Source organism: Vitis riparia, chromosome 13 (assembly GCF_004353265.1).
Source record: "Vitis riparia cultivar Riparia Gloire de Montpellier isolate 1030 chromosome 13, EGFV_Vit.rip_1.0, whole genome shotgun sequence".
Lineage (NCBI taxonomy): Eukaryota > Viridiplantae > Streptophyta > Magnoliopsida > Vitales > Vitaceae > Vitis > Vitis riparia.
Genome location: NC_048443.1, coordinates 12,403,081 through 12,544,271, shown reverse-complemented (window position 1 = coordinate 12,544,271; position 141,191 = coordinate 12,403,081). Strand labels below are relative to the sequence as shown.

The 141,191-nt window shown below is 34.9% G+C and overlaps 5 protein-coding genes and 3 pseudogenes across 6 annotated transcripts in view; 3 read left to right on the top strand and 5 right to left on the bottom strand.

Annotated features, from left to right (window-relative positions):
* Positions 1-626, bottom strand: part of LOC117928327 (putative UPF0481 protein At3g02645) — an 892-nt gene extending 266 nt beyond the window's left edge. Inside the window, exon 1 of the mRNA XM_034848228.1 lies at positions 16-626. Within this exon, the coding sequence (XP_034704119.1) occupies positions 16-626 (611 nt within the window). The remainder of the gene's footprint in view (positions 1-15) is intronic.
* A 16,875-nt stretch (positions 627-17,501) lies between these two features.
* LOC117928326 (pentatricopeptide repeat-containing protein At1g80550, mitochondrial-like) lies at positions 17,502-29,175 on the bottom strand. Its single transcript, XM_034848227.1, is given in 3 exon segments — positions 17,502-17,772; positions 17,775-18,605; positions 28,800-29,175. Coding segments are annotated over 3 exon segments (1,362 nt in total). The 3' UTR covers positions 17,502-17,617.
* Positions 22,515-25,596, bottom strand: LOC117929053 (annotated as a pseudogene).
* A 3,966-nt stretch (positions 29,176-33,141) lies between the features above and the next one.
* Positions 33,142-40,237, top strand: LOC117929405 (protein ZINC INDUCED FACILITATOR-LIKE 1-like). 2 transcript variants are annotated; one of them, XM_034849713.1, is made up of 14 exons: positions 33,142-33,415; positions 34,578-34,618; positions 35,305-35,365; positions 35,474-35,576; positions 35,699-35,801; positions 35,935-35,988; positions 36,083-36,145; positions 36,484-36,533; positions 36,648-36,723; positions 37,570-37,785; positions 38,569-38,613; positions 38,704-38,792; positions 39,258-39,301; positions 39,880-40,237. In XM_034849713.1, exons 1-14 carry the CDS (start codon positions 33,271-33,273, stop codon positions 39,969-39,971), a joined length of 1,182 nt encoding a protein of 393 aa, XP_034705604.1. In that variant the 5' UTR covers positions 33,142-33,270; the 3' UTR covers positions 39,972-40,237. The 2 variants fall into 2 exon arrangements, with proteins under 2 accessions (XP_034705604.1, XP_034705605.1); XM_034849714.1 differs by lacking the exon at positions 34,578-34,618 and having other exon boundaries at positions 33,311-33,415.
* A 7,741-nt stretch (positions 40,238-47,978) lies between these two features.
* Positions 47,979-80,462, bottom strand: LOC117927648 (protein ZINC INDUCED FACILITATOR-LIKE 1-like). The gene is made up of 17 exons (XM_034847277.1): positions 80,271-80,462; positions 79,397-79,437; positions 78,196-78,256; positions 77,986-78,088; positions 77,787-77,889; positions 77,584-77,637; positions 77,430-77,492; positions 68,315-68,364; positions 68,135-68,210; positions 66,877-67,092; positions 59,698-59,785; positions 52,794-52,879; positions 52,568-52,675; positions 52,423-52,467; positions 52,236-52,324; positions 50,058-50,101; positions 47,979-48,293 (listed from the first exon to the last, which is right to left on the bottom strand). Exons 1-17 carry the CDS (start codon positions 80,413-80,415, stop codon positions 48,202-48,204), a joined length of 1,464 nt encoding a protein of 487 aa, XP_034703168.1. The 5' UTR covers positions 80,416-80,462; the 3' UTR covers positions 47,979-48,201.
* A 4,012-nt stretch (positions 80,463-84,474) lies between these two features.
* Positions 84,475-88,233, top strand: LOC117928325 (annotated as a pseudogene).
* A 4,031-nt stretch (positions 88,234-92,264) lies between these two features.
* On the bottom strand, positions 92,265-120,788 carry LOC117927597 (annotated as a pseudogene).
* A 15,722-nt stretch (positions 120,789-136,510) lies between these two features.
* LOC117927676 (ABC transporter C family member 3-like) lies at positions 136,511-140,591 on the top strand. Its single transcript, XM_034847329.1, is given in 2 exon segments — positions 136,511-137,559; positions 137,561-140,591. Coding segments are annotated over 2 exon segments (3,483 nt in total). The 5' UTR covers positions 136,511-137,016; the 3' UTR covers positions 140,501-140,591.
* Positions 140,592-141,191: the final 600 nt, after the last annotated feature.

The window sequence follows — 141,191 nt, the reverse complement described above, 5'->3', positions numbered from 1 at the left end:
AAATAGCTGTTGCACATAATTGGAATCTCCAAAGATACTTCTTTGCCCTCCTTTGATTCATCTTCGTTCTCTACTTCAATTATTTCAGATGGTTCTTTTGATCTTGGCACGATGAGATGGTACAGAAAATCCAGCAGGTGGGCTTGCTCCTCAACGTGGATCTGGGGCAAGTCCTTCATCATCCCAAATGGACAAAGATCTTCACCAAACCCGGCTAACATTGAACACAACATATCATCAGCTTGATCTAGAGTGGGGAACTGGAATTCTAGCACCTTCCTCAATACAAACAATGGAATTTGATTCTCAAGCATCACCATGTCTCTAAGAATCGCATTATGAGCTGATTTGGTCCCGGCATAATCAACTAGGTGTGACATCCTGGAGGAAACTCTGGTCAGCACCCGACCCGCCTTGATGGCATAGACTTGAAGGAACTCAAGCAAGAAAGAGGCATCAATAGCCATCATCCACGCTAAGGTATCACCATTGAACTCCAAGAACTTGTGGTAACAAGCTCGAATCCTTGGCTCATGCTTGGTCAACTGATCAACAAGGCTTTCAAACTTCACTCTTTGGAGATTCTTTTGAGTTCTTTTCGCTGCTGCAAGCTTATACCTCTCCATTGTTATAAATCAACCAAGGTGAATACCCCAATTTCATATATACTGGAATATTTCTTGTTATAACTCAACCAAGGGTGAATACCCCAATTTCATATATACTGAAATATTCTTGTTAAAATCAACTAAGATGAATACCCTAATTTCATCTATACTGGATTCTCCTGATTAAAAAAAATGAGTAGAAAAATAATAGCGGAAACATACCTGAATCCATTGAAAGAGAAACCTTATAGGAAGAAAACCCTTTGAGATGGTCTTCCAATTCTGGCCACTAGATTCTGTGTCAATTTCTCTCTGAGAGGATTTTCGGAAATTGGAATGCGTAGTGGTAGAATGGGGACCATAACCCTATTTATAAACTGCTAGGGCAGTTTTAATTTTATCACAATTATATTTCTGCCCTCATAGAAATAATAATTATCTAATGGTATCTACACAATAATCTCATGACAATTATACCCTTAAGCCAATTAATCAATTATTAATTAGATCACTATATTTAGGCTTAATTAAATGATAGCACACACATTTTAATTATTACATGTGTGGCCCAAATTATAGATTAATTACAAAAATTAATCTAACAATCTCCCACTGGGCCACATGCATATGTAATCAAATAAATGTGCTTAACCTTATGAGCTCAAAATTTGCTATCATGTCCTTAGGGTATATCCGAACAATCTCGTCCATTAACTATACTGACATAGGATCAAGGTGGTCTTTGTTACATCAATCGTTACTAGACCAATCAATGGTCACATATATCTATATAGCTAAATGACATAGATCAATCATGAGTGCATAGCATGGAAATTACATGCAATGTGATCTGTTCATGCCTATTTCCAACTGGTCCTACTTAACTTTATTGAGATCAAATCTTTAGCATAATTTAACAGAGTGCAATAAAATGAATACTTTATTTCTGCAGAACATAATCCAAATTTATAGATAAAGTCTAAACATAACATAGAGCAATATACAATGAATAATATAAACTCCCACTAAATTTGGATATCCTCAAATGAGACAACACCCATATGAGCAGTGTGCTCACGAAAGACCTTGGGTGGTAATCCCTTTGTAAGCGGATCCGCTATCATGGAGTTTGTTCCAATATGCTCTATGGATATCTGTCCACTCTGTACTTTTTCTTTTACAACTAGGAACTTGATATCAATGTATTTTGATTTTGTAGAACTCCTGTTGTTATTGGAATATAAAACTGCTGATTTATTGTCACAAAATATCTTCAGTGGTCTTTCAATACCATCCAGAACACGCAGCCCAGTGACAAAATTTCGTAGCCATATTCCTTGATTGGATGCCTCATAACATGCTACAAACTCTGCTTCCATGGTGGATGAAGTTACGAGTGTCTGTTTGGCAGACCTCCATGAAATTGCTCCACCAGCCAACAGATAAATATAGCCTGATGTGGATCTTCTGCTGTCTTGGCATCCAGCAAAGTCAAAGTCGGAATACCCAATGAACTCTAACTGATCCAATCTCCTATATGTAAGCATGTACTCTTTTGTTCTCTATAAATATCTCATAACCCTCTTGGCTGCTCTCCAATGATCCATTCCAGGGTTACTTAGATATCTGCCTAACATGCCAACAATGTACGCAATATCCGGACGTGTACATACCTGAGCATACATTAGACTCCCCACAGCCGAAGCGTAAGGAATCTTCTGCATTTCTTGACTTTCTAAACTATTTTTAGGGCATAGATAAGACTGAATTTGTCTCCTTTAGCGACAGGGGTATCACCTGGTTTGCTATTTTGCATGCCATACCTTTGGAGGACTTTATCAATATAGGTCCTTTGTGACAATCCTAAAATACCCCTAGAACGATCTCGGTGTATCTGGATTCCTAAGACAAAGGAGGCATCACCAAGATCTTTCATCTCAAAATGTTTTGATAAAAATCTCTTGGTGTCGTGCAATATGCTAATATCATTTGTGGCTAGCAATATGTCATCGACATATAAAACCAGGAAAATATACTTACTCCCACTGAATTTGTGATACACACATTCATCCATAAGATTTGCCTCAAAACCATATGAGACAATAATTTGATGAAACTTGAAGTACCACTGACGAGAAGCTTGCTTGAGCCCATAAATGGATTTAGTTAATTTACAAACCATATTCTTTGAGTCTTCGGACACAAAATTTTCTGGTTGTACCATATAAATTGTTTCATCAATGTCACCATTGAGAAACGCTGTTTTAACATCCATTTGATGTAACTCAAGATCATAATGTGCAACTAGTGCCATGATTATCCTGAAAGAGTCCTTCGTAGAAACTGGAGAGAAGGTATCTTTGAAGTCAATTCCTTCTTTTTGAGTAAAGCCTTTAGCTACAAGACGTGCTTTATACCTTTCTACATTACCATTTGAATCCCGCTTGGTTTTAAATATCCATTTACAACCAATGGGCTTCGTACCAATTGGTAATGGACAAGTTCCCAAACTTTATTGTCTTGCATAGATTTGTACTCTTCATTCATGGCTTCAATCCATTTCTGAGAGTTGGAACTTTTCATGGCTTGCTGGAAGTTGATTGGATCATCTTCCATCATTCCACTTTCTACCTCATGTTCATGGAGATATACGATATAATCGTCCGAAATTGCATTTCTCCTCTCTCTCGTGGATCTCCTTAATGGCATATTTTCTTGAGGTTGTTGAGTTTGTTCTTCAGGAGCAATGTCCTCATTTGCAATTAAGGGTTGAACAATATTGTCTGTTGGTTGAGGATCCAAATTTACTTCTTGATCAATGATAGGTAGTGAAACCTGTACATTATCAAAAGCAATAGTAGATCCCTCTTCCTCCTCAAAGACAATATTCCTAACCTGATTTCTCCCCCCTAACTCAACATCCTTAAAAAATGTTGCAGTTCCCGTCTCAAAAATTGACCTAATAGCAGGATCATAAAATTTAAAACCCCTTGATCGCTCTGCATAGCCAATAAAGTAGCTGCTAACTGTTTTAGAGTCCAATTTCTTTTCATGAGGCTTATAAGGTCTCGCTTCAGCTGGACATCCCCAAATATGAAAATGCTTTAAACTGGGCTTTCGACCCGTCCAAAGCTCATAAGGCGTTTTAGCAGCCGCTTTAGTTGGCACCCGATTTAGGATATAAGCTTCCGTTTTGAGTGCTTCACCCCAGAGTTTTTCGGGTAAAGTAGAATGACTAATCATACTCCTTACCATGTCCTTAAGGGTTCGGTTTCGTCTTTCTGCTACACCATTCATGCTAGGTGATCCTGGCATGGTGTATTGAGGGACGATCCCACATTCCTCTAGGTATTTAGCAAATGGTCCTGGACATTGTTCACATGATCCGTCATATCTACCATAGTATTCACCACCACGGTCAGATCTGACGCTCTTTATTCTTTTGTTGAGTTGTAACTCAACTTCTACTTTAAATGTTTTGAACACGTCCAATGATTGTGATTTCTCATGTATAAGAAATAGGTAGCCATATCTTGAATAGTCATCTATGAATGTTATAAAGTACTGTTGACCATTCCAAGATGCCGTAGGGTATGGTCCACAGATATCTGTATGAATTAATTCTAAGACATCTGTAGCTCTATTTGCACCTAATTTCTTTGTTTTGGTCTGTTTTCCTTTAATACACTCAACACAAATATCAAAATCTGAAAAGTCAAGTGAATCTAAAATCCCATCGGACACAAGTCGCTCAACTCTAGATTTAGAGATATGACCTAGGCGTTTGTGCCACAATGAGGCCGAATTATCTTTATTCAATTTACGTTTTGTACCTCGTGATTCCACATGCAAGGTTTCATTATAGGACGGAACAGTTTCCAACAAATATAGATTATCATAAACATTAAGTAAACCGGTTCCTACAATATTTGAATTAATAGATAATGCAAATCTATTGTTTCCAAATGAACAAGAATAACCTGATTTGTCCAAAACAGAAACTGAAATTAAATTCCGTCTGAAAGACGGTACAACGAAAGTATCTATTAATCCAAAAAATAACCAGATTTCAATAATAATCTAAAGTGCCCTATTGCCTCCACTTCTACCGACTGACCGTCTCCGACATAGATGCATCTTTCAACATCACTTGGTTTTCGGTAACTCAGGCAACCCTGCATAGAAACACAAATGTGAGTAGTAGCACCAGAATCTAACCACCATGTGTTTCTAGATACTGAAGCTAAATTAACTTCAGAACAGACCAAAGTAAGAATTATACCTTTCTTAACACGCCAAGCAGCATACTTGGTACATTCCTTCTTAGTATGTCCAGGCTTATTACAGAAGAAACATGTTACCTCAACTTTCTGTTTCTTTTGTTCTAGGCCATTAGAAGCAGCAACCTTATTATCCTTATTCCTTCGTTTGCCCTTATCCTTGGAAGTGCTAGCCAGATGAGCACTTTCGGTCTTGTCTTGCTTCAATCTCTCTTCCTCTTGCACATAGAATGAAATGAGCTCATTAAGAATCCATTTATCCTTTTGACAGTTATAACTGACCTTGAATTGATTAAATTGTGCAGGAAGAGAGATGAGAACCAAATGCACGAGTAAATCATCAGATAACTCAAGTTTCAAAGCCTTAAGTTTTGAAGCAAGATGAGACATCTCCATGATGTACTCCCGAACATTACCCTTGCCTTTATACTTCATTGAAATCAAGCTTGCTAAAAGCGTGCTCATTTCAGCCTTATCGTTTTTGGCAAAACGTTTCTGAATTTCCGCAAGGAAGTCACTGGCATTGATAACCTCATCGGTTACCACACCCCTGAAAGCTTCTGGAATTCCGCGCTTCATGATCATAAGACTTAGCCTATTTGAACGTTCCCACTTACCCCAATAAACCTCATCCTCTTGAGTACTTTGCTCATTGAGTTCATCAGGTTTGGGCATTCTCAAGGCTAAGTCTATATCCATGCAGCCTAAGAGAATCATCATATTCTCTTTCCAGTCCTTAAAATTAGTCCCATTTAACATAGGGACATTATTGATGTTGGCAGATATAGAAGTAGTTGATATAAAAGCTGAATCCAGAACAAAATAAAATGAATCAAATAAACCATCATGCTCACATAAAATAAGCAATTAAACACATAATCTTTAAATTTAAAAGCAAATTATGACATTTCAAGATACCTAGCACAACATTAATATCAAGTCTTTGGACAGTAATATTAACTGTAAGTGGTACTCTTGTTGTAGTGATCAAACATTGATGATAAGTTATGTCAAATAATAAATCTATCTTTGGATTGATTTATTATTCACATTAAGTTACCTTTATAATCATCACATATTTATCATCACAGGTATGTATGCAATTTGACCAAATATTAACTTTCCTTTGGGCCAGTCAATACCCGCATGAATCACATACACACAAATATCTAACACCCCGAACAGACTAATCTACACGAAAGATGTCACTTTGGTGATTTTCCGCTTTAATTAGCCTATTTAAAATGTTAGATCAATAACTTAAATATTAATATCATAAAATGCTATTAAATAATAATAATAATAATAATAGTAATAAAAAAAAAATTATCAACTCAATATTTCATAAATCTTAATCCATTGACATATATATATATATATTAAAATAATAACTCAAAAATTAATCAAGGAGTTGGCTCTGATACCACTTGTTATAAATCAACCAAGGTGAATACCCCAATTTCATATATACTGGAATATTTCTTGTTATAACTCAACCAAGGGTGAATACCCCAATTTCATATATACTGAAATATTCTTGTTAAAATCAACTAAGATGAATACCCTAATTTCATCTATACTGGATTCTCCTGATTAAAAAAAATGAGTAGAAAAATAATAGCGGAAACATACCTGAATCCATTGAAAGAGAAACCTTATAGGAAGAAAACCCTTTGAGATGGTCTTCCAATTCTGGCCACTAGATTCTGTGTCAATTTCTCTCTGAGAGGATTTTCGGAAATTGGAATGCGTAGTGGTAGAATGGGGACCATAACCCTATTTATAAACTGCTAGGGCAGTTTTAATTTTATCACAATTATATTTCTGCCCCTCATAGAAATAATAATTATCTAATGGTATCTACACAATAATCTCATGACAATTATACCCTTAAGCCAATTAATCAATTATTAATTAGATCACTATATTTAGGCTTAATTAAATGATAGCACACACATTTTAATTATTTACATGTGTGGCCCAAATTATAGATTAATTACAAAAATTAATCTAACATCCATCTCATAGAGCTCCGGCCGCCAATGATGATAAGGCCCCAGTGCAACTTCTTGAGGAACGTAGCAATCCGGCTTAGTAGCCATTAGGGTTTTGGGCACATTGTAGATGTTCACGGGGACTTCACTATCTTCTTCAAGCTCTTCATCTAGAGTCCTACGTATCTCAATCACCCATCTGAGCTCATCAAAGCTTGGGTTAGAGTTGGAGGTCATGGTGGATTAAAGAGAAGGAAGTTTTTGCCTTTTGGTGGAGTTGGCAGTTCAATGTGGTGTATTAGGTACGAGGGAGTTAGAAAAATGAGGCTTTATTATATATATTATGAGACATGCCGTGAATGAAGCGATTTTCTCTTTGGTAGGACATAGGATTGATGGACTTTAATGAGAATGCGTTTTCTACATGTTTTTTTTTTTATAAACATTCCACAGTTAACCGATCGAGGCTCTTTCTCACTCTGAGATTAATTTGGGAGGCCGGCCGTTAGGCCACAGATGAGATTCAAAGAGAGATGATAGAATTAATTAATCCTGCGTTTTCCACATGGTTTCTTGTTCAAAAGGACATTTTTTCCCTTTGAAGTACTTAATTCAGAAGGGCAGTTAGGCAGCATGTGGTATGAATGTGAAAAAAGGAGACGTGAAAATGTGTTCTGCAACCCCAAATTGAAGTTTTCGGAGGGGCCGTGACAAGTACATGAGTGGAATACAAGTTGGGTTTATGAAATTTTCAAGATAACACTTTGTTTTTTTCTGTAACCCCCTGTGTGAAGGGAATTTTAGAAATGTTTGTTGCCTAGCTTGCCTTCAAGAAAGTATTAATTAGGATAGATATGATGTCGTTTTAGTATCACAGCATAGTCACCACATCTTCTTTTTCCGACAGTGATTTTTTGTCATAACTCATAAGGTATTCCAACATGGGGTTGGTTTTCCCCTAATATAGATATATTGATGGCGACCGTACACACAAATTTCGTGAAAATCCTACAAAATTAACAAAATAATAGGAAAAATAATGTGAACAAAGATTTTATAAAAATTGAAATTTGTGGGTACAATATATTCCTCTTATTCTTTCGTTTTGACCATAACTTAAAGAACTATGACAAAATCGTTTTATTGGATTTAAAGATTAATCGAGGGTCTAAAGTGACTTTTTCTCAAATGAACTTGTTGAATTGTGAAGAACATGTGTGCAATCCTTCCGTCGTTTACCATTATTGAACTAGCAGACAGCCCTTCTACCGTTTACTAAACTTGCAGGAGATTTTATGAAACTCCTCTTTTTATGAAGCCTATTTTTACCTGAATATTTTCTAATCTCTTCAGGATTTGTTTTAGATGTAAAGAATCAAATTTTGAATTCCCAAATTTTAGTTGTTTAGTTCAAGAGATTTAGTCTTTTAATTTTAGCAACTTTTCTTTATTTGAAGGCTTTACCAACGAGATAATAATAATAATAATATTTATAGTCATAGTCTTCCAAAATTGTGCCACGTGTCCAATAAACCCAAATCTTATTGAACCATGAAATTACAATTTTTTTTACAAAAAAACTAAATTAAATGGTAATTTAATTCACTAAATTTTTTATGTCTACATTTACATAGGTATATAGGTTTTAGATATATTTTAAGTTTTGTAGCTATAAAAAATTCTTATAAACCCTACAATATTAAGTGCTTGTTTGGATATATTTTTTGTCTTTTACCTTTAAAATATAAAATAAAAATAATTTTTATATAAAATATAGTAACTTTTATATAAAACATATGAACTTACCTTATTTGCTTAAAAATTATTTTTAAAATATTTCAAATATAAAATAGTAAAAATATTTTAATTCCTCGATTTTTTACAATCTTTATATAAGTCTCAAAAGACTTTTATATTTTATATAGAATTTATTATTATTATTATTATTTTTATAAGAAAACACAAAAAATTGTACCCAGACATACCTATAGTTTAAACCAATTAAATAATTAATTTATATTAATAATAATTTATAACTTAAGTAAAAATATAAGTAAAAAAATCTGTTATAAAGCAATGTGATATTTAAAGATATTGAATGTAATTTTGGACAAAATTGAAAGATTAATTGTCACTTGGATTTTGAATAAGGATATGGCTAGAGAGAAAAATATCAAATCAATGATAAGGATGGGATATAAATTCATTGACAATATCTCTATGTTTATCCAAACCTCAACCCAATAATTTATTGATCCAATATAAAATGATATCAACTAATTTGTTCATAGAAAAAAAAAAAAAGGAAAAAAATTTGAAGTTACAAGGAAATGAAAGGTAAGTTTTTAAGTTTCTCAAAAAAAAAATTTCTCCACCTATTTTTCTGAAATTACTAATGATATCCATATTGACATAAGGATCTATTATCCATAGATATAAGATCTAAAGAAAGGAAAAGACAAAAAAAATTATCAACCAAATTAAGTGTGATATATATGGAAGTTTTAAAGCATATTAATAAATTCATAATTGACTAAAATTTCAATCTTTGGATTCCGATGCATAGTTTAAACCATGAACAACAATGTACAATGGATAAAAAAAGTGGTTTGATAGATAATAATGCAGTTTTTTTAATCATTTCGTTACTTAGTTGATATTTTTGTTCCTTTTTTACTAATTAGATGCGACTTCGCTAATACAATAAATTAGGAAGAAAATGTTTTATATTTCCTAAATTGATTTCTATTATATTTTTTTAATTTCAAAATTTATTTTTGATAAGTTTTAAAATTATGTTTATCTCTAAATTTATGTTTGGTATTCAAGAGAATTTTTGGGATATTTTTAGTAAGTTTTAAAATTGTAGTTATCTTTAAATTGGTATTTGATTTTAAAAATGATCTTTAAAATATTTTATAATTAAAAAACTCTTCATAATTCTAAAAAGAAAAATTATAAATATAAATAGAGATTCTATTTGAAATATGTGGTGGATTTTCATGAACCTAGTAGAGAAAATATAATCATTCATAAAAAACTTTATCCTTAACTTTTAAATTTTCAAGATATTTTTTTTTAGAGTAACTTTCGGTTACAACAAATGTCAGATGACAATATAAGACCTTAGGGAGTAGGTGTATCTGATCAAGTAAAATTATATACCTTTTTCACATATTTAATAAATTATTTAATGATTGAGAGATCACTCCTGGTTTTTTATACCTAGTAGGTTGTTATGTGATTTTTCTATGTTATATCTGCGTTAATTTGAGTGATTGATTTTATTTATATTTACATAAAATTTTTGTTTTTTCTAAATAATTAATATAAAGGGACAAATCTAAAATAGGTAATAAAATATTAATTTGGAGAATTCAAGGACTCAACCGAGGCAAATAAAAATTTCTCACATTTCTTTTAAGAAATGTAAAAAATATATCAACATCTAATGATATCATTCTAAAATATTTTAATTTTTTAAGTAATTTAAAAACCTTGAATTAAAAACCCAATGTTTCAATAGCTTCATCACTTTTATTTATGAAAATAATAGAAATATTTAGAAATTAATTTTCATTTCCACCACAAAACTGTTTTTCCCACTTCAAAATGCATTTGAACATGCTTACCACTTGAGATTAGAGCCGGTTTGTTCTCTAGACTTTTTTTCTCGTCATGTTTGTGTAGACCCCTGTTTTAAACCAAGTGTATTGGTTCAATGATATGATTTTTATTATTATTGCCTTCTTTTATTATTTTTATAAGTTGAAGCAAGGTGGCATTTCAAGGATGATCTCGGAGTGGGATTTAGTGAGGAGGGGGGACCTCCCTTTCGGCATGAAAGCAACTACGAGAGATGGGATGTCCAGCAAGTCAAGATGGCAGGGGCCATGCTGGTGATTGGAGGGCCATGCTGTTGATGTGAGGAACAATAGGGCAAGTAGTGGCTTGCCAAACAAGATAGGAACAGGGTAAGGAGGAAGAGGATAGAGACCAGTTGGAGAAGGAAGCTAAAGGAAAAAGAAAAGCAAGGTAGCGGACGAATTTTCTAGAGAAAAGCTTGGAGTCTTGCTGGTCTTGCTGAAAAAGACTTCCTCAGGTATGAATGCAACAGGCTATGGTTTGATTCGAATTCTTGCTATCCCATGAATGCAACAGGCTATGGTTTGTTTCAGATTCTTGCTATCCCTTTGCATTTTCTTATTGATATTTTGGATATTTGTTGTTTTGTTTGGAGTGGATAATGAAGGCCACTTGTTGCTTATTGAGATATAACCGTGCATTCATGTTTGGTATTGTTAATCTGAGCATGTCTTATCTCTGTTGCGAAATGCCCCAAAAATCATGCCAATATTTGCATTTGATATTGTTCTTCTCACCTAGTCAGAGGGCTCACGGATGACCCACGAATGAAGTCTCATTCGAGGATATTTTCATCTCTTATTTTCATGCTCTGTTTCCATGATTTCTTCTTTGTTGTGGCTATTCCTTGTTCTTGGACCATGTTCAGTGCATGAACTGTGAGAGAGGAAATCTGGGTTTGACTGCAAACTTTTGCATGGGTATATGTTCACAAGGTTTAGATGACATGGAAGAACATAACTGAATAGAAAAGACTTCAGATGATTCAACACTTCGGCTTCGTCAGCGTTATTCTTTTTTTGGCAGCCAATATGGTGAAAATAGATCATGGTTTGAAGAAACGTTCAATGGGTTTCCTCACTAAACGACATCATTACAGAGCATTGATTTTCCCATTGGTATGAATAGCAGCACCTAGACACCGACTGAACATCTTGTATTTTCATCCCTCTTGGTCGCCCTGAATCCTACTGACCCATTATAACCTCTCCATGAACCCGAGGCAATAACAGTGAAAATACATTGAGGTGTCATGAAATATCTAGAGAGCTATTATGGAGAATAAGGACCTTTGTGGCAAACATTTGTATCATCTTTAAGAGTGTATGAACCGCTATCAGTTGGAGGTGCAGATGATCCTCATGAGGGAAGATATGACTTTGATGGTGCAGAAGAAAAAAAAAAGCCTTGAATCCTTTATAATCCAATTATTTGCGTTGTTGTTGACCATTGTGGGTGGCAGAAGGTTGGCAAAGGCTGTTGCAAATAGATTTAGTGAGTCACACGAGTTCATTCACTTGCATTTAAGGCCCCACGTGGATTGGGTTGATGGGAAAATGGGTTTCTATGGGTTTGTGGTTTATTATTATTATTATTATTATTATTATTTGTTTGTTTGCTTTTCTTAAGTGCACGCCTGTTTGCCATGCTAAGTTCCTATTTTTATGATTTTCTTAGTTTTTCCAACTTTTGATGCCAAAGATTCATTTTCAAAATTTCATTTTTAATTTAATTATAAAAAAAAACTCCTATTAAATATATATAATTTTCACAACTTTGACCTCCCAAACTTAAATTATTTTATTTACTTATTTATTTATTTTAAAAATTCCATCCTTAATAATCTTTCGGGTTTCTAATTTTTGAAATTTAATTTTCCGACATTTCATCCTTAATAATTTTTTGGGTTTCTAATTTTTGAAATTTAATTTTTCGGCGTTCCATCCTTAAAATAATTTTTTGGGTTTTCACTTTTCGAAATTTAATTTTTCAACATTCCATCCTTAATAATTTTTCGGGTTTCCAATCTTCGAAATTTGATTTTCCGGCGTTCCGTCCTTAAAATAATTTTTCGGGTTTCCAATTTTTGAAATTTAATTTTCCGACATTCCTTCTCTAAATAATTTTTCAATTTTCCAATTCCCAAGTTCACTTCCCAATGTTCACAATTATTTACCTAATCATTATTACTATTATTCCATTCGTTTATCTTTTTACTTATTCTTTTATTTAAAATCTCATTTCTAAATAACTCTTCAAACTTTCAACCTCAAAGATTCCACTATTCACGTTCATTCGTTTAAATATTATTCTCATTATTATTATTATTATTCCATTCATTTATTTTACAAATTCCAATAATTAAAGTTCAATTTTTCAAAATTCCGTTTTCCAAATTTAATTTTCAATATCAGAAATTCCACTATTCACATTCAGTTGTTTAACGATTAATTTCATCATTATTATTATTTCATTCATTTATTTATTCACTCATTTGTTTATTAAAATTCGGTCTTTAAATAATTCTTCAAAATCCCGATTCCCAGATTTAGTTTTCCGAAATTTCAATTCCTTTCAAATTTAATTTCTAAAATTCTAATTTTCAAATAATCTTTAAGACTCCAATTTTCAAATAAATTTCAAAAATCCAGTTTTCCCTCAAATTGTTTTTCATTTCTATTTGGTGACACATGTGATATGTTTTGCGCTATTTATTATACACTGACTCCATTTTTATGATAGCGCATTGCTCGTTCGTGGCCCAGGTACGCATCCCTCCCTACTCTGGTCATTTTCGGTATACATGTTTAGATTCTCACGTATGCATGATCACTCTGAGTATTCATTGATTTCCTCATCAATTGCCATGATTGTTTCATTTTATTAGTAGAGACCCGACTTTAGGGACTTAGAGGGGTGCTACAGTCCTTACCGTACCTTCCTGATAAGTAACCTGACCCTCGAACCGGATGCGGTTTTTCACATACCACCTTTTCCAAAGTAAGGAGTCACACTTAGGGTTTTTCTTTCTTATTTTGTTTACCCTTTAAAAATAAAACAAAAAAATAAGTGGTGACTCAAAGTCATATTTTTTTAATAAATAATAGATCATTTTTCAAATAAAAATCGAGCTCGCCATCGAGTGGGAAACGCATGAGCCGAAATGCGGGGTCTACAGATACATTATAGAAAAATATGTAGTTACGTATAAGACTCACTTATTATATAAATTAATAATTTTTTAATATGCAACTAAATCCATATGATTTATTTAAAAACCTTTGTAAAATATGTATAGTGTTACTTGTTTAAATAACATAAAATTAGATACATTAATTTTATTTGTTTAAACAAAATACATTAAAAAAAATAGCCCGTTCGTAAAATATATATATAAACTTAATTCGCTTAATTACAATTAATTGATATTAGATATACTATTTTAAGAAAATAAGAAATTCCTTAATAAATTAATAATTTATCAATTAAAAATTTGTTTAATTAATATATTTTCTTTGGAGTGGTGGTTAAAAACTTATATATTTTAAAATTAATTAATCTTTATATTTAAATGAAAGAGTTAAAAATAAGTAAAATAAGTTTAAATATATAAAAATAATTTATTAACATTACAAGGGTTTACTTATTACCAAGGAAGAAAATGTCTATATCGTTGAAATATCGTGTATCATGCATGGTCAACCCTCCCATTTGCTTGGGGCCGAGGGGATTTAAACCCCAAACCTTCACCCACTTACCATCTGGGCTAACTTGCCATTTGATATATAATATGCAATAAATTTATATATACTTAAACTCATTATATAAAGAAAATATTAAAAGAATATTTTAAAGAGCAAATTAATTATAATTATTTTATAATTAAATGCAAAATATTTTAATTAATTACCAAAAATATAAAATTATATAATTTTCTTCATAATGTTTTTAATATCATTAATAATTAATTAAATATTAAAAAATTATATATATATATATATATATCATAATTTATTTTATATTGTTTAATATAATTGAATTAAATGAATCATATTTTAATACTAATATATATTTTAAAATTAGACATATTATAATCAAATATCATAATATTATGTGTAATTTAATAATAATTGTACACTTATAAAATTCACATTTTTATCGATGCATACGATATTATTATCAAATATGATAAATCATGTTATACATATATCAAAATTTTCAATAAAATAACTTTAAAATGTCTATTATACTTCTAATTATATTATTATGAGTTTTCCTTACATTTTCATGAATTTTTAACAATTTTAAGTTTACCGATATTTTTTTCCAAAATATCCGTCGTTATATCTCCGATATATTCGATATATCCGTGATTACCAATATTTTCATCCTTGCTTATTACTTAATAATTTAAATTAACTTTAAATTAAATAATTTTTTAATTATTGACTTAAAACTCGTTGCTTAAATTAAAGTTGTTTGATAAAAAGTAATATATTTAAATATATAAAAATAATTTTATTAATATTAAAGGATGTTTAGTAAAACTTAATACTTATTACTTAATTATTTAAGTTGATTTAAGTTAAATTATTCTTTAGTTATTAACTTAAAATTTATTATTTAATTTTTATTTTAAGTATTAAGATTGTTTGATAAAATTAATTTAAAATTTATTTTAAATTATTAAATTAATATATTTATCATCGTAAATTATAATTAAGACAAAAAATATTAAGAGGTTGTCGGGTAACAAAAAAAAAAGTAAAAATACCTACCATCAAGATATATGACATTATTTCCTCACCAAGATCATCAAACTTCTGCGCGTGGCACGAACCATTCTCACCACCTGTTTGACCGAATTTCCCACCCAGTCATAACCCTAAAAGATTGCAGAGATTTTCGAAGGGCAACTACTTTAAATAGAAATATATATATATATATATATATATATATATATATATATAACATAAATAAACCCTAGAGAAACAAAACCATTATAAAATTATTTTTATTCCCTTCTTCCAACACATTTCATTTAGGGTACGTTTGGTTGTTGAAAAATATGAGGACAAAAAAAAGGGAAAGAAAATAAATAAATAAAAAAAGTAAAAAAAAAATGAAAAAATGAAAAAAAAAATTAAAATTAATAAATTATTTTATATGTTATTTTAAACTTATTTCATTTATTTTTCCTTAATAATTTTAAAATATGTAAATTTCTTATTAATATTAATTATATTTGATTTTTTTTTATATTTTTCATATTAAAACCAAATATGATTAAAAAAAATTATTTAATATTTTTTTTAGTACTTTTAGAAACCAAATATAGCTTCATTTTTTTTCTTTTATGTAAATATTAAATGACAAAATTTTTCTCCATAACATTCTGTTTTTCCATTTCTTAGCACCCTTGGCGAACCACCCATGAACCAAAATAAACACCATCTTCATTCGCTGGCAAATAATGAGGATTCAATAGGGATTTCTCTCTTATATGTTCTTCAAAAAGAACCAAAATAATAATAATAATAATAATAATAATAATAATAATAATAATAATAAATAATTTAAAATTCAAAAAATTGTTTTAATATGGAAAATGGGAAAGAAAATCAAATATATTAAAAAAAAAAAACTCAAACTATGGATTTTTAAATTATTTAATTTTTATATCAAAATAAAAAAAATTAATAAAATGAGATGAAAAAAAAAACATATAAAACTAATTTATTAACTTTAAATCTAATTTTTTTTTATTTTCTATTTTCTTTCCCTCAAATTTTATGAGAATCAAACATAACTTAAAGATTTTGGTCAAGGATAATTTACAATGGAGCTATATTTCTCTTGATGGTGCAAGCACTGGGTTTGGTATGGAAAAACAAGGTTGGAGTTGGTTTGAAGAACAAAATATGATCGATAGGAAAATATCAAACATAATAATTTTTCCTTAAAAACGAAAAAATTACACTATGAATGCATTTGTGAGTGATTTTAGAAAACATTTTTAGTATTTCTAACATTTGAATTATAAAAATTTTCAAGTATTAAAAATATTAAAAGCATTTTATAAAATCACTACCAAACAAACTCTATATCATACCTAATTCCCAAGTTCATAATTATTCATGTGATATATGTATATATAGATAATTCAACATAGTCTAGCCCGCAGTGACCTTTAATCAATCATGCAAAGCTTAGAACAAGAAAATGAAGAAAAATTAAAGAAACAAAGAAACTGGATACAAGGAATATCACCATCTTAGGAACCCTTTTGGAAAGACTTATAAAATACATAGACCACAATTTACAAGGATATCAGCAAACAGTTTGTGGCGAAATTGCTCAGCAGGCTACTATTGTGAACTTCTCCCAGTTGATGAACAATACCAATACCAGGAGTCAGGACCCGAGTTCTGAAATGAAATAACTAAAAAAGAATCAATTTCCTAAAATGAGATGTAAGCCAACATTAATAGCAAACACAAGCTGCTTCTGGTACAAGAGCTTGAGCATTCAATTATTCTACAAATCTACGAATCAGTTGCCTTATTATTATCAAGGTTACCAGAATTGCATGCCCGATGTGTTAAAAGAAACTTGAAGTCCTGAAAATAGCCTTCACCAGAAAATCATCAGAAAGAAATCTCTTTGCTGAAACCTTTTCATATGCTTCCAAGCCATTTGTATCACCGATCAAGCACCACATGAGAAGTCATGCAGAAGCTTTTATTCCTCCTTGCAGACGATGAAAATAGGCTGGAAAATTTTCAATTCTTACAAGCGGGGAATAGATGCCAATTCAGCCAAATCTTGATCAGTCATTGTCAAAAATCATTGAATAATCTAACCACCCCTCTCCCTTGGCTCGGCCAAAGTCCTTCAGTGTACATCTTTTGTTATGCTATTCACTTGTATCTCCCTGGTGTACATCTTCATTTTGCTATCCACAAAATTCTACATTTTCCCAGCAACAAATCTAGCAGTGGGGTTAAATCTCCTAAATTCCAATATAAGCATTATGCAGGTAGTATCAATCTTCCCGTAGGCCTATGAACTACTAACACCCATCAAGAGATCATTCAGTATGGGGCTTGGTCCCAAGATCTACCCTTGGTTTAGCAGAAAGCCCTTTTGCTAACATCTCTTCCTCATACTTCCGAGCCAAATCTACCATACCCTTCTGCACTAAAGCATCAATAAGAGCATTATACGCACACGCATCCGGACTACACCCTGTTCTTCCATTTTCTTCCAAACAATAAAAACAGGTCGAAGAAATCCCCACCTCCCAAACTTCTTCATAAGCATCACGTAAGTGTCCATCCTAGGCCTAACCCCACTATTGATCATCCTATCAAACGTCCTGAGAATCTGTTTAGGCTTCTCAATACACCCGAAAAAGCAGTGATAAGTAATCACATTTGGTGCATAACCCTTCTCACGCATTTCATCGAACACCCCATAGGCTTCTCTAATTCTCCCATTTTCACACAACAGCTTGATAATTGTATTGTAAGTCACAACATTGGGCTCACAACCCACCTCTTTCATCTCGCGAAATACCCGAATTGAAAATTCGACACCCTCGGAAAGACCAATGGCACGAATGACCGTGTTATACGCCACAAAATCCAGCCTAATTCCCTTCTTCTTCATCTCCTTATACAATTTCACGGCCCTCCATGGCTTCCCACTCTTGCACTGTATATCCATATATATCGAATAAGAATATAGACTTTTACAAACACCTCTCCTATCCATCTCTTCCCACAACTCCCTACACTTCTTCCACCACCCCATTTTGAACCACCCACGAAGAATAATGTTATAAATTTTCACATCATCGTTAAAAACCAAGTCTTTGCTCTCTCTTAGGAACAATTCTTCAGCTTCTATTACATGCTTATACTCACAAAGCGCGTCAATCAAATTCGAATACGAAGTTTCATCTCTCAGATTAAACTCCTCAGTTCTATAATAAGCATTCATCGCTTCTTCAACTAGATGCGTCGTTGCATAGCGCTTGAACACGAAACGAAAAGTGACATGGTTGGTGTTGAGGCCTCGTATTCCCAATGATCCACGTAGTCGCCAAATGGAAGGACGTACGATCTCAACTGTGATCCCTGATTCAGCTACTCCTGCAAAAGGCGTCCGGACAGGGTGTCCGGACACACCCTCCGATGGTTTTGTTAGCCATGGAAAGAGAGATAAAAGCAGTGGGCACAGTTGGCCTTTTACTAGGTATTGAAAAGCTTACCTTCCTCTTTGCGCGAAGGTTTGTATATATAGTTCTTTGGAGATTCTCTCTCCTTCATAAATGATGGAAGGCTTTTTGGTTTACCATGATGCCACTAGGTGGTGGCAGGGACATCCTCATCCTACGAACGGCTGTCAGAGATCGTGGGAAGTGACTTGCTGTCACTTCTGTCTTTTCACTCTGCAGGTATTGGAATATGATTTGTGACAGGATGTCAGAATGACGTAGTGGGGCATGCTTGGCTTGGCCAGTGATCCGGATGAACATATCCGAGTAGAATATGAAAGGTCGCCGGATGAGTAATGGCGGTGGTCCGGATAGGATGTTTTGCGAGTCCCGTGTGCTCTTTATTTCAGGGGTCCGGATAGGAAAGCGCGCCCCGTGTTCTTTTGGGGAAATCCGGATGTAGATACTTCGGATAGGATCACGTGCCACGTATCGTCAGGGGACGCGTGCCACGTGTCATCAGGGATGGGTCCCTACAATGCCCCCCTTTTTAACTTGTCGATTTTGCCTTAGCAAAATGGGTGGGTTAAAAAAGAATGATTGCTTTTTGAAACCGAAGTTTGCTTTTTGTGCTCATTGGACCACGTGGCGAGCGGGGGCGAAGGGACAGGAGAGCCTTTATGGCGAGCCGCCGTCTCTGGGTATTCCCTAGGCAATGTGTCGGTTTAATGATAACATTTGCTGAACGTTTGGAATACCGAGGGGCTGTCTCCTATAAATAGCAGCCTGTGGCCTCCCGTTGCATTTTTCTTACTGCATTTTCTTTGTTATTGCTTCATCTGCTACTGTGTGTCTTCGCTTGTGAGTGTACCGGCAGCATTTGGTGACGTCGACTGCACTTGCGATTTTTGACCCTTCTTTCCAGTTTACATTTGGTACGTATGCTATTCTGGTTTCTCTCCTTCTTGTATTCTCTTTTCTCGGTTTGTTTCTGATTTTGCTTGGAAAAACTGTTTGGGTGACTGACTGTTGATGTTAGCTTCTAGGGTTTTCTGCGTTTTGGGTATGTTTGGGGTTTCTGTTGCCCCCCCTGCGCTTTTGGTGGGGTATTTGAATTTTCTGTGGGGTAGGGTTTGAGGTTTTGTTTGACTTGTTGGATTTCTTCCATGCATATTCTACTTCATCTTTAGGCTATAAAATGTCTGCCAACAAGGAAGTTACCTCACCTCGCCCGTCTGGTGACGCTCGTACTGAGAAATCGGTGGAAAAGTTAAATGCTAAGGAGTTCTGCGAGCGGTTTTGTATTCCAAATGGTGTATCTGTAGAGCTTTTTGATGGAGAGGGTGTGGTGCCTGAGAAACCGGAAGATAACGCGATCTTCTTTACTAAGGAGCAGTTCAATGCTGGGCTCCGGTTCCCCCTTCCGTCTTTGGTCAAGGAATTTCTGCATTTCACCCAGATTCCTCCAGTGTATGCACATCCCAACATGATTCGGGTGCTGATGGGGTGCAGCATCCTGAGTATGTTGTTTAATTTGGACCTCTCACTACTGGAGGTTCTCTTCGTTTATTCGATCAAGAAGGTGAAGAGTAATATCTTTAGCTTCGTTGCCAGCCTTCCATCTCTGCAACTGGTGACCAACCTGCCAGATTCGACGAAAAGGGCCGCCAAGGGGCAGGTGCTGGTCAAGGGCGTGTGGGCAGGTTTGGCGGAGCATCCGGATAGGCCCTTTGCTCCCAAAAGTCGCTGAAGGTTCCAGGTATAACTTAGGCTACTTCCTGTTTTTGCGTGGTTTGTAAGTCAGCATTGTTTAGGTGGCTGACATATTGTGCTTGCTTGGGTGTAGGCCAGAATAAAAGGGGAAAACTGGTGGACTGGGTGGAGAAGGCCTCGTTCGACCGTTTGAAGAGGCTTTTCGAAATCACGTCGGCCGAGCGGAGTTGCGAGCTGCTTCTTTCTGCACAGAACCTCCGCTTGGTCGTCCAGGGGCCTCAGGCATACGTGGTGAACATACTCCCGAGGTGGCTGCCTGAAGAAGTGGTAGCTGGGGAGCATTTTACCCTTGAAGACCTTCCCTTCTACGAGGGGGCGCGGAAGGCAGATGCCCGGACATGCAAGGCCCGTCTCAACAAGCGGGAGAGGAAAAGACAAGAGGGGCTCCTGCGGAAGGCTCCGGGTGGGAAACGGCCCGCGTCCTCTCCACCTGCTGGTGCTCCAGCGAAAAAGAAGAAGAAGCTGAGTAAGAAGAAGAAGGGAAAGGCAGTGAAAATCCCAACTCCTCCGAAGGAGTTTGTACCGCCTCCCATTGGCTATGAAAAGGAATGTACAATACAAGAGCCGGAAAATCCTCTCCCGCCTTCTGTCTCAAGCGGTTTTGAATTTATTAGGGGCTAAATCTTTCGGGGCCCTCAATGGCGCCGGACGTTCGGATGGCTCTTCTGACTGAGGAAGCGCCTTCAATAAATCAACCCGGCTCCCCTCATCCGGATGTGGCTGCGGCCCGGGCCTCTAGCGCTGCGACCTTGCCTCCTGCGACACCCCCAATAGGAGAAATGAGGGCGGATAACCAGGGGTTGCCTTCTCATGAGCCGAGCCCTCGTGCCTTTGTACCTGTGAGGGGACCAACCAGGAGAAGGTCGCGTCCGGTACGCGATTTGAAATCTGGCCTCGCTAGGCAGCTTGAGGGTCGATTTTTAGAAAGCATCAAGGTCAGCTGCTCATCCGTCCAGGAGGGTCACCCGGAAGGCAATGAGGCGGAGATGGCGGAAGAAAACCCAGCCACCCCAGTGTTGGTGCCAGATGAGGTTCCATCCAAAGAGACCCAACCGGTTGAGAATGCTGAAGCTATGGTCCCGGAGGAGGAATCACTTTCCAATGCCACCTTGGAGGGGAGTCTTTTTTATGATGCCACTTTCAACTCTGCTAGCCCTTTTAGCTATGCGGAGATGGAAGAGAAGCTAAAACGGATTCCTTCTGGTTCTGACGTTGGAGTGCCTTCAGCCAAGATGTTCGAGACGGTGGAGATGGTATAATTTGTGTCTTGATTCTTTTATATTGATGCGTTTGTTACGTGGTTTGTAACTTTGCCTTTCTTTGCTTGAGTGTTTTCCTGCAGCTGGTGAGTGGCCTTCGCGGTGAGGCTCGTCAACGCGACCTTCTTTCTGACCTGCTGGAGACTGCTGATTACACGAAATCTTTCGTGTCTCAGCGGAAAAATGATGAAGAGGTTGCGCTTGAGAGTGGAGCAGGCTGAAGCTAGTTCATCTACCGCTCGAGAAGAGAACGAGGCTCTTCGAGAGGAGCTTGCTGAGGCGAAGAGCCGGGAGGATTTTATGGAAGCCCACCTTTTTGAGACGGAGGACAAGATGGCTCTTTTGAGGAGGGAGGTAAGGCAACTCCGGACAGAGGTGTCCATTGAGAAGAGGCAGAGAGAAGAGTTGTAGTTGCGCTTATCAGCGCAAAAAGAAGAGCTGAAGGGTGAGTTTGCTGCGGAAAGGGAGGAACTTGAAGCGGAGTACCAGAAGCAAGTTGATGAAATGTACTTCTTTGGCTATCGCTGCTGTATGAAGAAGCATGGAATCAAACGGGATGTCCCTTCAATTCCTCCGGGTGAAGAGGAGAAGCTACGCCGCAAATCTGCTCAATGAGGGTCTTTTCTTTTTGTAAAGAATTTTTACTGCTATCTTCTCTTTGCATTTTGTAGTCCGGAGATTTTTTGTATGACATCATTATCAATAAAATATACTTCTTCATTTTGCCTCATCCTTTATTGGTAATACTGCTTTAGATTAGATACATTCCATGGTCGCTGCAACGGGGTTCCATCTAGTTCTTGTAGATGATAGGCTCCACTTTCACTTGCTTTAGACACTATGTAGGGGCCTTCCCAGTTGGCTTGGAATTTTCCTGATCCCATGTCAGCAGTATTTTCAAAAACTTTTCTAAGGACCAGCGTACCATTTTTGAAACTTCTGGGCCTTACTTTGCGATTGTAGTGAGCTGATGCCCTTTGTTGGTAGTCTACCATCCGGATGGCTGCAGTTTCTCTTACTTCGTCCGCCCAGTCTAAGTTTCTTCCTAACTCTGTATCTGCATCATTCTCCCTTCCCACCTCGGTCCAGACAGTGGGTAAGCCTATTTCAGTAGGAATGATTGCGTCCATACCGTATGCGAGGGCGAAGGGAGTGTTTCCTGTTGGACGTCCGGGTGTGGTTCGATAAGCCCACAGGACGCCGGGTAGTTCCTCCACCCACTTTCCTTTGGCTTGCTCGAGTCTTTTCTTTAAGGCAGTGATTAGTGTTTTGTTTGTGGCTCCGCTTGACCATTGCTTTGGGGATATCGTGGCGTAGAGTATGAGTTCCGGATGTTTAGTTCTGAACAAAAATTCCGGAATGCGATACTATCAAACTGTGGGCCATTGTCTGCTATGATGGTCTGGGGGATTCCAAAGCGGCAGATGATGTTTTTCCATACGAATCTGGTGACATCTTTATCTTTGATGCTGGCATAGGCTTCGGCTTCTACCCATTTAGTGAAGTAATCCGTGGCTACAAGCAGGAATTTTTTCTGGGCGGGTGCGGCTGGTAGAGGTCCTACTATGTCCATGCCCCATTGTGCGAAGGGCCAGGGTCCTGAGATTGTTTTCAATTCTCCTGACGGCATGTGCGGAATGGGGGCATGTCTTTGACATTTGTCACATTTTTTGACATATGCTGCCGCATCCTTTTTCATCGTAGGCCAGTAATAACCTTGCGAATGGGCCCTGTGCGCCAGAGACCGACCTCCGGAATGATTTCCACATACTCCTTCGTGTAATTCAGCTAATACGTACAACACCTCTGAATGATTTAGACATCTGAGGTAGGGACCTGTAAAGGATCGCTTGTACAGATGCCCCCCTATTAGGGTGAAGCGGGCGGCTTGCACCCGGATCTTGTGTGCTTGCTTAGTTTCTTCGGGCAGGGTGCCTGTTCGGAGATACTCGATGATGGCTTTCATCCAGCCTTTGTCGTCTGTTTTGCTTTCCTCAATGGTATGGCAAGTGGAGGTTTCAGTGACGGAAGACTTGGCTTGCACATATATAGGCAATAGTATAGCTTCTTTGACGGGAAGAGAAGCGGCTATGCCTGCTAGGGCGTCGGCACGCGAGTTTTCAGTCCGCCTGATTTTCTCAATCGTCCATTTGGCGAATCGCTGCAAGGTGTCCTTTACTTTGTTTAAGTATTGCGCCATGCGTGCATCCTTGGCTTCATATTCTTTCTGAACATGTCTTACCACAAGTTGGGAATCGCTATAGATTCGGAGTTTTGAGACGGATAGAGCCAGAGCGAGGTCCAATCCGGCTAAGATGGCTTCATATTCTGCTTCATTGTTAGAGGCGGGAAATCCCAGCCGGATGGCTTGCTCTAGATGCTCTCCGGTTGGGGATTGCAGCAGGAGCCCTACTCCGGATCCAGACGATCGGGAGGCCCCATCAACCCGTAAAGTCCACCATTGTTTTTCACTTGGCTCCTCGTGTTGGATGGGCCTTCGGGAGTACTCCAGTATGAAGTCAGCCATGACTTGGCCTTTTATGGACAATCTGGGTTGGAACTCAATTCCAAATTCACTCAATTCTATGGCCCATTGAAGCATTCTCCCGGTTAGGTCCGGCTTGTGTAGGATATTGCGAAGGGGTTGGTCAGTTAACACGACCACTGGGTGTGCTTGGAAATAGGGGCGGAGTTTCTGAGCGGCACTTCAAAGCGCTAAGGCCGTTAATTCCATTTTTGAATATCTGGTTTCTACATCTGCTAACGCTCTGCTAACGTAGTAGATGGGTTTCTGCTCCTTGGGCGATGGGCAGCGAAATAAGACAGCGCTAATTGCCCACTCTGAGATGGCCAGGTACATATATAATTTTTCTCTGGGGAGAGGGCTGCTTAGGATGGGTGGTTGCATGAGGCACCGTTTAATTTTTTCAAAAGCGTTTTGACAGTTGTCCGTCCATCCGCTTGCTCCCGTTTTGCGGATTGCCAAGAAGAAGGGTTGTAGCTCATCGGTGAAACAGGCTATGAAACGCCCTAGGGCGACAAGCTTGCCTATGAGGCGCTGTAATTCCTTCTTGTTCCTGGGGGGTGGTGTTTCTATGACTGCCTTGACTTGATCTGGGCTAACCTCTATCCCCCTTTGACTGACCATGAATCCCAGGAATTTTCCATCACTTACGCCAAAGGCGCATTTAGAAGGATTTAGCTTCATGTCAAACTTCCTTAGGAGGTAAAAAACTTCTTGTAAGTGGAGAACGTGCTCTTCTCGGGTTTTGCTTTTGACCACGATATCGTCGATATATACCTCTACTGTACGGCCGATTAGAGGTTTAAATATCTTTGTCATCAGTCTTTGATAAGTGGCGCCAGCATTTTTGAGGCAAATGGCATAACTTTGTAACAATAAAGTCCGTGTGGCGTTATGAAGGCTGTCTTCTCTTGATCATCCGGGGCCATGGGGATTTGGTGGTATCCGGAGAAAGCGTCCAGGAAGGAGAGCATCCCTTGCCCAGCAGTGGAATCCACAATTTGATCTATTCGTGGCAAGGGGAAACTGTCTTTCGGACACGCTTTATTGAGGTTGGTGTAGTCAACGCAGACCCGCCATTTGCCTTCTTTTTTGGGTACCACTACTACATTTGCCAACCAGTCCGGATAATCCACTTCTTTGATGAATCCGGCTTCCAGTAGCTTGTCGATCTCATTCCGGATGATTTTTTGTCTGTCCGGGTGGAAACGTCTAACCCTCTGCCGGATGGGTTTCGCTGTTGGTAAAACGTTAAGCTTATGAGAGACTATTGATGGATGAATTCCCTTCATATCAGAGTGCGCCCATGCGAAAATGTCATGGTTTTGTCGGAGGGCGTCTTGGATGTTCTGGGTTTCTTCAGGTGTTAAGAGGGAACTGATATGAGTAAGGTGAGCATCCTCTTCCGAAATTTGGATTGTTTGCAAGGGATCTGCTACCGAGGGATCTCTGTCCGCCGGGCACAGTGACTGCTATTGGTCGAGTGCGTGCGTGGACTCAGGGAGAGGTTCATTCTCTTGACTGGTCCCTGGTTCTCTTGCTATCTGGTAGCATTGGCGAGCAGCTAGCTGACTGTCGTAAAGGTTGATTTGCCCATCCTCAGTAAGAAAGCTTACCATCTGATGATATGTGGAGGGGATGGCTTTCATGCAGTGCAGCCATGTGCGCCCCAAGATAATATTGAAGGGTGACAAATCTTGTACCATCGAAAATAGGACGTTGAGAGTGACTGGGCCAGCTTGAACTGGTAGTACAATATCTCCTAAGGAAATAGTTGATGCCCCGTTGAATCCGGACAGGATTCTCCCAGGGTTTTCGAGACCGACTAAATCGTGTCCCATGTGGCTTACGACTGATGCTTGTACCAGATCAGCTGAGCTGCCTGGGTCAACTAAGATGCGTCTTACATCGAATTTGTCTATCCCTAAGGATAGAATGAGGGCGTCGCGGTGCGGACGTAATATCCGTGTGGGGTCTACTGGTGGAAAAATGATTGTCCCGTCTATGGGGTGAGGGCTTCCTCCGGTTATCCCAGGTCGGATGGAGTTGACACGCTCACGCACCATTGCCTCTCGTAATAATTTTTGCCTCTTTCGTTTGGAATTTATCTCTTCATCCGATGGACCTCCATTAATGTAGTTTATGATGGCTTTGGGGGCGGCTGGAACTGCGGGGGTTCCAGAGTCGTGGCCCCGGGAGGCGTCTCTATCTCCGGCATCTGAGCGGAGATATTGCCTTAAATGTCCCGCCTTTATAAGCCTTTCCACCAAATACTGGAGGCTTCTGCACGTCTCCATTGTATGGCCATGCTCCTTGTGGTAAGCGCATTTTTTGCTATGATCTCTCCTGGATGGGTCCGATCCGAGGGGTCTGGGCCACCTGAAATCGACATGCTTTGGATCATAGGGAGAAGCTTCTCATAAGTTATAGAGAGTGGTGTGAGGGGTGGCATTTCCGGGCGGCTTGGCCCTTCTTGCCTTCGATCGGATGGCCTTGGCCTGTCCGGAAGTTTAGCGCTTCCTTCTATATTCCCTTTGGACGGCTGTCCGGCAACCAATACTTGCTGGGTGGCTGCCCGTACGTCATCCTCAAGCATGGAGTATTTGTTCGCACGTCGAAACAAATCGTCCATCGTCATGGGAGGTTTCTTAGCTAGTGATTCAAAAAATGGGGTGCCTGGACAGATGCTTCGCTTGAAGATCTGTAGGACAGCGTCCATGCTGCAAGCTTCCACTTGTAGGACAGCTTGGCCAAATCGTTTCACGAATTCCCTCAAGGATTCATTATCCTTCATTTTTATATTTTGCAAGGTGCTGATGTTCTGTTTATGCCGAGCGGAGCATAGGTATTGTCCCACGAAAGCTTCTGAAAGGTCTCTGAAATTGTCCACCGAGTTAGGAGGTAGGCGATGGAACCATGAGAGGGCCTGTCCTTGTAGACTGGTAGGGAATACCTTGCACAGCAGCGGATCGTTGCCTATATCGAGGGTCATGAGCTGCCGATAATGCATGATATGGTCGAAGGGGTCACTGCACCCATCGTACGTAGAGAACTTTGGTACGAGGAACCCCCTTGGGGGCTCGTAACGAATGATATGAGAGCAGAAAGGTGTGGAGAGCATGTCATCCAGCCTTTTGCTAATGGAGCCGATGGGTGGCTCGTACGAGGGATTTTTCCCAATGGATCGTACCGCTTGGTGCGGTGGAACGTTCTGCACCATGGGGGTGACCAAGGGGTCACGGTGCGAGAGAACGTTTTGTGGTATGGGGGTGACCGTAGGGTCATGGTGCACTCCCCTTGTGGTGTTTGCTGGTGGCTTGGGCCTGCCAGGCTGCTGGGGTCCTAGTCTCGCACGCATAGCGCCCGATAACTGGGATCTTCTGTCACGCTGTCTCTTTGACGAGAAATGAGTGGAATCTGAGCTCTCTTCACAGGGAGCTCGAGGCATGGGTGTGTGTGGCTCCTGCGGCCTAGCGTTGCGTGTTTCAGGGATTGCCTCCGCTGCTCCGGGGTAGATCGACTCCAGATGAGGCCTTGAGTTGGCTACTTGGCCTCTAGAGTGCTGACGACGGGGTGGCCCCGTCGATGATGTCTGGATTCGCAATATTGCATTTTCCTCTCTTAACCTTGTCGTCTCCTGGAGGAGAGTTTGCAGTTGTCGCTCGCTTGCTAACTGCCTTCTTTCGATGGCTTGACGCCATTCAGAATTGTCTTCCTCTCCTCTACCAGATGAACGGCTTTGGGAAGGCGTGGCCATCTTTGCTAGTCACTGAATCAACGAAAAAGATTCCCACAGACGGCGCCAATGTTGAGGCCTCGTATTCCCAATGATCCACGTAGTCACCAAATGGAAGGACGTACGATCTCAACTGTGATCCCTGATTCAGTTACTCCTGCAAAAGGCGTCCGGATAGGGTGTCCGGACACACCCTCCGATGGTTTTGTTAGCCATGGAAAGAGAGATAAAAGCAGTGGGCACAGTTGGCCTTTTACTAGGTATTGAAAAGCTTACCCTCCTCTTTGCGCGAAGGTTTGTATATATAGTTCTTTGGAGATTCTCTCTCCTCCATAAATGATGGAAGGCTTTTTGGTTTACCATGATGCCACTAGGTGGTGGCAGGGACATCCTCATCCTACGAACGGCTGTCAGAGATCGTGGGAAGTGACTTGCTGTCACTTCTGTCTTTTCACTCTGCAGGTATTGGAATATGATTTGTGACAGGATGTTAGAATGATGTAGTGGGGCATGCTTGGCTTGGCCAGTGATCCGGATGAACATATCCGAGTAGAATATGAAAGGTCGCCGGATGAGTAATGGCGGTGGTCCGGATAGGATGTTTTGTGAGTCCCGTGTACTCTTTATTTCAGGGGTCCGGATAGGAAAGCGCGCCCCGTGTTCTTTTGGGGAAATCCAGATGTAGATACTTCGGATAGGATCACGTGCCACGTATCGTCAGGGGACGCGTGCCACGTGTCATCAGGGATGGGTCCCTACAGTTGGGGTACGCAACTGGGTCTGCTTTCATGCGTTGGATCAAAACCCATATGAGATCGAATTCGAAAAACTTGCCCAGAATGTCAATCATGCCATTGTAGGTATCAGTGGTGTGATTGAAGCCGCATTGGGTTTGAACCCAATCGAAGAACTCGAGTGCGCGTTTCCAGTCATTGGCGTAGCAGGAGAGAGTTTGGCGCACAGTGGAGTGGTCAAAACTGGTTGAATTTGGGGAGATTATAGGGTTTGATAGAATCTCTTGTTCAATGGGTTTGAAGGGTTTTGTGGAAAAGGATTGAGTGAATGGATAAAGAAGAGTTTGAATGCATCGAAACGAATTGCGGTGTCGAGGAGAGATCAAAGAAAGCATTGCCATTGTAATGGCTTTGCACTCTGATTCTCTTTCATGTGTAGTTTGTTCGAAGCGGCTGAGCAGTGGCAAAGAGATTCGGATTTTTTAATAAATAAATGTACAGTCATTTCTATTTTTTATCAATATCGATTAATAGAAAATGCAGCCACAAATATATCTTAGGCCATGTGTGAGCTGCCACACCATATGGCCGTACAAATTTATTAATTATTTTCTTGACTAGATTCTCCTGAAGGCATGATTCCGGGGTTTTAATTTAGAGGAGAAGGTGCATTCCATCATACCCACCCACACCTCTTTCTCACTCCTTTTCATGCATTAAATGATATATGTATACTTGAATTTTAATTTCTCCAAAAAGGTGGGCGCAGGTGATGTGAGATGGAGCAAATAGTGGGCACATGCAACACGACACATAGACTTAATGAATAATTAATTAAAAAATATTTTGAATGGTCTGTCCTTTTCCTGCAAAGATTTTTAACCTTATTTGAATCTTGGTGGTCCACATGTGTTTTAATTTCTTAAAAGACTTCCTTTTAGGGTGAGGGTGGAAGATTTTGTTTAGTTCTTTAGGTGCCACTCTTGATCACGCTTCTATTTTTATTTTTATTTTTATGTTTTAGGAATTAAAACAACTGCTACCCTATTTGATTAAAAGGATTTGTAAAAACTCAATTTTTGAAAATATATCATTATTTTCTTATAAAAATAACATTTTGTTTTAAAACTTACATATAAATACCTAAAATGATAAGTGGTATTTACGTAAAAAAAAAGATTAATTTAAAAGAAAATATGAAAAATATTAAATTCACAATTTGAGGATTATTTGATTCCTTTTAACCTAATATTTCTAATTATATATATATATATATATATATATATATTTAAGAAATCACATTTTAATTTGTCACACCATTGAACATAAAAGTTAATCATAAAAGTGTATTTCTTTATTATAAAAATATTTAATATAAAAATAAAGAAAAAATGAATGAAAATAATAAATAAAAATAATAGGAAGGTATTGATGAAATTTCAAATAAACTATAGTTAAATGTATTAAATCAAAATTACTAAAAAAAAAAAAAAATAAAATTAAACTTGTAAAAATTTTCTATTCGTATAGGGTTGATATGATAAAATAGGGTAAAAAGATTTATAAATAGATCTAATAAATTATTCTTTCACTTATAAATTGGATTAGGGAATGTCAGAATTTTAGAAAGTTTAATTCAAAACTAATAAAATAAAATAAAAAAAGAAGGAAAAAAAGCAAGAAAAATTACTAAAATTTACCACTTATTTCAACAAAATATTTTGTGAGGAAAAAAAAATTGTAACCTAATACACTTTCTCGATAAGAAAAAGGGAGACAAAGATCTTAAGTTCTGATAGTTTTTTAAAACAACTTTTTCTTTTTGAGGAAAAATAAAACATGCATAATACCTAGAAAAGAAAATTATTCTTAAAAACAAAAAATGGATTATTTTCAAAGAATATTTTTAATTGTAAAATAATTATACAAATATTATATATAGTATTTATCTTTAAACTTATAAAAAATATGTTAAAAATATTTTAGATTTTCAAACAAATTTTTGTTAATAAGTACAACAATTTTGAGAACCTATTTTCTTTAACTGTTTTAAAAAACAATTTTCACTTTCCAAATAGAGCCAAAATCTCTAAGCATTTTTTTTGCCTTTAATTATTTTGTGGTATTTTTTTTTTTTGTACTCTTTTTCATAATACCTATATTAAGATTTTTTTTCCTTTCCAATAAATGTTATGTAAAAAATAATTGTTCCTACTATATTTGAATAGTATATTCTCTTATATTCCACGTCACCCCACCAGGGATTGAAAAATCGGGAAATATCACCGATATTTCGGGGAAATATCGGATATTGGGCGGCACCAAAACGATTATCGTCACCGATTATCCATCGACGGAAAAATCGGCAAAAAATCGACAAAATCACCGATATATCGGCGAAATATCGGTGAAGCACCGATTTATCGGAGAAAAATCGCGAGTGGATCTAACGCGCGGAGCAACCGGAGGAGAATTTAAAAAAATCGCCGAAAATATCGCCGATATTTCGGTATTTTTACTAATTTTTCGGAAAATTTCCCGATATTTCCTACCAGTCCAGCCCGCGCACAGGATACAAAATCTGGCTCAAAAATCGTGGATTTAGGGTTCGTGAAATTTAAATCCAATGGCACAACAGCAAGGAGACCTTAAAACGGATCCAGAAAACACAGGGAGCAAAAGAAAAGCAATTTTTTTGGTTTTCTTTGGGGGTTTTGAATGGATTTTCTCGGAAATCAAACGAGGATGAATTTTCCTAGAAATCGAATGGGGGATGGATTTTCTTGGGAATCAAACGGGGGTTGCAAAAAAAAATAATATCAACGTGATTAGATTAGTACCTGCGAGGATTGAGAGTGGCAGAGGAAGATAGATCTTTTTTAGGAACTCCCTCGGCTGGAGGGCAACTTCAGAAAAGGGGAATTCTCTCAACTGGAGGGCAACTTCAAAAGTGATGGCCCTTTTAATTTTTAGATTTAGTAGAGGTAAAAAAAAAAAAAAAAAAACAAATTATGAGAACAATTTTCCTCTATCCATATAAATAATTATAAATTATCGAATTTTATTTTGATTATTAAATAAATTAATATTAATAAAAAAAGTTGTTACTATACATTTTTAATAAAATTTTAAAAATTAAATCTCAAATAAAATATTTATATAAATTAATTTAATTTCCATTTAAAATATAATAAAACATGTTTTAATAAAAGTATTTTAAATTTTTTTAAATAAATATCATCTTCAACAAATTGGGTCATCTTCATCTAACAATATAATGAAATCACATCGATCTCTTCCTTAGTATAAGGATTATTGTAATATCATATGTATTATATTTATGTATAAATTGTTTTTATTCAATAAAATCAAATATTTTTTAACTCAATTCTAACTCTATATACTTTCAAAATTCATATATATTATTTTTAAAATTCAAATATCGAATCTACCAATATATCTTTGTTTACGATATTTTTCTTCTTAATTATATATATGTCAATTACACTTACAAGATAACTTTAAAATATGTATTTTTACTTATTTTATCATTTTTTGAAGTTTTTTAAAGCATTCCTATTAATTTTAAATAATTTTCACTCTATCGATATTTGTGAAAAAATATCCACCGATATTTCCGATATATCCGTAAAATCGAAGTACCGATATATCTGTAAAAACCGATATTTCAATCCTTGCACCCCACACAACACCCTACCATCCAACCAAGAGCACATACGGTACCAGCAAAACTTAGCCTTCAAATTCTATCATTATCAAACCTAAGATTATTTTTTAACCAGCTTTAACCTTTAAACTTCAATGATCTCGTAAACTTGTTTAGCCGTAAAGAATTAAGAATGAGTGGAAGCAGTCGGAATCAGAAGACGCCTGTGGAAAATGCCATAAAACCAAAAAGCAAATACTGAGACGTCTCTTTATTATTTACTTTATAAACTTGCTGGTATGATGTGATGCTCGCTTTCTCATCTCAACCTGTTCATTTCTATCTCTTCTTATCTCCTTGTTTGCTTTTGTAGGCTTGGGTTATACGATCAAATAAAATATTTGGTACATTGGCGGACCCCTTGTGACAATGACCCATTTCAATTTTCAATTAATGGCTTCGGACTCATGCCCTTAAGTGCATTGATCCTCGCCACATCCTCCATCTGTTCAATCACAACTTTTCCTTATCACTTTTGTCTTCTCCGGTTCTGTTTCGAATACGTTTCCAATTTTTCTGTGTTTTTGTTTGGGTTTTGAATAATGGGGTGGGGTGGGGTGGGGTGGGCGGAGTGACGTAACTGCTTATGTTACAAGTGAACAGCCAAGACTCTCCTTTTAAGCTCCACCAGATCCACAGCCTTTTGCAAACACCAAGTCTGCACCACCCACTTACATTATTTGCTTCCTTGTCTGTCTGCATCTTGTTTCCCCGGGCTCCAAACGGCGCTGGTGCAACTGCAGCATTGTTTTGGGCGGTCCCGGAGCAAATGGCGGAAGAGCAGCAGGTGCCGCTGTTGAAGAAGGTTTACTTTCAGAATTGCTCAGGGTGTAGAGTGGAACAGCTTAAAGAGACCAGACGCGGTTTACCCATTAGGGAGCTTCTTTCTATATGGACTGTGGTGCTATGCACTGGTAAGTAGTATCGTTTTCTTTGATCTCAATCGTCTTTGCATTATACTATGCCTTTTTCCGCAGCTATTTGGTGGCTTGGTGTTGGAAGTTGAAAAGTAGAGATGGGTGAAGGAGTGTAAGGTTATGTGAAAATGGGTACATTTTGTCAATCAAGAAAGAGCTTTCTGTGAAGCGTGAAGCTGAATTTGATGTCTTCTTAATATTTTCCGGAAAAGGAATTTAAAATATTTGGTCATATTTTTGTTTTTAAGCTATATTTCATGTACCGGGTGCCGAAAGGAGGAAAGCAGAATCATGGGCAGGTATAACTGAGTTGATTTTCTAATCGTTGATTAGAAGAGAAACTACCTCTGGGTATGCTCTTAGAAGGTGGAACAAAAGCAATCAAAAGAGGGAGGAAAATAAAAAGTTCTTTGACATGACATATTTTATGGAATGTTCTTTTCCTTTTTCTTTTTGGTTACAACTGAGTACAGTTTCCAGTGGTTGAGTGGCTCTGCTTAAGGATGATTCGTAGGTCCAATTTACTGGATTGGGCTTAGTACCAGAATCACAGAGTCGTTTGCAGCCTGGAGAGAAAATGTGTGAGGCTGCCAATCTGTTAGCGTGGGAGGCACATTTAGTCTGAAGTGTTTTTATTATGATTACCAGGCCATTAATGAGATTGAAAATTCTTCTTTCTGGCCATTTGTTGATAAATAATGGTCAACTAATGCTGCCTAAGGACATAGTTGGCAAGCAAATTGTTGATTCAGTCTATGGAGTTAGCCTCCTTTTCCTCTCTTCATGGAGAAACTCATTCAATTCAGAGATACTGACTTATCATTGGTGGCCAGATGCAAGATAAGTGGACAAAGTTTCCTCTGCCTCAGAGAGCAGAGAGAGTATGGCTTTTCATTGGAGAATGCTCCTGATTGGAGCCAGATAAAGCCCAATTATCAATTTGTACCTTTTTTCTCTGGGTCATGTGGTTATAAGAGCTCATGAAGTTATGGGCACTATCATCATATTTATGTCCAAAATCTTTAACCATTTCAAGATCATGCTAGTCTTTAATTTGGGGTTTTTTTTACTTGTTATTATACATTCAAGAGTACTCATAGTCCACCACTTAAGCCATACATTCATTCTCTAAGATCTCTTTCTGTTTTTGCCTTTTCAGCATTGCCGATATCATCTCTCTTTCCATTCCTTTATTTCATGGTGAGGTTATTTTGGAATCCATAATTGTCATCTTCCAGCTTGTTCTCAGTATAAATTAGGAAGATGATAGTTTAATTCATCATTTTATTTGCTCACATTAGTCTGAAGGTGTTTAATTACACTTTAAACCAGCCAATAAAGCTAACAGTGACATGAGTCCAGTGGTCTATTTCAAGAAATCTACATCTTTGCTTTGTTTCAAGAGGTCCACAAAAAAAAAAGAAGGACCAGGCTGTCTGAACACTAAAGAAAGCGACATATCAAAATACAAAGTCAGGGGGGGTAAAAGGTACCGTTTGCACATGATAGTGACTAGATGCTGTAAACAGGGTCGATATATCAACTAAAAATTTTGCATTAGTAGGTGTTGATTTGTGGGATTCATATTAACGTCGAGATTTTTTCAGTAATGTAATAATGTGAAACCTCATGTCGATTTTCATCTTCGTATTAGTTAGAATTCAAGATACTGATAATGTTGAGATTTTGGATCATGCATGCTAACAGCTCCTCTATCTTTTTCCTCCTTTCTTTACATTAAATAAATCCTCAATTCAACATCCAACTTCTATAGCCATTTGGATTTCAGTACCTTCTTTTTTCCTGATAAAATATACCAATAAATCTGTACTGTCTATTTCTAAATAAGACTTCCTTGTTTTGTTTTTAATTCTTTCTGTCTGCAGATTAGGGACTTCCATATAGCAAAAAGAGAGGAAGACATTGGTTACTATGCTGGTTATGTGGGTGAGCCTCTTATATTTTCATAGCTTCTATGTTGAAAGTGTATATCCATGGATAATCTCATTTTAGTTCCAAATAACGTGGTCCTAATAATCCCATAATATCATGAAGGGTCTGCATTTATGCTTGGAAGAGCATTGACATCTGTTGCCTGGGGAATGGTGGCTGATCGATATGGCCGAAAACCTGTTATAATGATAGGCACTATCGCAGTGTTAGTACCCAGAATTACCTATGAATCTCAGCTTGAATTTTTCTGCAATCAAGTATTGCTGTTCGTTCAAAAGATTTCTTCTACCTAGTTTTCTCACAACAATCTTGTTTATTTGGTTTCAGGGTTATTTTCAACACTCTTTTCGGTCTTAGTGTAAACTTCTGGATGGCCCTCTCTACAAGGTTTCTTCTTGGAAGTCTGAATGGTTTACTTGGGCCAATTAAGGTATTTGTCTCATACTGCATATGATTTTTTGAATGAATGTTTAGTTGTTCTAATGCATTTGAGATAGTGGGTTTAATGGTTTAGTTCACTGCGTATCCCCCAATGTACATTTTCAAATTTCTTCCATGATCAGGCATATGCAGCTGAAATTTTCCGTGACGAATACCAAGCTCTAGGACTGTCAACAGTGAGTTAGTCTCTTTTTTTTTTTTATCAACAGTTTTTTAATTGTGTTGTGCCCCACCATTGGTTCATAATGGGGAGTATTAATTTTATTGTAGGTTAGTACAGCATGGGGCATAGGATTGATCATTGGACCAGCTTTGGGAGGTTTCCTTGCCCAGGTACTTGTTTTTCCTTTCCTCTTATGCAGAAAGAAAATGATTCCTGCAGGAATTGCAATTCAACAATGTTGAAAATTAGTAGCAGTTAGAAATAGTTACCAACAGCAACCAAAAATGAAAGTCTCAACATTTTCAAAATTAGTATTTACAGAATGAACTATTAGTGAAATGAGATGAATTATACATTTCAGAAGAGTATGAATCGGATTGTTGAAGTCTCCTCGCGTTTTTTGAAGTTTTTATTTTTTGTTTCTCAAGTACTTTTTATATTTTGCACACTTCTTTTATGTCACCATGTATGCGATTGGTTTATATCTCTGAATGATTTCTTAATTCAGCCTGCAGAAAAGTATCCGGATATATTCTCTGAAGATTCTCTATTTGGAAGGTAAGCTTGCCTCATTATAATGATGCCATTTTGCATCTCATTTCATCAATTTTCTATTATTTTTTTTGGAATTTGGAGTATTATGATGATCCAAAACATTTGTCTGTGATGCAGATTTCCATACTTCTTGCCCTGCCTGTTTATATCAGTTTATGCAATGATTGTAACAGTTGCTTGTTGTTGGCTTCCGGTATGTTTCTTAAGCAGATGTTTGGTTCCTTGGTCATTTCTGTTTAGCCTTTCAGATGCATCTTATTTTCCATAAGAAAGATACTTATTCTTTATTCAGGTTGAGTCATCATTGCTTAATTTCAACCATTTGTTTTTGCCTTTTTTTATGCCACAAACAGAGCTTGATTATTAAGTAGTCTCTTTCTCACTGGTCAAGATTGATGTGAATTTTTGTAATGCAACTAGAGCATTGTTGGAATGCATCATTGAAATGATCTAGAATTTCTTGTAGAAACTTTTGGCATAAAGACTGTCTTGTGGACACTGACTGAGATTCTAAGTGTTGTCTTCATCAGAAGGGCAGGAGATAAATATGAGGCTGTGATACTAATTCAACCAGGAATTCATCACTTCTCTTTTAAGCTCATGCTCTGATTGATATACATCCAAATAACAAACAGTTCTAGGTGTCATTTCTCCGATTTTATTTCAATGTGTCTTCATGGTTTTTATTATCTATGGTATGTGACTAAAAATTATATTACTTAGCAGTTGACACTCTCCTTCTCATAAAATTTTGTAAGCACAACCACTTTCAAATCCCTTTGAATTCCTTGATGTGATAAGTTATCCTCAGCAGTTTTTGAAAAGTAGCATTTAAAGCCTTCTCCTTTTCTTCAATCTGTTCAAGGAATACTTATTTTATCCTCTTGGGCTCGGAAGCTGACCGACTGAGAACAGAAAGCTCAAAACTTTTGATTATTATAGTGTTCATATATGTAACCGCTCATCAGTGAGATGTTTCTATGATACCATGGCTTCCTATTTCTGCGATTCCATGTCTAACATCTCTGGATTAATGCAGGAAACATTGCACACACATAATGAAAACAAAAAATCAAGAGAAGACTCATATGATGCTTTGGAAGCGGCCAATGGTGGGTCTAATGCAAAAGAAAAAGAACAAGAAATTGAAGGAAGTGAACCAACTTCTAATGAAAGCCTCTTTATGAATGGGCCTTTGATGTCTTCTATCATTGTCTACTGTGTTTTTTCACTACATGATATGGCTTATACAGAGGTATGCCTCAAACCTAATTCTCAGTTTCTGGAATATGTTTTAATCTTACACTTGTTGAGCTGAAATCTTCTCCATTAACATATCTTGGTTGATAATTGGTGTCAGAAATAATCTCTAGTTTGGACCCATTAGTCCATTCTGTATGTTATCTGGATGTGCATATAAGCATTAATGAATAAATAAAACATTCACAGTTGTTTGCTTTTTGTGACTGACCCTTTTGGTTCATTAGAAAATGTGAAAAAGATAAGATAATTTTCTTTATTGCTATGAATTGTGCATCTGTGCTAAAGAATGTTCTATCTGTGAGTGAATTTACAACTTGAAGGTTCTCTTCCCTTGCTAGTAACTGGATTATAGATGTTAATTGTAAGTCTGTCTGTTAGCAGAAGTATGCATCTTGATAGATTTCAACACACATTCTTGATCCTTCTGCCTCTAAACCTTCTACTTCTTGGCCTAAAATTAGTAATTTTGATCATAAAGTCATCAAATTAAGACTGAGTAACTAGGTCTTGAAGAGTGGGGATGTGGGTTCTATAACAGATTTCTATTGACAATCCATTCTGCTGCCATGAAGTGGAATCAAAAGAAAAAAAAAAAAAAAAAAAAGTAATATTACATGTTTGTATGCAAAAGGAATAGCACGGTCATCATAATGTTTTAGTACGATCTTAATTTTCGTGTTAGAATATGATGAATGCATTAATTGATCCTGATAGTAAAATTTCCAACAGCTGTTGTTTCATTATCTCTTACTAGTGAACTTCTCAATGTGGTCAGGTGTCCATTATAACTGGCATGTTCCTTCTGCAAAACAGTGCTGTGGTAATTTTCTCCTCTTGGTTTCTCCAGTTTCATTTCTAGTTTTTGCTAAAATATGTAGTGCATTGATCTAACCTAATATTGTAACAACAGGACCAACACCAGAGAGGAACTGCTAATGGCATTTCTATGACTGCAATGTCTCTTTTCAAAGCAGCTGGTCCTGCTGGAGGAGGCGCACTGTAAGTACCAATTTAATGTGTCTTAACGTACAACCACTCACAGTAGGCGTCCACAAAAATCGGACAACTAAAATGTAATGTCTGTTTGATATAAAAGATCTTATTTATGAACTAGGTTGTGAACTACAAAATCCAGAGAATGTGTTTTAAAAGCATCTTTCACCGAAATCTTCATGGCTACTGAAAAGATACTCTGGCTGGAATATTAGGATACTGATACAATAAGAATTCCTAATATCAGACTGAAGTGAGATAGCAGATCAAGGGTTTTTTGTAGGTCTTTTAAGTGTAAAATGGAATAATTTGATTAGAAGGCATATTAAGACCTGCAAGATAGTACAAACTCACATAGGTTACATAAAGGGTACTCCATTTCATACTTTGCTTAATACATTTGCATGACAAACATGGCAATTGATCTATTTTTGGACCTATGATTATTCATGATGTTGTTGGTATTTGCAGCTTTTCTTGGGCACAAAAGCGACAGGATTCTGCTTTCTTCCCAGGTATAATTCTGAATTCAGGGGAAGTGCCCTTTCAATTTCAGATCATCCACTCTTTGAAAAAAGAACCATAAAATGAATTCCAGTTGATGATGCTTCATCCATTTCCAATTCTGGTGTTGAATGCATTGAGATTGTGAGCCTGCAGATTTACTTACATGCAGTTGGAAATTTACCTTCACAGAAATGTCCAAAGTATGATAAATGACCAAATGATTCTGAACTCAGAACTCAGAACTACAAATCAACATCCTCCCCTGGCTAGTTGGAACACTGGATAACTAAAAATACCATGCTAAACTGGGTAACTTTATAGAACTATAAAGCCTGATTCCTCAAAAACTTTCTAAAAAACCATGATTTCTGTCTTAACAGTACTTCCTCCTTCATTTGCTTTCTCAAACTTGCTGTGTTTCTCATATTTATGGTCTTAAAACATAAACATGCCTTCCTCTTAGTAAGATAACAATCATAGAGGTACATTGAATGACCCCAACAAATTAATGAGGTCCAGCAACCAACAGGCTGATGGCTAATTTCTTCCTTTGAAATATCTTCACATCTAAGCTCTTCAAATGCAGGTGACCAGATGGTTTTCTTAATCCTGAATGTGGTTGAGGCAATCGGAGTGCTCATGACATTCAAACCATTTCTAGTTCAAAGGCGTCGATAGAGGAAAATGAGTCTGATTCAACTTCAGGCCGTTAGGATTATCACCTCAGTATGACTCTTTGGTAGCATTGCACCTGTCTCCATTCATTATAGGGAGGATAACTTGCATCCTGTAGTAACCCTTTTGGGGGGGGTATATTAGATCAACAACAGTGTGCCCTGTATCTACTGCATTTTGTACACCAGTAAATTACTGCCTACCTGCATATTGTTTGACATATTTGGTTACCAATGAGCAGTTCATGAGTTGGCAAAACTCTTGTTTGATGTCTAATACTTTTTTTGTTTCACTTAATATGGGGCAGCTCTTGATGAATGTTTGTGAACATGACTTTATCATCTTCATTTAATTAGTTACATTATGTATAGTCTTAATTGAAATCTAAAATCATGAAACCTATCTTTCATGTTCTTTCTAACTGAATATTTGCTAGAAGAAAATTTCAAAAAGAAACCATCAACTAAATATCGGTAATCAACACTAACTACAAGATATTTACCACTCATTGTTTGATTAACTTTTTTCTAATTCTATAAGTATCTGATTAGGTAACAACTAATAATTATGTTTGGTGATTGAATGAGAAGAGAGTTAAGCAAATCAAAGCAAGCCCCTGTTATTTGAAATATTTTTAAAGATTTTTTTTTTTATTTTGATGTATCTACTTGATCTTTGGCTAGCTAGGTTCAAAATATTAGCTCAACTTCTACTTTGGAAGCCAGATTTCATATATGCATAATGGAAGTTTTGGAAGATTAATGTTATTGTACTGGTACAGCTAGCTAGATTAAGGTAGTAATTTTATTCCAAAAGCCCTTGATCCAAACTACTTCTAAAAGGACTTATTAGTTTTTAGAGCAATCTTGAAAGTTCAAGGAAGTGAAGTAGATCAAGATAAATATATAGTTTTGGATTTAATTAAATGAATAAATTTAATAATTGAATTTAACATAAAAAGGAGTTTCCAAAGTTTAAGGAAGTTTAAACTTTTGTTTACTTTATAATTCCTACTTTTCAATTATTCTATGTTACTTATACTTGTTTGGTTCCTGAAAAATTTGAGGGAAACTATGAAGGAAAGATGATTGGAGCCAAAATATGTGCTTCCATAGCATATGTATAATATGATTTATGCAATATAAAAAGCTCAAATCATCCAACTTAACTCAAATTGATGTTAAGACCTAATTATGGATCTAACTGCTATTTTGAGCCTAATTTTAGATTTAAGGGATGAAAAAAAAATGATAAGTGTAGAAGTCATTATCAACCAAGGGAGTAAAAGGGGTTAAACATGCATAATTGAGAGACCCGAGACTTGTGAACCATGAAGAGTCCAAACAAGAGTGTGATAAGCAACTTGAAATACTAGCAATGAATGTTATGAAGTGAGATGGAGGGCAAACAACCATAATGGAGGAGGTTCGAATAAAATGCAATCAAGTTCACATGGGAATTTAGAACTCAAAATTTGGCAACAACACATACTCTGACTTTGAGATAAAATTTAGAGCACTTCTTGAGGTCAAACTAATATATGTGCAGAATACTTAAATTACCTTTCAAATAAAAATTAGGCTTTGTACAACTTAACAAAAAGATGTTGGAAACTTATGAAAATTTGATGCAAAAAGTGCTAAATGTGTGCTTATAGGCTATTCACTCAAGCTAAAGTCCATGGAGTTTTCCTTAATGAAGGAAGAACAAGCTTCAAGAACAATGACTAAATCTTTAAATGTAATGATAAATGATGTTTTTAGGAGATGGTCTTCGTTATGAATTAGGATAAATTCCAATTTCCATCCAAATCTGGAATTAAGTCTTAACTATATTATCTTAACTAAGGGTAATAAGTAGATAGAGCTAAAATCTAGTTTGATAGATGGAGGAATCTGGTTTGGTAGAATTGCTCCTTATATCTAACTTCTAGCAATGCATTTGGCTAGATGGACCACTAAATTTTGCTAGCCAACTTCAATCTTTGAAGATTCTCCCTAATTTACTTCAACTCAATTGTCCATATGATTTGTTCTCAAGATTCCTAGTCATGATTTGTTCTCAAGATTACTAGCTCATGGATGTTATAAATAGCATTTTCATCTCGTTAAGAGGAGCTTTTGGTAGTCTTTTGTATTTCTTTTCTATTTTACGGTTTTTACCTTCTATAGTTTCTTTTTCTTGTAGAAACTCTAAGGTTATGTTTGTTCCCAAAATTTTTGAGGGAAATTGAAGGGGAAAGAAGATACAAAAGAAATGTAGAAGGAAAGAAAAAAATGAAAAAATAAATTAAAACTCAATAAATTATTTTTATTTGTTACTTCAAGCTCGTTTTATTTATTTTAACTCATTGACATAAAGATTAGATAATTTAAAAATGTATAATTTTTTAATTAATTTTAATTATATTTGTTTTTTTTAATATTTTTTTATAGGACCACCAAATATGAGAAAATCATTTTCTATAGTTTTTTTTTTTTCTTTCCTAAGTATTTTACAGAAACCAAACATACCCTAAAATCATGCTTGATTAATTGAATATAACATGTGATAGGATAAGAGAAGAAATATTATATCTTATTTTATATTTGGTCGGTATTAGGATAAGATAAGTTATCCTATCACTTATTACATATTCAATCAAACATAGGATAAGATAAATAGTATATGATATATTCCATCTTTTTTTTTTATATATTCATTCTACATAGAATATGTTAATCTTATGCTAAGATATAAGATATGCATATTTTATGTATCTTAATTAATTAATTATCTTATATTACTTATTTCGCAAAATAAAACTTTTATTATAAAATTAAATTTGAGATTAAAAAAGAAAAAATAAAAATATATTATAAAATAATATTAATATATGTATTATTTAATATATATATATATATATATATATTCATCTATGTATAGATGTATGCATGTATATTATTTCTATGTATTGAATAACACAATATAAACGATTTTTATTTATAAAGTTTAAATATTTTAAACATGAATATACTTAAACATAAGAGAAATTTTATTTTTAAAAATAAAGAATATTGGAATGTAATATTCTTTTTTATTTTAAACATTGAAAAATAATACATATTCCATATAAGTTTTTATTCATTTCACAAATTAAATATGAACATAACATAACCTAACATATCTCATTGGATATGATACCTTAGGATGTTATATCTATAGATATAATATCTCATTGGAAATCATATCCTAAGACTAATTCCAATCTTCTTTTACATTAGCAAAGGCACGTTAGCATATATATAATAAGGGTCTTTTCTTGCTCGTTAGCGCCGTCGTACCCCTATTATATTTTTTTAGTCATAAAGGAGCTAAAAGAAATTGGACAACCTTACTAAAGGAAAGATGCACTCAAGCATGTGAAGAAAGCACCTTGAGCTTCCCTTCTCTTATCGAAGGGGTGCTCTATGATCAAACTTCAAATATCTCATAAAGTAGGGGCATCAAAGCTAAAACTTGTAGTTTAGGGATGCGCAAGTGCTTAACGCCTCATACAAGGGGTTAGCACACAATGGCTTTCTCTAAGAGGGGCTTACTTCTTCAAGCGGAGCTTGCTACTTTTCATTTTGATAGGAGTAGGTTCCTTCTTGTTCATGGTCATTAGATGAGAGATCTTCCTCCGACTCCAAGAAATTGGTCAAGCGGGAGGCTACCCTCAACTCATCTCTCTATCTATAAAAAAAAAACCCCTCCCCCAAGGAGAGTAGAAGCTCTGGATGAGTATGTCCTGGATTCTTGGATTCATTCTTGTCCTAATCCATCATGGAATTTTCAGAATCTACCAAAACATTCTAGGAAAGGGCTTGTAATGATTTTCTCAAAGATCACAAGGTGTTGAAGTGACAGGATAGGGGGAATCTATAGGTTTTTGTGAAAGAGATGTTCTTAATATACACATCATATCATATCCTGTCAACCAAATGTAACATAGATCTTTGCAAAAACTAAGGAAATCACTTATCACCATAAGTGTCTAGCTTTCTTCAAGGTTGTGTGATGGAGGATCTTGTAGGAGAACCTATTTAGGTGATAATTGTAATGAATTTTCTTTGAAATTTAGTGAATCAATTCAAGATTTAATCATTTAGTTCTGATTTTGGGCTTATGATTCATGTTTCTTTTGCTTCATACTTGGTTGCTGATTGCTTGTTTTATTCTCTTAATATTTAGGCAACTTAATTTTGATATTTCAATTACTTAAATTTTAATAATAGATTTAATACAATCAATAGGTTATTGGATGAAAATTGCTATCAAATATTTGAGCCCTAGATGTTCCTCATGTATAGGAGACTAAATTATATTTGGGTCATTCTTGTTGAAACTCTCCCATAAGCCACACTTAAGTATTTAGTTGTGTGTTTGCTTAAGAATCATGAAAAATCAGATAATGGACAGCAGACCAACAAGTGAATCTAGGCCCTTTGTCATTTTATTAGGTTTTGAATTTCTTATGTTTTTGTTTGTTGCCATCTAACCTTATTTTGCTTTTTTTTTCAACCGAAATTTTAACCAATATCCTAACAATTTCACAAACAGCAACCGCTTGGTCATTCTCACACACTCCAAAGTGTTACCTAACCTTCACTCTCTTGGGCATGACACCCAATATTCACTGGATTATTACAATCCGAACTTGTGCTTGGGGCTTGACAACTAGTATGAACAACTTAGTAACACAAGCAACATGCAGGTCCTTGCTCTTTGATGTCGGATATTCCAATGTTGACATGTTGATTTCCCATAAATCATATTGATAGGAGAGAGGAAAGATATGTAGGCATGTTGATTCACTAAGCCATGACCTTTGGATAAATTCAAAGCCATAAGTCATTATGACTATGCTTAGTTTCTAGAAAATCCAAGGAAAAGAAAATAAAGAGGAAAAGTAGAAGGAAAATAAAAAAATGAATTTAAAGTCAATACATTATTTTTATGTGGTTCTTCAAAGACTTATTTTCTTCTATTATATAAAGATTAAATAATTTTAAGATACTTAAATTTTCATCTAATTTTAATTATATTTTATTTTCTTTCGTATTTTTTTTATAGTAAAACCAAATATAAGAAAATTATTTTCCTTAATTTTTTTTCTTAGTATTTTCTTGAAACCAAACATAGCCTATGTGTTTTACACATGATCATATGCTTTATTTTCATATGTAATATGAATCCTATGACATGTATGTAATATTTCAAGGCATGTAATTATTCTAACACTTACTTGTCATGACTTGTAGGATTTATTTAAAATATTTGGTTAAAATGGATGAAATAATCTCAAAATTATGAATCTAACTATTTCCAAGTTTTTTCTCAAAAAGTAACTCATTTTTTTTATATAAATACATTTTATCATTTCAAGTATTTATGTAGGTTTTCAAACAAAATGTTATTTTTATAAGAAAATAACGAGGACATTTTTGTCAAAATGAGGCAAAAAAAGGACAAAATATTAAATTTCAAAATTTGGGCTTTCATTGACCCTTTTAATCAAATAACCTAATTTATTTCTAATGTTTTAGTTAAGTAGCTTGAACCTTAGGTTTAGAGATGTGTTACAAACCGGTAGGTAAGCAATAAGTTTGATAACTACTTTTTCCAAGTACGGATTTTTGATATGTTTAATCCTTGCATTCTATATTTGTCTCTATGTCATCATTACTCAATTGTAGGAGGGTCATGTAACTAGTGGTATTTTTAGTATTATTCTTATATTAGGCTGGATTACTTCAATTAGATAGTAAATTTTTGTTATACCAAAGATTTGTGCATTGGTACCCATTGCTTTGCCTAATATACATGATGTTAGCTTCTTTGATTTGGCCCAATAGAATTAGGTTGTGAGCCTCATTCTCAAATATCTAAGGGGAAGTATTAATCATCAATTATAGTCAAAATAGGATGTGTTGAATGCTATCTCTACATTTATTTTATAAAATTTTATATTGTTAAAATGTTTTGAATCAATGATTGATTATGTATGTAAATGCATAAGTCTTTTAGGGTATGTTTTGCAGTAATTCTAGGAATCATTTGTAGACTAAAAAGTGTTTTTGAAAAAAGAAAATTAGATATTTGAAAAAAATTAAAATACTTTTAAAAATCTATAAAATCACTTGTAGTGTTGGAAAGTCACTTATAGTATTTTTTGGAAAAATATTTGGGGCCTATTTAATAATTGTTTTTGAAAACAATTCTAAATACTAGTTTTTTAGAACAGTTTTTGAAAATTATATTTTAATTTTTATAAAACGAAAGTTTGCTTGGAAATGTAAAATGTTTTTAATATTTTTAAATATATTTTAAAAATAATTTTATATCTAGGATTTTATTTTTAATCATTTTACATGTTTGTATAATTATTTCTTAAAACAGCCCTCAGAAAACAAGTGAAAATAATATAAAATAACTAAGAATGAGTTTGATAATAATTTTAGTAAGTGTTTTTACTTTTTATTAACATTTCAAAAATTTTATATTTCAAGTAATAAAAAGACTAAAAACATTTTCTAAAATCACTCCTGAACGTACTCTAAAAATACTATATTTTATATTCTTAAGATCAGAAAATAGAAAAATGATTTTTATTCCCAAATGTGTTTTCTATATTTTTTGTTTTGAAAAATAGAAAACTATTATAAAAAACAGTTCCCAAATAGGTCCTTGACATGTAATTCTCCTAAAAATACCTTCAATGACATTTCTATTAAAAACACTTTGAATAAAAGCACTATTAAATGCACTCTTATTTTGATAACATTTTCAAATAAGCATGGTATGGATGTATTATTTACTTAAGTCTGCTTGATCAGTCATGAAGTATTCTAACTTTTAGGTTGTAAAATGTCCATCATTAAGAAACTGTAAGAGCCTCTTCATGTAAAATAGAACCTAAGGTTTGTGAGAGAAGCAAAGTCTTGTGTGCATGTAAATTGACTTCATCTTATATTTGGATTTACATGAAAACTAATTAGTTCATATTCAAGATTAAATAGTGAAGATTTACTGAAATGATTTAAGATTGATTGATTTTGCCTTGGATTCAAAGTTGCATTCATTGAAGAGTAGATTGTGGTTCATGGAGTTGCATACCCATAGAGTTAAAATCAAATAAATAAAAGGCAGCCAACAAATACCTTATAATTAGACTTCTAAATATTAATTACTAAGCAAGCTTTTTACAATATCCATAACCAATTAGAAGACATTAATAATGGTGAAGTAATGAGATAATTAAAAGTGTGTTTGATAATGATTTTAGAAAGTGTTTTTAACATTTCTAACACTTCAATTTTTTTATTTTTTTAAGCATTAAAGATGCTATTAATAATTCCTAGAATCAATATCAAATACGCTTGAAGAGTCCATTTGACAGTGATTCTAAAAAACATTTTTAGTCTAAAAAGTGTTTTTTTTTTTTAAATAGAAGATGTTTGAAAAAATTTAGGTAACACTTACAAAAATTTGAAAAATCGCTTATAGTGTTTTATGGAAAAACATTTGATACATAATTTTCCTAAAAACACTTTTAGAGAAAACACTTCTACTAAAAACACTTTGAGTACAAATACTCCTAAACGCACTCTAAAAAATTAGAATACTAATGGAATTATGTGATGCAAACCACTTTCAAGAACTGCCTTATTCCCATATAAGTGAAATGTCACACCTCATTAAGAGTGTCTTTGGTAGTAATTATAGAAAATGTTTTTAGTTTTTCTAACACTTGAAAATTTTTATCTTTCAAATGTTAAAAGGATTAAAAACGCTTCCTATAATCACTGATAAATAAACTCTAAATCCAACAAAAACAAACACATAAATACACATACATCATGACCTAATGCACATTGATCTAATAAAGACAAACACATCAAAAGAAGCACTTTATTTTCTAAGTGCTTCTTGCTAATCAAATATGACATGAACCATAAGTAGGTAGAGGGGTAGTAAAAACCTTCAACATGTTTGGAAGTCCTTTCACAATCATCTAGTATAACCATTGGTGTACAAGATGCACTTGATACATAGCACATTGTTGTTGTTCGAATATATTGCAATTGTTCCTTGGGTGCAAGATGTTATCATCATCTTCATTAAAATGAATAAAGAGAAATACCCAGCTACCAAAGAATTATGCTGGAATTGATCCTTAACTTATTAGTATTGAATAAGATTGATTTTTCCTCTATTGACTCCTTCGAACTAAAAAGGGTTTGAATGTCATCAACACCGCAATTGCCTCAACCACATTCAGTATGAAGAAAATCATCTGGTCACCTGCATATGAAGAATTGTAAGAAGTTTTCAATAAACAAGTGAAAATTAGCCTTTAAGTTGTTTGACTTTATTTATTAATTTTCTTAGATCATTCAATATCAACCCTAAACTTACTATTTTACAAAGATTTAATGGTTATGTTTTGAGAAATTATATATTACAAACATAACATGATTAAGAGAGCAAATGAGGGAGGAAAGATTTAAATACTGACAAGAGATTTTTATTTTATTTTATTATGTAGCAAATAACCATTAAGAGAAGATGATGGTTTAGCCTAAGCCATCAAATGCCGAACCAGTAAAAGATATGCCAAATATGGTAATTGATTCACATGACAATTGACAAACTTTCCACCTTCAGAAAAATTAATACAACCTATTGCATAAATTATCAAGAAAAAAGAGGAATTGAATGACCAAAGGAGTCCATTCCTCACACAAAAAAATCAACAATTATTTTGTGATTTATTAAACAAACGGTCAAGAAGAAGAGTTCTTTAAAGAGGAATCATCATTTTGTAAATTATAACAAAACAAGAATAAGAATGCTAAAGAAGAAGAAGAAAAATGATAAAGCTATAATTTACAAAATGATGATTATTGTTCTACAGTATATAGGATTTCCATTATCTTGAACCCAACCTAGAACTTAAGAAGATAGCTTTATCATTTTTCATGGTCTTTCAAATAAGTAGAAATGTTGATGAATCAAGTTTCATATATTATTAAGCCTTTTCATAGTACTTTTAATTTTTTGATATTCCAATGTCGAATGGCAGGAATGTGAGGAGTATATATCAACTTGTATTTAGAGTTTTTCTTTTTAAAGGATTTGGCTATTACAACTTATTGGGAAGTAAGGCTGTAATTTGGATTGGTTGATCGAATTGATGGTTAATTAGAATACAACTCAAATTAAAAATTAATCAATCTAAACCTAACCTAACCCAATTTCTAAATCGAGGCCCTAATCCAATTTCATCTTTGTATGCTTAGATTGAGTCCTAGTTGGTTGGATTAAACTCGATTGATCGGATTGATCAAGTTGTATTAGTCAAAATCTATTTATAATGATTTTTAAAAACTTATATATATAAATTAAATAATTATATAATATAATTCCAATTTGATGTTTTTCTAAACAATCTGAAAAGCAATTGAATATTATTATGTAGGATAATATTTATAAAAATGCTAAATCAGGTTTAGGTTAGGCTTGGGATATTCAAACCCGAGTCTCACCCAAATTGAGCTTGTATTGAAAAAAGTTAGCCCTAGTCAAACCTTAAGTATTGAAAATGATTGCCTAAACTTATTCAAACATTGGGTTAGATTCGAATTTGGTATGATCAATCCACTTAAATTACATCCCTATTAGGAGGTAGGATGGTCGTCTAAGATGTCCTCTAATATTTGATTTGTTGGGGTATTTGTGAGATTTAGGAACCGCTTGTTCTTATTTATTATATTTTCAAACTTTTGTTATGAGGTAAAATTTTAATTGCACATTAATCCAACATCATTGGAAATAAATGAATCATTTTTAATATTTATTTAGTAGTTTTTTTGTCTTCATATTAAAGATGTGAAATTGGAAGGATAACTTCCCTTAAAATTTCTAACTTTATTATATGACTATAAGTTTGAAAAATTTATCTTATTCCTTAGACCTGAAGGTGGTATGACACTCGTCTAAAACAAGGTCATTCTATATACTCTTGCTTCTAAGAATTAGGGTCCTATAAAAGCAATAAAATCATACCTGGGAAGAAGGCAGCTCTCTGACGCCCTTGTGCCCAAGAAAAGCTACAAATACCAGCATCATTAAAAATAACCAAATGGTACAATCTTGTAGAAGGAAAAACAACTTTTAAATAAAGCAATTGTTATTTAATAAAATAAATGGAATATAATTTGGATAAGATGAAATCAAGTGAGACAACATTTAGGGAAAGTGGCTAAATATGACTCCCTATCTACACTAAATCATTGGGATCAAAGCTTTCATAGGCCACTAACCCAATGCAAACCTGCACTATGAGTAGAACAACAGGATTCTTGATATAAGTTAAGGAAGGAGGGAAAGCAATAAAAAAGATGTCGATATCTAAACCTTTTGTGTTAGGAAATGATGGGCAAACATGACAAGGAATCAACTAGTGTAGAAGAGTAAGACTATGCTTGGTTTTCAGAAAATTTGAGGGAAAATGTAAGGGAAAGAAAATAAAGAGTAAAATTAGAGGGAAAGAAAAAATGAAGAAATATAAAAAATTGAATTAAAGTTGATAAATTATTTTTGTTTGTTACTTTAAACTTATTTTATTTATTTTAACTCATCAATATAAAGATTAAATAATTTTAAAATGTATAAGTTTCTAACTAAATTTAATTATATTTAATTTTCTTTGGAATTTTTCCTAAGACAACCAAACATGAGAAAATCATTTTCCCTTAGCATTTTTTCTTTCCATAGTACTTTCCAAGAATCAAACATAACCTAAGAAGTCCATAATTTCCTAGATGGTTCAATGGCATCAAAAGTCAATATCCTAGGAGTGGATTGAAAGCAAATCAAATAAATGCTATATAATTCGTATAGGTGAATAAAAATTAGGATTTTTTTCCTTGGAAGACGTTTTATTTCTTATGGACACAACTTGTTTTAAAGTATGTATCTTGTATTTAAAAGAAACAACCTCTTCCAAAGGATGTGTTTGGTGTCTTAAGACACAACCCTTCAAAGGATGTATCTAGTATTTTAAAGACACTTCTCTTCTAAAGGTTACCATCAAATTTATAAATAGGGACCTCCTATGGCCTTTTCATTCATTTTCTCCACTCTTTCTCCTTTATTGTCATTCAAGTCCTCTTTAACTTCAAATCTAGTTATTTATCTTTTCTACCAAATATTTGGCACACAAAAGAGTATAAATCACCAAGTGATTTGTTATTTCTTATTATTTGAAGTGCTCATATCACAAGAAAATTATCATTGTATCTTAGGAAACAATTATCAATGAACCATAAGCACTTGAGTGAGGCAAATTTGTTTTAAGGACATAAAGTCAAACTCTAGCCTTAATCAACCTTATTGTAAGTTCCAATTTTCTACTTCATTTTATTTGTATATTTATTATACATACTTATTATTCATATATTTTTCAGTGACGTGGATAACAATCTTAAGGCCCCTTTTTAACCAAACTTCATAAGGCCTTGTCCAAGTCAAGCTCATTGGAGGGTATTGACAAGAAGAAAGGAATAAAATTATGGGATTTAATGATAGATCCTAAAATTATGGATATAAATAAGATTATATTTTATCGGTGATTATATTGAATCTTCTCATATTAGTAGTTCTATCTCTGCTTTTTTGGAACTCTCTTTCATCAGCGCCTAGGACTGAGTTTTTGTCATCCTCCTTCTAGATGTAAATACATAATTAAACCATGTAAAATATTATTGTTTATTTATTTATTTTTGTGGATTGCTTTTATTATCTATGATATTGACAATCAACTTCCCCGACGATTCAAAATTCATATGCTTCTCGGTCTTTGACAAGGGACAAGGTCTAACTTTTAAGCATAACAAGGATCAAAGCAAGATCTCAAAATTTTGTTTTCATTTTAATATGGAGTAAGAACAAAGTATAGCGATCCTTAAGTTTAGCTCCCAAACTATACTCCATATTTTTGCCTTCCCACAAAGATGGAGATGGGAATGATATTTCTGAGTCATTGGGAATCTATGATGTGCTGGTATTCTAATATTCCAAAATAAATAGTGAAATAAGACTAAAAAAACTTCAGTGCAAGACCTTTTGGAACTCATTCTTTTGATTTGAACAGTTCATAACCCTGAGTAAGAGCTTTTATGGATTCCAGGCATCATAGTGAAAATATAACAGCAAAATTAATGAAATGAAGAGAACACTCACATTACACCTCCTCCAGCAGGACCTGCTGCTTTGAAAAGAGACATTGTAGTCATAGTGATGCCATTTGCAGCACCTCTCTGGTGTTGCTCCTGTTGGGGCAATATGAGTGACAAGTTATCATTTTGAAAATCAAATGAAAATTGGAATGATAGAAATGAACCTGGAGAAGCCCAGAAAAGAGTATTACCACAGCTCTATTTTGCAGAATAATCAAGCTAGTTCCAATGGACACCTAATCACATTGAAAATTTTTTACTAGTAGGAGAGACATTACTAATGATCATTTGATTTGCCTACCTACAAGAGAATATTCAAGTTGTAGATCAACTTACAGATAATACATTCTTCATTGCCGATGCACAATTCAATGCCAAAGAGAGGCTGAACCCAGAAAGCATGGCTATAAGAGGGTAAATTGCCAACAGAGGTATAGACAAAACCTACATATTGGTAATAGCATTGTATGCAGAAAAAATATAAATGAATATGCAAGAAGATATTAATTAGTTGAAAATAAAGAAAGAGTTTATGGAATGTTCCAAGGTGTGGGAAACATACACCGGCAATGCGGCAGATGATGATGGGCCCAAGAAGCTTCTCCAAATATGGATAGAGAAAAAGTTGGAATACCAAAACCCCAAAACCTAAAAATTTAATAGATGCCAGCAACTCAATGTCTTGAATACATATCAGATAATACACTATTCACACACATAAAAAAAATAAAGGTCTCTCTAGGTGCACCAATTCAACTATAAGATATTGCCAACATCTTAAAAGAAATGGTTAAGCTATATTTGGTTTCTAGAAGTACTAAGGAAAGAAAAAAAATTAAGAAAAATAATTTTCTCACCTTCGGTTTTACTATGAAAAATACAAAAGAAAAACAAATAAACTTAAAATTAGTAAGAAACTAATATATTTATGAATTACTTCTTTATATAGAAGACTTAAATAAGTTAAATGAGTTTCATGTAGGATATGAAAATAATTTATTGACATTAAATCTAATTTTTATTTTCTTTTATTTTTTCTATCCTATTTTTTTTCTCTCTATTTTTTTTTCTGCATTTTTCCTCAAACTTTCGAGGAACCAAACATAGTTTTAGAGTATCGTCTTGCACATTGCTATAAGCATCATCAAATGCGTACTTCTACAAGACTTACTTGAGACCAATTTTCTTCCAAATTCAACATTGGGTACTGTTGAATATAATGTATTTATAGTGTATAACCTTTCCTTGTCAATATAGGACACATGTATGGTAGTTAGAACTCCTAGCCTTGTATATATATATATTTCTCAATTGTAAGTAGATATTACATGAATGAGAATTAAGGTCTTTCTTCTTTCTCTCTCTCTCAACATGGTATCAGAGTCAAGGGAGAAAACCTAATTCTTTCCAGTTTCCCGTGTCATCAACTCCGGGAAACCTTCCAGTGACCGTGTTTCATTCCGGTCACCTTCCCCATCTCCCAATACTTTCCGATTAGTCAGATCGTCGTCAGAAAACACTCACCGTTGGCAAACTTTTCCGGCGACGTCTTTTTCCACACCGACCATACCAGAAGGACGCCTGGAGGAGATCTCCAACTTTTGTTAAGGCACCGGAACCAAAAGATCATCCACGCGCCGACCACGCGCAATTTTCCATCCGGCGACTACATCTCACGCGCCGGCGCGTGAGCGCGTGAGGGCGCGTGAGGGCTTTCCCAGGCACACGCCTCCTCCTCCAGCCTCGCTGACGCCGACTAGCCTTCCTTCATCCCTATTCTGCCATCCGAGCCCTGCACGTACCTCTTTTGGGGTTTTTTTACCTTCGTCGACCCTCCACACAGTTTTTCCGCGAGCTTCGGCTACTTTTTCTCCATCCTAATCCCTGATGTGCCTAAGGAAGTGTTCTTCTACCTTTCCGGTGGTGCCACGCCGTGATCTGAAGCCGTCTCCCTTTCCAGTGGTGCCACGCAGCGATCTGCAGCCGTATTAGGGCTCTCTTCGATCCAAATATACATCATTCTCTAGATAAGTAGATATGATTACTAAAAATTCCATTTTTTCCGCTGTTATATCTGGATCTCCTATGATTACTTCGGAGAAATTGGTTGGCAGTGACAATTATCTTTCCTGGTCTGCCTCTGTTGAACTTTGGTTTATGGGTCAAGGATATGAGGATCACTTGATTACATAGGAGGCAGATATCCCTGAGGTTGACCGCGTACAGTGGAGGAAGATAGATGCACAGTTATGTAGTGTATTATGGCAATCAGTTGATCCCAAGATTCTTCTTCATCTTCGGGCCTACAAAACTTGTTTTAAATTTTGGACTCAGGCCAAAGGATTATATACGAATGATATCCAACGTCTTTATAAGGTGGCTTTTGCTATTGTCCATATTAGCCAACAGGACTTGGATCTATCTACTTATATTGGCCAGATTGCCTCTCTTAAGGAGGAGTTCTTGACTGTGATGCCTCTTACTCCTGATGTTGGGGCTCAACAAACACAGCTTGACAAGTTCTTCATGGTTCTTACTCTTATTGGCCTCCGTCCGGATCTTGAGCCTGTCCGCGATCAAATTCTTGGTAGTTCATCAGTTCTGTCCTTGGATGATGTGTTTGCTCGCCTCCTCCGTATCTCCTCCACTCAGACTTTGCCATTTGATAGCACTTCAGATTCTTCTGTGTTAGTTTCTCAAACTAGCTCTCGAGGAGGCCGCAGTGGTACCCGAGGTAGAGGTCAACGTCCTCATTGCACCTATTGCAATAAACTTGGCCACACTCGCGATCATTGCTATCAGTTACATGGACGACCTCCTCGCATTGCCCATGTGGCCCAGTCCTCTGATTCTCCGCTGCCTCAGTCTCCGAGCTCTTCCGCATCTTAGGCTTCTGTTGCCTCTGTTGCCCAGCCTGGTAATGCCTCTGCTTGCCTTACCCACACATCTTCTCTTGGACCCTGGATTCTAGATTCTGGAGCTTCTGATCACCTATCTGGTAATAAGGATATTTTCTCCTCTATTACTACTACCTCTGTTTTACCTACTGTTACCTTAGCTAATGGTTCTCAAACTGTGGCTAAAGGTATTGGTTTGGCCCTTCCTCTACCTTCTCTACCTCTCACTTCTGTCATTTATACTCCTGAATGTCCTTTTAATCTTATTTCCATCAGCAAAATCACTCGTACTCTTAATTGCTCTATAACCTTTTCTGATAAATTTGTGACCTTGCAGGACCGGAGTACGGGGAAGAAGATTGGCATAGGACGTGAGTCTCAAGGCCTCTATCACCTCACCTCGGATTCATCTCCTGCAGTTTGCATTTCCATTGATGCTCCCCTCCTCATTCACAATCGTCTGGGCCACCCTAGTCTCTCCAAGTTCCAGAAGATGGTCCCTCGTTTTTCCACTTTGTCGTCGCTTCCGTGTGAGTCATGTCAACTTGGGAAACATACTCGTGTCTCGTTCCCAAAGCGATTGAATAATCGGGCAAAGTCTCCTTTTGAGCTTGTCCACACTGATGTTTGGGGTCTTTGTCGGACTGCGTCTACTTTAGGATTTCAGTATTTTGTCACTTTCATTGATGACTATTCTCGATGTACTTGGTTATTTTTAATGAAAAATCGAGCTGAGTTATTCTCTATTTTCCAGAAATTTTATGCTGAAATCCAAACCCAGTTCAATATTTCTATTCGTGTGTTACACAGTGACAATGCCAGGGAATATTTTTCAGCCCCATTTACTTCATTTATGTCTCATCATGGGATTCTTCATCAGTCTTCTTGTGCTCATACTCCTCAACAAAATGGGGTAGTTGAACGCAAGAATCGACATCTTGTTGAGACAGCTCGTACTCTCCTCCTCCATAGTAATGTTCCTTTTCGTTTTTGGGGGGACGTTGTTCTTACCGCTTGTTATTTGATTAATCGTATGCCCTCCTCTGTCTTACATGATCAGATTCCTCACTCCCTTCTCTTCCCTGACCAACCACTTTATTTCATTCCTCCTCGTATCTTTGGTTGTACTTGCTTTGTTCATATTCTCACTCCTGGACAGGACAAGCTTTCCGCCAAAGCCATGAAGTGCCTCTTCTTGGGATACTCCAGACTTCAGAAGGGTTATCGTTGTTATTCCCTTATGACTCATCGATACTTTATCTCCGCTGATGTCACCTTCTTTGAGGACTCACCATTCTTTTCCACCACTTCTGAGTCTCTTCCTATTTTTGAAGTCTTGCCTATTCCCATTGTCTCCCCACCTAATGCTATGCCTCCTTGACCACTTCCGGTTTATTATCGTCACCCTCGTGTCGTTGCTCCTCTCCCTTTTGCTAAGGCACCTGCTGACTCACTTCCTATCCCTTCGGCTTCACCTGCCCCGGCTCTGCCTTCTCCTAATGACTTACCCATTGTTGTTCGGAAAGGTACTCGCTCTACTCGTAATCCTCATCCTATTTACAATTTTTTTGAGTTATCATCGATTATCTTCACCCTATTCTGCTTTTGTTTCTGTTATATCCTCTGTTTCTCTTCCAAAGAGCACCCATGAAGCTCTTTCCCATCCAGGCTGGCGACAGGCAATGGTGGATGAAATGGTTGCTCTGCACTCTAATGACACTTGGGATCTTGTTGTTTTACCCTTTGGTAAATCTACCGTTGGCTGTCGTTGGGTCTACGCAGTTAAGGTTGGTCCTGATGGTCAGGTTGATCGCCTTAAGGCCCGCTTAGTTGCTAAAGGCTATACTCAGGTTTATGGTTCTGATTATGGTGACACATTCTTTCCTATTGCCAAGATTGCTTCTGTCCGTCTACTTCTCTCTATGGCTGCTATGTGTTCTTGGCCTCTTTATCAATTGGATATTAAAAATGCCTTCCTTCATGGTGATCTTGCCGAGGAAGTTTATATGGAGCAACCTCCTGGTTTTGTTGCTCAGGGGGAGTCTGGTTTAGTATGCAGGTTACGCCGTTCTCTATATGGCTTGAAACAATCTCCTCGAGCAAGGTTTGGCCGTTTTAGTTTTGTTGTTCAAGAGTTTGGCATGCTTCGCAGTACAGCAGACCATTCAGTTTCTATCATCATAACTCTTGGGCAATGTATTTATCTGGTTGTTTATGTGGACGATATCGTCATTACAGGCAGTGATCAGGATGGTATTCAGAAACTAAAGCAACATCTTTTTACCCACTTTCAGACCAAAGACTTGGGGAAACTCAAGTATTTCTTGGGAATTGAGATAGCTCAATCCAGTTCTGCTGTGGTCCTTTCCCAAAGGAAGTATGCTTTAGACATCCTGGAAGAAACCGGTATGTTAGACTGTAAACCGGTAGACACACCTATGGATCCGAATGTCAAACTTGTACTAGGACAGGGAGAGCCTTTAGGAGACCTCGAGAGATATCGACGGCTCGTAGGTAAATTGAACTATCTCACCATTACTCGTCCAGACATTTCTTTTCCTGTGAGTGTTGTTAGTCAATTCCTACAGTCACCATGTGATAGCCATTGAGATGCCGTAATCCGCATTCTTCGATATATCAAAAGTACACCAGGCCAAGGTGTGTTGTACGAGAACAGAGGTCATACTCAGGTTGTTGGTTACACAGATGCAGATTGGGCTGGCTCACCCACAGATAGACGTTCCACTTCAAGGTACTGTGTTTTTATTGGAGGTAATCTAATATCTTGGAAGAGTAAGAAACAAGATGTAGTGGCCAGATCTAGCACTGAAGCCGAGTATCAAGTTACGGCTTTGGCAACATGTGAACTCATATGGTTGAGACATCTTCTTCGAGAGTTGAGATTTGGAAAGGATGAACAAATGAAACTCATCTATGATAACCAAGCCGCATTACATATTGCATCCAATCTAGTCTTTCATGAAAGGACCAAACATATTGAAGTTGACTGTCATTTCATTAGAGAGAAGATCGCATCAGGATGTGTTGCTACAAGTTTTGTTAATTCAAATGATCAACTAGCTGACATCTTCACTAAATCTCTTAGAGGTCCTAGGATTAAATATATTTGTAACAAGCTTGGTGCATATGACGTATATGCTCCAGCTTGAGGGGGAGTGTTGAATATAATGTATTTATAGTGTATAACCTTTCCTTGTTAATATAGGACACATATATGGTAGTTAGGACTCCTAGCCTTGTATATATATATATTTCTCAATTGTAAGTAGATATTACATGAATTAGAATTAAGGTCTTTCTTCTTTCTCTCTCTCTCAACAGGTTCCATGAGTACATAATGCTTGCATTGTCTCAATTTCTATTTTGGTTTAGTTTTATATCATTGTTATGTTTCTTCGTATAGAGATTCCTGTAAAGAAAACTTCTTTTTGAGTTCTTAAAGGAAACAGAATTCCTCATCCATAACAAACTAAGTTTGGTGACTCAATTATAAAACAAATAGGATGAACTGCCTTCAAGTGTTTTAAAAAGTCAGTGGAGATGTGAGAGAGAGAGAGAGAGAGAGAGAGAGAGAGAGAGGAAAACACCCGTCAGAGCAAGAAACATGTTTTGCCTCTCTTGCATATGTTTACTTTCTCATTTCATTTTTGAGACAAATAATCTCCTAATTATGGATGCTTTGCTATCTCAGTCATGACTTTATCTCTCCAGCTGATCAGCCAATACAAAGGGTGTAAAAGATTAGGGAATCATTTCTGTTTTGCTTTCCCATTACAAAGGTGGATTCCTTTTCTGGTAGCTAAAATGTACTGGCTTTCAATTTAATTGTCAAGCTTCTGATCATGCAAAGCATAATAGAGTTCCTTATTCAAATAAAGTCTTAGCATCTTTATTACCATTCTTATACCTTCTTATTAATTCCACAATTCATTTTGTGGTACCATGGTCTATTACCTTGAGAAGAAAGGCAGGATGATGCTGCAAGCAGCAAGAATCAAAGTTGTAGGCGCTTTCTAGGAGGCATAATTATAAAACTAAGATTATAAACTGATCCAGTTCCTATCATTCTAATCATTGATGATTTGAGTATTATTTTGAGCATAGTTATTATTGCGATTCTTCTTTCAATATGACATCTCAAACTTTGGAATTCATCACTTGATCTCATCCTAATATTGTGCATATGTATCCTTTTTAATATAGCAAGAGCACTATCATACTTTATTATTTTAGCATCAAACTAACAACAAACAACTCACATCCCTCTCACTCTTCTTCCTCTTTTAGTTTTTTTTTTCTTCTTTAATTAAGTAATCTAGAATTAGAACCCATTTAGATATTCTCTCACGAGGAAAAAAGAAGCCCTTAAAAATCTATCTGATTGAAGTTATTTGAGCATGAACATCAGCATTTCCATAGGCAAAGAAGGAACAAGCAAGAAATTCAGTCCATGAATGTGCTTCCCAAGCCTCATGGTAGGAAAGCTGAATGAAATTCTTTCCGGCCAATTTTGATACCTTAAGCATGGATAACCAGATAATAGTATACCTGAGATTGCAAGAACTACACCTACATCATCCGTTGAATAGCTCAAACCCCCATATTTTCTAGGACTGACAGCCCATAATGAGAATATCTGCAGAAGAAAATTTTAGTTTCATATCAGATATAAGCAAATTAGATTAAGATTCAATGTCAATAAGCAGTAGTAAAGTGGGAGCCAGCCACAATTTGAGATGGCCGAGTCTGTATTCATTGTTGGAATAATGGTGCCAATGACAGAAAAACATGTAGCCAAAGGATGGGTTGGGTGGCAGAAATAACATCATGGCAGCCATGATATGGTGGTAGACAATGTGATGACAAAAGAGGTGATGATGGTGGTAGCAAAAAATCCAAAATCTGGTAGAGGATTTAGTCATACAAAAGAGATTGAGTTCTCCACCATTGATTGAACAGCATGAGATTGTAAGGAATCAAGCTACCACACAACAATTGTCAAAGTAGATATAAACATAAACTATGTACAGTGTTCAATTCAAATACCTTTCCAGAGTTGGTTAAAATTTTCACTCATTTTTTATCATTAAACATATAAAATTGAAAAGAATCAATTGAAAAAAATTCATTCCTCTGAGATATCAAACATAGAGATTATAAGGAAGCTCTGCATTTATGTTCCCTGTTTATAAAAAGGACCAGAATGTAACACTGGACAAAGTGTGTAATAAGAATGCATTTATTTCACAATTATCTAGTGTGGATGTCCCTAAGAATACACAGGAAGCTCTAAGTGGTCCAAAATGGAAGGAGGCTGTCTTTGAGGAGATGAAGGCTCTAGAGAAGAACAACACATGGGAAAAGGTGAATTTGCTTGAAGGAAAGATGCCGATGGGGTGTAAATGTGTATTCATGGTAAACTTTTATTCTAATGGATCTTTGGAATGACATAAAGTTAGGTTAGTGGCTAACGGTTTTACACAAACTTATATGATAGACTATCAGGAGACCTTTCCTCTAGTTTCCAAGTTGAATACAATCCAAATACTACTTTCAATAGTTGTAAACTTGGAATGGTCCCTACACTAGTTAAATATTAAGAATATATTTTTAGATGGCGATTTAAAAGAAGTCTTCATGGATGCTTTGGTGGTTTTTTCAAGAAAGTTTTGGAACCAAAGTATGCAACTTGAGGAAGTCTTTATATGGTCTAAAGCAGTCTTTGAGAACATGGTTCGAAAGATTTACAAGGTCCGTCAAGAATCAAGGCTAGAGTCAAGGACAAATGGATCATACAATGTTCATGAAGTATATTGGAGGAGGTAAGATAACCAATTAGATCGTGTATGTAGATGACATCATCCTTATTAGAAGTGATGAAGTCGAGATAACAAGATTGAAGAAATGCCTTACAACTGAATTTGAGATTAAAGGCTTGGGGTCCCTACGATATTTTTTAGGAATGGAAGTCGCAAGATCAAAAAAGGAATCATAGTTACAAAGAAAGTATGTTAATTTACGTTAGAGAAACCAAGCAACTGAGGGTACAAACCAAGCAACACCCCAACAAATCCAAACCTCAAGTTTAAAGAAACAATTGAGGGAATGCCAATTGAAATTAGAAGGTACCAACGGCTTGTAGGGAAGTTAATTTACCTTCCGCACACAAGGCCCAACATAGCATTTGCAATCAATGTTGTGAGCCATTTTATGAACTCACCATACAAGAAACATCTTGAAGCCGTGTACAGGATCCTAAGATATTTAAAGAGTACACCCAAAAAATGTTTATTGTTAAAAAAAAGTGATCAAAGAAGTGTAGAAGTATTTACAGATGCAGACTAGGGAGGTTCAGTCATAATAAAATATCAACTTTTGGTTATTGTGTCTTTCTTTGGGCAATCTCATTACATATGGAGAAACAAAAAGCAAAATGTAGCAACAAAAAGTAGTGTAGAGGCAGAGTTCAGAGTTATGGCAATGGAGTGTGTGAGATATTATGGTTGAAAAGAATTCTTGAAGAGCTTAAGTTAAATTTAGAACCTCTTATGAAATTGTTTTGTGACAACAAAGCAAAAATTAGCATAACAAACAATCCTATTCAACGCAATCATGTGAAGCATGTTGAGATTAAAGAGAAACTTGAAAGTGGCATTATTTGTATGTCATTCATCACCACATGACAATAGATAGCAGATGTTCTAACTAAGAGTCTTTCTAGACCAAGGTTCAAAACTCTAGTTAACAAGTTAGACATGATAAACATCTATGCGCCAACTTGAGGGAGAGTGTAGAAATATTAGGATTGTTTGTTAAAGTTCTTATTTTATTTTCAAATAAATCTGAATTGATTTTATTAATCAAATTTGGAATTTCAGATAAGGTTAAAGTTGTTAGGTCCTAGATTTGTAGTTTTGTTTGTTACACGGTTAATATTCAAACCTTAGCTTATTTATTCCCATGTAATTTAATAATTGTTTAATAAAAAGAATATCCCTTTTTCTTCTCTATTATGCGTAGAAAGTAAATGCTTATAAGCATGTCAGGGTAGAGATATCCAATGGGCCGGACCGCCCATTTTGGCTCATGCCCCGGCACGGCCCGGATACTGTAGTGAGATGGGTCGACATAGTCCAAATGTGCGGGTTGTGTTAGGCCTAAGAAGATGGCCCAAAGTGCCACTGTGCCAGCCTACTGTGCTGCAAGTCATGCTGGTCCACCTTCAGCCCACTTGGCCTTTTCAAAATATCATTTTTTTACTTTCTACTTTTCCCTTTTTTATTACATGTCAAATGTTTATAATACCCCTCTCAACAACTATATAACAACTACTTTGAGGGGTAAAAAAGTAAATCAATAGTTATTTTTACCTTTGTCTTGTCAAATGTCTATATTACCCCTCCTAACAACTATATAACAATTAATTTAAAGGATAAATAAGTAAATTACTCATTATTAATATTTTATATCAAATATCAATAATACCCCTCTCAACAACTATATAACGACTAGTTTTAGGCATAGTTTTAAAAGGCTCAAGGCACATTAAGGCGCAAAGTAGTCCTAGAGCCTGAGGCGCATGGCGCACTTAAGGCGTGGGCTTTAGTGAAGTGAGGCACACCCTAATTTACATATATTTTTCCTTTATTTTTCTCCTATTTTTCCTCCTCTTGTTCACTTCTCCACTATACAACTGAGGCTATGGCAAAATTTGGGAGAGTTGTCAGGTTGAAAACAACCAGAAAATGGAAGAGAAACCAGGGCCAAAACGGCGTCGTTTTGGCCTGTTTTTTTTTATTTTAAAGGAACAGGCTCCAAAACGACATCTTTTTGGTCTCAAAAAATAAATTAGGGCTTCTCTCTGCCCTCTACAACCTGACGTTGGAGAAGAAGAGAATGAGAAAAATGAGGTAGGGAATCAAGGCGCACCTGTGGACCACGTCACACCTTGCGCGCCTAAGTGGCGCCTTCGTGAGGGGGCGTCGCCTGCCTTCAGGCAAAGCGCCAGAGGATGGCGTCGCATCTTTCACAACTATGGTTTTAAGGATAAAAAAGTAAATGATTCACCAATAATTCTCTATAAATACCCCTCATATTATTTCTTTCTCACACAAATCTCTATTCTCTCTAATCTCTCTTTCTACAATCTTCTAAGTTTAAATTCTCTACAAGTGCTCCAATTCAAGGCTTTAAGTTATCTACTATCCACAAGTTTTGATTAGTTATAAGTTATTTTGTGCTATCTACGAACTTTACAAGTGGTCATCATCACAATTCACAAGGTTGAGGTATTTATATTTAATTATTTCATTTATTTATTTTAATTCTATAATTTCTTTTAATTGTTCTCTTTCTTTTATCTTATTTTTTTCTTCTAAAATTAAAAATGGATCCTCATCACCTAGATCTTGAAAACCTTGACTTTAGTATTGATGAATGTAATGAATTTAACCCTTTTGAAGATGAGGAGATCCCCACCCCCTCTAGTGTCCCTCCCTCTAACCTTCCCCAAACCAATCCCATAGGTAAAAGATCTAGGGCTACTAGACACACATCTGTAGTATGGAATCACTTCACTATAATAAATAGACAAAATACAAAAGGAGATGTAGAAAATCTAGCAGAATATAAATATTGTAAAAAAACATATAGTTACAAAGCTAGTGGTGGCATAGGTCACCTTCGAAGACATGCTGAACAATGAACCAAAAAACATGGTGCATTAGGCCCTAGGCAATCCTAAATAAGTCAAGCTGAAATAGGATCTAGTACATCTTCAATGTCCCCCTTTATATACAATCAAGAATTCATGAGAGAAGGGTTAGTTGGAATAGTAGCTAGTGTGAGCCTTCCATTGACATTTGGTGAAGATCCTAGAATTGTACATTTCATGCAAAAGTATGTCCAACCAGCCTTTCATAGAATTCCTAGGACTACTCCTCATAATGATGTAATTAAATGCTACAAAAAAGAAAAAAAAAATAATAATTGAAAAGTTTAATAATCATAGTGGTATTGTAACTGTGACCTTAGATATATGGACTAATCAACATAATGACCATTTTACATGTGTGATAGCACATTATACAGATTCAAATTGGAAATTAAATAAGAAAATATTAGGTTTTTGTGAAATATTTCATCCTCGTGATGAACCTATCATATAAGATTCTTTGACAAGTGTATTTAGAGAATATGGCATACAAAGCAAAATTTTTAGTAACACCTTTAATAATGCTTCAAACAATAAAAGTGTCATAAATTTATTTATAAGAACAGTTAGAGAAGGTCCACTAAGTGAAATATTTCATTTGAGATGTGTTTGTCATATAATTAATTTAATAGTACAAGATGGTTTAAAATTAATATCACCCTCATTGAAGGCTATTCGATCTACTTTACAATTTCTTGATTCATCTAGCAAATTACAAGAATTTTATGTTTTATGTAAATCAATAGGTTTGAAGAAGAGAAAATTCCATCATGACGTCGTTCATCGTTGGAATTCTACCTACCTAATGTTAAAATCTTGTGTAGGATATCATAACGTACTATCAAATTATGTTAATAGTAAGACAGGTGAAATTAAAATAACTTCGGATAATTGGGTCAAAGGCTTTTCTTTTTCAAAATTCTTGAAGGTTTTTTATGATACTACTAACATATATTCTATTGTATATACTCTTACATCTTGTATAGCACTTAGATGTTTTGCAACACGAGTGATGTGTTTCAACAGTATATGGAATATCCCCCTTTTAGTGAAATATGCGTACAAATGGAATTTTTATTTTTATTTTGAAATATTGGAAAACCATTCCACCACTTTATTGTTTAGCTGATTGTATGGATCCAAGGGTTAAGGTTGAAGGTGTAGAAAATATTTTAAATTTCATAGCTACTAGTATGAACCAACCATCTGAACCAAAGGGTAAGATATACAAACAATTAAACAACTTATATAAATATTATGAGAATAAATATGGTAATGCCTCTTCAAGTACTATAACTCCATCTACATTTGGAACTGATTCATTCTTTATGCAATTAGCTAAGGAAAAGCAACAAGTTGGTCCTTCAAGTAGGTGTGATCTTTCAAAATATTTAGATACTGGTTATTGTTCATACCTATCCCCTAATGAAGTAAAAAATATTGATATTATGAAGTGGTGGAAATCTCATGAATTCACTTTTCCTGTGCTATCTAAAATGGCATGTGATCTACTAACCCTATCGGTGTCTATTGTACCATTGCAATATGCTTTTTCTATAGTTGCAAATATAATAGGAGACAAGAGGACAACTCTCGCAGTAGAGATGCTAGAAACTTTGATATGTTTGAAGGATTGGGAAGATGGATGCATAAGACTCCAAACTTTGGAAGATGAACTTAAAAAGACCTCAAGAAATTGGATCTCAACACAAACAATAATGTTCAAGAGATTGATGATGATTGAAGATGAAGAATGAAGATGAAAAAAGAAGAATGAAGACAAATAAGACAAAAGTGAATATGATAATTGAATATGTTGTTTGTTTCTTTTAAATCTATTAAATGTAGTTAATTTTTAAAGGTTGAGTAAAACATATAATTGATAGTTGGGTGGGTGTCAACCTAGTTGGGATGTCAAACTATAGTGATGCAATTCTCACCTTTATTTTCTTCCTATTTTTTTCTTGTAATTTGTTGAAATATTGAATAAAAGAATTATTTTTTTATATTTCATTTCCTTTTATATTCCATTATTTTAAATTTATTGTTATTTTGATTAAAAAGAAAAACCAATTGAAATATAACAAAATGACTTAAAAAATTAAATTAAAAATTTTAACAAAGTGAATGGCCCACCGGCACGGCATGACACAACATAACTTGGCACGATTGGCTCACAAGCTTATGGACCGTGTTGGGCCACCTATTTAGCATGCATGGGCTGGCCCGGCCCGACAAGATTTTAAAGTGGGTTGTGTTGACCCAGCACATTGGCCCGTTATGGCTTGGTAAACATTGGACACCTTTGTGTCAGGGTTCACCAAACAGTCACAATAAGCAAATGAAAATAGCCCAATCTCACTTCACAAGCCCGGACTAACAAGAAGTTAAAGAATATGATATTAGCTAAATGAAGCCTGCCAAGCTGTGGGCTGTACTGCACAATATAGCAATACATTGTTCTCAGGAATCAAATCACAAGCTTGTTTGATTCCTCAACCTGTATGGGTTGTAGGGCAGCATACACAGAGCACTCTCAGCTAAATTTATAGAAAAAGGAAAAGCATCTATGGATGGATGTGTGCAAACATTTAGATTATAACGAGCCCAAATAGGGTCACCTAAGCATGAAAATATAGAAACAAGAAAAGTAGATGGTGAAAGGTCCTCCCAACCCAAACTATTTAGTCATAGACCAAGTTCAATTGAGTGAAATTATCCAAGAAAAGAGTAACATGCAAATCAACCAAAGGAGTATTCCAACAGCTGTAGCAGCTCCACCAATCCCTCATTCCACAACATTTTCTAGTTAGGCCAGAGGGAGAGTTTTCGCATCAAAAAGAAAAAAAAAAGTCTAATATTCTATTTATTCAGTAATTGTTTGTATGCATGCGGACAACATACACAATCAAGTAATGGGCTCCAAACTGGAGATTTATTTTGTGAATCCATTATCAATCAGAAACTGTAGATTAAGAAATGTTCCAGAATCTGAAGCTAAGTGAGAGACATACCTCCGAGTAAGCCATATCATGAAGTGAGAAAACACAGAAAACAATGATAGAAGACATCAAGGGCCAATTCTTTATGAGGCTTTCCTTAGGAGTTGGTTTGTTTGCCTCAATTTCGTTTACTGCTTCTTCTGCATTAAACCCACCGAATGGAGCTTCCAAAGCATTGTAAGAGTTTTTTCTTAATTTGTCGTTTTCATTGTGTGTGTGCAGCGTTTCCTGCGTTAGGCCAGAGATTTGGATATCAAATGCAGTAAATAGGCAGCAATAGCATAAAGAAGTGATTCCATGAACATGCAACTATATATACAACACCAGAAATATTCAGGAAATTTGGATACAGATTGACAAAAAGAAAAATGTTGCAGTGCAACTTCGTAAAGTTCAAGCATCAAAGAATTTCAAAGTGATGCATTGGCATAAAGATAATAATAAGAAGAAGAATATGCATTTATTGTCATTAACATATTCTGTTGTGCTTAACCAGAAAAAGAACTTAGAAGCTACATAAGAAGAATAAGAACAGCCTATATTTTACAGGTTGGTAGTCAAGAAATCTGAAAGAAGATAATATACAACAGTTTCATTTTAGTAAGACTAAAAATCTTAATGTGCCAAGCAAAATTCCAAACCCCGATCTAAGTTACAGGGGAAGACTAAAAATGGTGAAACAATAGCTAGATAGCGCTTGAAGATGAATGTTTAACACAATGTTGAGCTATGTGGATTGGAAAGGCAAAAGAAGTGCTTACATTCACAAACCAAAATAATATATCACCCTAAAACAGGGAATATAACTGGATGACAAGATGGAGAGTACCAATTAATATCATTTTTGGTCAGGAATTACATCATAATTAATAAAAATTAAATAGGTACATTGTGATAAAACTGAAGTAAAAGATCTAGATTCATTTACTGTTAGGATGCATACAAATCAGAGCAAAAGGTTATATGAGAAGTAGGAGAGTAAAGTCCTAGCTGAAAGCATCATGCATGGTTGCATATCTGCTTTCTGCCCCTTCTGTTGAATAGAATGCTCAAAATCATGCTCAGTGTTCTAATACAGTCTTCATGCCAAATGAAGCCCCAAAAGCTTCTTAAAAAATCTCAGGTCATTTCAATAATGTATTTGAATGATGTTCTTTTCCCAGTATGGAAATTTACATCCATCCTGACAAGTGAGGAGAATACTACTTAAATCAAGTTCTGTTGGTAATACATGAAGTGACCAAGGAACTGAACTGATTGAGAAACCTACCTGAAGCCAGCAACAGGCAATAGTTATCCCAAATGCATAAACAGATGTGCAAAGGCAGGGCAAGAAGTATGGGAATCTGCATCAAAGATTCATGCTCTGTAACATCAAATACACCAAAATCCAAAGAGCAAGAGAAAAAAAAAATGATACCATCATCTAAGGAGGCAAAGATCTATTTACCTTCCAAATATAGATTCTTTGGAGAATATATTCGGATACTTTTCAGCAGGCTGAATTAATAAATCATCCAGAATATCAAACCATTAGTTATGTTACCAAATTGACTGGAAGGAAAACAAAAACAGAGAAAGTACTTGAGAGACACAAAAGAAGCAAACTTCAGAGACATAAGGAGGGGTAGCAGCAACTTCTAATTGGTGGTACAAACAAATATGGACATTTCATTAGTAACTTCTTATCTACTTCTTAGGAGACCTTTTAGCTACAATTCTCACAAAAAATCACATTTCTTTGGCCATTGATTAGTGTGTTTAAGGTGCTTATGGCTTATCTATTGCCTAAGTATGTTGTTAGTCCCTCACTTTTTGTGTTTGAACTGTTTTCTTGTTATTTTCAGGTTTTTGGAGCTATTTTGGGTGGAAATATTTATGAATGAGGTACCATGGGAGGAACCAAGAAGTTCCAATTTTATCGGACATAAGGAAGGGTGGCTTGGGAGTTAGACGTTTGTCTACTCTCAATAGAGCCCTTTTATGCAAGTGGAACTGGCGGTTTGCGAATGAAAGGGAGGCTCTTTGGAGGCAAGTATTAGTAGGAAGTTCGGGGAGGAAGAAGGGGGCTGGTATACTAGAGAAGTTAGGGAGGGGTTTGGAGTAGGCTTGTGGAAGAAAATAAGGAAGGAAGGAGCTCTCTTGCAAAACAAAGTTGTCTTTTCTGTGGGGAATGGTAGAAGGGTGAAATTTTGGAATGATAATTGGTGTGGGAATTTCTCTCTCAGTAATTTGTTTCCCTCTTTGTATGCCTTTGCTTCATTTAAAGAGGCTTGGCTAGTGGAGTTATGGGATCATTCGGGAGATGAAGGGGTTTGGAATCCTAGCTTTTCTAGGTCCTTTAATGACTGGGAGGTGGAGGGGGTGGAGAGATTACTTCTGACAATCCGGGGTAGGAGGCTTAATCCTCTTTTGGAAGATAGAATGCTGTGGAAAGAGACTAAAGATAGGATTTTCTCAGTTAAGTCCCTTCATAGCTTCAAGAAGAGATGTTCAGTTCCCTTATAGTAATATTTGGAGTATTTGTGTGCCTACCAAAGTGAGCTTCTTTGCTTGGGAAGCTTATTGGGGTAAGGTGCTAACCTTGGATCAACTTAAAAAGAGGGGCCGGTCTCTAGCTAACAGATGCTTCCTTTGCGGTATGGAAGAAGAGTCAATTGATCATATTCTTATTCAGTGCTCTAAGGCAAGAGGGTTATGGGAGTTATTGTTTGCTTTGTTTGGTGTTACTTGGGTCCTCCCTTCTTCGGTTAGAGATACTCTTAGTGGTTGGTGTGGCTTTAAGTTGGGCAAGAAGCGTAGGAAGGTGTGGAACGCAGCCCCTTTGTGCATTTTTTGGGCGGTTTGGAAGGAAAGAACCAGGATAGCTTTTGATAATGAAGAGTTATCAATTCATAGGTTGAAGAATTCTTTTGTTTGTAATCTTTGGCTGTGGACTAAATCGGTTGTAAATGAGGGTCCTCTTCCTTTGATTAATTTTTTTGATTGGCTAGGCGCTAGTTGAGGGCTGGTATTGTATCTCTATTTCTTTTTGTGCCTATTGGCGCCTCTTGTATACATCCTGTATGCTTGGGTCAGCCTCAAGGCGCCCTTTTCTAATATATTTTTGTTGTGTGTTTGCCTATCAAAAAAAAAAATGGGAGGAGCCAAGAAGGTTGGAGGGAGAAGGACTTGAAGAATTGATAAAAAAAAGTGATGGAATTTGGAGTTGGTGGGATGTGCAAAAGCAAGGCATACACACACTTAAGCCAATGCAAGAATTTTGGATAATTGAGCACAATGAGTGAACACAGAGGAACACAAGACTTTGTGTATGTAAAGGCTTTGGCATCCAAAAACCCAATGCATATAGCCTACGCATGGAATCTGCGAAGGTAACATCACCACACTCTCTTCACATTACACATCCACATTCAAGTTCTACATATAAACTCAAGCTCAGCAACCCTGCACATGTCTCAAGCATAAGAGCATGTGCACATGACTGTGTAGCTCCCTTCAGCATTCTTCTTTAATCTGTACACATCCTGAAGTCTAGTCAAAGCCATATACAAACATATTAGTTCTTTAACAAGCCATTTTATTTAGGCACAAGGCCCAAATAGCTGACACATGGAATTGATTGATTAATTGAATTTTGGAGATTTTTCTCTTCAAATTGTCTCGAATGCAAACTAAGTAGATTCATTAAATTCTTAAAACTAGATTTGATGAGATCGAATAGTTGTATTGTGTGAATAATTGGAAGATGATTTAAGATGAATTGAATATGTGGTTTAAATTGATCTTTTGGATTAGATAATCTAATTTGAAGAGAAACTAGATCTAGACCTAAAACTAAATCAATTGGTTTAAATGATAGTTTAGATTTTCAATTTAACTTAATGAAAAATAGATCTCAATATTTATTTACCATAGAGATTGTTTTCTAGAAAATCCTAAGTCTGAGAGTTTCTTTTCCTTATTAATTTCCTTTTACTTTACATTTTATTGTTCCTCTCAATTTGAAGTCATTGTTATTTTGAATTTTTAGCATGAATTGTCAATCTAATTTTACTTGATCACAATCATTTTTTTCCCCCTAATTCAAGCCTTAATTATAGGAAATAATTCATCCCAATGGATGACACCTAAGACCGCTATACTACCTTAACTCAAAAGTTACTTTAGCATGGAATACCCTACCAGAAAGTCCAATGAACCTAAGGTTTCCAGAACTTCCGTCTGATGATGATGATGATTTTGGAGGGGTTATGAAAGATTTTAATGACATAATGATAAGGATATAATGATTAGATGCAAAAGCCATAGGCTGAGAGGGAAAAGGAATCTGAGGAAAATATTGATAAAAGAACTGAGGCTGCTGAGATTGCCAAAGAGACTGATGATGCTGCTGAGGTTAATATTGCTGAGCAGATGGATGTTGAAGAAACAACTGAATAGAAAGGAGAGAAATTTGTTGAGATGGATATTGAAAAAATTGAGGAAGCTGTAGGCGAGGCTGTTGGAATAGTAAATATCAAGAAGACAACTGAGAAAATAGAGGAAGAGCCTGCTCAAAGGCTTAAAACTGATGAAGTTGCTGAAAAGGAACCAATTAGAAAGGATACTACAGAGGTTGAGAAAGAATTTATGGTTGAAACTGATGCATACCCAACTGTGGACAGAATTATGAGCAGAATTTTGAAGCATTTGGAAGGCATATCTGGCAGTTTTGGCTCACAAGGGGAAGCTACTGTTGTTGATTCTAGTACACCCTAGTGTTGCCAACTGAGCCAGTGATATTCGCCCAATCTGTGTTGAGGAAATCTGAGGAGCTACAACCTCCAAGAATTCAATTTCTAAGAAGAAATCAAGAAAGGCAGCTTCAAAAAGAAAAGCTAAAAAGCCTCAACCCGAAAGAAGAATCAACCAAAAGAAGAAAGACTGGAATTATATTGAAGAACCTCCCCAATCGGAATATGATTTTACAACGGATGAAGACAGTTGAAAGGAGAAGAACCCAGGCAAATTATTTCTTCTAGGGAGATATAATTGAAGCTCAGAAGAAGAAATTTTCTATGTCAGATGAAGACATTTCTGAGCTGATGGATCTGTTACAACATGAAGCTTCAAAGTCTAAGCAGTCAACTTCCAAATCTAGCCCTAGGAAGTCAAAGGTGCAAATGATTGTGGACTTTTTTGAGAAAAGGAAGGAAAGGGTAAAGGTGTTGAATTTGAAGAGGGAGGATGCATACAAAGAGCAAACCAGTAGGCAAGAAAAGGAAAAAGCTACTAAAATACAAGTCTCAGAATTTAAACAGCAAAAGGAGCCGATAAGCAAAGATTTGGGAAATTCTCAGAAGTCAGAATATAGAAGGAAAAGGACCTGAAGTCATTGAGACAACTAATTCTGAAGCCCAAGAACAGCAGGTTATGGAACTGGAAAGCACAAAAATAAGTAGGAAGGGATCAGAGACCTATGTTACAAAAGGGACTAATAGAAGAGGTGCCTATAAGTTCAAACTCTGAAAAAGAGTCCATTCAGCAGTCTAGAGGAGACCTCTACCTCTTCCTGATCTTTCCTTAATGCCCATACAGGTGAGAGATCAAAATGTGGGATGTATATGCTGATGCTAGGAAATGGCTTGTGGTGGTTGAACAACCAAATGAGGAAGAGAAAGTAGAAGAACCTGAACAGAAATCAGAGGATTCATCAAACCAATCTTCCTCACCCTCCAGTAGCTCTGAAGGCAGTGAGGACCCATATGAAGACAAATATATATAATCCAAGGAGGTGCTGAAGCCTGATCCACCAGAATATGAGGAGCCTGACATCCCAGAGTTTATCTTACCTGGATCTCAAGATTCCATTCCACCCTTAAAGTCCTTACCTTTTATTCTCAATATGAATGAGCTTAAAACAGAGTTCCAGGACAGGGCGGTCATGGAGGCAAGCCTCAATATTGAAGATTTGATGAAGAATCAAAGGGCAGCAAGTGGAGCTCAGTAACTTATCTACTATTCAAGTAAGGAGGCCTTACAGTTGCTTGACCTTGCTTATCCTGGACTGGCAGGAGCTTTTTAACCAAGATATGGTAATCATCAGAGACCTAGGAGGGAAGAGGTTCATGACTGAAGTGGATAGAAGAAGCTATGAGTTGACCACAAAAGACATTGCCTTTGTTAAGCATATTCCATTCCAGATTTTCCAGATGCAGACAGGAGGCCAAGAGTCAAGCCTTACAGCATGAGGTAGGTGGCATATAATTTTGTCCCCCGGCTACTACAAAGGATGGAGGCCAAGTCAGAGATATATAATGAATTTCAACTTGCCTGAAAAAATGTGGCTCCAACACCTATAACTTCTACCCATATGGCTCCAGCAAGGTCAGAAAGGAGACTAGCTTAAGGCTATTGCACCACATGCTCAAAGGAGAACATCTCACCTTCCCCAAGGTGATCTTTGAAGCTATGGTCTAGCTGCATGACTGTATATCCGAGAGGGCCTCAAATAGATGCTTGGATCTAAAGTTGCCATTTTCAAGACTGATCACTCAGCTGCTAATCATGTGGGAAAACCCTGTCTTTGAGCCAGATGAGGAATATTGCTCTACAGAAGATGGTGGTCCGGATGCATTTGGATATGAAGCTTATTTTAAGGAGATGCAACAAAAGAGAGAGGTGGCAGTGAAACAACAGAAGACAACCATGGACTATCCAGTCATAGCAAATTTTAGATCACATATTGGAGCATCAGATGAGCACACTGAAAGAAAAGAAGAAGGGCCAGATTGTGAACTGGAATGCTCCATTTTGGGGTAAATTTTCATGTTTTCTTTTAGTTTTAGTGGACTGAGTCTATTTACTCTTCTTATTCCCAATTTTCTATTTTGGAGACAATGCAAAACGCTGGTGGGGAGTGGAAAGACTGAAGAAGGTCAGTACAGTTTCTTTTTGTTTATTTTGTTAGTCTAGCTTTTGTTTACTTACAGTTCTCTTTCAGTTCCAGTTCGTTTTAATCTTTAGTCAGCTTATTTTCTGTGTGTTCACTATGTTTTGAGTCAGTTTTCAGTTGTTAGTAGAGTTGAATCATAAGTTTCAGCTAGCTTGACCTTGTAGTCAGTAGTAAGAAGAGTCTTGAGGGAGGATCAAACTCTTAACTTAGGGCCTCCTGCCCTCACTGGTAAGTGTAGTCCCAGTTATCTCATTAGCAACTTCTATCACCTTACAAAATGAGGCTGAATAGGGCTGAATGAGGAGTAAGGGATAGTTCTTGAACATCTAAGGACCTGTTTGGGAATGCTTTCAAAACCAGTTATCGAAAAACAGTTTTTAAGAACAGTTGTAAAAAATAATTCTATGATGTTTTTAAAAAAGCTTTGTTTGAAAACTTGGAATATTTTAAACTTATTTCTATATTTCCAAATATTTCATAAAAATAGATTTTATTTTTTTTGAAACAACACAAGAAAATAATTAAAATTTATTTTACAAAATACCCTATTTTTAGAACAAGTTCTCAAAATACCCTGTTTTTTTTTGGTCTGGAAAACAGTTTTCTTAAAAAAGTTTCTAAACAGACTCTAAGAGTTCTTGAAATCTAATGGTTCTACCATTCTTCCTTACACGCAATGTGTAGTCTACTCCATTGTTCTAAACTACTAAGTTAGGCTTTTATCAGGTGGGAAAGACTTCAAATAAGCTGTCATTAGTTTTAGGAATAAGAAATAATCAGCCACTTGGATCCTAACCGAGTGTCAAGGCCTCTTCTCCATAGGCAAGAGTTGCAGTTCTCCTCCAAAGGGGAGAATCTGAAGTGTGCAGCTAGGTGGTCTGCTTTTATTCTTTTGAGGCTTGGTAATAAGAAAATCAAGAAAATGAGAAAAGTCGAAAAAGAAAGAAAGAAATAAAAAAGCAGCAAAATAAAGCTTCAAGTACCAAAGTCAAGTGTCAACTAAGCAACATTAAAGCTAGGGAGTAATCCAAATTAACAGGAGAGAGGTACAGAAGACCTTGAAGGTGCTCTAGGCCAAGCAAGAAAATTTGAAGGCCCTCCTAAGCTTAGTTTTATGAGCTAAAAGAGGTGTCTAAGGGGTAAATTAGCACCAATACATATTAAAAGGAAAAGTAACCATTACCAGGTCTTGAAACTATAGATCTATTTTTGCTGCCATGAAATTGAGCTAGTTTGTCCTAAGGATTTATCTTAGTTTGAGCCCTTTTCTTGTTGTTTTGCGTTTAGTTGTTGAGGGACTAGCAACAAGCTGGTGGGGGATGGTGACAAGGACCCAAACTCAGCACTCTAATGGGGCTTATTGAGCTCACTTGAGTGTGTTTGAGATGCTTATGACTTATCCATTGACAGTCTGTTTTTAGTGCCTTAGTTTTTGTGTTTGAATTGTTTCCTTGTTAATTTCAGGTTTTGGGAGCTATTTTTGGTGAAAATATTTATGATTGAGGTACCATGGGAGCTTCCAAGAAGGTCAGAGGGAGAAGGAATAGAAGAATTGATGCAAAAATGAAGGAATTTGGAGTTGGTGGACTGCACAAAAGCTCTACATTTGCATACACACACACACTCACTCACTTAAGCCTGCACAAGGATTTTAGGTAAGCACAAGGGAGTGCACACAGAGGAACCCAAACTTGCATATGCAGAGGCTTTTGCATACAAATCCCCAATGCATATGGCCTAGGCACACCACTTCCTGCACATGGACTCTGCTCAAAGCAACATCAGCACACTCTCTGCCCATTAAACCGTCATACTCAAGTTTTGCACATAAACTCAAGCTCAGCAATCATACGCACAAGTCCTCTACGAAGCAAGCTAACACAAGTCTATGCATATGTCTGCACAACTCACTTAAGCATTCCTCTATGCATAACTTCAAGTCCTATCACAGCCACTCACAAGTCTGTGTACGCAGACATATAAATTCTTTGGTCATTAATACACTCCCAAGGCATTGAGATTTAAGCTCACATGTGGCAAGGGACACCTTTTCTGCACTCCAAGGCAGCATCTCCATGTGGCATTTGGATTCCAAAAATAGTTATACTGGCATCAATGACAGACAGCTAGTTATCCATTCTGGTCATTGAGGAGAGTCAAGATCTAATATGGAGAGAATTCATTCATCATTGAGAATGAAACATCTTTTGGATCATCTTCTATCATCAATTGTTCAACACTGCCATTACTTCTACCTTCAACGTTGAGGACTTTCAGTTTTGTTTTGTTTCTTCATTTTGTTTTGAATATGAGATTTGGGTTGTAAGAAACAATTTCAATTTCTTGTTTTCTTCTGTATTTGAAAAGCAATTTTAATTTTCTGTTTCTAATCTTTTAGGACGGTTCATTACAGTTTTTCCAGTTTTAATTCTTTGTGAAATTCCATGTCTCTTTTCTTTTATTTTACTATTTTGTTTACTCCTTTTAATTTAAACATAAGTAGCTAAATCCCTTAAGGCACCAAAGGTTGGGTTAAGCTAAGGCAAAACATTCCTTAGATAAGTCCTCCAATGGTTTACTTGCTTATGTTAAGTTCAGGAGAATCCTAATTGGGGCAAATGCTTGTTGCATGGTTGTGAGAGCCAAAAGTTAAGCAACCTTAGGAGCATTCCCTTAGACTGAGCACTTTATTCTGGAACAGAATCAAGGTCTGAATCAAAGGCCAAAAGCACCGGTTCAGTGTCATTGTTTCTCCCCCAACCTTAGGCCAAATGCATCTTCTTGAGGAGGAGGGTCTGAGCTGAGGGTGATTTAATTTATAGATCTCTACTTTTGGTGTCTGATTTTCTTATTATTATTTGTTTTTAAAATTTCACCCAACTGGTTTTCAAGAATTTCCATAAATTTCCAAAACTGCCTCTATCTGCAAGCCATACATCTTGAATCACCTATTTCCCATACTCTAACACTGAATCTTAGATCCTGACCCCATATTCACCTCATGTATTACATCAAAGGTTCTTCAGACCTGAACACATGATCTGAGCACAAGCAGTCTTTTCTTATTCTTCTTTTTTACATTGGGCATCTTTACTTAAAATCCTCACAAACACTGAAGACGGGTCATGAAGAGCTGGCAAGTTTGAACCTTACAAGGCAAGTCATAAAGGAGACATGAACAACAAAAAAAAAAAAAAATGGTTTTTCTCTTGGTTTTTGCTACATTCCCATATATGTAGTCAATCTAGTCATGTGTTAGGAAAGATGTTAAGGTTGGTCCAGCACCCAACAACTTAAGCTTTTTGGTCAATTAGTTATATAACATGATACCGAATTCATTATCTAGTAGCCTAAGATTTTAGCTCAATTAGGAGATTAACAAAAAACTTACTTTTACGTTTTCTACTTTTTATTTGTTTGTGTTTCCTGCATTTCTTCTCCCACTTCTATGCTTCATCTTACCAGACTAACAGTACCATTCATTTTGTGAATACTACCTTTGAGAAAATAATGTGATTTTTACTTACTGCTGCTGTTAGTTAATATTTCCAGCAGCTGCTAATTTCCAATATTTTAACTTTTTGTAGGAACCATATTTCTTGCATAAGAAAGAAGGAAAAAGAAGTACCTGGGCAAGGAAACCTCCCAATGCTGGTCCAATGATCAATCCTACGCCCCATGCTGTATTAATCTAAAATAAAATTAAAACTATGAGTGATGGATTTATGGTGGTGCTCAACACTTCTATGAACTCTTGATGAACATAAAGATACAGTGCTCACTGTTGACAGTCCTAAAGCTTGGTATTCTTCACGGAAAATTTCAGTTGCATATGCCTGATTAGGGAAGAAACTTGATCATGTTTGATAGGGAAATACATACAGAAAAAAAAAAACCAATAAATTGAACCATAAGTCCAAGCATTTAAGGCATTAATATAATGATCTAATGATCGTCCAAAAAGTCATAAGCGATAAAACAATACCATTATTGGTCCAATTAAAGTACTCAGACTTCCAAGAAGAAACCTTGAAGAGATGGCCATCCAGTAGTTTAAACTAAGGCCAAAAAGGGTGTTGAAAATAACCCTGAACCAAATAATCAGTATTTCTATGAGAAAATAGGTATATGACAATTGCAGAAAAATTCGAATTGAGATTTGTAGTTGAATGAAGGTTACTAACACTGAGGCAGTGCCTACTAATATAACAGGTTTTCGACCATATCGATCAGCCACCACTCCCCATAAAACAGATGTCAATGCTCGTCCAAACATATACGAAGCCCCTTCATATTAGAAAGGGGATTATCAAGACCATTTCAGTGCAACTAAAAGGAGAATATTAATGGACATATACATTTAACATAGAAAAGATGTAAAGAAAATATATCACCTGCATAACCTGCATAGTAGCCAATGTCTTTCTCGGTTTTTGCTATATTGAAGTCCCTTATCTGCAGGTAGAAAGATTTATTTTAAAAGAAAGAAAGTAGAAATCCTACTCATTATATAGGGTGAATGTTGAATAACTTGAATCAATGGTTAGAAGGAAGAAGAGAAATAGGAATGTTACTTGATAAGAGTTCAACATAATATCTAACAAAATGGAAATATTGTTTAAGCATTGCTTGCACACATGGTCTAAAATCTCAACAATATGAACATCTTGATCATCAACCTATGTGAAGATGGGAATCTATAGGAGATTTCAATTTTCAGCAAAGTGGTATTGTCAAAAAATTTGTTTTTGTGTCTAGAACACATGTTATCACTATGTTACGGGAGAACTTCCAACCTTTCGGCATGGGGTGGCAGACAAAGCTTGGCGACCTTGTCATTATGTATGCATGCTTGCCAAGGAAACTTTGTTTTCAAAATTGTTGGTTTGAATTTGTTAAAGCAATTAGTCATCATACTTGAATGATAATGTCTTCTGTCTCTCCTAGCAATGATTGTGCAGGAAGAATGTAGTTGAATTTGGCTTCCCTGAACGATAATGCGCATGAATTAAGACACTTAGCACATGCTAAGTTCTTTTCTTACCTTAAGAAAGAACCTTCTATTTTTCCCATGATTCAAAATACCACTAGAATATAAGCAAACACAAGTGCGTTAGGGAACTCATGTTCTTAAAATTGTTGAGAATAAAACAAGGTGAAGAGGACGGGCGGGTATGAAAAATTCTCATGTCCATAATCTTGTCTAAATTTATTATTGGTACAAGAGTGAGAATTAATCTATATAAATGATAGCAGGTCGGGATGGGAGTGATCGTCCCAAACCCGTCCAGTTGTCATTCTTGTAAAGTCTCATTACTTGTATCTCAACGTCATGAACTTGTAGTTGATCTCATGGATATTACTAAATGATTTAGATTTCATCACACATTAAAACCGTGAGCATTAAAAGTTCCATATGGTGCAATTTGAATTATAAGACATTAATTTAATTCTTCTTTTCATGAAAGTTCTCGATTGGAAAACAAATGCGAAGTGAAGCAACTCCAAATTCATACAAAGCTGACTAGTTACAACTTACAACATCATCCATGGCAGATAATAATTAGGAATTTCCAATGAGAATGCAGTACTCACCATGAAATAAAGGTACGGAAAAAGAGATGATATGGGCAGCGCTGAAAATGGAAAGCAAACTCCATTACCCAACAAATTATCAAATTCCGAAATGCATTTAGTTTAAAATTGCAAAAAAAAAAAAAAAAAAAAAAAAAAAAAAAAAAAAATCTAACCCCTATTTGTGTAGCCAATTTTTTGTCTTTATTTTTAAAAAATTAGAAAATAAGTTGGAGAATATATTTGGATATTTAGGTTGAAGTTTTTTGGTTTTCATTTTCTATTTTTATTTTTTAAGAATAGTTTTTATTTAATTTTTTTTTACATCTTCTATTTTCTAAAAATACCTTATTAATTATATATTTATTAAAAAATTATTAAAATGTTAAAATAACTAATAAAAAATAAAATAAAAATTAATGAACAAATATAGTTTAATTATTTAATTATTTTTCATGTAAAAAAAGAGGGGTACCAAACAGAAGATTACAGTTTATGAACTCCTTTGTTAATTATATACATATTTTTTATTTTACTATTAAAATAATTAATAAAAAAAAAAATAAAAATTAATCTACAAATACAATTTTTTATTTTCATCATTTTTAAAGTAAAAAATTTTAGTACCAAATAAGGTTTCCTAATTTTCATTTTTTTTTAATATAATTTTCAATATTTTTAATCAAAATTTCATTTAAAAATATTGAAAAATTTTTCCAAACCAAATCCAATCTAATTCATTCAAATTATTTTCATGTTATTTACTACTTACTGCAAATACATATGAAGCTAACATAATAGTGAGCTCCCACCATTGATGAAGGCTCAATGGAAGGAAGGTGGTGGTATGAAAGTATTGCAGTATAATAATAGTAGTAAGAGAGAGTGTAGTTACCATTGCAGAGCACCACAATCCACACAAAAAACAGTTGTCTAACTGGTAAACCTCTCTGTGTGTCTTTAAGATGCTCCACTCTACATCCTGGGCATCCCCCATGGTAATCCTTCTTCAACAACACCTCTCTCTGCTCCTCCTCCATTTCCCTGTAAACAAAGTAGCTGTTGAAGGTGCAAACTTCAATGCTTAAAAGTAGATTTTTAAGTAGGAGACAAAATAAATTAAAACGTGGAGCCATTGGTTGAAATGACTACATGGTGTGCATTGATCAACAACATTACGCATCTTGAAAAAATAAAAAGGACAAAGGCATGCCAGCCGGCCTGGAGAGAGGGGGTCGTGATGATGAGACCGCACGAGACCGCTATCGGAAGAGCGGGGCCTCGAAGATTATGAGGACACAGCTCACACTGTAGTCGCATCTCGCTACACATCCATGTTCCCAAGGTCCTCTTGTTGAACGGGCACCATCATAAATGACATAATGACAAGCATAGGCTCCAATATATTGGCAATCGTATGCATCAAGGGAAAATCACATCACATCAAATCAGTAACAGTCCTGGTTCAAAATATCAGTCGAGTCTGGTACAACTCGACCAAGTCATATCCGCCTCGAATCTTTCAACACAGACCCAATTAAGAACCAATTAAACTTAGTCGCCTCCGTTGAGATTCTTAGTGGACTCAGTCGAAATTACGAGTTCAATCATTTAAGATCTAAATTTTCTCAAATTAAACCAAAAATTTTTTTCTCTCTTTTAAATCACAACAAAAGGCAATCAAAATTGAGAAATCTCTAATAAATATGAGAGATTTTCTTAAAAATAAAATTTTTTTCAAGACCCATAATCATGATGGATAAGAAGAAGAAGAAAGAAAGTTCATGTTGATGTAGTTGTGGTGACCAACCGGTAAGAAACATCACATTCTTTCATCGCTTATGATCTTTCATATTGGTGTTGCCTCTCCTTGCTCAATCTCTATTGTTTGGTTGTGTAGGTATCCCTTGGGATTGAGAATTGATGAAAAATAACTTAATGTATTGTTTTATATAAAAATGATTTATTATTTCAAATGTTCATGTATTTGCAATATTTTACCTTATATGACAATGGTATTTGCAATTGAAAATGTGAAAATTAGTATTTTACCTTATATGCCAACCGTATTTGGAATTGGAAATTTAAAAATTAGTATTTTATATATTAAATATGGTATGAATGCCTTTAATTTAGGTAATATATTATTTTATATGGTAATGGTATTATATAAGGCATATTATTTTATATGTTAATTTATTATTAATAATTTAAGAAATTATTTGATTTATTATTATGTCAATAATTTATTATTAAGTTTATTAGTTTCTTAATTCATTTAATTATATTAAAATTTTTTGAACTTTTAAGTATCTTATTTTGCGTATCACCCAATACCAAACCGAGATACCAATGTGCCTTAGAACCCTGGAGTCAATGATTGATACCGCGATTTTGAACCATGATTGAAACATTTATACACCTGTATGATATTCAGCATTTTCAAATATAAGATGATATTATATAAAATGAAGAATTTAATAATGTAAAAATATAATAACCTATAAAAAATAAGTAATAACAAAACATTTGTTTTATGAATGCAAACCATACTAGCAAATAACATTGTCTATGCTATTTGAATATTATCTAAAATAATAATGACTAACATATAATAGTAAACCACATACTAATGTCAACTTGATAGTGAAGGTGATGGTTGGGAAGCTAAGCCAAAATGAGGTGGTAGTTAGTTAGAAGTATTGGTTTGTTGTGGCATGAAACTCTATATCATTGCCTTCAACTCCTCCAATTGAGTGGTAGTTGTAGTCTTAAACTCCTATAACTCTATGATCTATTGTCGCAACTTCTTTGTCTCTTCATTAGGAAATTCAGTTGCACTCGAACACTTAAGTTGTGATCCATATCCCAAACCTTGAACATAACTTGATCGCTTCTCGAGCACTCAATGAGTTATCTCTAAGTCAGACAAGAGTATCAACCTTCTGGGTACTTTGCTTGAATGTCATGCATCTCTTCCTGGAAAATATAGTATAATTTCAATTAGTAAAAATATTAACATAATGTAATGCATCAAGAATCTAGCATCTATCTAGTTAAATTTGCATATCAACCAAACTGATTAAAAAAATGTTCAGACCAAAGTCAAGATCTATCCAATTCATACAGCACAACAATATAACCAGCGTGAACATACCAAACCAAATTGCTCTGTTATACACAACAGCACACAATAAAACCAAACCAAAAACCTAAATTATCACCAGAGAGCAACATACTACCAAAAAATAAGCCTTCAACACAAATTTTTTTAGTTAAACCCGAGAAAAACAACACCTAGAGCGTGGCAACTCACGCGGATTCTGCAGAGCCTCCCAAAGAAACTGATCCACTTGGTTGACAGAGTCCTCAGAAATCATCCCGGAACCGACGAAGACGACAAAACCGGAGCAGAAGCTGAAGCTGAAGCTGGTACCGAGGCATCGAGAGAGGAAGAGGAATCTTTCTTGGAGGATGAAGAGGAGAGCATCAATCTGCTCATGCTCTCGTCCAAATCAGCGACCTCCCAGGACTCAGGGGCTCCGAGATCGTGAATGTAAAACATAAGATGTTATTTGGTAATCTGATCATGATTTGCAGGCAAAGGTTGTGTTTTTTCAGCCTGGCTCAAAAATCGTGATTTAGGGCTTGTGAAATTTAAATCCAATGGCACAAAAGCAAAGCGACCCCTAGAACAGATCCAGAAAACACAGGGAGCAAAAAAAAAAAAGAAATTTTTTTTTTTCCTTGGGGTTTTGCATGGATTTTCTCGGAAATCAAACGAGGATGAATTTTCCCGGAAATCCAATGGGGGATGGATTTTCTTGGGAATCAAACGGGGGTTGCAAAAAAAGAAAATAATAACATGATTAGATTAGTACCTGCGAGGATTGAGAGTGGCAGAGGAAAATAGGGCCTTTTTAGGGATTCTCTCGTCTGGAGGGGACTTCATTGATTTTTAGATTTAGTAGAGTTAAAAAAGAAAACAAAGCATGACAACAATTTTCCTATCTTTGTATAAATAATTATTAATTATCATCTTTATTTTATTTTGATTAAATCATTACCAATTGAAATTTGGGTTTTTATAGAAGATATTTTATAAATTAAAATTAATTTAATAAGATAAATTATTAATAATTTTAAATATTTAAATAAATTAATATTAATAAAAAAAAGTTGTTATCACATATTTTTAATAAAATTTTATAAATTAAATTTCAAACAAAATATTTTATATAAATTAATTTAATAACGGGTACAAATAAATCAATTTTCATAGAAAGAGATTTCATTAAATGGCATGACCAAAAGTTATATATTACATGAATAATTCCTAAAAATATATCATTCGGGTTTAGTTAAAACTTAAAATTACACTTGAGATCCTTAAGGCTATATTTGGTTTCCTAAAAATTTGAGAGAAAATGTAAAGGAAAAAAAACAAAGAGAAAGAGTAAAAAGAAAGAAAAAAAGAAGAAAAATAAAAAATAGATTTAAAATCGATGAATTATTTTTATATGCTACTTCAAACTTATTTAAATTATTATAACTTATCAATACAAAGATTAAATAATTTGAAAAAAAAACATACATTTCTAACTAATTTTAATCATATTTGATTTTCTTTGGGTTTTTTTTTATTGGAGAACCAAATATGAGAAAATAATTTTACTAAACATTTTCTTTCTTTCCTTCGTATTCTTCGAGAATAAAAAATACCCTAAAAATATACCGAAAGCTATATATCACATTAAACAAAAGTTAAAACAAAACTATAATTTCTTTAAAATAAAAGTGGATTATTTAACAAAAACAGATCAATTCTCTTGTCAAAATTATTGAACTTCCATATCAAATTGATCCACAATGAGCAGGATTTTTATTTCCTTAAAAGCCAAGTATAATAAGTTAACTATAAAAAAATAAAATAAAAAATGGTTCCCATTCCTATTAAAATTATTTTCTAAATTAAAAAGTGAATTACTAGTGAAATTGTTTCTTTTTGAAGCCAAAATGAATTCACCAAATCATCCATCCAATGACATCCATAAAGATCTCAACTTTTGAATTGGAAATTGCAAAAAGCAATTCAGATTATGGGGCTAGTACTGCCCCAACTGAAGAATGCAAGGAGAAGATCGAAAGTACCATGTAACTTGAGATAAGATAAGGAAAATCACCAAAACATCACTGATCTTTTGTGACATTAAACATTCGAGGACAGCTATAGACAGAGCAAAATGCTTGCAATGCCATTAACCACAAGATGCAAACGGTAGCGAGAAACGTTAGAAACTGCCATGAACCAAACACGTAACGCTTCCTAAACATTATCTCTTACTAGTAAACTTCTCAATGTGATCAGGTGTCCATTATAACTGGCATGTTCCTTCTGCAAAACAGTGCTGTGGTAATTTTCTCCTCTTGGTTTCTCCAGTTTCATTTCTATTTTCTCCTTGTTGTTTGATTAACTTTTTTCTAATTCTATAAGTATCTGATTAGGTAACAACTAATAATTATGTTTGGTGATTGAATGAGAAGAGAGTTAAGCAAATCAAAGCAAGCCCCTGTTATTTGAAATATTTTTAAAGATTTTTTATTTTATTTTGATGTATCTACTTGATCTTTGGCTAGCTAGGTTCAAAATATTAGCTCAACTTCTACTTTGGAAGCCAGATTTCATATATGCATAATGGAAGTTTTGGAAGATTAATGTTATTGTACTGGTACAGCTAGCTAGATTAAGGTAGTAATTTTATTCCAAAAGCCCTTGATCCAAACTACTTCTAAAAGGACTTATTAGTTTTTAGAGCAATCTTGAAAGTTCAAGGAAGTGAAGTAGATCAAGATAAATATATAGTTTTGGATTTAATTAAATGAATAAATTTAATAATTGAATTTAACACAAAAAGGAGTTTCCAAAGTTTAAGGAAGTTTAAACTTTTGTTTACTTTGCAGTTCCTACTTTTCAACTATTCTATGTTACTTATACTTGTTTGGTTCCTGAAAAATTTGAGGGAAACTATGAAGGAAAGATGATTGGAGCCAAAATATGTGCTTCCATAGCATATGCATAATATGATTTATGCAATATAAAAAACTCAAATCATCCAACTTAACTCAAATTGATGTTAAGACCTAATTATGGATCTAACTGCTATTTTGAGCCTAATTTTAGATTTAAGGGATGAAAAAAAATGATAAGTGTAGAAGTCATTATCAACCAAGGGAGTAGAAGGGGTTAAACATTCATAATTAAGAGACCCAAGACTTGTGAACCATGAAGAGTCCAAACAAGAGTGTGATAAGCAACTTAAAATACTAGCAATGAATGTTATGAAGTGAGATAGAGGGCAAACAACCATAATGAAGGAGGTTCGAATAAAATGCAATCAAGTTCACATGGGAATTTAGAACTCAAAATTTGGCAACAATACATACTCTGACTTTGAGATAAAATTTAGAGCACTTCTCGAGGTCAAACTAATATATGTGTAGAATACTTAAATTACCTTTCAAATAAAAATTAGGCTTTGTACAACTTAACAAAAAGATGTTGGAAACTTATGAAAATTTGATGCAAAAAGTGCTAAATGTGTGCTTATAGGCTATTCACTCAAGCTAAAGTCCATGGAGTTTTCCTTAATGAAGGAAGAACAAGCTTCAAGAACAATGACTAAATCTTTAAATGTAATGATAAATGATGTTTTTAGGAGATGGTCTTCGTCATGAATTAGGATAAATTCCAATTTCCATCCAAATCTAGAATAAGTCTTAACCATATTATCTTAACTAAGGGTAATAAGTAGATAGAGCTAAAATCTAGTTTGGTAGATGGAGGAATCTGGTTTGGTAGAATTGCTCCTTATATCTAACTTCTAGCAATGCATTTGGCTAGATGGACCACTAAATTTTGCTAGCCAACTTCAATCTTTGAAGATTCTCCCTAATTTACTTCAACTCAACTGTCCATATGATTTGTTCTCAAGATTCCTAGCTCATGATTTGTTCTCAAGATTACTAGCTCATGGATGATATAAATAGCATTTTCATCTCGTTAAGAGGAGCTTTTGGTAGTCTTTTGTATTTCTTTTCTATTTTACGGTTTTTACCTTCTATGCTTTCTTTTTCTTGTAGAAACTCTAAGGTTATGTTTGTTCCCAAAATTTTTTAGGGAAATTGAAGGGGAAAGAAGATACAAAAGAAATGTAGAAGGAAAGAAAAAATGAAAAAAAAAAATAAAAAATAAATTAAAACTCAATAAATTATTTTATTTGTTACTTCAAGCTCGTTTTATTTATTTTAACTCATTGACATAAAGATTAAATAATTTAAAAATGTATAATTTTTTAACTAATTTTAATTATATTTATTTTTTTTATATTTTTTTTTATAGAACTACCAAATATGATAAAATCATTTTCTATAGTATTTTTTTTTCTTTCCTAAGTATTTTATAGAAACCAAACATACCCTAAAATCATGCTTGATTAATTGAATATAACATGTGATAGGATAAGAGAAGAAATATTATATCTTATTTTATATTTGGTTGGTATTAGGATAAGATAAGTTATCCTATCACTTATCACATATTCAATCAAACATAGGATAAGATAAATAGTATATGATATATTCCACCTTTTTTTTATATATATTCATTCTACATAGAATATGTTAATCTTATGCTAAGATATAAGATATGCATATTTTATGTATCTTAATTAATTAATTATCTTATATTACTTATTTCGAAAAATAAAAACTTTTATTATAAAATTAAATTTGAGATTAAAAAAGAAAAAATAAAAATATATTATAAAATAATATTAATACATGCATTATTTAATATATATATATATATATATATATATATATATATATATATATTCATCTATGTATAGATGTATGCATGTATATTATTTCTATGTATTGAATAACACAATATAAACGATTTTTATTTATAAAGTTTAAATATTTTAAACATGAATATACTTAAACATAAGAGAGTTTTCATTTTTAAAAATAAAGAATATTGGAATGTAATATTCTTTTTATTTTAAACATTGAAAAATAATACATATTCCATATAATTTTTTATTCATTTCACAAATTAAATATGAACATAACATAACCTAACATATCTCATTGGACATGATACCTTAGGATGTTATATCTATAGATATAATATCTCATTGGAAATCATATCCTAAGACTAATTCCAATCTTCTTTTATATTAGCAAAGGCACGTTAGCCTATATATAATAAGGGTCTTTTCTTGCTCGTTAGCGCCCTCGTACCCCTATTATATTTTTTTAGTCATAAAGGAACTAAAAGAAATTGGACAACCTTACTAAGGGAAAGATGCACTCAAGCATGTGAAGAAAGCACTTTGAGCTTCCCTTCTATTATCGAAGGGGTGCTCTATGATCAAACTTCAAATATCTCATAAAGTAGGGGCATCAAAGCTAAAGCTTATAGTTTAGGGATGCGCAAGTGCTTAATGCCTCATACAAGGGGTTAGCGCATAATGACTTTCTCTAAGAGGGGCTTACTTCTTCAAGCGGAGCTTGCTACTTTTCATTTTGATAGGAGTAGGTTCCTTCTTGTTCAGGGTCATTAGATGAGAGATCTTCCTCTGACTCCAAGAAATTGGTCAAGCGGGAGGCTACCCTCAACTCATCTCTCTATCTATAAAAAACCCCTCCCCCGAGGAGAGTAGAAGCTCTAGGATGAGTATGTCCTGGATTCTTGGATTCATTCTCGTCCTAATCCGTCATGGAATTTTCAGAATCTACCAAAACATTCTAGGAAAGGGCTTGTAATGATTTTCTCAAAGATCACAAGGTGTTGAAGTGGCAGGATAGGGGGAATCTATAGGTTTTTGTGAAAGAGATGTTCTTAATATACATCATATCATATCCTATCCTATCCCGTCAACCAAATGTAACATAAATCCTTGCAAAAACTAAGGAAATCACCTATCACCATAAGTGTCTAGCTTTCTTCAAGGTTGTGTGATGGAGGATCTTGTAGGAGAACCTATTTAGGTGATAATTGTAATGAATTTTCTTTGAAATTTAGTGAATCAATTCAAGCTTTAATCATTTAGTTCTGATTTTGGGCTTATGATTCATGTTTCTTTTGCTTCATACTTGGTTGCTGATTGCTTGTTTTATTCTCTTAATATTTAGGCAACTTAATTTTGATATTTCAATTACTTAAATTTTAATAATAGATTTAATACAATCAATAGGTTATTGGATGAAAATTGATATCAAATTTTTGAGCCCTAGATGTTCCTCATGTATAGGAGACTAAATTATATTTGGGTCATTCTTGTTGAAAATCTCCCATAAGCCACACTTAAGTATTTAGTTTTGTGTGTTTGCTTAAGAATCATGAAAAATCAGATCTTGGACAGCAGACCAACAAGTGAATCTAAGCCCTTTGTCATTTTATTAGGTTTTGAATTTCTTATGTTTTTGTTTGTTGCCATCTAACCTTATTTTGCTCTCTTTTTCAACCGAAATTGTAACCAATATCCTAACAATTTCACAAACAGCAACCGCTTGGTCATTCTCACACACTCCAAAGTGTTACCTAACCTTCACTCTCTTGGGCATGACACCCAATATTCAATGGATTATTACAATCCGAACTTTGTGCTTGGGGCTTGACATACTAGTATGAACAACTTAGTAACACAAGCAACATGCAGGTCCTTGCTCTTTGATGTTGGATATTCCAATGTTGACATGTTGATTTCCCATAAATCATATTGATAGGAGAGAGGAAAGATATGTAGGCATGTTGATTCACTAAGCCATGACCTTTGGATAAATTCAAAGCCATAAGTCATTATGACTATGGTTAGTTTCTAGAAAATCCAAGGAAAAGAAAATAAAGAGGAAAAGTTGAAGGAAAATAAAAAAAATGAATTTAAAGTCAATACATTATTTTTATATGGTTCTTCAAAGACTTATTTTCTTCTATTATATCAAGATTAAATAATTTAAAGATACTTCAATTTTCATCTAATTTTAATTATATTTTATTTTCTTTCATATTTTTTTATAGTAAAACCAAATATAAGAAAATCATTTTCCTTATTTTTTTTTTCTTTTCTTAGTATTTTCTTGAAACCAAACATAGCCTATGTGTTTTACACATGATCATATGCTTTATTTTCATATGTAATATGAATCCTATGACATGTATGTATTATTTCAAGGCATGTAATTATTCTAACACTTACTTGTCATGACTTTTAGGAATTTATTTAAAATATTTGGTTAAAATGGATGAAATAATCTCAAAATTGTGAATCTAACTATTTCCATGTTTTTTCTAAAAGTAACCCATTTTTTAATAAATACATTTTATCATTTCAAGTATTTATGTAGGTTTTCAAACAAAATGTTATTTTTATAAGAAAATAACGAGGACATTTTTGTCAAAATGAGGCAAAAAAAGGACAAAATATTAAATTTCAAAAATTGGGCTTTCATTGACCCTTTTAATCAAATAACCTAATTTATTTCTAATGTTTTAGTTAAGTAGCTTGAACCTTAGGTTTAGAGATGTGTTACAAACCGGTAGGTAAGCAATAAGTTTGATAACTACTTTTTCCAAGTATGGATTTTTGATATGTTTAATCCTTGCATTCTATATTTGTCTCTATGTCATCATTACTCAATTGTAGGAGGGTCATGTAACTAGTGGTATTTTTAGTATTATTCTTATGTTAGGCTGGATTACTTCAATTAGATAGTAAATTTTTGTTATACCAAAGATTTGTGCATTGGTACCCATTGCTTTGCCTAATATACATGATGCTAGCTTCTTTGATTTGGCCCAATAGAATTAGGTCGTGAGCCTCATTATTAAATATCTAAGGGGAAGTATTAATCATCAATTATAGTCAAAATAGGATGTGTTGAATGCTATCTCTACATTTATTTTATAAATTTTTATATTGTTAAAATGTTTTGAATCAATGATTGATTATGTATGTAAATGCATAAGTCTTTTAGGGTATGTTTTGTAGTAATTCTAGGAATCATTTGTAGTCTAAAAAGTGTTTTTGAAAAAAAAAAATAGATATTTGAAAAAAAATTAAAATACTTTTAAAAATCTATAAAATCACTTATAGTATTTTTTGAAAAAATATTTGGGGCCTATTTAATAATTGTTTTTGAAAACAATTCTAAATACTAGTTTTTTAGAATAGTTTTTGAAAATTATTTTTTAATTTTTATAAACAAAAGTTTGCTTGGAAATGTAAAATGTTTTTAATATTTTTAAATATATTTTAAAAATAATTTTATATCTAGATTTTATTTTTAATCATTTTACATGTTTGTATAATTATTTTTAAAATGCCTCAGAAACAAGTGAAAATAATATAAAATAACTAAGAATGAGTTTGATAATAATTTTAGAAAGTGTTTTTACTTTTATTAACATTTCAAAAATTTTATATTTCAAGTAATAAAAAGACTTAAAACATTTTCTAAAATCATCCTAAACGTACTCTAAAAGATATTATTTAAAAATACTATATTTTATATTCTTAAGATCAGAAAATAGAAAAATGATTTTTATTCCCAAATGTGTTTTCTATATTTTTTTGTTTTGAACAATAGAAAACTATTATAAAAAATAGTTCCCAAATAGGTCCTTGATATGCAATTCTCCTAAAAATACCTTCAATGACATTTCTATTAAAAACACTTTGAATAAAAGCACTATTAAATGCACTCTTATTTTGATAACATTTTCAAATAAGCATGGTATGGATGTATTATTTACTTAAGTCTGCTTGATCAGTCATGAAGTATTCTAACTTTTAGGTTGTAAAATGCCCATCATTAAGAAACTGTAAGAGCCTCTTCATGTAAAATAGAACCTAGGGTTTGTGAGAGAAGCAAAGTCTTGTGTGCATGTAAATTGACTTCATCTTATATTTGGATTTACATGAAAACTAATTAGTTCATATTCAAGATTAAATAGTGAAGATTTACTGAAATGATTTAAGATTGATTGATTTTGCCTTGGATTCAAAGTTGCATTCATTGAAGAGTAGATTGTGGTTCATGGAGTTGCATACCCATAGAGTTAAAATCAAATAAATAAAAGGCAGCCAACAAATACCTTATAATTAGACGTCTAAATATTAATTACTAAGCAAGCTTTTTACAATATCCATAACCAATTAGAAGACATTAATAATGGTGAAGTAATGAGATGATTAAAAGTGTGTTTGATAGTGATTTTAGAAAGTGTTTTTAACATTTTTAACACTTCAATTTTTTTATTTTTTTAAGCATTAAAGATGCTATAATAATTCCTAGAATCAATATCAAATATGCTCGAATAATCCATTTGACAGTGATTTAAGAAACATTTTTAGTCTAAAAAGTGTTTTTTTTTTTTTAATAGAAGATGTTTGAAAAATTTAGGTAACACTTACAAAAATTTGAAAAATCGTTATAGTGTTTTATGGAAAAACATTGATACATAATTCTCCTAAAAACACTTTTAGAGAAAACACTTCTACTAAAAACACTTTGAGTACAAATACTCCTAAACGCACTCTAAAAAATTAGAATACTATGGAATTATGTGATGCAAACCACTTCAAGAACTGCCTTATTCCATATAAGTGAAATGTCACACCTCATTAAGAGTGTCTTTGGTAGTAATTATAGAAAATGTTTTTAGTTTTTCTAACACTTGAAAATTTTTATCTTTCAAATGTTAAAAGGATTAAAAACGCTTCCTATAATCATTGACAAACAAACTCTAAATCCAACAAAAACAAACACATAAATACACATACATCATGACCTAATGCACATTGATCTAATAAAGACAAACACATCGAAAGAAGCACTTTATTTTCTAAGTGCTTCTTGCTAATCAAATATGACATGAACCATAAGTAGGTAGAGGGGTAGTAAAAACCTTCAATATGTTTGGAAGTCCTTTCACAATCATCTAGTATAACCATTGGTGTACAAGATGCACTTGATACATAGCACATTGTTGTTGTTCGAATATATTGCAATTGTTCCTTGGGTGCAAGATGTTATCATCATCTTCATTAAAATGAAGAAAGAGAAATACCCAGCTACCAAAGAATTATGCTGGAATTGATCCTTAACTTATTGTATTGAATAAGATTGATTTTTCCTCTATTGACTCCTTCGAACTAAAAAGGGTTTGAATGTCATCAACACCGCAATTGCCTCAACCACATTCAGTATGAAGAAAATCATCTGGTCACCTGCATATGAAGAATTGTAAGAAGTTTTCAATAAACAGGTGAAAATTAGCCTTTAAGTTGTTTGACTTTATTTATTAATTTTCTTGGATCATTCAATATCAACCCTAAACTTACTATTTTACGAAGATTTAATGGTTATGTTTTGAGAAATTATATATTACAAACATAACATGATTAAGAGAGCAAATGAGGGAGGAAAGATTTAAATACTGACAAGAGATTTTATTTTTTTTATTATGTAGCAAATAACCATTAAGAGAAGACGATGGTTTAGCCTAAGCCATCAAATGCCGAACCAATAAAAGATATGCCAAATATGGTAATTGATTCACATGACAATTGACAAACTTTCCACCTTCAGAAAAATTAATACAACCTATTGCATAAATTATCAAGAAAAAAGAGGAATTTAATGACCAAAGGAGTCCATTCCTCACACAAAAAAAATCAACAATTATTTTGTGATTTATTAAACAAACGGTCAAGAAGAAGAGTTCTTTAAAGAGGAATCATCATTTTGTAAATTATAACAAAACAAGAAGAAGAATGCTAAAGAAGAAGAAGAAGAAAAATGATAAAGCTATAATTTACAAAATGATGATTATTGTTCTACAGTATATAGGATTTCCATTATCTTGAACCCAACCTAGAACTTAAGAAGATAGCTTTATCATTTTTCATGGTCTTTCAAATAAGTAGAAATGTTGATGAATCAAGTTTCATATATTATTAAGCCTTTTCATAGTACTTTTAATTTTTTGATATTCCAATGTCGAATGGCAGGAATGTGAGGAGTATATATCAACTTGTATTTAGAGTTTTTCTTTTTAAAGGATTTGACTATTACAACTTATTGGGAAGTAAGGCTGTAATTTGGATTGGTTGATCGAATTGATGGTTAATTAGATTACAACTCAAATTAAAAATTAATCAATCTAAACCTAACCAACCCAATTTCTAAATCGAGGCCCTAATCCAATTTCATCTTTGTATGCTTAGATTGAGTCCTAGTTGGTTGGATTAAACTCGATTGATCGGATTGATCAAGTTGTATTAGTCAAAATCTATTTATAATGATTTTTAAAAACTTATATATATATAAATTAAATAATTATATAATATAATTCCAATTTGATGTTTTTCTAAACAATCTGAAAAGCAATTGAATATTATTATATAGGATAATATTTATAAAAATGCTAAATCAGGTTTAGGTTAGGCTTGGGATATTCAAACCCGAGTCTCACCCAAATTGAGCTTGTATTGAAAAAAGTTAGCCCTAGTCAAACCTTAAGTATTGAAAATGATTGCCTAAACTTATTCAAACATTGGGTTAGATTCGAATTTGGTATGATCAATCCACTTAAATTACACCCCTATTAGGAAGTAGGATGGTCGTCTAAGATGTCCTCTAATATTTGATTTGTTGGGGTATTTGTGAGATTTAGGAACCGCTTGTTCTTATTTATTATATTTTCAAACTTTTGTTATGAGGTAAATTTTTAATTGCACATTAATCCAACATCATTGGAAATAAATGAATCATTTTTAATATTTATTTTGTAGTTTTTTTGTCTTCATATTAAAGATGTGAAATTGGAAGGATAACTTCCCTTAAAATTTCTAACTTTATTTATGACTATAGTTTGAAAATTTTATCTTATTCCTTAGACCTGAAGGTGGTATGACACTCGTCTAAAACAAGGTCGTTCTATATACTCTTGCTTCTAAGAATCAGGGTCCTATAAAAGCAACAAAATCATACCTGGGAAGAAGGCAGCTCTCTGACGCCCTTGTGCCCAAGAAAAGCTACAAATACCAGCATCATTAAAAATAACCAAATGGTACAATCTTGTAGAAGGAAAAACAACTTTAAATAAAGCAATTGTTATTTAATAAAATAAATGGAATATAATTTGGATAAGATGAAATCAAGTGAAACAACATTTGGGGAAAGTGGCTAAATATGACTCCCTATCTACACTAAATCATTGGGATCAAAGCTTTCATAGGCCACTAACCCAATGCAAACCTGCAATATGAGTAGAACAACAGGATTCTTGATACAAGTTAAGGAAGGAGGGAAAGCAATAAAAAAGATGTCGATATCTAAACCTTTGTGTTAGGAAATGATGGGCAAACATGACAAGGAATCAACTAGTGTAGAAGAGTAAGACTATGCTTGGTTTTCAGAAAATTTGAGGGAAAATGTAAGGGAAAGAAAATAAAGAGTAAAAGTAGAGGGAAAGAAAAAATGAAAAAAATAAAAAATTGAATTAAAGTTGATAAATTATTTTTGTTTGTTACTTTAAACTTATTTTATTTATTTTAACTCATCAATATAAAATTAAATAATTTAAAAATGTATAATTTCTAACTAAATTTAATTATATTTAATTTTCTTTGGAATTTTTCATAAGACAACCAAACATGAGAAAATCATTTTCTTAGCATTTTTTCTTTCCTTAGTACTTTCCAAGAATCAAACATAACCTAAGAAGTCCATAATTTCCTAGATGGTTCAATGGCATCAAAAGTCAATATCTAGAGTGGATTGAAAGCAAATCAAATAAATGCTATATAATTTGTATAGGTGAATAAAAATTAGGATTTTTTTCCTTGGAAGACGTTTTATTTCTTATAGACACAACTTGTTTTAAAGTATGTATCTTGTATTTAAAAGACACAACCTCTTCCAAAGGATGTGTTTGGTGTCCTAAGACACAACCCTTCAAAGGATGTATCTAGTATTTTAAAGACACTTCTCTTCTAAAGGTTACCATCAAATTTATAAATAGGGACCTCCCTATGGCCTTTTCATTCATTTTCTCCACTCTTTCTCCTTTATTGTCATTCAAGTCCTCTTTAACTTCAAATCTAGTTATTTATCTTTTCTACCAAATATTTGGTACACAAAAGAGTACAAATCACCAAGTGATTTGCTATTTCTTATTATTTGAAGTGCTCCTATCACAAGAAAATTATCATTGTATCCTAGGAAACAATTGTCAATAAACCATAAGCACTTAAGTGAGACAAATTTGTTTAAGGACATAAAGTCAAACTCTAGCCTTAATCAACCTTATTCGTAAGTTCCAATTTTCTACTTCATTTTATTTGTATATTTATTAGACATACTTATTATTCATATATTTTTCAGTGACGTGGATAACAATCTTAAGGCCCCTTTTTAACCAAACTTCATAAGGCCTTGTCCAAGTCAAGCTCATTGGAGGGTATTGACAAGAAGAAAGGAATAAAATTATGGGATTTAATGATAGATCCTAAAATTATGGATATAAATAAGATTATATTTTATCGGTGATTATATTGAATCTTCTCACATTAGTAGTTCTATCTCTGCTTTTTTGGAACTCTCTTTCATCAGCACCTAGGACTGAGTTTTTGTCATCCTCCTTCTAGATGTAAATACATTATTAAACCATGTAAAATATTATTGTTTATTTATTTATTTTTGTGGATTACTTTTATTATCTACGATATTGACAATCAACTTCCCCGATGATTCAAAATTCATATGCTTCTCGGTCTTTGACAAGGGACAAGGTCTAACTTTTAAGCATAACAAGGATCAAAGCAAGATCTCAAAATTTTGTTTTCATTTTAATATGGAGTAAGAACAAAGTATAGCGATCCTTAAGTTTAGCTCCCAAACTATACTCCATATTTTTGCCTTCCCACAAAGATGGAGATGGGAATGATATTTCTGAGTCGTTGGGAATCCATGATGTGCTGGTATTCTAATATTCCAAAATAAATAGTGAAATAAGACTAAAAAAACTTCAGTGCAAGACCTTTTGGAACTCATTCTTTTGATTTGAACAGTTCATAACCCTGAGTAAGATCTTTTATGGATTCCAGGCATCATAGTGAAAATATAACAGCAAAATTAATGAAATGAAGAGAACACTCACATTACACCTCCTCCAGCAGGACCTGCTGCTTTGAAAAGAGACATTGTAGTCATAGTGATGCCATTTGCAGCACCTCTCTGGTGTTGCTCCTGTTGGGGCAATATGAGTGACAAGTTATCATTTTGAAAATCAAATGAAAATTGGAATGATAGAAATGAACCTGGAGAAGCCCAGAAAAGAGTATTACCACAGCTCTATTTTGCAGAATAATCAAGCCAGTTCCAATGGACACCTAATCACATTGAAAATTTTTTACTAGTAGGAGAGACATTACTAATGATCATTTGATTTGCCTACCTACAAGAGAATATTCAAGTTGTAGATCAACTTACAGATAATACATTCTTCATTGCCGATGCACAATTCAATGCCAAAGAGAGGCTGAACCCAGAAAGCATGGCTATAAGAGGGTAAATTGCCAACAGAGGTATAGACAAAACCTACATATTGGTAATAGCATTGTATGCAGAAAAAATATAAATGAATATGCAAGAAGATATTAATTAGTTGAAAATAAAGAAAGAGTTTATTGAATGTTCCAAGGTGTGGGAAACATACACCGGCAATGCGACAGATGATGATGGGCCCAAGAAGCTTCTCCAAATATGGATAGAGAGAAAGTTGGAATACCAAAACCCCAAAACCTAAAAATTTAATAGATGCCAGCAACTCAATGTCTTGAATACATATCAGATAATACACTATTCACACAAAAAAAAAAAATAAAGATCTCTAGGTGCACCAATTCAACTATAAGATATTGCCAACATCTTAAAAGAAATGGTTAAGCTATATTTGGTTTCTAGAAGTACTAAGGAAAGAAAAAAAAATTAAGAAAAATAATTTTCTCACCTTCGGTTTTACTATAAAAAATACAAAAGAAAAACAAATAAACTTAAAATTAGTAAGAAACTAATATATTTATGAATTACTTCTTTATATAGAAGACTTAAATAAGTTAAATGAGTTTCATGTAGGATATGAAAATAATTTATTGACATTAAATCTAATTTTTATTTTCTTTTATTTTTTCTATCCTATTTTTTTTTCTCTATTTTTTTTTTCTGCATTTTTCCTCAAACTTTCGAGGAACCAAACATAGTTTTAGAGTATCGTCTTGCACATTGCTATAAGCATCATCAAATGCGTACTTCTACAAGACTTACTTGAGACCAATTTTCTTCCAAATTCAACATTGGGTTCCATGAGTACATAATGCTTGCATTGTCTCAATTTCTATTTCGGTTTAGTTTTATATCATTGTTATGTTTCTTCGTATAGAGATTCCTGTAAAGAAAACTTCTTTTTGAGTTCTTAAAGGAAACAGAATTCCTCATCCATAACAAACTAAGTTTGGTGACTCAATTATAAAACAAATAGGATGAACTGCCTTCAAGTGTTTTAAAAAGTCAGTGGAGATGTGTGTGTGAGAGAGAGAGAGAGAGGAAAACACCCGTCAGAGCAAGAAACATGTTTTGCCTCTCTTGCATATGTTTACTTTCTTATTTCATTTTTGAGACAAATAATCTCCTAATTATGGGTGCTTTGCTATCTCAGTCATGACTTTATCTCTCCAGCTGATCAGCCAATACAAAGGGTGTAAAAGATTAGGGAATCATTTCTGTTTTGCTTTCCCATTACAAAGGTGGATTCCTTTTCTGGTAGCTAAAATGTACTGGCTTTCAATTTAATTGTCAAGCTTCTGATCATGCAAAGCATAATAGAGTTCCTTATTCAAATAAAGGCTTAGCATCTTTATTACCATTCTTATACCTTCTTATTAATTCCACAATTCATTTTGTGGTACCATGGTCTATTACCTTGAGAAGAAAGGCAGGATGATGCTGCAAGCAGCAAGAATCAAAGTTGTAGGCGCTCTCTAGGAGGCATAATTATAAAACCAAGATTATAAACTGATCCAGTTCCTATCATTCTAATCATTGATGATTTGAGTATTATTTTGAGCAAGTTATTATTCCGATTCTTCTTTCAATATGACATCTCAAACTTTGGAATTCATCACTTGATCTCATCCTAATATTGTGCATATGTATCCTTTTTAATAGAGCAAAAGCACTATCATACTTCATGATTTTAGCATCAAACTGACAACAAACAACTCACATCCCTCTCACTTTTCTTCCTCTTTTAGTTTTTTTTCTTCTTTAATTAAGCAATCTAGAATCAGAACCCATTTACATATTCTCTCACGAGGAAAAAAGAAGCCCTTAAAAATCAATCTGATTGAATTTATTTGAGCATGAACATCAGCATTTCCATAGGCAAAGAAGGAACAAGCAAAAATTCAGTCCATGAATGTGCTTCCCAAGCCTCATGGTAGGAATGCTGAATGAAATTCTTTCCAGCCAATTTTGATACCTTAAGCATGGATAACCAGATAACAGTATACCTGAGATTGCAAGAACTACACCTACATCATCCGTTGAATAGCTCAAACCCCCATATTTTCTAGGACTGACAGCCCATAATGAGAATATCTGCAGAAGAAAATTTTAGTTTCATATCAGATATAAGCAAATTAGATTAAGATTCAATGTCAATAAGCAGTAGTAAAGTGGGAGCCACAATTTGAGATGGCCGAGTCTGTATTCATTGTTGGAATAATGGTGCCAATGACAGAAAAACATGTAGCCAAAGGATGGGTTGGGTGGCAGAAATAACATCATGGCAGCCATGATATGGTGGTAGACAATGTGATGACAAAAGAGGTGATGATGGTGGTAGCAAAAAATCCAAAATCTGGTAGAGGATTTAGTCATACAAAAGAGATTGAGTTCTCCGCCATTGATTGAACAGCATGAGATTCTAAGGAATCAAGCTACCACACTACAATTGTCAAAGTAGATATAAACATAAACTATGTACACTGTTCAATTCAAATACCTTTCCAAAGTTGGTTAAAATTTTCACTCATTTTTTTATCATTAAACATATAAAATTGAAAAGAATCAATTAAAAAAAATTCATTCCTCTGAGATATCAAACATAGAGATTATAATGAAGCTCTGCATTTATGTTCCCTGTTTATAAAAAGGACCAGAAAGTAACACTGGACAAAGTGTGTAATAAGAATGCATTTATTTCACAATTATCTAGTGTGGATGTCCCTAAGAATACACAGGAAGCTCTAAGTGTTTCAAAATGGAAGAGGCTGTCTTTGAGGAGATGAAGGCTCTAGAGAAGAACAACACATGGGAAAAGGTGAATTTGCTTGAAGGAAAGACGTCGATGGGGTGTAAATGGGTATTCATGGTAAAGTTTAATTCTAATGGATCTTTGGAATGACATAAGTTAGGTCAGTGGCTAATGGTTTTACACAAACTTATATGATAGATTATCAAGAGACCTTTGCTCCAGTTGCCAAGTTGAATACAATCCAAGTACTACTTTCTATAGTTGTAAACTTGGAATGGTCCCTACACTAGTTAAATATTAAGAATATGTTTTTTAATGGCAATTTAAAAGAAGTCTTCATGGATGCTCTAGTGGGTTTTTCAGGAAAGCTTTGGAACCAAAGTATGCAACTTGAGGAAGTCTTTATATGGTCTAAAGTAGTCTTCGAGAACATGGTTCGAAAGATTTACAAGGTCGGTCAAAAATCAAGGCTAGAGTCAAGGACAAATGGATCATACAATGTTCATGAAGTATATTGGAGGAGGTAAGATAGCCAATTTGATTGTGTATGTAGATGACATCATCCTTATTAGAAGTGATGAAGTCGAGATAATAAGATTGAAGAAACGCCTTGCAACTGAATTTGAGATTAAAGGCTTAGGGTCCCTACGATATTTTTTGGGAATAGAAGTCGCAAGATCAAAAAAGGGAATCATAGTCACAAAGAAAGTATGTTAATTTACGTTAGAGAAACCAAGCAGCTGAGGATACAAACCAAGCAACACCCCAACAAATCCAAACCTCAAGTTTAGAGAAACAACCAAGGGAATGCCAGTTGAAATTGGAAGGTACCAATGACTTGTAGGGAAGTTAATTTGCCTTCCACACACAAGGCCCGACATAGCATTTTCAATCAATGTTGTGAGCCATTTAATGAACTCACCATACAAGGAACATCTTAAAGCCGTGTACAAGATCCTAAGATATTTAAAGAGTACACCCAAAAAATGTTTATTGTTAAAGAAAAGTTATCAAAGAAGTGTAGAAGTATTTACAGATGTAGACTAGGGAGGTTAGGTCATAATAAAAGATCAACTTTTGGTTATTGTGTCTTTCTTTGGGCAATCTTGTTACATATGGAGAAGCAAAAGGCAAAATATGGAAACAAAAAGTAGCGTAGAGGCAAAGTTCAGGGTTATGGAAATGGAGTGTGTGAGATATTATGGTTGAAAAGAATTCTTGAAGAGCTTAAGTTAAATTTAGAACCTCTTATGAAATTGTTTTATGACAATAAGGTAGCAATTAGCATAACAAAAAATCCTATTCAACACAATCGTGTGAAGTATGTTGAGATTAGTAGACATTTTATTAAAGAGAAACTTGAAAGTGGCATTATTTATATGTCATTCATCACCACATGACAATAGATAGCAAATGTTCTAACTAAGAGTCTTTCTAGACCAGGGTTCAAAACTCTAGTCAGCAAGTTGGACATGATAAACATCTATGCGCCAACTTGAGGGGAAGTGTAGAAATATTAGGATTGTTTGTTAAAGTTCTTATTTTATTTTCAAATAAATCTGAATTGATTATATTAATCAAATTTGGAATTTCAGATAAGGTTAAAGTTGTTAGGTCCTAGATTTGTAGTTTTTTTTTGTTACATAGTTAATATTCAAACCTTAGCCTATTTATTCCCATGTAATTTCATAATTGTTTAATAAAAAGAATATCCCTTTTTCTTCTCTATTCTGCAAGGAAAGTAAATGCTTATAAGCATGTCAAGGTAGAGGTGTTCAATGGGTCAGACCGCCCATTTTGGCTTATGCCCTGGCACGACCTAGATACTATAGTGAGATGGGTCAACACAGCCCAAAGGAGTGGGTCGTGTTGGGCCTAAGAAGACGTCCGATGTGCCACTATGTCGGCCTACTATGCCGTAAGTCATGTCGGCCCACTTGGCCCTTTCAAAATATTACTTTTTTACTTTCTACTTTTTCATTTTTTATTACATGTCAAATGTTTATAATACCCCTCTCAACAACTATATAACAACTAATTTGAGGGGTAAAAAAGTAAATCAATAGTTATTTTTACATTTTTCATGTTAAATGTTTATATTACCCCTCCTAACAAGTATGTAATGATTAGTTTAAAGGATAAATAAATAAATCACTCATTGTTAATATTTTATATTAAATATCAATAATATCCCTCTCAATAAATATATAACGACTAGTTTTAGGAGTAAAAAAGTAATTGATTCACCAATAATTCTCTATAAATACCCCTCATTTTAATTCTTTCTCATACAAATCTCTATTCTCTCTAATCTCTCTTTCTACAATCTTCTTAGTTTTAATTCTCTACAAATGCTCCAATTCAAGGCTTTAAGTTATCTACTATCCACAAGTTTTGATTAGTTATAAGTTCTTTTGTGCTATCTACGAACTCTACAAGTGGTCATCATTACAATTCACAAGATTGAGGTATTTACATTTAGTTATTTCATTTATTTATTTTAATTCTATAATTTCATTTAATTGTTCTCTTCCTTTTACCTTATTTTTTTCTTCTAAAATTAAAAATGGATCTTCGTCACCTAGACCTTGAAAACCTTGACTTTAGTATTGATGAATGTAACGAATTTAATCCTTTTGAAGATGAGGAGATTCCCACCCCCTCTAGTGTCCCTCCCTCTAACCTTACCCAACCCAATCCCATAGGTAAAAGACCTAGGGCTAGTAGACGCACATCTGTAGTATGGAATCACTTCACTATAATAAATAGACAAAATACAAAATGAGAGGTAGAAAATCTAGCAAAATATAAATATTGTCAAAAAACATATAGTTACAAAGCTAGTGGTGGCATAAGTCACCTTAGAAGACATGCTGAACAATGTACCAAAAAACATGGTGCATTAGACCCTAGGTAATCCCAAATAAGTCAAACTAAATAGGATCTAGTGCATCTTCAATGTCCCCTTTTATATACAATTAAGAATTCATGAGAAAAGGGTTAGTTGGAATAGTATCTAGTGTGAGCCTTCCATTGACATTTGGTGAAGATCCTAGAATTGTACATTTCATGCAAAAGTATGTCCAACTAGCATTTCATAAAATTCCTAGGACTACTCCTCATAATGATGTAATTAAATGCTACAAAAAGGAAAAACAATTAATAATTGAAGAGTTTAATAATCATAGTAGTATTGTAACTGTGACCTTAGATATATGGACTAATCAACGTAATGACCCTTTTACATGTGTGACAACACATTATACAGATTCAAATTGGAAATTAAATAAGAAAATATAAAGTTTTTGTGAAATATTTCATCCTCATGATGGACCTATCATATATGATTCTTTGACAAGTGTTTTTAAAGAATATGGCATATAAAGCAAAAGTTTTAGTATTACCTTTAATAATACTTCAAACAATAAAAGTGTCATAAATTTATTTATAAGAACAATCAGAGAAGGTCCACTAAATGAAATATTTCATGTGAGATGTGTTTGTCATATAATTAATTTAATAGTAGAAGATGGTTTAAAATTAATATCACCCTCATTGGAGGCTATTCGGTCTACTTTACGATTTCTTGATTCATCTAGCAAATTACAAGAATTTTATGCTTTATGTAAATCAATAGGTTTGAAGAAGAGAAAATTCCATCATGATGTCGTTCATCATTGGAATTCTACCTACCTAATGTTAAAATCTTGTGTAGGATATCATAATGTACTATCAGATTATATCAATAGTAAGACATGTGAAATTAAAATAACTTCGGATCATTGGGTCAAAGGTTTTTGTTTTTTAAAATTCTTGAAGGTTTTTTATGATACTACTAACATATATTCTGTTGTATATACTCTTACATCTTGTATAACACTTAGATGTATTTGCAACATGAGTGATGTGTTTCAACAATATAAGGAATATCCCCCTTTTAGTGAAATATGCGTACAGATGGATTTTTTTTTTTTTTTTTTTTTGAAATATTGGAAAACTATTCCACCACTTTATTGTTTAGCTACTTGTATGGATCCAAGGGTTAAGGTTGAAGGTTGAAGATGTAGAAAACATTTTAAATTTTATAGCTACTTGTATGAACCAACCATTCGAACTAGAGGGTAAGATATACGAACAATTGAACAACTTATATAAATATTATGAGAAAAAATATGGTAGTGCCTCTTCAAGTACTATAACTCCGTCTACATTTAGAAATGATTCATTCTTTATGCAATTAGCTAAGGGAAAGCGACAAGTTGGTCCTTCAAGTAGGTGTGATCTTTCAAAATATTTTAGATACTAATTATTGTTCATACATATCCCCTAATGAAGTAAAAAGTTTTGATATTATGAAGTGGTGGAAATCTCATGAATCCACTTATCATGTGCTATCTAAAATGGCACGCAATCTACTAACCCCATCGATGTCTATTGTACCATTGGAATATGTTTTTTCTATAGTTGCAAATATAATAGGAGATAACTCTTGCAACAAAGATGCTAGAAGCTTTGATATATTTGAAGGATTGGGAAGATGGACGCATAAGACTCCAAACTTTGGAAGATGAACTTAAAAAAGACCTCAAGAAATTGGATCTCAACACAAACAATGATGTTCAAGAGATTGATGATGATTGAAGATGAAGAACGAGGATGAAAAAAGAAGAATGAAGATTGAATAAGAAGACAAAAGTGAATATGATAATTGAATATGTTGTTCATTTCTTTTAAATCTATTAAATGTAGCTAATTTTTAAAGGTTGAGTAATGCATATGATTGATAGTTGGGTGGGCGCCAACCTAGTTGGGATGGTACTCAAACTATAGTGATGCAATTCTCACCTTTATTTTCTTCCTATTTTTTCATGTAATTTGTTGAAATATTGAATAAAAGAATTATTTTTTATTATTTTTTTATATTCCATTATTTTAAATTTATTGTTATTTTGATTAAAAAGAAAAACCAATTGAAATATAATTTTTTTACTATTTTTAAAAAAATTAATATTTCTATAATTTACAATTACAAACTCGATAAATATAAATATATGAAAATAAAAATTCTGATTATTAGAGGTGTTTAAAGAAATTTCATTTCATAATAAAAAAATTTAAGACAAAATGACTTAAAAAATTAAATTTAAGGCCCCGGCACGACACGACACAACATAGTCATGTCTGGCCGTGTTGGGCCACCTATTAGTATGCATGGGCCGGCCATCCCAGCCCGATTTTAAAGTGGGCCATGCTGGCCCGACACGTTGGCCCGTTATGGCCCGGTAAACATGGACACCTCTGTGTCAGGGTTCACCAAACAGTCACAGTAAGCAAATGAAAATAGCCCAAGCTCACTTCACAAGCTCGGACTAACAAGAAGTTAAACAATGAAGCCTGCAAAGCTGTGGACTGTACTGCACAATATAGTAAACACAAGCTTGTTTGATTCCTCAACCTGTATGGGTTGTAGGGCAGCATACACAGAGCAACTCTCAGCTAAATTTACAGAAAAAGGAAAAGCATCTATGGATGAACGTGTGCAAACATTTAGATTATAACGAGCCCAAATATAGAAATATAGAAACAAGAAAAGTAGATGGTGAAAGGTCCTCCCAACCCAAACTATTTAGTCATAGGCCAAGTTCAATTGAGTGAAATTATCCAAGAAAAGAGTAACATGCAAATCAACCAAAGGAGTATTCCAACAGCTGTAGCAGCTCCACCAATCCCTCATTCCACAACATTTTCTAGTTAGGCCAGAGGGAGAGTTTTCGCATCAAAAAGAAAAAAAATGTCTAATATTCTATTTATTCAGTAATTGTTTGTATGCATGCGGACAACATAAACAATCAAGTAATGGGCTCCAAACTAGAGATTTATTTTGTGAATCCATTATCATCAGAAACTGTAGATTAAGAAATGTTCCAGAATCTGAAGCTAAGTGAGAGACATACCTCCGAGTAAGCCATATCATGAAGTGAGAAAACACAGTAAACAATGATAGAAGACATCAAGGGCCAATTCTTTATGAGGCTTTTTTAGAAGTTGGTTTGTTTGCCTCAATTTCGTTTACTGTTTCTTCTGCATTAAACCCACAGAATGGAGCTTCCAAAGCATTGTAAGATTTTTTTCTTAATTTGTCGTTTTCATTGTGTGTGTGCAGCGTTTCCTGCGTTAGGCCAGAGATTTGGATATCAAATGCAGTAAATAGGCATCAATAGCATAAAGAAGTGATTCCATGAACATGCAACTATATATACAACAGAAATATTCAGGAAATTTGGATACAGATTGACAAAAAGAAAAGGGTTACAGTGCAACTTCGTAAAATTCAAGAATCAAAGAATTTCAAAGTGATGCATTGGCATAAAGATAATAATAATAAGAAGAATATGCATTGATTGTCATTAACATATTCTGTTGTGCTTAACCAGAAAAAGAACTTAGAAGCTACATAAGAAGAATAAGAACAGCCTATATTTTACAGGTTGGTAGTCAAGAAATCTGAAAGAAGATAATATACAACAGTTTCATTTAGTAAGACTAAAAATCTTAATGTGCCAAGCAAAATTCCAAACCCCAATCTAAGTTACAGGGGAAGACTAAAAATGATGAAACAATGGCTAGATAGCGCTTGAAGATGCATGTTTAACACAATGTTGAGCTATGTGGATTGGAAAGGCAAAAAAGTGGTTACATTCACAAACCAAATAATATATCACCCTAAAAGAGGGAATATAACTGGATGACAAGATGGAGAGCACCAATTAATATCATTTTTGGTCAGGAATTACATCATAATCAATAAATATTAAGAAGGTACATTGTGATAAAACTGGAGTAAAAGATCTAGATTCATTTACTGTTAGGATGCATACAAATCAGAGCAAAAGGTTATATGAGAAGTAGGAGAGTAAAGTCCTAGCTGAAAGCATCATGCATGGTTGCATATCTGCTTTCTGCCCTTCTGGTGAATAGAATGCTCAAAATCATGGTCAGTGTTCTAATACAGTCTTCATGCCAAATGAAGCCCCAAAAGCTTCTTAAAAACTCTCAGGTCATTTCAATAATGTATTTGAATGATGTTCTTTTTCCAGTATGGAAATTTACATCCATCCTGACAAGTGAGGAGAATACTACTTAAATCAAGTTCTGTTGGTAATACATGAAGTGACCAAGGAACTGAACTGATTGAGAAACCTACCTGAAGCCAGCAACAGGCAATAGTTATCCCAAACGCATAAACAGATGTGCAAAGGCAGGGCAAGAAGTATGGGAATCTGCATCAAAGATTCATGTTCTGTAACATCAAATACACCAAAATCCAAAGAGCAAGAGAAAAAAAAATGATACCATCATCTAAGGAGGCAAAGATCTATTTACCTTCCAAATATAGATTCTTTGGAGAATATATTCGGATACTTTTCAGCAGGCTGAATTAATAAAATCATCCAGGAATATCAAACCATTAGTTATGTTATCAAATTTACTGAAAGGAAAACAAAAACAGAGAAAGTACTTGAGAGACACAAAGAAGCAAACTTCAGAGACACAAGGAGGGGTAGCAGCAACTTCTAATTGGTGGTACAAACAAATATGGACATTTCATTAGTACTTCTTATCTACTCTTAGGAACCTTTTAGCTACAATTCTCACAAAAAACACATTTTTTGGCCATTGATTAGTGTGTTTAAGGTGCTTATGGCTTATCTATTGCCTAAGTATGTTGTTATTCCCTCACTTTTTGTATTTGAACTGTTTTCTTGTTATTGTCAGGTTTTTGGAGCTATTTTGGGTGGAAATATTTATGAATCAGGTACCATGGGAGGAGCCAAGAAGGTTGGAGGGAGAAGGACTTGAAGAATTGATACAAAAGTGATGGAATTTGGAGTTGGTGGGATGTGCAAAAGCAAGGCATACACACACTTAAGCCAATGCAAGAATTTTGGATAATTGAGCACAATGAGTGAACACAGAGGAACACAAGACTTTGTGTATGTAAAGGCTTTGGCATCCAAAAACCCAATGCATATAGCCTACGCATGGAATCTGCGAAGGTAACATCACCACACTCTTTCACATTACACATCCACATTCAAGTTCTACATATAAACTCAAGCTCAGCAACCCTGCACATGTCTCAAGCATAAGAGCATGTGCACATGACTGTGTAGCTCCCTTCAGCATTCTTCTGTAGTCTGTACACATCCTGAAGTCTAGTCAAAGCCATATACGAACATATTAGTTCTTTAACAGCCATTTTATTTAGGCACAAGGCCCAAAAGCTGACACATGGAATTGATTGATTAATTGAATTTTGGGGATTTTTCTCTTCAAATTGTCTCGAATGCAAACTAAGTAGATTCATTAAATTCTTAAAGCTAGATTTGATGAGATCAAATAGTTGTATTGTGTGAATAATTGGAAGATGATTAAGATGAATTGAATATGTGGTTTAAATTGATCTTTTGGATTAGATAATCTAATTTGAAGAGAAATTAGATCTAGACTAAAACTAAATCAATTGGTTTAAATGATAATTTAGTTTTTAATTTAACTTAATGAAAAATAGATCTCAATACTTATTCACTATAGAGATTGTTTTCTAAAAAATCCTAACTCCGAGAGTTTCTTTTCCTTATTAATTTCCTTTTATTTTACATTTTATTGTTCCTCTCAATTTGAAATCATTGTTATTTTGAATTTTTATCATGAATTGTTAATCAAATTTCACTTGACCACAATCATTTCTTTTCCCCTAATTCAAGTCTTAATTACAGAAAATAATTCATCCCAGTGGATGACACCTAAGACCGCTATACTACCGTAACTTTTGCGAAAAACCCTTTTTGATCGGGCAAAAGTTACTTTAGCATGGAATACCCTATAAGAAAGTCCAATGAACCAAAGGTTTCCAGAACTTCCGTCTGATGATGATGATGATTTTGGAGGGGGTATGGAAGATTTTAATGACATAATGATAAGGATATAATGATTAGATGCAAAAGCCATAGGCTGAGAGGGAAAAGGAATCTGAGGAAAATATTGATAAAAGAACTGAGGCTGCTGAGATTGCCAAAGAGACTGATGATGCTGCTGAGGTTAATATTGCTGAGCAGATGGATGTTGAAGAAACAACTGAATAGAAAGGAGAGAAATTTGTTGAGATGGATATTGAAAAAACTGAGGAAGCTGTAGGCGAGGCTGTTGGAATAGTAAATATCAAGAAGACAACTGAGAAAATAGAGGAAGAGCCTGCTCAAAGGCTTAAAACTGATGAAGTTGCTGAAAAGGAACCAATTAGAAAGGATACTACAGAGGTTGAGAAAGAATTTATGGTTGAAACTGATGCATACCCAACTGTGGACAGAATTATGAGCAGAATTTTGAAGCATTTGGAAGGCATATCTGGCAGTTTTGGCTCACAAGGGGAAGCTACTGTTGTTGATTCTAGTACACCCTAGTGTTGCCAACTGAGCCAGTGATATTCGCCCAATCTGTGTTGAGGAAATCTGAGGAGCTACAACCTCCAAGAATTCAATTTCTAAGAATAAATCAAGAAAGGCAGCTTCAAAAAGAAAAGCTAAAAAGCCTCAACCCGAAAGAAGAATCAACCAAAGGAAGAAGACTTTATATTGAAACCAATCAGAATATGATTTTACAACGGATGAAGACAGTTGAAAGAAGAAGAACCCAGACGAATTATTTCTTCTAGGGAGATATAATTGAAGCTCAGAAGAAGAAATTTTCTATGTCGGATGAAGACATTTCTGAGCTGATGGATCTGTTACAACATGAAGCTTCAAAGTCTAAGCAGCAACTTCCAAATCTAGCCCTAGGAAGTCAAAGGTGCAAATGATTGTGGACTTTTTCGAGAAAAGGAAGGAAAGGGTAAAGGTGTTGAATTTAAAGAGGGAGGATGCATACAAAGAGCAAACCAGTAGGTAAGATAAGGAAAAAGCTACTAAAATACAAGTCTTAGAATTTAAACAGCAAAAGGAGCCGATAAGCAAAGATTTGGGAAATTCTCAGAAGTCAGAATATAGAAGGAAAATGACCTGAAGTCTCGAGACAACTGATTCTGAAGCCCAAGAACAGCAGGTTATGGAACTGGAAAGCACAAAAAATAAGATAGGAATAGAAGAGGTGCATATAAGTTCGAACTCTGAAAAAGAGTCCATTCAGCAGTCTAGAGGAGACCTCTACCTCCTCCTGATCTTTCCTTAATGCCCATACAGGTGAGAGATCAAAATGTGGGATGTATATGCTGATGCTAGGAAATGGCTTGTGGTGGTTGAACAACCAAATGAGGAAGAGAAAGTTGAAGAACCTGAACAGAAATCAGAGGATTCATCAAACCAACCTTCCTCACCCTCCATTAGCTCTGAAGGCAGTGAGGACCCATATGAAGACAAATATTATCATCCAAGGAGGTGCTGAAGCTGATCCACCAGAATATGAGGAGCCTGACATCCCAGAGTTTATCTTACCTGGATCTCAAGATTCCATTCCCCCTTAAAGTCCTTACTTTTATCCTAAATATGAATGAGCTTAAAACAGAGTTCCAGGACAGGGTGGTCATGAGGCAAGCCTCAATATTGAAGATTTGATGAAGAATCAAAGGGCAGCAAGTGGAGCTCAGTAACTTATCTACTATTCAAGTAAGGAGGCCTTACAGTTGCTTGACCTTGCTTATCCTGGACTGGCAGGAGCTTTTTAACCAAGATATGGTAATCATCAGAGACCTAGGAGGGAAGAGGTTCATGACTGAAGTGGATAGAAGAAGCTATGAGTTGACCACAAAAGACATTGCCTTTGTTAAGCATATTCCATTCCAGATTTTCCAGATGCAGACAGGAGGCCAAGAGTCAAGCCTTACAGCATGAGGTAGGTGGCATATAATTTTGTTCCCCAGCTACTACAAAGGATGGAGGCCAAGTCAGAAATATATAATGAATTTCAACTTGCCTGAATGTGGCTCCAACACCTATTCCTCACCCATAACTTCTACCCATATGGCTCCAGCAAGGTCAGAAAGGAGACTAGCTTAAGGCTATTGCACCACATGCTCAAAGGAGAACATCTCACCTTCCCCAAGGTGATCTTTGAAGCTATGGTTAGCTGCATGACTGTATACCGAGAGGGCCTCAAATAGATGCTTGGATCTAAAGTTGCCATTTTCAAGACTGATCACTCAGCTGCTAATCATGTGGGAACACCCTGTCTTTGAGCCAGATGAGGAATATTGCTCTACAGAAGATGGTGGTCCAGATGCATTGGATATGAAGCTTATTTTAAGGAGATGCAACAAAAGAGAGAGGTGGGAGTGAAACAACAGATGACAACCATGGACTATCTAGTCATAGCAAATTTTAGATCACATATTGGAGCATCAGATGAGGATACTGAAAAAAAAAAGAAGGGTCAGATTGTGAACTGGAATGCTCCATTTGGGGTAAATTTTCATATTTTCTTTTAGTTTTAGTGGACTGAGTCTATTTACTCTTCTTATTCCCAATTTTCTATTTTGGAGACAATGCAAAAGCTGGTGGGGAGTGGAAAGACTGAAGAAGGTCAGTCAGTTTCTTTTTGTTTATTTTGTTAGTCTAGCTTTTGTTTACTTATATTCTCTTTCAGTTCCAGTTCGTTTTAATCATTAGTCAGCTTATTTTCTGTGTGTTCACTATGTTTTGAGTCAGTTTTCAGTTGTTAGTAGAGTTGAATCAGTTTCAGCTAGCTTGACCTTGTAGTCGGTAGTAAGAAGAGTCTTGAGGGAGGATCAAACTCTTAACTTGGGCCTCCTGCCCTCATTGGTAAGTGTAGTCCCAGTTATCTCATTAGCAACTTCTATTCCTTAAAAATGAGGCTGAATAGGGCTGAATGAGGAGTAAGGGATAGTTCTTGAACATCTGAGGACCTGTTTGGGAATGTTTTCAAAATCAGTTATCGAAAACAGTTTTTAAGAACAGTTGTAAAAAATAATTCTATGATGTTTTTAAAAAAGCTTTGTTTGAAAACTTGGAATGTTTTTAACTTATTTCTATATTTCCAAATATTTCATAAAAATAGATTTTATTTTTTTTGAAACAACACAAGAAAATAAATTAAAATAATTAAAATATATTTTACAAAATACCCTATTTTTAGAACAAGTTCTCAAAATACCCTGTTTTTTTTGGTCTGGAAAACAGTTTTCTTAAAAAGTTTCTAAACAGACTCTAAGAGTTCTTGAAATCTAATGGTTCTACCATTCTTCCTTACACGCAATGTGTAGTCTACTCCATTGTTCTAAACTACTAAGTTAGACTTTTATCAGGTGGGAAAGACTTCAAATAAGCTGTCATTAGTTTTAGGAATAAGAAATAATCAGCCACTTGGATCCTAACCGAGTGTCAAGGCCTCTTCTCCATAGGCAAGAGTTGTAGTTCTCCTCCAAAGGGGAGAATCTGAAGTGTGCAGCTAGGTGGTCTGCTTTTATTCTTTTGAGGCTTGGTAATAAGAAAATCAAGAAAATGAGAAAAGTCGAAAAGAAAGAAAAGAAAGAAAAGAAAGAAAAGGAAAAGAGAAGAAAGAAATAAAAAAGCAGCAAAATAAAGCTTCAAGTACCAAAGTTAAGTGTCAACTAAGCAACATTAAAGCTAGGGAGTAATCCAAATTAACAGGAGAGAGGTACAGAAGACCTTGAAGGTGCTCTAGGCCAAGCAAGAAAATTTGAAGGCCCTCCTAAGCTTAGTTTTATGAGCTAAAAGAGGTGTCTAAGGGGTAAATTAGCACCAATACATATTAAAAGGAAAAGTAACCATTACCAGGTCTTGAAACTATACATCTATTTTTGCTGCCATGAAATTGAGCTAGTTTGTTCTAAGGATTTATCTTAGTTTGAGCCCTTTTCTTGTTGTTTTGCGTTTAGTTGTTGAGGGACTAGCAACAAGCTGGTGGGGGATGGTGACAAGGACCCAAACTCAGCACTCTAATGGGGCTTATTGAGCTCACTTAAGTGTGTTTGAGGTGCTTATGACTTATCCATTGAGAGTCTGTTTTTAGTGCCTTAGTTTTTGTGTTTGAATTGTTTCCTTGTTAATTTCAGGTTTTGGGAGCTATTTTTGGTGAAAATATTTATGACTGAGGTACCATGGGAGCTTCCAAGAAGGTCAGAGGGAGAAGGAATAGAAGAATTGATGCAAAAATGAAGGAATTTGGAGTTGGTGGACTGCACAAAAGCTCTACATTTGCATACACACACACACTCACTCACTTAAGCCTGCACAAGGATTTTAGGTAAGCACAAGGGAGTGCACACAGAGGAACCCAAGACGTTGCATATGCAGAGGCTTTTGCATACAAATCCCCAATGCATATGGCCTAGGCACACCACTTCCTGCACATGGACTCTGCTCAAAGCAACATCAGCACACTCTCTGCCCATTAAACCGTCATACTCAAGTTTTGCACATAAACTCAAGCTCAGCAATCATGCGCACAAGTCCTCTACGAAGCAAGCTAACACAAGTCTATGCATATGTCTGCACAACTCACTTAAGCATTCCTCTATGCATAACTTCAAGTCCTATCAAGCCACTCACAAGTCTGTGTACGCAGACATATAAATTCTTTGGTCATTAATACACTCCCAAGGCATTGAGATTTAAGCTCACATGTGGCAAGGGACACCTTTTCTGCACTCCAAGGCAGCATCTCCATGTGGCATTTGGATTCCAAAAATAGTTATACTGGCATCAATGACAGACAGCTAGTTATCTATTCTGGTCATTGAGGAGAGTCAAGATCTAATATGGAGAGAATTCTCATCATTGAGAATGAAACATCTTTTGGATCATCTTCTATCATCAATTGTTCAACACTGCCATTACTTCTACCTTCAGCGTTGAGGACTTTCAGTTTTGTTTTGTTTCTTCATTTTGTTTTGAATATGAGATTTGGGTTGTAAGAAACAATTTCAATGTCTTGTTTACTTCTGTATTTGAAAAGCAATTTTAATTTTCTGTTTCTAATCTTTTAGGACGGTTCATTACAGTTTTTCCAGTTTTAATTCTTTGTGAAATTCCATGTCTCTTTTCTTTTATTTTACTATTTTGTTACTCCTTTTAATTTAAACATAAGTAGCTAAATCCCTTAAGGCACCAAAGGTTGGGTTAAGCTAAGGCAAACCATTCCTTAGATAAGTCCTCCAATGGTTTACTTGCTTATGTTAAGTTCAGGAGAATCCTAATTGGGGCAAATGCTTGTTGCACTGGTTGTGAGAGCCAAAAGTTAAGCAACCTTAGGAGCATTCCCTTAGACTGAGCACTTTATTTCTGGAACAGAATCAAGGTCTGAATCAAAGGCCAAAAGCACCGGTTCAGTGTCATTGTTTCTCCCCCAACCTTAGGCCAAATGCATCTTCTTGAGGAGGAGGGTCTGAGCTGAGGGTGATTTAATTTATAGATCTCTACTTTTGGTGTCTGATTTTCTTATTATTATTTGTTTTTAAAATTTCACCAAACTGGTTTTCAAGAATTTCCATAAATTTCCAAAACTGCCTCTATCTGCAAGCCATACATCTTGAATCACCTATTTCCCATACCTCTAACACTGAAATCCTTAGATCCCTGACCCCCCATATTCACCTCATGTATTACATCAAAGGTTCTTCAGACCTGAACACATGATCTGAGCACAAGCAGTCTTTTCTTATTCTTCTTTTTTACATTGGGCATCTTTACTTAAAATCCTCACAAACACTGAAGACGGGTCATGAAGAGCTGGCAAGTTTGAACCTTACAAGGCAAGTCATAAAGGAGACGTGAACAAAAAAAAAAAATGGTTTTTCTCTTGGTTTTTGCTACATTCCCATATAGAGTAGCATGTTACAGTATCTTAGTCAATCTAGTCATGTGTTAGGAAAGATGTTAAGGTTGGTCCAGCACCCAACAACTTAAGCTTTTTGGTCAATTAGTTATATAACATGATACCGAATTCATTATCTAGTAGCCTAAGATTTTAGCTCAATTAGGAGATTAACAAAAAACTTACTTTTACGTTTTCTACTTTTTATTTGTTTGTGTTTCCTGCATTTCTTCTCCCACTTCTATGCTTCATCTTACCAGACTAACAGTACCATTCATTTTGTGAATACTACCTTTGAGAAAATAATGTGATTTTTACTTACTGCTGCTGTTAGTTAATATTTCCAGCAGCTGCTAATTTCCAATATTTTAACTTTTTGTAGGAACCATATTTCTTGCATAAGAAAGAAGGAAAAAGAAGTACCTGGGCAAGGAAACCTCCCAATGCTGGTCCAATGATCAATCCTACGCCCCATGCTGTATTAATCTAAAATAAAATTAAAACTATCAGTGATGGATTTATGGTGGTGCTCAACACTTCTATGAACTCTTGATGAACATAAAGATACAGTGCTCACTGTTGACAGTCCTAAAGCTTGGTATTCTTCACGGAAAATTTCAGTTGCATATGCCTGATTAGGGAAGAAACTTGATCATGTTTGATGGGGAAATACATACAGAAAAAAAAAACCAATAAATTGAACCATAAGTCCAAGCATTTTAAGGCATTAATATAATGATCAAATGATCGTCCAAAAAGTCATAAGCAATAAAACAATACCATTATTGGTCCAAGTAAAGTACTCATACTTCCAAGAAGAAACCTTGAAGAGATGGCCATCCAGTAGTTTAAACTAAGGCCAAAAAGGGTGTTGAAAATAACCCTGAACCAAATAATCAGTATTTCTATGAGAAAATAGGTATATGACAATTGCAGAAAAATTCGAATTGAGATTTGTAGTTGAATGAAGGTTACTCACACTGAGGCAGTGCCTACTAATATAACAGGTTTTCGACCATATCGATCAGCCACCACTCCCCATAAAATAGATGTCAATGCTCGTCCAAACATATACGAAGCCCCTTCATATTAGAAAGGGGATTATCAAGACCATTTCAGTGCAACTAAAAGGAGAATATTAATGGACATATACATTTAAGATAGAAAAGATGTAAAGAAAATATATCACCTGCATAACCTGCATAGTAGCCAATGTCTTTCTCGGTTTTTGCTATATTGAAGTCCCTTATCTGCAGGTGGAAAGATTTATTTTAAAAGAAAGAAAGTAGAAATCCTATTCATTATATAGGGTGAATGTTGAATAACTTGAATCAATGGTTCGAAGGAAGAAGAGAAATAGGAATGTTACGTGATAAGAGTTCAACATAATATCTAACAAAATGGAAATATTGTTTAAGCATTGCTTGCACACATGCTCTAAAATCTCAACAATATGAACATCTTGATCATCAACCTATGTGAAGATGGGAATCTATTGGAGATTTCAATTTTCAGCAAAGTGGGATATTGTCAAAAAATTTGTTTAGACTGTCTAGAACACATGTTATCACTATGTTACGGGAGAACTTCCAACCTTTTCGGCATGGGGTGGCAGACAAAGCTTGGCGACCTTGTCATTATGTATGCATGCTTGCCAAGGAAACTTTGTTTTCAAAATTGTTGGTTTGAATTTGTTAAAGCAATTAGTCATCATACTTGAATAATAATGTCTCTCCTAGCAATGATTGTGCGGGAAGAATGTAGTTGAATTTGGCTTCCCTGAACGATAATGCGCATGAATTAGGACACTTAGCACATGCTAAGTTCTTTTCTTACCTTAAGAAAGAACCTTCTATTTTTCCCATGATTCAAAATACCACTAGAATATAAGCAAACACAAGTGTGTTAGGGAACTCATGTTCTTAAAATTGTTGAGAATAAAACAAGGTGAAGAGGGCGGGTGGGTATGAAAAATTCTCATGTCCATAATCTTGTCTAAATTTATTATTGGTACAAGAGTGAGAATTAATCTATATAAATGATAGCAGGTTAGGATGAGAGTGATCGTCCCAAACCCGTCCAGTTGTCATTCTTGTAAAGTCTCATTACTTGTATCTCAACGTCATGGACTTGTAGTTGATCTCATGGATATTACTAAATGATTTAGATTTCATCACACATTTAAACCGTGAGCATTAAAAGTTCTATATGGTGCAATATGAATAATAAGACATTAATTTAATTCTTCTTTTCATGAAAGTTCTCGGTTGGAAAACAAATGTGAAGTGAAGCAACTCCAAATACATACAAAGCTGACTAGTTACAACTTACAACATCATCCATGGCAGATAATAATTAGGAATTTCCAATGAGAATGCAGTACTCACCATGAAATAAAGGTACGGAAAAAGAGATGATATGGGCAACGCTGAAAATGGAAAGCAAACACCATTACCCAACAAATTATCAAATTCCAAAATGCATTTAGTTTAAAATTTCAAAAAAATAAAAATAAAAATAAAAATCTAACCCCTATTTGTGTAGCCAATTTTCTGTCTTTATTTTTAAAAAATTAGAAAATAAGTTGGAGAATATATTTGGATATTTAGGTTGAAGTTTTTTTGTTTTCATTTTCTATTTTTATTTTTTAAGAATAGTTTTTATTTAATTTTTTTTACATCTTCTATTTTCTAAAAATACCCTTATTAATTATATATTTATTAAAAAAATTATTAAAATGTTAAAATAACTAATAAAAAATAAAATAAAAAATTAATGAACAAATATAGTTTAATTATTTAATTATTTTTCATGTAAAAAAAAAGGGGTACCAAACAGAAGATTACAGTTTATGAACTCCTTTGTTAATTATATACATATTTTTTTATTTTACTATTAAAATAATTAATAAAAAAAAGAAAATAAAAATTAATCTACAAATACAATTTTATTATTTTCATCATTTTTCAAGCAAAAAATTTTAGTACCAAATAAGGTTTCCTAATTTTCATTTTTTTTAACATAATTTTCAATATTTTTAGTCAAAATTTAATTAAAAAAAATTGAAATTTTTTTCCAAACCAAATCCAATCTAATTCATTCAAATTATTTTTCATGTTATTTACTACTTACTGCAAATACATATGAAGTTAACATAATAGTGAGCTCCCACCATCGATGAAGGCTCAATGGAAGGAAGATGGTGGTATGAAAGTATTGTAGTATAATAATAGTAGTAAGAGAGAGTGTAGTTACCATTGCAGAGCACCACAATCCACACAAAAAACAGTTGTCTAACTGGTAAACCTCTCTGTGTGTCTTTAAGATGCTCCACTCTACATCCTGGGCATCCCCCATGGTAATCCTTCTTCAACAACACCTCTCTCTGCTCCTCCTCCATTTCCCTGTAAACAAAGTAGCTGTTGAAGGTGCAAACTTCAATGCTTAAAAGTAGATTTTAAAGTAGGTGACAAAATAAATTAAAACGTGGAGCCATTGGTTGAAATGACTACATGGTGTGGATTGATGAACAACATTACGCATCTTGAAAAAATAAAAAAGGACAAAGTGCATGTCTCCAGCTCGTGCTTTTGCGGAGAGAGGGTGGTCGTGATGATGAGGACGCGCACGAGACCCGGCCATCGGAAGAGTGGGGCCTCGAAGATTATGAGGACACAGCTCACACTGTAGTCGCATCTCGCTACACATCCATGTTCCCAAGGCCCTCTTGTTGAACGGGGACCATCATAAATGACATAATGACAAGCATCGGCACCAATAATTGGCAATCGTATGCATCAAGGGAAAATCACATCACATCAAATCAGTAACAGTCGTGGTTCAAAATATCAGCCGAGTCCGATACAACTCGACCGCCTCGAACCTTTCAACACAGAGCCCACTAAAAACCAATTAAACTTAGACCCCTCCATTGAGATTCTGAGTGGACTCGATCGAAATTACAAGTTCAATAGTTTAAGATCTAAATATTCTCAAATTAAACCAATTTTTTTTTCTCTTTTAAATCATAACAAAAGGCAACCAAAATTGAGAAATCTCTAATAACTATGAGAGATTCTCTTAAAAATAAATTTTTTTTCAAGACCCATAATTGTGAAGGATAAGAAGAAGAAAAAAGAAAGCTTCATGTTGGTGATGTAGTTGTGGTGACCAACCGGTAAGAAATATGTCACAACCCAAATTTCGGGCGACCCAAAATTTGGCCCGTGACCCCAGGTCAAAGGTTTGACCCTAAGGGTTTCTCTTATTCCACGCTGGCAGTCAACTAAAACACTCTAAAATTTTTATTTTTTTTTATTTTTATTTTTTTCAAACATCATTGCATTCCAAAATAAAATTTCATAAAAATCTCCTTAATCAAATTAAGGTCTTATTACATTATCCATAATTCACTTATTACAAGGTCTCAATACCACAAACACAATAAAAAAAATAAAACACATTCCACTAAACCGCTCCAGGGGTATCCTGAAGTCCTCCCTGTCCCACTTGTGGATCCTTAGGAGTGATATTTGCATCTAAAAATATATAAAAAGGAAGGGGTGAGCATTTCCACATTGCTCAGTAGGGTGCCTAACACCCAAAGGGTTAATGGGGGATTACTATATTTCAATAACCCAAACACAACAGTTTACCAATATAAATCAAGTCACACAATTTAACATATAACATTATACTCAATCCCACAACATTCAATCATTAAATGAATGCATACGAATGTGTGACACACAGTCATACAATGCATTATCGTTCTCGGGCTTTCATCGAAGGATACGCGTCCGCACCCAAATATACTCCCCATTCGGAGTATTCCCGAGGTAAACTTTTGGGTCTTTCACCCTAGGGATCTCTCTCCCTGCTTAATTCGCCTCCACAAGCTTTCACTTTTCATCTCTATTTTATTTTTTTCCATTTCATACACTTTTCACAATTTTTTTTTTCATACAACCATGATGCAAGTGAATGCCACAAACTCCAAAATTCCTCAATAATTTCTACAATTCCAATAATTCCAACATTCTCAATAACCCAATAAAATAAAATTTTCACCTTAAAATTCCCGAAAATACACCAACAAATTTTCAGAAATTCACACATCAATATACTTGAATTTATCTCACAATTTCAGAATTTTTCAATAATTTTAATAATTCCCAATATTTGAAAATAACTAATTTTCCACAATAAAATTACCGCAAATATTCCAATCAATTTTCAAAAATTCATAAATCACTAGATTTGAATTCTTGCCCTAATTCCGAAATTTTCCTATATTTCTAATAATTTTTAACAACCTAAAACGATTAATTATCAATTACAAAGAATTCCGAAAATTACAAAAAAAAAATCCAGAAACTCCCAAATCATTCCAGAAAGTTCACACAACATCAAAATTATCTACTTAACTTTCATAATTATCAGATTTATAAATTTTTTTCCAATGAAAAATACATTAAATTTGAGTTTTAGGGTTAGTTTTCCCCTACCACAAATCTAAGAAGTTGACCGTAAAAAATGAAATCAGCCACCATAAACTTGTTCCTCTAGTTGAATAAAGCACTTCCTCCGAATTTGGGCTGAAGCGGAGGTCGTTTGGCCGTCCAAACGGCCGGTCAAAGATCCGGCGAGTGACCAAATTTCTGCACAGTGCCCTTCTCTCTCTCTCGCCGCGTGCTTCATAAGGTGTCATGCCAATGCTAGATTGGTAATTGTTGTTATAAGCAAACTCTGCCAAAGGTAAGTAATCTGCCCAATTTCCTCCAAAATCCAAAACACAAGCCCTTAACATGTCTTCTAAGATTTGGATCACTCTCTCTGATTGACCATCTGTCTGAGGGTGAAAAGCGGTGCTAAAATTCAGTTGGGTGTCCAAAGCCCTTTGTAAACTCTGCCAAAATTGAGAAGTAAACTTAGGGTCCCTGTCAAACACTATAGATACAGGTATCCCATGCAATCTCACAATCTCCTATATATACAACTTAGCCAAAGAGTTCATGGAATCAGTAGTTTTCATGGCTAGAAAATGAGCTGACTTAGTAAGACGATCCACAATCACCCAAACTCCATTTTTCTTGCTTCTAGTTCTTGGCAACCCTATCACAAAGTCCATAGTGATATTATCCCACTTCCACTCAAGTATAGGTAAAGGTTGCAACAACCCTACAGGCCTCTGGTGTTCAGTCTTCACTTGCTAACAAATCTGACAGTTGGCTACAAACTGAGCAATATCTCTCTTCATCCCACTCCACCAAAAATGTCTCTTTAAGTCTTGATACATCTTGCTGTGGACCCGCATTTTTCACGTGCGCCCCCACTCGATCGGCGAGACTCGCTTTTTATTTGTGAAAAATTATGGAAAAAGTTAGAGTCGCCACTTATTTTATTTTTATTTTAAAGGGAAAATAAAACAAGAAAGAAAAACCCTAAAATATGACTCCATAATTTTTGGAAAAAACATGTCTTTGAAAAACCCGAGTCTAAGTCCGAGGATCAAGTTACCTATTGGGAAGGTACCTTTAAAAGGTAGCACCCCTCTAAGCCCTCTAAAGGTCTACTAACTAAGTTAAGGGGAATGTAGCAATTAATCGGTTTAATTATGGATACCTAAGTAGGCTAGGTGGTTTCAGAAAATAGCATGTCAAACAAGATCAAATCATAATAAAGGAAGGTTAGGATGCGTACCCGGACCGCTTCTCAAGCACTATCATAAAACATCGATGGTTAATTTAAATAATATATCATCCAACATGTATTTTATTAGAAATAATCAAACAATGAAACATGTATATCAGAACACTCAAGCATTATTAGACATAAGCATTATTTCACAATGACAAGCATATTCACAGAATTCAGAAAGTAGGTGATAGAGGACATACCTAGATAGTATAGATAATTTGTAACGTGCTTCCTCAAGTTGTAAGGGGTTAGATAACAAATAATAAAATATAGAAATCCTAGCATGCTCGTTATCTAATTAGCATAGCAAAAGTGATCAAAGTATACAGAATCATCAATTATCACATACCGCTTGTATATAATTCCTAAAAAAATAGATAGACATGATTTCAACAAGTGTCAAATGTGGCAACAAAGATAAATTTTGAAAAGATTTTCTTATGTAGGGGTTTAACCAATTCCCCAATCGATATACACGAATTTAGCTTAGAATTATCTTATTTATTTGGGACCACAAGCTTTGATTCGTGTTTTATTCAAAACTGTAATTTTATTTGAAAGATGTGAACCGATCAAAACATGGTTGCACAATATTTTAAAAAATGAGATTTTGATTCTAAGAACTCTAAATGAATTTTTGAAATGGATTTTTAAGGAAAATGAGATTTTGAGAATAGTGTTGTATTTTAAAAATAAAAAGAAATTAATTTGAAAGCAATAAAGTGTATGAATCAAAATACCAAGCAAAACAAAAGAGAACAAAATCACAAAGTAGAATTTTTGACAACCAAGAAAATTGAAGGTGAGAATGGAGGCTAATCTTCATGAGTTTCCAAAAGCCTCAGAAAAAGAAATCAAATTAAGTGAATGATCACTAAAGCAACAAGCAAAGCATTCTAGATTAGACAAACTAACAAGGTATCGATTCATGAACTAACCGCTAGGATTTTAAAAGCATATAAATTTAGATAAGGGTGATCAGGATCTAACATTAATGATTTTGAAACAAAAACTAAAAATGGATCAATTCAGGTAAGGAACTAAAATTATAGAAGTACCTAAACTAATTAAAACGAGTTTGACTAAATTAAACTAAAAACGTGAACTTTCAAACATAGAATTAATTTTACTAATGAACTACAATTATAAAAGTGCTTAAACTAATTAAAATGAGCCAAACTAAATCAAAGCAAACTAAAGATATGTACTTTCAAGCATAGAATTAATTTTATTGATGAACCAAAAATTATAAAAGTGTCTAAATTAAATAGATGAATTAAATTAAATCAAAGTACACTAAAAACTTGAACTTTTAAATAAAGAATCAATTTTATCAATAAATAAATAAAACTATAAAAACACATAAATTAATTAAAAGGAACCAAATTAAATCAAAGAATACTAAAAATATGAACTTCCAAACATGAAATCAATTTTATTAATTAACTAAAACTATAAAAGTATCTAAACTAATCAAAATGAATCACATTAAATCAAAGAATACTAAAAATATGAACTTCCAAACATGAGATCAATCTTATTAATAAACTAAAACTATGAAAACACCTGAAATAATGAATATAAATTATTAAATCAAAGCAAACTAAAAAAAAAACTAAAACTTTCAAACATGGGATCAATTTTATTAATGAACTAAACTATAAAAAATATCTAAACTAACTATAATGAATCAAATTAAATTAAAGTAATCTAAAAACGCAAACTTTCAAACATAGAATCAATTTTATCAATGAACTAAAACTATAAATGTATTTGAACTAAATAGATGAATTAAACTAAATCAAAAGTAAATTAAAGACATGAACTTTTAAATATAGAATCAATTTTATTAATAAACTAAAATTATAAAAGTGCTTAAATCTAAAGTAAAATTAAAAACTAACAAAAATGATTTTTAAACCAAATCTCTAACCTATAGAATCAATTTTAATTATAATTAAATAAATTACAAAGCATTACATTGGTAACAAATGAATAAATAAATAATCAATAATTAAATGAATCAAAACCACATCAAATAAAGATTAAAATATGTATTTATTTTTTTCAAGTAAAGCTACCTAAAATCATATTTTATGAATTTAATATAATACATTAAAACTAACCTTTAACGTGATGAATAAAAAAAATTAAACAAATATGAGATTGTATTGCCATATCAAAACAAACACGTGTTGAAGCTAATAAACATATCAACCCACTCACCCAATATAATAATCCAAAGTGAAAGTGATACACCAAATATAATAACTAAAACAATTAAAGTAAAAAGCAGTATTCTTGCTGCCATATTAAAGAAAACGTACTGGACCAATAAAGCATTCAACCCAATATAATAATCTAAATAGGAATCAAATCAGACTTTTATATTTTTTTTTAAAGCAACACAACATAAAAACCAAACTTACCCAACGGCTAAGTGCGTGGACTGTTCTCCCCAAAGTGGCAGCCGTGTAAGTGGATCTCCTTCAGGTGGAGGTGCGTGTTGAAGGTGCTTTCGGAGATGTGCGGCTGGTATGGCGCAGGGTGCAGCCGTGACACTTGCAGTGTAAGATCACGCTCCGGAACCTGATATGGAGCCGTTTGGATGAAGAGCAGATGCGCGGACTGATGATGGATGCAGCCCGTGGAGATGAAGATTTGATGCGTGGACTACTCTCAGCGAGAAACCCGTGTTCAACCGGTTGATGGTTCTCTTCTCCAAGATGTGAATTTCCCCTGGACTCCCCTATAGAAGGCAGGCCTGTGTATGTGTTCCCACCACCGTGTGGCTGCAACTTCTTCCTTTCTCTGCAGAGTGCTCCCCCTTTCCCGAAAATCACCTCAGTTGATCCTCTTTTCTCCTTCCTAAAAAATCCTTCACTTGCCTGTCTTTTTTCAGAAAATTCCCTCTTCAATTTATATGACGGCCTTACCTTATGGAATATTTTCTTTTTCCTTTTGGAGACGTAGGTAGATATGGGAATATGGCTCGCTTGGAGATTCCCAAGGATACGTGTGTCCCGTTTGGTAAGCGTCTAGATCTTAATGACTGCATCATCTGCCGTTAATTGGATTGATCAGGCTGTAACCTTATCCTACATCATCACGCGCTGGAACATTCACATCATAATGCAAACTTCACCGGAAAAAAAAAAAGACAGAGAATATTCCGGCGGCTTTGTAAGATCGACAAATCAAGATTTCTCTTCTTTTCCCATGGCGAACGCGTGGCGGTGGGTCGTGGTATTTTCCAGCATAAATCTCCATTCATTTTCGGTGATGGCTGCCGAAGTTCGACCCTGTTTGGGTGATGTGACCATGGCGTCTTTCCTCACTGGCAGCACCATGATCGCGCTCAAATCCACGCCAAAAAAACAAATTTTTGATGACGCTAGCTGTTGACATCCTTACCTGAGGAGAAACTCCAATCTTATTGACGGAAAACACGCCGTTCATCGGAAAATACCCCATTGACTTCTCAACGACCTCGAAAACTGTGAAGCCTATAATCATCATCACCACGACGGCAGCTAGCAGCACTATTCCCGTCGTTATAACTCCGGCTGTCATTCGTCCTCAGGCATGGTGCGCATGTTCTCCTGTTCACGTGTCCTTCATGCCAGATCATCCTCTCCAGAGACTTCCAGAGAAACTCCAAAAATGCCTGACCTCCCATGCCCTCCTCACGTGACAACTGCATCAACTTTATCCTTCTTTAAAATTCCTCTCCTCATGCAAAATAGAATAGAATAATAGTATAAAAAAAATTAAAAGAAAATTAAAGAACTAATGAAATTAGTAATAAAATAGAATATGATTTCAAAGAAAAAGCAAGGGAATAAGGAGATATTAGATAATATCATTTCCTCGTTCAATAATAGGGTCACATGCGTATTTAAAGTATAAACAATTCAAGCAATTTTTTTATTAAGTAAATAAATAAAAAATAAAGACAATTAAATACATGAATAAATAAATAATAAAAAGTAAAAGTAAAAATGAATAGACAAAATAAATGTAATTATCAAATACATGCCATAATAATAATAATAATAATATATATAAAATAATAATAATAATAAAATGTTGAGCCTCAATGAAATGTCTAAATGGATCTATTCTGAAAAAGGTGTCTAAGTGACCCAAAGTGACATGTGTGTAAATGAGGAGGTGTCTCGGTGCGAGTCAAGGTGAATCTAGGTGGGCCTAGGGTGGTGCCTAATGGACCAAGTATATCTAAAAGTTATCCTAAAAATGAATGAAAAAACTTAAGTCTAAATTAGGGCTGCCAAGGACCATAATAAGGGGTCAAATAATCCCTCAACCAAAATCTCCGAGGTGACTCAGAAAATGTAAGTTGTACGAGTAGTAATGGGCCACCAAGGAACTACTGTGGAACACTGAAAACGAGTTTAAAGACATGTGCTAAATGGACAAAAATGAGGGTCTACACTTGGTATTCCCAGGATGGATGGTATACTTCACCCTATGAGCATCTGCTAGAAGTTCATTTCTCAACTTCACATCTTTTGGCACACACAATCTCCCTTTGAACCTCACACTCCCATCTTCATACATAGACCAATTTTCATCTATTTCACCTGCTACCAAACTAGGCTTTAACATTTTCTAAAAACTCATCATGAACTTGGGCCTCCACTATTCTCTGGATAACCATTGGTCTAGCTGATATACTGTACAACCATGGACCATGCCCTTCCAAACCAAGACATAATTCAAAATCCTCAATAGCTGCATGCATCTCAAACTCTCTCAACTCCAAGCTAGACAATTGGCCAAAACTCTTCCTACTCAAGGCATCTGCTACAACATTCGCCTTTCCTGGATGATAATGAAGAGCAAAATCGTAATCTTCCAATGTCTCCATCCATCTCCTTTGCCTAGAGTTCAAATCCTTTTGAGTGATAATGTATTTCAAACTCTTGTGATCAGAGTACACCTCAAACTTTTCTCCATACAAATAGTGTCTCCAAGTCGTAAAGGCAAACACCACTGTGCAAGCTCCAAATCATGTGTTGGATAATTCCGCTCATGCTGCTTTAACTATCTTGAGGCATAAGCTACCACCTTGCCTTGCGCATTAGCACACACCCTAGCCCCACTATGGAAGCATCACAATAAATTGTAAACAACTCTTCATTAATAGGAGCAGTTAACACTGGAGCAGTGGTCAATTTCTGCTTCAACTTCTGGAAAGCATTCTCACACTCCTCATTCCAATCAAACTTCACCCCTTTTCTAGTCAACCGAGTCATTGGTGCTGCAATTCTAGAAAAGTCTTCTACAAACCTCCTATAATATCCAGCCAACCCCAAGAAACTTCTAACCTCAAATACATTAGTAAGCCTTTTGCCACTCCTGTACAGCTTCCACCTTGGAATGGTCTACTGCTATTCCTGCTCAGAAACCACATGGCCTAAGAAATTCACTTCAGTAAGCCAAACTCACTTTTGTCCAACTTCCCATACAACTGATGCCTTCTCAAAGTTTTAAGGGTGGTCACCAAATGCTACTTATGCTCCTCCAAACTCCTGGAGTAGATCAAGATGCCATCCACAAACACAATCACAAACTAATCCAAGTAAGCACGAAATACTCTGTTCATTAAATCCATGAAAGCAGCGGGGGCATTAGTTAACCCAAAAGGCATGACTAAGAACTCATAATGCCATATCTCGTTCTAAAAGCGGTTTTAGGAACATCTCTTCCCTAACCCTCAATTGATGATACCCAGTTCTCAAGTCAATCTTACTAAAATACTTTGCACCCTTCAACTGATCAAAAAGTCATCTATCATTGGAAGAGGATACTGTTCTTCACAGTAACTTTATTCAACTTCCTATAGTCAATACATAACCTTAGTGTGCCATCCTTCTTCTTCACAAACAACACTGGGGCTCCCTATGGCGACGTATTTGGACGAATAAAGCCCTTACCCAACAATTCATCTAACTGAGCTTTCAATTCCTTCAACTCAAGAGGGGCCATCCTATAAGGGGATACTGAAATAGGATCAGTTCCTAGGTATACTTCAATAGAGAATCAAACTCTCTATGCGGTGGTAAACCTGGTAACTCATCTGGGAATACATCCTGAAACTTCTCATTACCGGGATTTCTGTAATGTCCTTTTGGGCTTTCTCCTTACCACGAAGGTAAGCTAGGAAATTTATTGATCCCTTCCTCAACACATACTGATAACACGGATCGGACTGCGAAAAAGGCAAACTAACACACTTCCCTCCAACAAAGCAAACCTCAAATCCTTCTGGCAGACAAAATATTATTCTACGGCGATGACAATCAATAACCGCTCTATACACTGTCAACCAATCCATTCCCAAGATAACATCATACCCAGTTATATCCAAAATCCTCAATCCACATTTAGTGCTCTATCTGCCAAGGTAATAACACACCCCTTGCATATTCTATCAACTCTAGAATTCGTACCCATAGGGGACTCAATAAGTAACAAATTTTCTACCCTTTCTGTTTTCAACCCCAATGCATTAGCACAAGATGCAGAAATGAAAGAATGAGTTGCACCAGTATCAAACAAAACACGCACCAAGTACTATATACCAAAATCATACCTTCCACCAAAAGGGCGTCCTCCTCTGGCTCTGTTGGGGTCAAGGCAAAAACTCTTCCTGTGCCTACCTTCCCTACCTCTAGCATTCGACCCTTGAGAAGAACGGGTCTAACTACTCATAGTAGCTATCTTGGTCCCTGCGCTGCTGGGGTAATTGTGGCATCTGGTAGCAAGACAATTGAAACTGAGGGGGCTGGAAAGACACTACTGGCTGTTGCTGAGAACCTCCCTGAGACTGAGGTCGAGCCTGCTGTACACCTCGCAATGGGCAAGCCCTCCATAAGTGGTCTCCTGCTCCACAACCATAACATACTCTATTAGCAGCCCACCCTCTGAGCACTCTGCTCACCTCCTACATAGAATGAGGAATGTCTCTCAGACTGATGAGTCCTCTGTCTCTGTTGCCGGCCCTGAGATCTCCCCTAGGAACTTTCCCCCATTCTTTGTTTCACTTTTCTATCCCCCCTTTGCTCCCGAATTTGGTTGGTCTCCTCAATATCCTGCTCCACCAACAAAGCCCTCTTAACCAACTCAGAATAATCCCTTATTGCCAGTGGGACTAATCTGTTCTTAATAGCAGGCCTTAACCCCTACTGGAACCTCTTAGCCTTTTCTCCTTCCTCACTGATCATCCCCAAAGCAAAATGAGACAACTCTGAGAAACGTGACTCATACTCCAGCACCGACATGGTTCATTGGATGAGGTGCTCAAACTCCATCCTCTTGGCATGCTTAGCCACCTCCCCAAAATACTTGCCTAGGAAGATTCTCTCAAATTCCTCCCAGGTCATAACCTCAGTGTCATACACCCTTTTCCATTGATTCCCACCAGAAATCAGCTTTATCAACAAGCATATATACTGCCAGACCTACCCTTCTTTCCTCAGGTATGTCCAGTCCCACCAAAATTCTTCTCATCCTCCTCAACCAATGCTCAGCTGCTTCAGCACTAGGCTCTCCATTAAAAGATGGAGGCTGCATCACCATGAACCTCTTCATTGCTTCCATTTGGCTCATTGTTGGCTTTTCAGTGCGGCTCCTCCTATGTGAGTGGCCTGAATCCTCATGGCTCTGGGTACCTCCTGATCTCCTAAAGTCCTGACCTCTCATCGACTGAACAGTCTCTTCAACTCCCTTCTTACTTCTCGGAGTAGTTCTTCTCTTAGTTTTTCTCTTACCGACTCCAACTCCTCATTTCTCTCAGATCTTCCTCTTCTGGTCCTTCCCGCCATTTCAAATTTAACAATCCCTAATTCAACCACATTACCAAGGTGAGCAAAATAAATTCACATGTACCCATTTAACAACCTCAACAACTATCAAAACTTTCACTTTCCTACAATCACAATACATAACTCAACATAATTAACATCATCATGTTCTTATTATCATCTACAAGAACCATCACAAGGCTTTTCAAACATCAAGAATCAACAATTAACTAATTCATTTAATAATAAACTCATTAACTAACACATATAGAAAATCATAACATTACAATACACACAACACCCACAACATTGACCCCAAAGTATTATTGCAACCTTGGCTTTGATACCACGCTGTCACGACCCAAATTCCGGGCGACCCAAAATTTGGCCTGTGACCCCAGGTCAAAGGTTTGACCCTAAGGGCTTATCTTATTCCACGCTGGCAGTCAACTAAAACACTCTGAAATTTTTATTTTTATTTTTTTTTAATTTTTTTTTCAAACATCATTGCATTCCAAAATAAAATTTCATAAAAATCCCCTTAATCAAATTAAGGTCTTATTACATTATCCATAATTCACTTATTACAAGGTCTCAATACCACAAACACAATAAAAAAAAATAAAACACATTCCACTAAACCGCTCCAGGGGCATCCTGAAGTCCTCCCTGTCCCACTTGTGAATCATCAGGAGTGATATTTGCATCTAAAAAGATATAAAAAGGAAGGGGTGATCATTTCCACATTGCTCAGTAGAGTGCCTAACACCCAAAGGGTTAATGGGGGATTACTATATTTCAATAACCCAAACACAACAGTTTACCAATATAAATCAAGTCACACAATTTAACATATAACATTATACTCAATTCCACAACATCCAATCATTAAATGAATGCATACGAATGTGTGACACACAGTCATACAATACATTATCGTTCTCGGGCTTTCACCGAAGGATACGTGTCCGCACCCAAATATACTCCCATTTAGAGTCTTCCCGATGTAAACTTTTGGGTCTTTCACCCTAGGGATCTCTCTCCCTTCTTAATTCGCCTCACACGGGCTTTCACTTTTCATCCCTATTTTATTTTTCCATTTCATACACTTTTCACAAATTTTTTTTTTCATACAACCATGATGCAATTGAATGCCACAAACTCCAAAATTCCTCAATAATTTCTACAATTCCAATAATTCCAACATTCTCAATAACCCAATAAAATAAAATTTTCACCTTAAAATTCCCGAAAATACACCAACAAATTTTCAGAAATTCACACATCAATATACTTGAATTTATCTCACAATTTCAGAATTTTTCAATAATTTTAATAATTCCCAATATTTGAAAATAACTAATTTTCCACAATAAAATTACCGCAAATATTCCAATCAATTTTCAAAAATTCATAAATCACTAGATTTGAATTATTGCCTTAATTCCGGAATTTTCCTATATTTCTAATAATTTTTAACAACCTAAAACGATTAATTATCAATTACAAAGAATTCCGGAAATTACAAAAAAATCCAAAAACTCCCAAATCATTCCAGAAAATTCACACAACATCAAAATTATCTACTTAACTCATAATTATCAGATTTATAAATTTTTTTTCCAATGAAAAATACATTAAATTTGAGTTTTAGGGTTAGTTTTCCCCTACCACAAATCTGAGAAGTTGATCGTAAAAAATGAAATCAGCCACCGTAGACTTGTTCCTCTAGTCGAATAGAGCACTTCCTCCGAATTTGGGCTGAAGCGGAGGTCGTTTGGCCGTCCAAACGGCCGGTCAAAGATCCGGCGAGTGACCAAATTTCTACATAGTGCCCTTCTCTCTCTCTTCCCGTGTGCTACCAGTTTCTAATTCTCTCCCTTTTCCCTTTTTTTTTTTTTTATTAAAATTTCACCAGCCACTTAAGCCCAAAACCAAAGGCCTAATTCCATTTCATTTCATTTTAACAATCCATACTACCTTTACATGACCTAAGTTTAATAGCCCATTGAATATTTTCATTTATTTTATTTATTTTATTTTACTTTTCTTTGTTTATTCTATTTGTTTTATTTGATTTCCAATTCATTTTTTTAACACACAAATTTATTTATTAACACCAATCCAAAACAAATTTTCTCAATTTTATTATTCATCAATTTAATTTAATTTTTTCTTAATTAATTCTAATTAATTTTTAATTAATTCTTTTTTTTTTTTTTCGTTTTCGTTTTTTCGTTTTCGGAAGTTTTCAATTTCTAAAATCTTAAGAAATTTTCTACCCTAAGGCTGACATGGCATAAAATTTCAACTCGTCTAATTGATCGATACAATAAAATGAAATTCACCAATTTGAAATTGACACGTGTTCTCCAAACACTTTTCTTTTTTACTTTTCAACCATCACACAAAATAAGACTTTTCAAACTAAAAATGCTAACGTGTCATAAAATACCCGGTCATTACAAAATATCATATTCTTTGATCGATGATGTCTTTGCATGTTGGTGTTGCCTCTCCTTGCTCGATTTTTGTTGTTTGGTTGTGTAGGTATCCCTTAGGATTGAGAATTGAAGAAAATGGCTTAATGTATTGTTGTGTATAAAAATGATTTATTATTTCAAATGTTCATGTATTTGCATCATTTTATCTTATATGACAACAATATTTGAAATTGGAAATTTGAAAATTAGTATTTTACCTTATATGCCAGCGGTATTTGGAATTGAAAATTTAAAAATTAGTATTTTATATATTAAATATGGTATGAATGCCTTTAATTTAGGTAATATATTATTTTATATGGTAATGGTATTATAAAGACATTATTTTATATGTTAACTTATTGTTAATAATTTAAGAAATTATTTGATTTATTATTATGTCAATAATTCATTATTAATTTTATTAGTTTCTTAATTCATTTAATTATATTAAAAAAATTTGAACTTTTAAGTATCTTATTTTGCGTATCACTAGATACCAAACCGATATACCAATGTGCACCTCCGAGTCAACAACCGATACCGCGATTTTGAACCATAATTGAAACATTTATAAACCTGTATGATATTCAACATTTTCAAATATAAGATGATATTATACAAAATGAAGAATTTAATAATATAAAAATATAATAACCTATAGAAAATAAGTAATAACAAAACATTTGTTTTATCAATGCAAACCATACTTGCAAATAACATTGCTATGCTATTTGAATATTATCTAAAATAAAAATGACTAACATATAATAGTAAACCACACAATAATGTCAACTTGATAGTGAAGGTGATGGTTGGGAAGCTAAGCCAAAATGAGGTGGTAGTTAGTAAGAAGTATTGGTTTGTTGTGGCATGAAACTCTATATCATTGCCTTCAACTCCTTTGAGTGGTAGTTGTCATCTTCAACTTCTATAACTCTATGATCTAATGTCGCAACTTCTTTGTCTCTTCATTAGGAAATTCAATTGCACTCGAACGCATAAGTTGTGATCCATATCCCAAACCTTGAACATAACTTGATCCCTTCTCAAGCACTCAATGAGTTATGGGTACTTTGCTCTTGAATGTCATGCATCTCTTCCTGGAAAATGTAATATTGCAGACCCTCAATTTTGTCCCTTTAGCACATGTCTTTAAAATTCATTTTCAATGCTCCACAATAGTTCCTTGGTGGCCCATGGCTACTCATACCACTTACCTTTTTCTGAGTCACCTCGGAGATTTTGGTTGAGGGATTATTTGATCCCTTATTGTGAACCTTGGCAGCCCTAATTTAAACTTAGGCTTTTCTTGTTTCTTTTTAGGATAGCTTTTAGATACACTTGGCCCATTAGGCACCACCTAGGCCCACTTAGTCTCATCATAGGCCCGTTTAGGCACACTTGGCCCATTTGGACATTTTTAGCGTGACTTGTATGACTTGCATGGTTACATGGCTTTTGGGCTCGACTTTTGTTTATTGGTTTATTTTTATTTTATTTTATTTTATTTTCTATTTTATTTTATTTTATTTTTTAGTTTTAGTTTTATGATTATCATTCACTTTTTATTGGTTATCTTCCTCTTTATATTATTTTCCTTAACTTATTTATTATTTATTTTTATTTATTTATTTATTTATTTTTACATTTCCTAATTTATTTACTTGCTTATCCGTTTATTCAATTATTTAACTTCAAAAATTTCATGTTTTTGCAAGGAAACTTACTATTGGAGTTTAAGGAAGGTGGGACTCTCCTTGGAAGGTTTTGGAGGGAATTTGAAATTGGGAAGATTGCTTTTGATTGGAAGATTTAAAAAAAAAAAGAGAAGAAGAAAGGAGGAGGAGAATTTTCCTTTTTTTTTTGGAAACAAATTTAGGTCTTAAGGGGATATATATACGTGAGAGAGGAAAGAAAAGAGAGGGATTTTTTTGATAGTGGGAGGAGATTCTTTTGGGTGAAGGGCACGTATTGGAGTCTAGAGAGGGAGGAGGAGGAAGAAAGAACAAGCAAAAAGAGGATTTTTATCTGGGAATTGTCTTCAGAAGGAAGAGGAAAGATAGCCAGAAGCCGAGCCATTGCAACCAAAGCTGTCCAGGTATGCACTTCGTTGCTTTTGGATTCTTACCTATATTTGATTTTCTTTCCGTGTGTCAGGATTCCTGAATATTTATTTGTTTTGTTGATTTTTGTGGACGAAAAGGGCCACAATTTGCTTTGTTGAGATTGGTTACTTGCCTGTTTGCCTGTTTTGATTTTGGATGTCATTAATGTCTTCGAAGGCATATAACTCCATGTCTGTTCTCACTAACTGAGCCTATCTAAAAATCATGAGATGTGGCTTTATTTGATTTTTTTTATTATTATTATGCCTGTTTGTTCCCTCCCTGTCTTCTATGGTTTTCCACTATACATGTTTGGACCATTCCTCTTAGTTTCCTGGTGACTGTCTGTAAGCGTTTCATATGAGTCGAAATTCTGGGAGGATAAAGATAGAAAGGACCCTCTGTTTCATCCAACAGAAATCAGTTCAGAAATGTCCTTATAACAACTAGAAATTGATTCTGAATTGAAGTATCGTGGTGAGCAGAGCGGGAGAATCAGAGCCAAAGATGACCCCTTTATTCTTTCCCGTGTTCTAGTAATTTTGGTTTTCCGGTGCCAGAGTTTGTCGGACCGCCTTCATTGGGGTTATCTTCTTTTGAGGTTCGGTGGATTCTGATCATTGGCGTCAAGCTTTCTCCAAAGTGTAACTCGTCCTCAAATTCCAGCAAGAATGGCACCGCTGAGTATCTGATTGAGGGAGAAGAGGGCACCAATGATCACAGCGTCATTCATAAATGCGCTGAGATATAAAATGTTATCTCTAAAGGAGCAATATTTTTTCCTCTTTGCCGAATATCTGTATATTGGAATCTTCATGGTTGTCTAATCTTGATTTTCGTTTTCCTTGGCTCTGTGGAGGGTTTCAACACAAGGAGTCAGCCTTGGTCATACAACGAAGGAGAGATTTGCTTTTTTTATTTATTGGGGATTTACTGCTTTCTGTGACGTTTGATGTTTCCCCCTTGTTTCTGGGGTTGTGTATCGAGTTAATTTGGAATTATCCTAGACGAGATGTTTTCATTACAGAAGGCTGTAAGAGAGCATTCTGCATACAGATTAGTTTCTCCCTTGAGGATTCAGTTCTGAATTGTTTATTTCTGGATGGTAAAGCATAAGAATATAAAACTTATGGCTCTTCCCATGCGTGCGATTGAAGAAGAATCACTCCAGTCTGAAGGTCTCTCTGTTTTGCACTTCTTCATTGGCAGTTGGCTAAAGTATCGTCATCCAGCACTAAACATGTAATTTCTCAAGCTTTTGTTGCTCTTAGCCCCTCTTGAAGAGAGAGAGAAAGAAAATCTCTCCATTCATTTGAATAAAATAGTGGAGATTCTAGAAGAACCCATGTTTGAGAACAAGGCTGTCCCAAAATAGCATATCCGTGAGTTCTCTTCATTGCCCTGCATTCCTGCTTTAATGAAAATGAGGAGATTCTTCCAAATTGCCGTGTTCAAGTGGCTTGTCAGCCACTTATACACCTGCTGAGCTTGGTCACAGTGATGTAAGTTTGTGAGTTGATATGGTGATTAGAGACAGTTTTCTCGGAATCTGATCATTTTAGAGTGTCTACACTGAAGAAAGGTTGAGGAGCACAAGAGATGTTTGAAGAAATGCCCACTTGAGGACAATTCTGTTCACAAAGATTCGTCAATGAGACCCTTGTCATGGGTGACTCCAGTCGCCATGCACGTGCTTTCTAGTGTGCTCAAAAGAGTGACCCTAGAAAATATCATCAGCCTGCCTGAAAGTGGTGGTTTCCTACCAAGGCTACCTGGATTTGTCTCCAACATTGGACTAGAAGTAATTAATAATTCGTTTCTGAGCTTCCAGGCGTGAATGACCAAGAATATGGAATTAATTCTTCAGCAGGTTGCTCTTTCATTGAAGAATTGTGTCATTTGAAACGTCATGGTGATTATGAAATATCCTTGGATTTTTTCTTGTTGCCTTCATGGACTACTACAACAGGCTGTTTCCTTGATAACTTGATCTAGCTGGCTAAGACTGAGATACAAACTCCATCTTTCCAAGGACAGGGTCTTGCAAAAAGGAAAAAAGGATTGCCCTTCGTTGTCTACAACATTCTTAGTTGTGAGAGAGCAAAACATGAAGTGAGAATGGTTGTAATGTTTGTGAAGCAAGAACTACCCATCTGTGGACCGCAAAGGGCTCCAATAAATTCAGAGAGAAAAATTCAACAATGGGTGAAGGAGGAAAATAGTGATGATGGAATTTGGGATTGAACAAGCTAGGAACACTCTGACATCATGTTCAGACCGAAGATACAGTCTAGGGGTACATGTCTCTGCATTTACCCAACTAGAAGACAATACACTTAAATTGATACTGGATATCCTTTGCAAGATTTATCGAGGAAAGGGATCTCTTTGTAATTAGTTTTGGGATGGGGAGAGTTTTGTTGATGGTCCTATTCGGTGTCTCCTTTGCAACTTGGAAGTTGAATTCTCGATCAGAACTGAGGAACTCGTTGGCCTTTTGTCAGCTCTTTGTGAAGGAACTTGGCCAGTGGATTGCGTGTATAATTTCCTCAATAAATCTGTTGGCATATCATCCTTGTTAGAGATTATTAGCGATTCCTTGGTGGATAATATTTCTCATATTATTGAAACACGGCTGTCCCTTTTGCTTTGGTGGACATTGGAAACTCCCTGCATGTTCAAGCAACTTGCCTGAATGCACACGTGGAAATGCAGGTTAATATGGTGGAGATCATTTGCACCTTGATAAGAAATTTATCCCCTAATGGGGGCAGTTCTCAATGATGGCCATGAGTGTCAGCACTTTAGAAGAAAATGATTTAATAACTTGATACGATGGACAATTAATGGATGAAGAGGAACTGAATTTGATGCGCGCAGAATTTGTATGGCAGGGATTTGTCACTCAAACAAACGAACTTATCATGTTAAAAGATGGGAAAGTTATGAATGATTGTGAGAGGCCAAGGCTTGATGATAATTGTATGGACGAAGATCAGTGGTTCTGTTAGATCGATTGGCATAGGGATCAACAGTGATACTGCTGACATGGGCAGTGAAGAAACGAGAAAATTGTCTCTATGTCCTTGAAGTTCTCTCTCTCTTCATGCCTGCCTAGCTTCTTTGCCATGTCCGTCAACATTCCATTGCTGCCAAGTTATCCGGCGCCCATGGAAATATCCATTGACTGACTTTCTCATGTGGAATACACTCTTAAAAAAACCAGTGACATCCCATCTTATTTCTCATATATGAAGTACCAAAAATCTTCACTGTCAAGTGCCAATTCATGAGCACGCCTCCAAAATACCATTTTAGTGGAATCCAAAGGTTCTCAAAAAATGGTGGGGCTCGAAGCCATGGTTACGTACCCAGATTGCAGCAGGTTGGTTTTAGGATCAGAGCAGTAATGGTCACAATGATCTACAACAAGGGTTTGACTCTTTCCTGCCAGTCAAAGCAGGGTCATACTACTGGAGAGATCATTAATTTTATGTCTGTTGATGCGGAGAGAATTGGGGATTTCATTTGGTATATGCATGGACCATGGATGGTGATTGTGCAAGTTACTTTAGCCTTGCTAATCTTGTATAAAAACGTCGGCCTTGCTTCAGTTGCAGCTTTCTTTGCAACTGTAATTGTTATGTTGGCAAATGTTCCTCTGGGGAAATGGGAAGAGAAGTTTCAGGGCAAGTTAATGGAATCAAAAGATAAAAGGACGAAGGCAACATCTGAGATTTTAAGAAACATGAGGATTCTCAAGCTTCAGGGATGGGAGATGAAGTTTTTGTCTAAAATTGTAGACCTTCGGAAGAATGAGACGGGGTGGTTGAAAAAAATATCTTTACACTTCAGCCATGACCACTTTTTTTTTCTGGGTTGCCCCAACATTTGTGTCCGTGGTCACCTTTGGAACTTACATGCTTATAGGAATCCCGCTTGAATCAGGGAAGATCTTATCTTCACTTGCTACATTCAGGATACTTCAACAACCCATCTACCTTCTTCCTGACCTAATCTCAATGATAGCTCAGACTGAAGTATCCCTTGACAGAATTACATCCTTTCTTCGTCTAGTTGACCTGCAGAGTGATGTTATCGAGAGGCTTCCAAAAGATAGTTCTGATACAGCAATTGAGATAGTGGATGGAAATTTCTCTTGGGATTTATCTTCCCCTAATCCAACACTGAAGGATATTAATTTGCGGGTGTGCCGTGGCATGAGGGTTTCTGTTTGTGGTACTGTAGGCTCAGGCAAGTCAAGCTTACTCTCCTGTATGTTGGGAGAGGTGCCTAAGATATCTGGTATCTTTAAGCTGTGTGGAACAAAGGCATATGTTGCTCAGTCTCCTTGGATACAGAGTGGCAAGATAGAAGAGAACATCTTGTTTGGTAAGGAGATGGACAGAGAAAGGTATGAAAGGGTCCTTGATGCATGTTCCTTGAAGAAGGACCTGGAGGTTCTCTCATTTGGTGATCAGACGGTTATAGGTGAGCGGGGAATCAATTCGAGTGGTGGCCAGAAGCAAAGAATACAGACTGCACGTGCACTTTACCAAAACGCTGATATTTATCTGTTTGATGATCCTTTCAGTGCTGTGGATGCTCATACAGGAACCCATCTCTTTAAGGAATGTTTGCTTGGTCTCTTGGGTTCGAAAACTGTGATCTATGTTACACATCAAGTAGAGTTCTTACCTGCTGCTGATCTCATACTGGTCATGAAAGATGGAAGAATTACATAAGCTGGAAAGTACAATGAAATTCTCAACTCTGGAATTGATTTTATGGAACTTGTTGGTGCACATAAGAAAGCTTTGTTAGCACTCAATTCTGTAGAGGCACATTCAGAAAAATTAAGTATCCATGAGGACAGTGATAATATTGGTTGTACTTCTGAAGTTGTAGAAAAAGCAAAAAATAAAGGTGGCCAAAATGGTAAAGCAGAGGAGATAGATGGGCCGAAAGGTCAGCTCGTTCAAGAAGAGGAGAGAGAGAAAGGTAAAGTTGGGCTATGGGTTTATTGGAATTACATGAGGACAGCATATGGAGGGGCTCTTGTGCCCTTTATACTGTTGTCACAGATTCTCTTTCAGCTGCTTCAAATTGGAAGCAATTATTGGATGGCTTGGGCAAGTCCCGTGTCAGATGATGTGAAACCTGTAGTTAGAGGTTCTACTCTCATAATTGTTTATGTAGCTTTGGCTGTTGGAAGTTCTTTTTGTGTCCTTTCTAGAGCCATGCTTCTTGTAACAGCCGGTTACAAGACAGCTATTATACTCTTCAATAAAATGCATTTGTGCTTTTTCCGTGCCCCAATGTCATTCTCTGATGCCACCCCAAGTGGACGGATTCTAAACAGAGCTTCTACAGACCAAAGTACGATTGATACAAACATTGCAACGCAAGTTGGGGCATGTGCCTTCACATTGATTCAGCTCCTGGGAATTATTGCAGTAATGTCACAGGTTGCATGGCAGGTTTTCATTGTCTTTATTCCTGTGGCTGCAACCTGCATCTGGTATCAGCAATATTACATACCTTCAGCACGAGAACTATCAAGATTGGCCGGAGTATGCAAAGCCCCAGTAATGCAACATTTTTCCGAAACTATATCAGGATTTATAACCATCAGGAGCTTTGATCAAGAATCTAGATTCAGGGACACAAACATGAAATTGATAGATGGGTATATACGGCCCAAGTTTAGCATTGCTGGTGCAATAGAATGGTTGTGCTTCCACTTGGATATGCTATCTTCTGTTACATTTGCCTTCTCTTTGGTTTTCTTAATCTCTGTTCCAGAGGGAGTAATTGATCCGGGTCTTGCAGGCCTAACAGTGACATATGGACTTAATTTGAACATGATACTAGCTCGGGTAATATGGAATTTTTGCAATATGGAGAATATAATTATATCAGTTGAGAGAATACTTCAATACACTTCCATTCCAAGTGAGCCACCTCTTGTCATAGAAGAAAACAGGCTAGCATGTTCTTGGCCTTCACATGGACAAGTCGATATTCAGGATTTGCAGGTCCGCTATGCCCCACACATGCCACTTGTATTGAGAGGTCTCACATGCACTTTCCTGGGAGGAATGAAGACTGGCATTGCAGGGAGAACTAGCAGTGGTAAATCAACCCTCATACAGACCCTCTTTCGAATTGTTGAACCTGCCACTGGTCAGATTATGATAGATGGTACCAACATCTCTTATATTGGACTACATGATTTGCGGTCCAGACTAAGCATTATCCCTCAGGATCCAACCATGTTTGAAGGGACTGTACGGAGCAACCTTGACCCACTTGAAGAGTACTCAGATGAACAGATTTGGGAGGCTCTGGATAAGTGCCAGCTTGGGGATGAAGTCAGGAAGAAAGAAGGAAAGCTAGATTCTGCAGTTACTGAGAATGGAGAGAATTGGAGCATGGGTCAGAGGCAACTGGTTTGTCTTGGCCGAGTGCTACTCAAGAAAAGCAAGGTCTTGGTGCTTGATGAGGCTACCGCATCAGTTGATACAGCCACTGATAATCTGATTCAGCAAACCCTTAGACAACACTTTGTCGACTCTACAGTCATAACCATTACACATCGAATTACTTCTGTCCTCGATAGTGACATGGTTCTACTTCTGGATCATGGGCTTGTTGAGGAATATGATACTCCCACCAGATTGCTAGAGAACAAGTCGTCGTCTTTTGCAAAGCTTGTAGCAGAGTACACTGTGAGGTCAAATTCTAGTCTTGAAAACGTGGCCGATACCTGAATCAGAAAGCCCGCTTGCTTCACCCTTCAACGACTTCAACTTAAAATCTTACTTGACAATGACGACAACTGAAATGCAGTTACAATCCCATATGCAGTAGTCTTTTCTTCCCCTCTATTTTCCATATAAGAGTCATTCATCACATGATGGGTATCGTAGAAGCAGATTATCAATGGTTTGAAGGTCGCATTCAACTGTATGCCACTTAGGTAGGACTTAACACAGAAAGTTTCTTCAGTCCCAAATCTTATTCCCAAGTTCCATTCCATCGTGGCAACCTTGCCACACACACCTTCTCCTCTATTTACTTCTTTGATTGGGAATTTACTGTTTGAAATTGAATTTTGAAACCATTGTTCAACTAAATATTCCCAGCTTTGAAAAATCCATCTTAGGAGCATCTAGGTATAAAATCCCAATTTTAACATGCTATTTGCTGCCACTTTATTTCGGGTATGCACTTTCACTGTTTTCTTTGATTTTTAACTATTTTCATGATTTTCTCGATTTTCAACAAGCATGAATAAACTTCATAATTCCAAACAATGGAATTCATAGAACCAACTCATGCGAAATTAATTAGGGCTTTGGTGGGGGCCCGACATTCATGATACCTTCTTCAATATTGTTTGCTTGATATGATGATTTTTTATTCTTCTTGATGAAGTACTTGAATTCACTTTATATTTAT

Bases quoted from the DNA above. Each gene is read 5' to 3' on its own strand.
- LOC117929405 (XM_034849713.1), top strand. From the start codon at position 33,271: ATGGCGGAAGAGCAGCAGGTGCCGCTGTTGAAGAAGGTTTACTTTCAG. The intron at 37,786-38,568 runs GTATGCCTCAAA...CAATGTGGTCAG, and splicing joins ATGATATGGCTTATACAGAG to GTGTCCATTATAACTGGCAT. The intron at 38,614-38,703 runs GTAATTTTCTCC...TTGTAACAACAG, and splicing joins TTCTGCAAAACAGTGCTGTG to GACCAACACCAGAGAGGAAC.
- LOC117927648 (XM_034847277.1), bottom strand. From the start codon at position 80,415: ATGGAGGAGGAGCAGAGAGAGGTGTTGTTGAAGAAGGATTACCATGGG. The intron at 67,093-68,134 runs GTAGGTTTCTCA...GGCCTAACGCAG, and splicing joins TTGCCTGTTGCTGGCTTCAG to GAAACGCTGCACACACACAA. The intron at 50,102-52,235 runs GTGAGTGTTCTC...TGGTATTTGTAG, and splicing joins CCTGCTGGAGGAGGTGTAAT to CTTTTCTTGGGCACAAGGGC.